We start from the raw sequence: 140,284 nt of genomic DNA, 5'->3' as shown, positions 1-140,284 counted from the left end.
ATATATATATATTGAGTCAGTTCATGAACCTAATGAATCAAATTGTATCCAACTCAAGTTTGACTTATTTAATTAACAAACTCAATTTGCAGCTTAAATTCAACTCATTTGGTTAATGAGTCAAGTTTATCAAACTAAATAACGATTCAAGTTTCGAACGAATACCGAGTTAGTTCGTATAATTGTCAGCCCTGTTTATAAGTGTGGCTAATACGAAATAACATTTTTTAAATGTATAATGCAATATCTATGCTATTAGTGTAATGATTTATACACAGTCAACACACTATTAACCATTATATTACTTTTATTGATGAATCAACTACGATAATACATAAATGATAAATGATGTAGTTAAAATGTATAAAACTTGTACACATCAGTTTTCTTTTTTTTCAATTGTTTTCCTCCTAATATTGGAGAGAAAATATAAAAGCACGAGTCTCACATTTATTAAATGCAAACCAAACAATAAAAAATATGTTTTTCCTCTCTCTTTCATTCTTTCACTTCTCAACCCAACCAAACATAACCTTAAATTGAAAATCCCTCACCGACTAATATTCACAAACTCGATTGAGTCACTACAACTAATCCCACTAAATCCATTGACCAAAATGAATCCTATGTAAAAATTAATTATTACATTACAAAAACAAAGTTTTAATTTAATTTTGAGTGTAATTCCCCTACCTAAATCAAATAATCAAATAATAAAAAGATTTTAAAAAAAGTATTAATTATGTCCTAATAGTTAAAATGTTCCATTTTCGTTGATATCAATGCTATATAGAAATAATAAATAAGTTTCTTTGTTACTCTTTTTTCACTCTTTTTTCCTTCATCTTTCTAATTCCCCCTTTTTTTCCTTTCTTCCAATTTCTCTTTGAATGTTTCTTTCTCATTTTCTCTCTTCACAAAAATTTCACTCTTTCACTTCTCAATTTCATTTCCATGGATTCTATTCAAACCCCAAACAACCCCACCACCACTTTTCTACCTCCACCCCCTGGCCTCCACATTCCCACCACCACCACCGCCGTCGCAGCCACTTCCTCCGGCGGCGGAGTTTCAATCCCTAGTTTGAAAGTTCCAAAGCCTGAACCTTTTGATGATTCCGACGTCGAAAAACAACTCCAATTGTACTCTGACTTCTGTCGTGTCTCGAATCTTTTCCGTGAGGCTTTTGGGAACGTTGATTTTCCCGGTGACCTTGATTCGGAGCTTGTTGATGTTAAGGTTTCCATTTCTGACCCTAATGGGGTTGTGGATTTGAACCTTCCTGCTCCGAATTCGCAGCCGGAGGAGGAAATTTCGGGTTTTTTGGACCCTGATTCGGGTGCAATTGTTCCAGTGCCTCCCAATCAGGAGATTGCGGTTACCACGCCGAGGCGAAAGCAGAGCCGTGTGAAGGAGCTGGTGAGGGTGATGGATCTTGGACTGAAGGATCAGGTGCATTTTAGGGAGGTGGTTAGGAAGACTAGGATGGTGTATGAGTCGCTGCGTGTGTTGACATCAGTCGAGGAGGAGAAAAGAGTGGTCGCTGCCGCTGAAGAGGAGAAAAGAATGCTTGCTGCCATGGCTGCTGCTGCTGCTGCTTCGGCTGCTGCTGCTGCTGCTTCGGCTGCTGCTGCTTCTTCGGCTGATGGTGTTGCTGCAGGCATTGGAATGCCGGAGGGAAGTGGCAGCAATGGAAGCAGGACTTATCGGAGGCTGCGGCTTCGAGGGGACTTGAGGGCAGCATCATTGATGAGGGATCAAGGTTTGTGGCTGAACCGCGATAAGCGGATTGTTGGCGCGACTCCAGGTATATATGTTGGTGATATATTCTTGTTTAGGATGGAATTGTGTGTGCTTGGGTTGCATGGTCAGATACAGGCTGGGATTGATTACCTTCCTGGTAGCATGAGCTCCAATGGAGAGCCAATAGCTACTAGTGTTATTGTTTCGGGTGGGTATGAGGATGACTTGGATGATGGTGAAGTTATAGTGTACACTGGTCAAGGTGGGCAAGAGAAGAATTCTTTCAGGCAAGCTTCTCATCAGAAGCTGGAGGGAGGTAATCTTGCGTTGGAAAGGAGTATGCATTATGGGATTGAGGTGCGGGTCATTCGTGGGGTGAGGTATGAGGGAAGTGCATCGTCGTCTGGTAAGGTTTATGTTTATGATGGACTGTATAAGATTGTTGATTGTTGGTTTGATGTGGGGAAATCTGGTTTCGGAGTTTTTAAGTATAAGCTTTGGAGAATTGAAGGGCAAGAGAAGATGGGTAGTGCTATTCTTAAAGAAGCCCGGGCGATTAGGAGAAGTGGATTTGATTTCAAACCCATGTATTGTCTCTCTGTTGATATTTCAAACCGTAAGGAGAACGTCCCTGTCCGGCTTTTTAATGACATAGATGACAATCAGGATCCTCTTTGTTTTGAGTATCTTACCAGGACAACTTTTCCTCAATTTGTATTCCATCAAAGTGGAAAGGCCACTGGTTGCGATTGTGTGGACGGTTGCACTGATGGGTGCTTTTGCTTTATGAAAAATGGGGGTGAGTTTCCGTATAATCAACATGGGATTCTCGTCCGAGGGAAGCCTTTGATTTTTGAATGTGGCCCTTTTTGCGGTTGTCCTCCTCATTGTCGGAATCGTGTTACACAAAAGGGGCTGAAGAATAGGTTGGAAGTGTTTAGGTCTAGGCAGACAGGTTGGGGAGTTAGGTCCTTGGACCTTATTCAGGCTGGTGCTTTTATCTGTGAGTATGCTGGGGTTGTTTTGACTAAGGAGCAAGCACAGATTTTGACAATGAGTGGTGGTGACTCATCGATACATCCTAATCAGTTTTCTGACAGGTGGGCAGAATGGGGGGATATATCTCAAGTATATTCTGATTATGTCCGTCCGTCATATCCATCGGTTCCTCCTTTAGATTTTTCTTTGGATGTGTCAACTATGAGAAATGTTGCTTGCTATATGAGCCATAGTTCAACCCCAAATGTGTTTGTTCAGTTTGTTCTGTATGATCACAACAATTTGATGTTCCCTCACGCTATGGTATTTGCGATGGAGAACATCCCTCCAATGAGAGAGCTCAGCCTTGATTATGGGGTACCTGACGAGTGGACAGGCAAGCTCTCTATATGTAACTGAATGATTTTGAAAGGTTCATGCACTTCTATCTAAGTTGCGGAAGCCGAGTTTTGGGCATGTTTAAGTGAGGTAAAGCCAAGTTCTATCATTTAAATTGTTTGTTTTCACCATTGTGATGTCTGTTTAATTCCATCTTCCTTTTATCTGGTATTTTGTGCTGGCTCCAATGTAAACTCTATTGAGTGTATGACATAGAGTTATGTGCATATTAGGATTGTGGTATTTCATTTCTAACATCCAGGTATACTTTTTAATTATTATGATTGCTCCGATATGAGCCTTTTGTGTGGTTTGTACTTGGTCTGGCAGTTCAACTTTGTTTGTTGGTGGTATCTGTTCTCTTCATTTACATTCATCTGTCCTTTATCAGTGTTATTTTAGTAAACACATACTCTTTAACTTGTCTCACATAACTAGACGTTTCCTTACCGTATTATGTAGTCAGCTTGTTTGCTAAACAATTAATGTTATTATGTAGTCAGATCATCTTATGTAATGTGAATTACTCTATTCATGTGAACGTCATTCTAATATGCTAACCACCTCTAAGAACAGTAACTTTGCAGATTTTGTGGCCAATTCGGGGTTAGTGATTTTAACTGTTGAACTTGGTTCTTTGTTGAATATTCTTGAAAGGGGTTACTATGGTACCCTTTTTTCCTGGTTAATGATGCCTTGATTAGTTGTCAAACATTTATTAGTTACCAGTTGATATACTTGGTTCTTTGTCAAGATTGTGTTTTTAGTTGTACAATCATGTGATCTTGTGATTTTTGGTGGGCCCACGATTCCAATCTAACTCGAGACTTGCAAAACTGAACTCGCGGTGGGGTCACAAAGGTTATGCTTAGTATCGTGAAATCCTGCGAGTGTCAGTTTGGGTCTGGACCAACCCATTTTCAGTGAGCCATATACAAAACTACCCATGTCATCCCCTTTCTTTGATTTTCGAGATTTGCTGGTTGTGAGCCTGTGATACTGGGGTTCAAAGTTGTTAAGGGCTTGTGGCAGTGGCATATGATACAAGGGTGTTACCGTGTTTAGTTTCATCAGGTTTTTGTCTTCTCCATTTTGGTTGTAATATTTTCTGGTTTTTTTGTCTTCTTCGTTACTGTTGTTTCCGCATTAGCTGCAAGTTTTTGTCCTTTCCAGCTTGGCTGCATTTAAGATATTTTTTTTCTTTTCAACTTCGGCTCTTCTTTCTTTTACAATTGTTATTAGGTTAGCCTGTTTTTGGTAAATTTTTGTCTTTTCCAACTTGGTTGCATTATTTAAAGAAACTCCATTTCAGTTTTTATCTTCTTTATGTTCACACTTGGTTTGAATTTTGCTGTTGATTCTGTTTCAGTTTTGTGTGGGCTGCTCTGTTCAGTAGGATCTTATGATCTGTATTACGATCCCACAAATTACGTTTCTCCCCCACTTACCGGTGTGACTTAGAATCTCAATCTTGACAATTTTTCTCTAAACATCCAGTAGTAGAATCAACAACCAGTAAATGCATAGATACTAAATACTAATCCATGGTATTGTTTCCCAAGAAAAAACCTGGGTATCATAAAATTCCCATATGTGAGACAATGGGTCGAAGTTTTACTATAACTCTTCACAGAAAAAAGTAGGTCTAAAGAATTTTTGTGATGACAATGGGATGGTTTATAAATTTGCATTGACATAAAATGTGCCTTGATAAGGTAAAACTGTATTTCCCAAATATGTAAAAACACTTCTGAATGATAATTTAGAAGGAACTACAAGAAAGTTCATAACCTCAATGCTTGATATGTCAAACCAACATTTGATTGAAGTTCCGGTTTGTCCGAAGATATTGTCAATTTCTGTTTCCTCTATAATTGATGAGAGTCTCATGCCATTAGACTTGTAACTAGGGATGGCAATAAAAACTGAACTCGTGGGTACCTGCCCAAACTGAACCCGAATTTAACGGGGAAAACCCGATGTGATTGGGTTCGGATTCGGGTTTTACCCGGGTTTAAATTTCGGGTTCGGGTTTGGTATAACAAAGACCCGAACCCGCCCGAAGTAAGGTAATTCAATTTAAAATTGAAATTTCTATCATTTGCCAATTATTTTTAATTTCTAATTTTACTTTACATACTATTGGATCTTCAAACATAAAAGAAATGAAAAATACAAGAGAAAATAGAAATGTTAGACAAAAATTACACGAAAATAATATAATATTTTCCTTAATGCTTTATCATTTTCGGGTTTTTTTTCAAGTTCTGGTTATCCGAAACCCGACGGGTTCGGGTATGATATTTTTATTTTCAACCCCGTTAAGTTTGGGTTCGGGTTTTGAATTTCGGGTTCGTGTTTGGGTATGTGCAAACCCGACTCCGATCCGCCCCGTTGCCATTCCTACTTGTAACATGCTTTACGACAACCACCACCAAGCTTTTTCCTATTATGTGGTGTTTGCTACATGGATTAAATGACATCATTATGTTCTATCATAAATCATTTCTATATACAAAAATCATTAACCTCTAAATCATATTCAATAGTTTCACATATAGTTTTTTTTGGTCTCCCCCTGTCTCTAGTGATTGGGATATTCTCCTTTTGATCTCCTCTCCTTACCAGAGCTTCTACCATATTTCTACAAAGCTTCTCCACACATGCTGGAATCACAGAATGCATGATTCTACCATATTTTATACAATAGGTGTTACCCCAACCTTCTCTTTAATGTACCCATTCCTAGTTTTATCTTGACCATGTGTGTTCATAATCTAACACAATATTCTCATCTTTGTTATATTGAGTTTATTTATTTGTTGGTTTTTTATCGTCCAACATTCAGACACGTACAACATCGCACATCCTTATGGTTGTGTAGTAAATCTTTCTCTTAACATTGAGTGGTATCTTTCTATCACAAACAATACTCGAATCATTCTTCCATTTAATCCACCTTGCTTAAATTCTATGATCTACATCTCCATATATTAATTTGTCATTTTGTATGATGGATACCCAAGATACTTAAACCGTGAGATTGTACCCAATAATATTTTTAGAAAATTTGAATGTCAGTCTTATCAAAAGCTTGAAATGTGTTTGCTAGTGTATTGATGGGGGATTCAATACCTGATTGGCATAATTGGAGGGTTTTGCAATCTGTTCCAAATTTGAAATGTGATGATCATCAACATGATTGAGCCTCAACGAAACTTTAAGGTTGTTGCCTTGAAACTTTGAGGTTATGGGATCAAATTTTGGAAAAAGTCTTCCGCACGTAGTGATAAGATTGTGTATGTTTGGCCTCCTCATCCTCCACCAAGCGAGAGCCCCATGCAATAGATCGCTCTGTTTTTTATGATCATTAGCATGATCTTAGTAATTTTTTGCCTTATTTTCATTATCAGGGGGCTTCGAACAAGAGGACCCAAAAAAGGTAGACAATGTGTGTTTGAAAGAGTATTTTAACAAGTGAAGCTATGTTTCTTTATTCAGAAAAATGAATTATATTTTTCTTTGATAAGGTTCACTATTAAGAGTGTAAGGGATGAGGGATCTGATACAAGAGGACTGTTAGTGTTGGGAACTAAATCCCCTCTTCATATATATCGGTAAATACTTGCTTGGGAAAGAAATTGCAAAACCATATCATTATCAGCTAAATCAAATCAAGGTCGAATCTTTAATGTGGTTCAGCCACCATTCCTACACCCATTAACCAAGGAAAGGAATACCTCAACTTAAAGAAATGAATCATTAACTTTCAGAAATGCTACTGTGGGTTGTGCCAAGGCTATACAAGCTAAAATCCATGAGAATATAAAGCCGCGGTCCTTGTAGACCTAGAGTGGTGTTGTTTGGATCCAAGTTATGCCTGTTCAGCCACATTTTTGACAACTGGACCCTCAGGCTCTTCTATTGACCGTCTATGGTGAATGTGTGTTCGTCTCTTATTGGAGCTAGCATCTTGGGGAGGGCTTTTCGTAATCGCAACTCAGTCCGAGGGATTAGGATTCCCTTCCAATACTTTTTATTTACCGTTTGTAGTCCTTGGTTTTTGGAGTTCATGATCTGATGCCATTGTACCTAACTTGCATCAGAGGAATATAATCTACAAAGACATTCATGTTTATATGGCGCTGTTTAGATCAAAGGTACTATGTCCTGCTACAAGTTTATGTAATTGAACCCTCAAAGGCTCTTGCTGTGACCCCTAAAGCGAATGTGTCGGGTCTGGCTGGAGCTAGCATCTTGAGGAGGGCTTTTCTTAAGCGAAACTTGGCTCGGGGGATTAGATTCTAACATTTTTATCTCCGAAGGCATTCATGTTTGTATGGGACCCACTCAAACAGTAAAAATGCTTGAGACCATTAATTGATATCCTTTTAAAACCTAGCAAAATTTGCTTTAGTAGATAAATCCTCCTTGAAAATGCGTTCTCTTCTCATAGTGCAAGATATGCGCTCTTTAATAGCATCCTTCTCAAACATCGATGTTGATTCTTGGATGTATGTTTAAATCTCATGCAAATATTCATATATTGAAAAAATTAACTCATGCGCAAATGGATGAATGTCATGAGTATTTATTAGAATGCACAAATTGGACTTATAGCAAAAACTTAAATACCCTTTAATTTCTTCATCTCCCACCGATTTGGGACTTCGGAGGCCATAGGTTTGCAACATTTGCCCGTACCTTTTTTCTTCATCAGTTTAGCTTCAGCCCTTAAGGTCCTTGGATCGTTAATGGGCTGTGAGGGCATTTAAGCTCTGATACAATGTTACAATTTATAAGCTGGCTCATCCAAGTCTTTCAGCGTCCGACAGTGCTAATTAATTATCCATTTATGCTTTCCATGTGGTGGTGCTAGTTGGCAATTTGGTCTTATAGCACTCAAGCTTGTATACCATTTAATTTCTTCATCTCCCGCGAATGTTGGACTTTGTTTTATCTCCAACAGTTATAAAGTAATTGAGCTTAACTCCATCCCAAAAACTAGCTCATAGTAGGAGGATTGCCCAAGTCGTTATAAATGGCTTTTGGCTCATATTCTCAACTGTTGTGGACTTTGATACTTTAATACACACCCTCGTGCCCAAGAATGGCCCATCCAGAGCGTGGATTTTTTAAGGAATTGGCATTTGCAGGGTGCCAACATCGAGACTGACTTTGATACCATATTAGAATAATTGGGCCTTAAGTCCGCCTCAAAGTCTAGCTCATGGAGAGGGTTGCCCAAGTCATTATAAATGCCTCTTGACTCATTCTCAACCGATGTGGGACTGTTACACTTTAACTGCTTATATGCTTAGACTATATCATGGTATCTAGAGCTTTGGTATAGGCCATGGCTTCTATTCCTAAAGACCACAATGCTTTTCACGATGCTAGACACGGCATCTCTGCGCAACTGGCAGCACCTGCGCGTTGACTGTTACTTCTTTCCATAGTCAACACTAAACTCAATGACTCGAATTTACTAGTTTGGAAACAATACATTGAATAGATGCTGAAATTGAACCGAATAGAGCAATTTGTAGTTTCTCCACAAATTATGTCTTATTTTCTCGCCGATCGTGAACTAGATCGAATAAATCTAGAGTATCTTTCTTGGAATGAATTAACATGGTCAGACTCTATTTTCTAGACTCTTGAATTCGTTATCAGGCTCAATTCTCACCAGAGTTGTTGTATTCATACACTTGCAATTTTGAGACAAATCCACACACACTTCAACAATCAAACCATGGCATGAAACTGACAGCTAAGATCTGACCTGGGAAATAAAGTCAAAAAGTTCAATTTGTGAATACCTATTTCGCATCAAGGTGATTGTAGATTTGATAATTTCAATAGCTTATCCTATCTAAACCAACTAAAGACTGATTTTTATTGACGAGCTTATAAACTTTTTTTTCTGTCAAAGGAAACTAAAAAATATTGTATTAGGAAATGGTCTCTTTTGCTTTGCTCATGAGTCTCCCGGACTGCAGCAAGAGAATCTTCTGGGACATTTATGTAAATTATGTTAGTCAACTCCCATAGTTTGTCAAATCCAGAATAATATTCGTGAATGGAGAAGCCTCCCTTAGTATAGCCAGCAATATCGGATTCCAACTGCAATTGCTGGGCAGAGTTGTCCTGGTTATAGACCTTCTTCGAGTATTCCGACATGCTCTTGAGGTCTTGTATGGCCTCAGAGTCAGGACGAATTGAGGATCAACAGAGGATAAAATCCAGCTTAAGATTGTAGCATCTTTGGCCTTCCAATGAGCTAATTGAAGCTCTCCTCGTCCTCTGTAGCTGCATTGTTTCCATCTATGCAACCCCAAAATGCCTTCCCGTAACAAACACGTAAAACTGAAATTCACAGGTAGAGTAATTTTTCCTTCGAATTTCACTGCAAAAGTTTAGTGTTCCTCATTGTCTTAGCTAGACAAGAAAATCACAAGACAAAAAGACCTGCTACCCAGAACCTCAGACTAGTAACGTAGAATCTCAACCTATGCACTCTCTCACTGAAACTCTAAAAAAAGTATGTCAAAGGAAATGAACTGACTCGTGTGCCCTCTCTTCTCAGGTTCCACTATTATAGTATAATTATGTTGCTGATTTTCAGCCCTTTACTATATTCCGGCTAAGCTAAATAAGGAACATATACATATTCCTGCTAAGCTAAATAAGTAATATACAAATACGCAATTATGTGACAGTTATGCTTGATATGATTTCCATATTATTCTTGATGGATGTGCTGTTGTTTTCTATCCGGATTTCATCTGAGGCTATTCGGCTGATATGCTAGTATTGAGTTTGGTTTAATCATGTATTACATGTGTTTTTCAATGAGTAACATATGAGTTGAGTAGTTTCCATCTTTCTGAGCTATTCAACATTTGCATCATCTTAAAAGATATCAATAATTTGGTAGGTAAAATCTGATAACAGATCATGGATAAATTTTCTTTGTAGTCATGTTCTTCATGCACAACTCTCTAAAGCTTTCTTAGAACTGCTATTGGAAAGATGCTGTTTTTGCTTTGTAGCAAAGGTTCACCATTAGCTTTTTCCTTACTTTTTTATTCCCTCATTCCTTCACCCTTTGATTTTAAATGGTAGCTATGCATACTCAGTGCACCAAAGCGTATTTTCTTTTCTTATCTTATTCTATAAATTTACAAGCCAGTTAAAAATGACATATTTGCAGTGTGTATTTGGTCTAATTGGAAACTAAATTTAAATATAAAATATAAAGTGGATTGATGATTGACATGTTATAATATGTCATGAAGCTAGATACCTTGGGTCCAGAATCATGGCTTGTAGTTTCAGTTTCCAAAGATAAGTTGTTTGAACATTTATGTTGTGACCATGTTCTGTTCCACCTCATATTCCTTCACTAAATGATGATTGAAATGATAGTTTAAGGGTAGCTATATTGTGACCATGTCTATCTATGTACTTATACTAGTAACAAGTTCTACATTTTGCTCTTACACTGGATTCTGATACTGGGTTATGATGAGAGCAAGTTTGGACTCTGGATCATTATTTTCATATCTTTGTAATTGCTTTAATCATAAACTCTTAGACCACTCTACTACGATTCTGTGATTTCGATAGAAGTTAATATATGCTCTTGAAGTGCGCCTTATATTCTTTGATTTATATATAGATGACTGATTTGGTTTGACATTCATTTACAGGCTTGGCATGATTTGCAGACTTCGTCGAATTCTGTGGAACTGTCGAAGTGCTTGCTACATGAACTCTTCCGGGGTATCGAAAATCGCGGAATAGCTATTATATTATCCTACTGGTTTTATCCATCTCTCATTCACTAGTAGCATTTGCTGTGTCCTTAAGATCAGTAATCTTGAACACTTCTGTAATTCATTTTCTGTTGTCATTTGATTTTCTGTTCCTGCTTAGGTTGCAAAGGATTTGGAAATATTATCACCACCCTTTTTAGGAAGTAGATCAGCTTTATTTAAGTTACTTTTTTTTCTTCATTGTATATATATGTAATTTCAAAGTATGTATAGAGATGATGTTAGTAGTTTTCAATGATTTCCCACGATTTAGAAGTTAATGAGTTAGGCATCTAGTAATTCTGAGCTCATCAAATATGCATATCTATCAAAGGCTCCATGTTTTTTCTCCCTAACAAATTTGCTATATATACTTGTGATTCCTTTTTATGTTTTTTTCTGTACTACTAAGTGTATCCCATCACCCTATGTAGAATGAACTAATCTCTTTTGGGATGCGTGATTGTCTCTCCCAACAAGTGTCGATCCTAGGAATCAAACCCTTGACCTGTTCATCATTCTAAGAATTTAGCAGGGCTTTTATCACTAGAACAATGGTTTGTTGGTTCCTTTTTGTTGTTGTTGATACCAATAGATCTGTTTGATGTACTTAGCTGGTTGCAGAAGTGATTTGTGTGTTGAATACAAGGTACTTGCTTGAAATGGGTTTGTTCAATGTTTGTTATGGACCTTGTATGACAACCTAATTGTGTGTTTGCTTATCAAAAGTGGTTAAGGTCTCATTCCACCCCACATAGACTGAAAAGTCAAAAGTTTGATTCTTGTAAGTGATTCTTATTAGGGGCAGTCGTACATCGGAAGAGATTAGTTTCATATTCATCGGGTGACGGAATATTTCTGGTTATACAAAAAAAAACCTTTGATAAAAAGTGGAGAAGTTTGTTATTGTAAATGACCCAATACTAATTTCTTTATTCAATCTTCTAGTATAGTGTATATTATCTTTACTAAACTTAAAAATGAAAATTAGGTAAAAGGAAGAAACATGAGTTAAACAAAATTTCAAATTTTAGTTTCACTCATTAATTAAACAAGCCTAACTTGAGTAACTTTTTAATAATTAAGGTTGAGGATTAAGTACTTAATTTGATTTGACTCATATGCATACTTAGGATTACATACTAACACCAATATTAGTAATACGTTATTTTCATCCTTTTCAATACACTTTTAATAAGTTTGGACCAGTGTTATAAAAACAGATTTGTGTTGGCTGGTTCAACCGATGAACTGGTCTCAATATTGGTACGATATATTAATTATATCGATCATATAACTATACCGGTTAAAATCGGCCAAAATCTGTCAAAATTGGTCATACCGGCCGGTTTTTAATTGAACCGTACCGGTCATACCGGTCAGTTTTTATTTAAAATTAATTTTTTAATAAAATTGAAAAAAGTGTTGATTTTTTTATTGATTTTTCAACATTAATAATAATATATTATATTTTTATATATAATTTCACCGGTATACAATTTAATTAGTGAACCGCCGGTTGAACTGTTATATCACTATACCAGTACCCTAACCGGTTTGATGAATGTCATGAGTTTTTATTAGAACTACTCTTTACTTGATTTATTTATACCAATAGTTAACTCAGTTGGTAGAGTCACTAGACATAAAAATATAAAATGTAAAGTATTTGAGAGGTCAAACATCGGTTGTACAATTTTTCTCTCCCCCTATCATAAAAGGAGGTGTGTAATTTTTTTTTTGTTTCTCACATGTATCATCGCATTGAAGGCAATCATGTTCGAGCCGGTAACATCCACAGGTATGTGGGGTTAACTCTTCCGGTGGACATTTTTTCCATCCACAAGACTCGAATCCGAGACATTGCTTAAGGGGATCAAACATGTATCACTTGAACCAATGACCTTGCTTAAGGTGTGCAGTTTGAGTAAATAATACATATTTTTTATCATTTAGAGGGGATTCACTTACTTTAAGAGTAAGTGAAAAAAAAACTTCCTCCACATTCTAACCATTCATTTTTTTAAAATCTAATAGTTTAGATCTATTCACTAATTCAAATCATTAGATTTTCCAAGAATGAATAACTAAGATATAGAGTAAGTTTTTTTCACTACTATTCATAGGATCTCTTCCCTCACTTAAATTGTGGGTTGCTAACATCAACATATAAATTTATTGTTAGTTGATATCATGAACTAATATTTATTTACTTTAAGTTTATTGAATAGTTAACATTATGGTGTAGTTAATTGAAAATGTTTTATGGGTTGAAATATAAGTGTTATTATTTATGTTGTCATTAGTTTTTCCATTATTGCTCTTGGCCAAACCATTTGCAAATACTATTACCACAATCATAATATTTATCATGCATTAATTTTCAAAATAAACAAGGTTAAAATAATAAATACATATTTATTGGTGGACTTATCATTGATTTAAGATTTTAAAAAAATCAACATTGTGATGAGAGTGAAAGCCTATTTAAAGGCTAAAGCTTTTAATTAGACTTATGAGCACCCACAAAAGCACATTTTTCGTTCAAGTTCACTACTAGAGATGAGTCATTCTTGTTCTTATTTCACAATGATAAGTTAAATAAGCAACGTTCTTAAATTTGTGAGTCAACATTTAAAAATGGAAAAAAATTGTTACAAGAGAGAGAAATATATATGTGATTATGTTTGTGGGGTCCAGATAAGAATGAAATAGAGTTGCACCATTGAATGTGATTTTGGTTTGAATTGCTTAAATTGTTAAAAAGTGTAAACAAATATAAAATAATCAGTGAATCCCATTTAAGAATGAAAAATAGGTTACATCATTGTAAATGCTCGAAGTCGGAGTCGGTTTTGAAAACACACTTTAAACATAATGGACACAGCAATAACCTGCAAAGTTGCTAGCCAAACACTTCATGAGATAACATAACAAACATAAAGACTTGTGTAAAGACGTGTCTATGTAAAGACAACCAATAAAGTTTTGACAGCATATTAGAATTTTAGTCATAAATGATAGCACCAAAAAGCATAAATATCGTCTTCAAATATGACGGGTTGGATACATTTCCGGACAAGTTTTTCTCCATAGCAAAATAGGGAACACCCATAAGAGCAATATAAGGCTGGAATGGGGAACACCAAGAAGATCATTCAATGGCAGAAATATAAGGCTGGCATTAAGTGGCTTGATCAACAATGCAAGCTGAATCCATGCAGGAACAGATCAAATCAGAGATAAACTAAGCCAGCTGAATCCAAACAGTACCCAAACATGGGGAAAGGCGAATAACCGGCAGGAATAAGCTAATCAAAGGCGAATAACCGGATACTAGAAAGGACATGATCAGAGGAAAAAAGTGGCACAGATACAATATACTGTGCACCAATAAGAGCCAAGCAGCAGGTTAAGTCTAACAACTGAGTATCCTATGCAGGAAGAAGGCCAAAATAGGATTGCAGCAAAGACATGGCAAGCGAGACAAACCTCGGCTGTGAAATGGCTTGAAGCAGAAACCAAGGATGGGAACTGGTCATGAAGGTTGACGGAAGGTGATCTTTGTTGGTTTCCAATGCCTGTGGAGGTGCTGATCACAAGGGAGTGGCAGTGTGGCATAAAAGACCCACCCTTTGGAGGTCAATTTATTGAGATTCTATGGTGGCAAGGAGGGAAAACATGACAGAAATAAACTTTGTTTGTTACCAAGGGTATCTCCTCACTTTTTTGGGGTAAAGAACTAATCTCTTTTGGGATGCGTAACTGCCCCTCCCAACAAGTATCGTTCCCAGGAATCGAACTCTTAACCTTTTGGTCATCTTAGGGATCTAGCAAGTTGTTTGTTGACAAACGAACAAGTGTGACTAAACCCTGATAGGCATTTTCGACGGTTTGGCAATCTGACCACGTAGCTTATGTAGAAAAATTAGTGGTTACTATCATGTATAACTAATTCATGTATCAAACCATATCAACACATCTTTAAAATCTAAGGTACCTGCATCCCAAATCAATTTCTTCAATGCAGAAACTAGTACAAAATCTGTCTACAAATTACAATCAAAATTCAAAGATATTCCCTTTTGTTTGCACTTTTCTGCGATATTCCGGGCCTCTTCAACACAATCTTGCTGAACCAATGTTTTAATAATTAAGTTACATATATATGAATCAGGAGAACAACCATTTGCCGCCATTGAGTAAAACATCTTCTTGGCTTCCACTAATTTCCCGGATTCGCACAGTGCTTCTATAAAAGCACTGTATGTGTAATTGTCAGGAATCAAGCCAGATCTTGACATTGAAACAAAAAGCTTTTCAGCTTTCTCAACTTTATTCATCCGACAAAAACATTGAATGAAAGCATTATATGAGTATGTGTCCGGGCTTATTCCTTCCTCTTGCATTCTTCTTAAAAGTTTTGTTGATCTTACAACATCACCAATGGCACATAAAGACCGAATCAAGATATTATAAATGATAGAATTTGGACGGATGCCAGACTCAACCATCTCATTAAAGCATTGAAAAGCTTCATCGGTCCTCTTTACTCGGCAGAGACCATCGATTATAGAACTAAAAGTAAACATATCTGGTTGAAGTCCAGTTTCTAATAGCATCTCAAGCAGCTCTCGTGCCTTAACTATTGATCCACCCTTGCAATGGCCATTAATAAGGGTATTGAATGTAACAAGGTTGGGAGTGAAACCCTTAAGCTGCATGTCTCTGAAAACCTCGGATGCATTATCCATCATTTTGGCTCGGCAGAAGCAATTAATCATCATGTTATATGAAAAGACATTTGAAATTAACCCGTCTCTTATCATTTGATTAGAAATCCGATCCCCTTCTTCTGTCTTTTCGTCCTTGTATAAGGTTTCAATAAGTGCAAGATAAGTCTCGATGCTTGGCTCCACCCCTTTCATTCTGAAACTTTCAAATATCTCACATGTTTCTTTCGGCTCTGCTCCCTTAACCAAACAAGCCATTATGACATTGAAAGTGGAATTCTCCGGGACATAACCTCTTTCTTCGGCTTCTCTAAGAAACATAATTATCTCTTTAACCATAGCATTATTCGTGAGGCAATACAGTATGGTATCACAAGCTAACTTAAAATGAATAGGCTTCCTATAAAAAAAACTAGATAACAACTCAAATGCCTTACTCGGATCGACACAACGAAAAACTCCATGAACTAATGTTCTAACAGTGGCTTCACTCGAACGAACTTTACTCTCTTTCATTGTCTCTAAAACTCCAAAGGCTTCATCAACCCTCTTTGCATTACAAAACCCATCAATTAAGATTGTATAAGTGAAAACATTAGGCGAAAGTCCCTTATCCTTCATTTGTCGGATTAACCGAAGCGCCTCATCGACCACACCAATCTTACAAACTCCATGAATAAGTACATTATATGTGATTCTATCAGGAAAACAATTATCCAAAGCCATCTGCTGGAATTTCGAATATGCCATATCAATCGAATTTGACTTAACCAATGCATCAATAAGAGCATTATACAACCTAGTAGTTGGACTAATTCCCAAGAACGAAATTTGACCAAAAACATCATTACAAAAATTGGCTAAACCAAGCCTACCCCAACTCCCCATCAAAACACATAACAAATCCAACGAAACCCGAAACCCCGAATCACGAAAATCTTGAATCAATTCAGCAGATAATACCACAGGACCTGTCCTATATAACATGTCACCTAAAACACGCTGAAGTGATGAATCCTTTGACAATTGAGGGTTGATATTGGAAACCCATGTGTAAAACTTGATGGAGTGTAATGGGTTTTGTTGGTTTTGGAAAATGGTGATAACGGAGAGAGGATTAAGGGTGAGTCTTTTTGAAGAGAGTTCATGTTTAAGCAACAAGGACCAATCAGTTCTTGAGAGAAGTTGTGAAATGTAAGTGTGATCAAGAATTGGTTTTGAAGGGTTATTTGATTTGGGAATTAGGTTTAGGTTAAAGGGTTTTGCGCTTATTGTTGTTGTTGTTGTTGGAATGGAAGATGAAAAAGCTCTTTTTCCTCTTATCATGATGTTTGTGTTGTGAGTGAAGGAAGTGTAGAGAAGAGTTGTTTTGGGCTTAGATATAAGAAACACAAAACATTGTTGCATTGGATTGAGATTTGTTTTTCTTTCCCATATATATTACTCCAGTGGATGCAATCCTATCCGAGCTGGAATATCACTTAAGAGGAATTACCACTTGAACCAACGTCTATTAGTTGCATCGGATTGAGATTGATTTAAAAAAATAGTGACCTACTTTTGCCTATCAATTTAGTTTCAAAAACTTGAAAACCTAAAATGATATAAAAAATAAATAAATATGAATGAAAGTTAAATTAGTTTTTAACATTTTATATGTTAATTAGGACTATTTTTATTAAAATTTAAGATTTTTGAGTAGTTGAATTTTTATTTTTTTGTCATGGTTTTTTTCTTCTTAAAAATCAAATTATGTATTTAATGAAACATTTAGAATCGAAAAATCATAATGATAAGGTTGTTTACTTGATCTAAATGTCATGGTTTCCAATTCTATAAACTAATTCTTCACTTGTAAGGGTAAAACTATATATATTTACCCTCTCCGGAACTACATCTCTTATCCCAAAGTTTGTATCACTGTACAATATGTTTTTTATTAGTCAAGAAAGTAAAATATGAATTAAATATATATTAACTTTATATTTTATGACCAATGAAAAACACACTATACATGAAGTGTCACAAGCTTTAAGGACAAAAGATATACTCCCTTTATACCCTACTAGGTCGAAGCCTCGTGTATTAAGTCATCATTTCCTATTATATTGATGTGGAAAAGAATGCACTTGTATGGGGATCAATATAAGGTGGGGTTAGTAGAATGGGGGAGTTGGTTAGGTATTTTCATGGTGTTGAGCTGCATATCATTCAATAAAATTGGTTGTGGTTGGGTTCCTATTACAACTCATGTGGATTACATGTTAAATGTTTTAATCAGTAGTTGTGTTAATGATTATGGTTACTAGGATGGTTGTTGTTGTTGCCAGGTGGATTGAAGCGTTGAAGTATGAATTATTTTATGATTAAAAAATATTTTTGAATTCGATGTGGTATAATGTAACTACATCAATATGGTTCAGTATCACATAACAATTGTGATGTGATTTGATTGTGGCAATTACCGCAACTGAAATATTATAGTCGCATATGTAATGGGGTGCACGATTTAAATTACTTTACAATGCTCAAATTGTTTAAATGATGTTTAAAAGTATATGGATAATGTTTGTTACAACTATTAATACCATATCGGTTATCAAACCGGTCACGTGCCAGTATAATGGTTCAACTCGTGATTTAATGATTAAACCATACACTTGCGAAGTTAGATATACGTATATTTTATACTAACATTATGTTGAAAAATCAATAAAGAATGCAACAACAATTTTTATTTATGTAATTTATTAAAACAAAAATGTATCACTTAATGGTAGACCATATTTTAGAATTACAAAAATGTACTAATTGTGTGTTTGATCCTATACCAACATTTTGGTACAAATAAGTCATTTTCATTAAAAAATAATAATTCTAAATGAAACTGACTAGTATAATGGTACAATTCAATTGAAAACCAGCCAGTATGACCAGTTTATTCGATTTTTAACCAATATGATTGCATGACCAATATAATTGTTATATTGTATTGATATTGAGACCGACCGGTTGAACCAACCGACATGAAACTATTTTTATAACACTACCTTAAAATCAGTTGAATTTCTTTATTGACAACTATTAGTATTTTTTTAGTGATGAGATTTGAACGCTCAATTTCTTTATCACTCTACTAAGTTAAACTCATTTCTCCCTTAGATTCACATGAATTGGTTAAACAGCCAGACATGAATTGCTATTGGTTGTTACTTTGATACTTTGTAAACTTATATTTGTAGAATGAACAGCAAAAAAGTCATATTTCATGTGCACATGTTACCTATCCCTTTTTCTTTTTTTATTCTCATGAATTTGTGATTGGTTGAACAAAATATATTTGAGTTAAAATTTAATTTTTAAGTAATTTTCTGATTAATTATATAACACTAAGTGTGAAATAACAAATATGCATATTCCCTCTCAAGTAATAAAGAGGATCGTGACCGATATTAATATACTATAAAAATAAAATTGCACGTTTAATTTAATTTAAGTTATAATTTGTTTGACATTCATTTCATTAAAATAGATTAAATCTCATTCTCTGATTTATTTACCATATTACTATTTAAAATACAGGTTTAATGCAATAACTTAATATTAAATTCACATTTGATTAGAATGAATCAATGTACCAATTTTAAGTAGCAAATTTAAAGCTTCCAAAAATTGATTTATTGGTATATAATTAACTCAAAATTCAGAAACCAAGAGTGAGGTTATATCATTCTTCTTAAACCCAATCTAATAAGTAATAACCACTATAGTCCTAAAAAGCCTATAAATTCAATACAACATTTTCATGCAAACAAAAACAATAGTTCAAGTTCTTAGAACAACCAAAGAATTGATTCTATTAATAATGATGAAAAGTAATAATCTAAGAGGGACACAATAATAGTGTTATGTACAAAGGGGAATGAATCAAGAATGTTATATTTGCTGGCTAGAAAGGACTGACAAGATGAGCTAATTTTAGCATGAACTCGGGTACGAGGCGTCTCCTCGGAGGAGCCGTTGCGTCTTTGGCACAGGCCTCAGCATCACCAGCATGGATATATGCTACTAAATCATCAAACAAGTCGTCCTTGCCGCCTCGCATCGGATCCTGAAAGGCATCGACATTTCACATAAATGGCTAATCAAAGAAGGTTAAGTTATCCATGAGAAAAATTGACAAGAATAACTCATTGAGAGAAAATTTATCAGAATCACAAGTAGTGACACATAGAGTAGTACATCTTTGTGGGACAGCAAATGTGCTACCGAGCACAACATAAGCATTGTAAAGATGAGAATAATGTGTTGGATGAGTAAAAGATATGATCAACAATGAGCAAACTAGAGGTGTCAACTATTGAGGGAAAGATGGCAGAATCACACCTAAGACAATTTTGACATTCGGAAAAAAAGACCGATATAAGTCACAATTAGAAGAGAAGATCATATGAAGGATAACACAATCAGAGGTAGATGAAGACCGAGAAAATCTCTAAGAAAAACTATTAGAAAGGATTTTAATCCAAATGGCCTTGCCAAAGATTTTGTTTTTACGACATATGGTGCCATTGTCTGATTCATGTTACCTGCAGAGTAGTCAATTACCTGAAGAAAAACATCTGTATGAGTCTTCCCTTCATATAAAACGGCTTCGGCTCTTCCTCCAACTCCTTTAAGAGTTTCACTAAATGATTTGCTGTATAAAATAACATGTTTATAGTCAATCAGCTGAAAAATACAAGGACATTTTGAAAGGAAAAAGAACATACAACAATAACCAAGCCTTTATCCCATTAGGTGGAGTCGGCTTTTAATCGAAAAACCATTTTAAAAGAAGCTCAAACCTGGCATCTGATGGTATGGAGTAATCTCCAGTGCCATGAAAAAGAACCATAGGAGGTAACAAAGAGACAGCATTTGTAAAGTTTGGATCTCGAACCATTACTTCAGGCGAGAACCTGCTTAGGGATTCATCCCCTTCCATTATGCTGTAAGATATAAACTGTCATTTGAAAGCCTAATACAATGAAAAGCATAGACTCATGAGGAGATGAATGATATACCTTAAAAAGATGGAACGATAAAGGCCTCTACTGTGGAAATGATCTATGAGGTTATACAAATTATACCTGCATTGGCATCAGAAGTAAAGCCGACAAATAAGTTTATGTGAATCTCGGTGTTAAGATAATAAACCTTCTCAATTAAACAACATTCATATAACAACGACCAAGTCTTAGTCCTACTAGGCGGGATTGCCTTAAACGACATTGCATAGAAATATAAAATCAAAAATGAAGAAATATTAGATATCGCATATCTTTTAGACGCATCTATCATTACTGATATCCTATTATATCCTTTTTGCATCCTAAATCAATCTCGAGTTGTTTCCTTATTCCTTTACATTTTGTGATTTGTTTTGAGTGCCGGTTTGTACTAGTATTTGGTAACACAACATTATACACAAGAGAATTATGAAGAGATAATGCTACATCTTCTTGACTGTTTAAACTTATGTTATGAGAATTATAAGATTCCTTTCGGCATTATAAACTTGGATAACATGAAATATAACAAGTTTGGAAGGCAACTTTAGCAAATTACCCTCCAGATAAACCGAAATAAGCTTTAATCTGGGAGAGACTCCAAGAAGTACTCTCTCCTTCACCGGCCTCTTTGATCGCATGCTCCACAAGTGCACATGCAGCAATATGCGCCCCAGCTGACTGCCCCATCAGGTAAATTCTGCGGGAAAAAATCGAATGAAAAAGGCACCACCGATGATCGTGAGAACCGACTACCCTTTAGAGAAAAGAAGAAGAAAAAAAGGAGCCTACGATGAGAAAACTTTGGAGTTGAGAGAAGTATTATTAACCTGTTAGGGTCACCTCCATATTCAGCAATATTGTTGCACACAAATGATATACCTTGAGAAGCATCAGTTACCATATCACTGATAGTTCCCTGAGGAAAATTTCTGCAAGAAGAGATGTTAGATAACATTGCGATAAGAAGAATGTACTCATAGCAGTCATGTTGTGGATCATTGAAACACAATTCTCTTATTTTGGTAGAGAACCGTGAATACCAATTTGTGGTTCTTTTGTGAACTGGTTTCCTTTAAGGAACGAACCGGAGTTTTACCTACAATTTAAGTAAAAGAAAAGAAGAGTAATCGATAATGTACACTCACATGAATGAGTTACAACAAGCAAGAAAGAATTTTATCATTGGGTATTTCTCCTATGGTGAAACAAAAGTTGATTTAAATTTACAAGAAACAATACTAGAAACGACTATGTAGCTATAGAAACCCTACTAAATATACTCATAGTGTACCGGTATCTAACAGGGTAACGTATCGTGCACTACGTACCCGCACACGTACCAAAGAGAACTGTGTATCATGTAACTATGTTGTGGACATACCTTAACATTAGATTTACATTAGATAATATTGCACTAGAAACTTGTAGATATAAGTATTGAACCAACTCTTTTTTTTGTTGATAAGAAATACTGAACAATTCCAAAGTGAAGGATGATATTGGACTAAAAAATTCTTAAGGGTTTCTAAATGATGAAAATCGATGTACGGATGAGGAACAAAACTCTGACAACAATGAATAATAAAGGACTTTAAATCATTAACTCTAATTTTGAAACAGGAATGATAGAAGGAGTCCCTATAAAAATGAGTTCCATAAAACAAATAGTTAACACGCCGATAATCCGATATCACTATGCTACTGTGATAGAGCAAGTTACTGTTGGAAGAATGAGGAAAGAGAAAGGTTACCTGTAATCTATGCATGCTACAATGATGTCTCTTTCTGATAATTGTTGACCTAAAAGAGAACCCCATGCTTTGTAACTGCAAAAAATACAAGATATTTCAAAACTTATAAGAACTGAAGTGGTATATATATATACACACACATACATATACATGTATAAATACATGGATTTCTTATGAAATTAAAACTCATCCTCAAGTTGAATACTAACAACTTAATCGGGCATTATACAGTTCAACCAATTTCGCATTGCGCCTTGGTAAATTGAAAACGTTTTACCACCACCATGATGTTTAGTGTAAATAACTAAATATAAGTGAACCTCTTATCCTTTTGATAATCGGAGACACATAAGAATTCAAGCTCATAATCAACAGCTATCTATGAACAAGGAATATCCTCTTAATCAGAAAACAAATCAATGTGTTCTCGTTGTCTCCATCTAATCGCAAATTTGAAATGAAGCATGGTCATCACATACCCGATAATCCAGGCTCCGCCAGTAACGAAAGCAACAACGGGTTTAGGACCATCATTATTTCTCGGTAAATAGAGATCAAGCCTGCAAAATAAGTTAAGCTACTAATCAAAATTAGAACAATTCTAGGTATTTATAAATGCAGAGGACAATATAAACAAAGCATACCTATTTCTTGGTTTATCTCCATAGACTATGCTTCGGCGTATCTGACTGGAGAAGAAATAGTAATATCCGACTACAAAACAGAAGGAAAATGTTTACGCAATCAAATCAGAATCTGGACATATATGCATAAAATTGATGTCAAAGATCACTGAATTCAAACCTTGAACAAAGCCTGGAATAAGCAATAGTGCATAACAACCTAGGGCAAGAAATCTTGTAATCCATTTATAGCCTACCCTGAATAAAAATAAATGATCAAAAGCATCCAAAACCGAGTTATGCGAAGATATCTATGTCAACAAACAAATAAGCATTACAAAACAGAGAATTAACTAAACTTATCTCGAAACCAAAATTTTGTATCATTGAAGTATTATAATCTGTTTGCATCGAAAGACATACTGAAGCACTCAGTTGTTAATTGGTCAATTTAAACATACAAAGATAATGTCTTAAGTACAAAATCTAATACTCTTAGTTCTTCAAATATCTCTAGAATACTTCATACTTTTTCGGTGTTTCCAGATTTCCTCTGCTTTGCTCTCTCTATCTCTCTTCATATATATATCGGGAGGGATCCACTTACTCCAAGAGTAACTGGAAAAAACTTACTCCGCATCCTATTCATTCATTCTTGGAAAATCCAATGGTTTGAATTAGTGAGTAGATCTAAACCATTGGATTTCTCAAGAATGGATGGATAGGATGTAGAGTAAGTTTTTTCCACTTAATCTTGAAGTAAGTGAATCCCTTCTCTCTCTATATATATATCTTTGGATCTCTCACAAATAACAAAACACAGACACAGGGAACATAACGAAACATGTTTTAGCATCGATTAGAATCTAAAATGGTGTTCGTTCCAATGTTCTCCTCTTAAATAATTAGGATAGGTAAGAGAATCAAAAAGTTGGTCACGTTCTCCTCTTTCCGGATTCTAGTGATCCCCTCTAGGCATCACTTGGGCATCAGAGTATTGTTGCAGGCACTTTGCTGCCGGAACAGCCACATGAGGAGGACTCTATCAGTCACAACCTATCCGAGGCAAGTTCAGAGGTGATCTAGTTATATCTCGGATCTAGAAGAGGAAAAGACATTAACATAGCATGACAATGCTAAAAACATTAGAGACTCTAATTGATATTCTGGTTCTGATTTTCAACTCCATATAATAAACATGTCTCAAATATTCGTTTACCAAAATTTTACAGTCCAAACCCCATGACACCTAATTGCACCAATTGATGACACATCGAAGTATACAATATACACCAGCATTCATCAATATGAAGAACATAAGTGCAAACAAGAATCTCCAAGTAACAACAACAACAACAACAATCAAGCTTTTATCCCACCGGGTAGGGTCGACTGGAATCTCCAAATAAACAAACGAAAAATAACAACGTTCTTAAAGATCAGGTACATGTTTTCCTCCCATACTGATGAACTGGTTTAAAATCATTGACATGGAATACGATATAAATGACAAACCTGAATACACAAGAGAGAACAAAATTGCAACTTCAGATAAAATCGACAATAAAAAATTCATATAAGTTGGATAAATTTTATGATCATATCTCCAACCAATTAAGCAAAATACCAACTTTTACACAACAACAGCAACCAAACCCCACTAGGTGGAGTATGCTACCTACATCAAACAACGTCGTAATATTCTATCGTAAATCATATCTACAAACAAACCATATAAAACTAAGTCCATCATCATGTTTTGACCTATAGTTTTTCTTGGTCTCTTTTGCCTCTATCTAATCTACTCCTCATACATGCGCTTCTAAAAGTATTCTCCCGACATGTCCAAACCACCTTAAGCGAGATTCTATGATATATTGTACAAAACATGTTACCTAAACACTTTCTCTAATACAATTGATGAATATACCATATAAGAAAAAGAGAGATACCCAAGATAAGTTAACATCTTCAATCCAAGACGGGTCAAGAGAAAAGTCTGCGAAGCAACATGTCTAACATCATGTCCAAATGAAGACTTGGTTTGATGAGTGACATTAGAGATGGATGATGATGATGATGACAATGACAATGAATCTTCGCTTGCGGCGCGCCTTCTCCGGTTCTGGTGGGAAGAAGAAGGAGGGCCAAGAATGGTGTTGGTCTTGTTTTTGATGTTGGTATCATATGTATTGTTGAAACTTGAGGTCCTAGAAAGAATTGGTTTGATGGGCATGAATGAAGAAGAAGAAGATGAAGAGAGAAGAAGGGTTGTTGTTGAAGGGTCATTGTGATCATTTTGCTTTTGTTTGAAGAACATTGTTGTTGTTGAAGGAAGGGATGGAATGGATATGGAGAATGTGTGAGATGCCATTTTTTTTTGGTTTTGTGAGGAGAATGGATGGAGACAATTGGCACTTTCGGAGCAAATCTTGACTTGGATTGGTTTTGTGAGCAAATCTACACGTTGGTTCAATAATTTAACCGTATATTATGTTATGTTAGTGATATACTAATATTATTCATTCATATTAAAAAGAGTGATACCTTTGACTTTTAATAAAATTACATAAATTATTCCTCAATTTTTTATATTTACGCAAATTCTCCTAATTTTTATACTTTCATTACACGGATCACCCCTGCATGGGAAATAAATGCAATCTTTTAAACAAAAAATGTGATAAATGTAATTAAGTTAAACAAAACATGGTATAAGTTCAAATAATATATGAGTCGATACATCTTTATTATTTTTCGTTCTTTATTGGTTCTTTATGATATAGTATAAGAGCAATTTAAACAATATCTCTTTAACTTAATAAAAATAATAATGATACATTGATTTGTATATTATTTGGATTTTTCTTCATAATATACGATATTTTGTTTAACTTAATTGCATTTATCACATTTTTTATTTAAAAATTACACGTATTTTTTATGCAGGGGTGGTCAGTGTAATGAAAGTATAAAAACTAGGAGAGGTTTGTGTAGATATAAAAAAGTGAGGGGTGATTTATGTAATTTCAGTAAAACTCAGGGTGTGTCAGTGTAATTAACTCTATTAAAAATGAATAGTAAATGATGTAATGGTAATATAAATTTCTTACATTATCAATGTATATTTTCTCTCCTTTTATATTAATATTAAAAAATTAATAAAAAATATAAATATTTTATTTTTATTTATAACATTTATTAAAATAAAATATATGACTTTATGTTATATCATATTTTCCTTACATGTTTGATCCTCAATAATAATATTTTGATAAAAATTAAGTTAATTTATAATAAAAAAAATGTTATTTTATAAAAATATAATTTTAAATGAAAATTGGTTAATATAACAACATAATTTAAACTAGTGTGTACAGGCATGCACGAAGTGCCTGCCGGTCAATATTACATGATACTACGTATTCAATTTTTATATATTTTATTTTTAGAATTAGAATGTATTTGTTATAATTTTTATGTATTTAAGATAATGTTCAATTTAATGTGAAAAATATAGTTAATTAATGTGTTGGTGATGTTTATTTATGATTATATGATCTTTTTGTAAAAATTAAATAATGTGAATGATAAAATAGGAAATAGAAATTACACCATGGTGGAAGTTACACCATATTTTGCCTTTATATATAGTATAGATATAGATAAACAACAATAATCCTAACTTATTTTTAATTGGTCTTAGCAAATTTTATATATTTGATATAATTGATGTATTATATCATAGACAAGTTTATACCATTCAATCAGCCCCCATAAGCTCGGGTTTTCACATCTATCTTCTTATTTTTGGCACATATGATGTCTCATATATTGTGTTACTCTGTATTCATGAGCATTTGATTAGCCAAAAAAAATATATTTAAATTAAAGTTTAATTATTAAGTATTTTTCTGACCAATCACAATCTCATAATACATAAATAGCACAAAGTCACGACAATAGATATGTTCCACTATTCTTATGTCTAGCAGATCATGATGGTGCAATATATTAAGAGAGAGAAAGAGAGGGGCTATCTTGTTGAATGATTTTGGTTGGTGGAATGTGGGGCCTATTGGGTTTTGACTTTCAGTTTAACAGCTTAGGATGTTTAATTCTGTCTTTTATAATGTACCAAAAAAAACCTTAGGATGTTTAATTCTGTCTTTTCTAATGTACGAAAAAAAAGCTTAGGATGTTGACATATTTTTATTTTATTTTAGGTGCAAATTGTTTACAAAAATTCTTATAATACAAAATTTAGATGAAAAACGTCAAACATTTTAAATGTTAGAGAAAAAATATATATACACTTATAAGAGTTTTTTAATATGATTTATCATTTATATTCAATCAATATTATTTGAGCATAGGTCGTATTGGGACGAATTAAGGTTTATTCCTTATCGATTTTAAATGTTGGCTGGGTCAATTTTTGAACTCGGACCTAAACTCGAAACTAACTTGACCTTAAATATCAATTGATTTAGCCTTTAAACATGAACTTGACGTTAGACCCGACTAAATATAACGCATACTCATTTGAGATAAAATCTTCTTAATATTGTTTATTATTATGAGTATGCAATTTGACATATAAGATGATATATGTATATATATTATTAATCATGATGAAAAATAGATAATCAATGTTACTTTAGGCAAAAAATGTATCATTACTCTTTACACATTTCAATATGGACACATACAAACACGATGAGTGAGTGACCATGAGTCAGGTCGAGTAGGGTCATGTTTGGTCCCTTCTGGTCTTAAATATTGATCGAATCTAATTTTTGAACTCAAACTCGACCCTAAACCCGATGAGACCTGACTTTATTCGGGCAATCATAATCGGATAATACCGAATGAACGGTAAAAACTTGAAGTTATTGATCCGACAAGTTTGGCATCATAGTTTGAATGATTTTTCAAAAAAAAAAATGTATATATTGATAGTGTAAGAATTTTTACATTGCCAGTTCATCATACACTATTCATTTTCAATTATCATTAGCTTTTTAAATAAAGTAATCCAAATAAACGGTAGATAATATATTAACTGTATATACATATTTATACTAATAGTCCATAAATTTAATACTCAAATGAGAATTATTTCTTTTCCTCGTGTCCCAAGCTTCTCCAATGGCCATGGAAATTTTTTCTAGCCATATGTGTAATATGGTAGACAATCCTGTCTGATTTGACATGGAAATCTATATAAATGAGGCTAACTTTCCTGGTTGAACTTCTTCCATATATGAAACTCAAGCTCGATTTAAAACTTTATCGAAAACAAATATATACTACTTGAACAAACTTGTCATTGATCTAATGAGACATATGAGTTAGCCTCAACTTGAAAGTAAATGGTCCTCCCTTTTTCTTTATTATTATATTACAATACTTTCTTTACCACAAACCCCATAAACAGTATGTGATCCAATGAAATCCATGTGTGATATTTGATATAAACTAGAGAATCCCATAATAATAAATGAAATTAATTGGGTGAATTTTTATGATAAAATCTCATACCCATTAAGAAAATATAAAGTTGTACACATTAACAACTATCAAACTCTTGTAGGTAGAGTAAACAGCCAGGACCAAATGAAGGCCCTTATTTATCATAAGGAAATAAATAAAATTTATATGTGAAAATTTAAATCAATATAAGAATCCAAAGTAAAACATAAGGGGAAATGAGTATTTATTATTTATAAAAACAATCTTAAAAAAATTCTCATGGTGTTGGACCTAAACTGTGACCGGGGAGCCTCTAACCACCGGGGATTTCCATTATTACATGGGTAATAGGAAGAGTGAAGAGTCACAAGTGAGACACCACGTCTTGAACCAAAACCTTAAAGCATTAGTTTCATGGGTCTTTCCTCCTTGTAAACTCATTCACTCTTCCCCACTTATCCAATGTGAGACTTCAAACTTGAATAAACCCAACACATGGAAATTGTGAGAACATGTGATATATTTTCTTTTCTTGCAAGGCTACTATATTTTCTTTTATTTTTTGTTGCAGTTTTAATAGTCTCGAATGATCTCATACTTAATACACTGAAGTCAACCACTCAATTTAATTATACATCAATCATGATCATAGTACTAGATAACAAAATATTCAACAAAATCATATGTAATATCATAAGTAATAAGAGAGAAAAGATATATGACTAGATAATATAAGAGTTTTTATATCATTATTATATTATTCATAATTCATTTTTAATTATTATTTACTCTTAAATAAAAGTAATACAAATGAATGGTAAATGATGAACTGACTATATATAAATCTTCACAATTGAGGAAATCACCTATATTATTATTATTTTTTCTTGAATAGTTCTTAACTAAGATACTCTCTAATGCATTTACTACAACCAAAAGAAGAATTTAAGACATAAGGGAAAGAAAAGAAGATTGAAGTAGGGATGACAAAAAAATCCGACCAATGGATACCCGTGAAAATATCCGCAATGGATAACCGCAATAATAGCTTATGGGCGGGAGTGAATTTGTGATACCTGCCCCGCGGGTACTCGCAAATTTATATATTTAGTTTTTAGTTAAATTTTTATATATATTTATTATTATTTTAAGATTATATATCATATCCTTTATTATTATTTCATAATAAATTACACATATTTAACTATGATAATAAACTTATCATATAAATATCATATTATTCATGTTACAATTATTTTTACATATTAATTATTACAAATTATATAAATATATAGTTAAAATTAAAAACCTGCTGGGTACCCGTAAATACCCGCTACCCGCACGAGTACCCACAAATATTGCGGGTTTGAACACATGAAAGCACTACTCGCCCATGCCCGTTGCCATCCCTAGATAGGAGAATGATACCCAATGAATGTTAACATCTCCAATCCAAGGCGTGTCAATAGAAATGTTTTAGAAGCAACCATAGTACAAGTAAGGTTACGTGATTCATTTGGATAAATGGTTTACTCGGGTACGCGGTTCGTTCTGCAATATATAGTATGCTAAACGAGAGAATTATGTAACTACGGAAGCAACGTGACTAACATCATGGCCAAATGTACACTTGCAGTAGAGATTGAGGGCAATGAATCTTCACTAGTATAAGGAGCACCAATGGTGTTATTTTTGTCATTGATGTTGAAACTTGAGGCCCAAGAAATGAGGGGCATAATCATTTTTTCCTCTTGTCTTTGAATGAGGAAAACTCTTTCATTTCATTTCTATTTCTTGTTAATGAAAATTTTGTGTATACAATTGAGTATGTTTTATTACATTGTTACACGAAATCGTAAATGTGGTTACAATATTACAGTTTCTTCCATAATCACAATTGCAACCGCAACTATAATTTAAAACTATGTACTTCATGATCTTTTAAGTCCACTAAAAAAAGAATCACGTTAACCAAAGTTCATCAACTTGTATGAGAATAAGTTCTATGCTTCTTGAATTATTTATTTAGAAGCATCCCTTACATGAATCAGCATTAATCTTCTTCATCCACTTGATGGAAAGGAAGTGGTACTGTCTTGATAGCTCTAAACTTTCCAGCATTATTGAGGTGCTCATTCTCCAATCTGGACCAATAAAATCTTACTTATTAAATCATGCAACAAGACTTTACAAGATTTAATGTTAGGGAATGAAGTATCTCCTGGTATAAGGAGGAGATAAGTTATCTCCTCCTGCGACTGAAATCATGACATGTGTCATGTTTCATCATTTTCTATAAAAATAGTTTTAAAAATAAACAAAATAATACATATGTCACACATCTTACTGGTCAGAGGAGATAAATTATCTCCTAATATGAGGAGATACGTTATTCTCTTAATGTTATTAGTAGTTCAGATAAATTATGCCTTTTTTTTTGTATAACTCAAGATAAGTAACTAATTCTGTTCGGGGTATGTGGAACTAATTCTGTTCTGGGTATGTGGTTGCCTCTTGTAACATGTAGGGATGACAATGAAAACTGAACATTTGGGTATCACATCGAACTCAAGCTGAATTTAGTGGGGAAAACCTGATGTGATTGTGTTTGGATTTTATCCTAGTTCAATTTTTGGGTTCGGGTTGGGTACAATTGATACTCTTCCGGGGTTGTGGCTGCCCCTTGCAACATGTAGGGATGACAATGAAAATCGAATCTGTGGGTACCCTTCGAACCCAACCCGAATTTAACGGGAAAAACTCGATGTGATCGAGTTTGGGTTCGGATTTTACCCGAGCTCAATTTTCAGGTTTGGGTTTTGGATTTCGGATTTGGGGTTGGGTAAGCACAAACCCGACCCTACCTGCTCTGCTCTGTTGTCATTTCTACCGACAAGTGTTGCTCATAGGAATCAAATCATTAACATTTTGGTCCAATGTCTTTGTTGGTAAATAAATTATGCCTTTAATAGTTATAGAAGTGGATTTACCTGTAGAAATTCCATAGGCCTCTTCTAATAACTTCAACCACTGCTAAGAATAAGCTAGTTACTCGATAATCAACATTTTCGAAACTCGAATGAAGAACAGTTTGTAACCAAGCAAGCCTCAGAATAAGGTTTAATCCCTGCATAAATTACCATAGTTTTTCATGATCAAGATAATCATTAAGATAAAAAGGTTCATATTTTTAATAAAATCTAGAAATAAGTCATAATTTGCTTCTATAATGTTTGCTTAATATTGCATACAATCTAATTTTCTGCTCTTATCTTATGTGATGCATATTAGGAATCTCACTTTTAAGTTGTATAATGTCTGCTTAGTATGATAGGACATTTTAGCATTGTTCGATCCTTGTAGCCGACCCCACATAGTGAGATAAAGGCTTGGTTATTGTTGTTATATACTAGCAGCTATAGTATAGTTACCATGGAGAAGTAGTAGATTGTTTTTCCGCGAAGCATTAATTCGTCCCGAAGCCAAGGGTTCTTGGAATTCATTTGTAGCAAACCCCAATCCTTCACAAAATCCCAATACAGTTGGTAAACAGTTGCTGCAATTGACATGATCACAACAACACATAGCCATCCAAAACTCCCATCTTTCTCATAAGCCATTCTAGCTCCGGCTGCTAAAATCGCTGACACGTATTTGCCTAGATTGAATAGGTGGCCCGTGTCCCCTTCATCGAACCATCGCCTCGCACACTAGACACGAGTTTAAAGGAATCATTAGTTCACTCCATTTCTAAATCATCACATTTGAGAACATGCTTAATGAGAGGGAAAAAACTTTACTTGCAATGTTCTCCAATAATAGGGTAGAAATGACACAGCATAAGCAAGATCTCTGTAATGCTTTGTTCTCATGCAGTATCCATAGTCTTGAGTTTTGTAGCTACTAGTTATATAGTAACAAATCACGTATTCGATGTTCCGAAGCATTGGTACCTATACATAAATGAAGTGATAAGTAACATTAATGTTGAACTTTGCTTATAAGTTATAAGGTACATTCCTTTATTTTTCAAAACAATTTCTCATATAAGACAATACCTGGCTGCAAAGTTGATCAGCCATAAAAAAGTCCAGCATGACAACCTATGGAGACGAGAATCCGGTAAGAATTATGGTCACAACATTAAGTGTATACCCTGCATTTTTGTGTCTGATGACACAATTAAAAGGCATTATGATGCTCTTCGGAAAACATTGTACCTTGTAAAGGGGTGACAAAATTATGTTCCTCATCACACGGAGAAAACGATAACGGCTTGATCGGTATATAGTGTTGAAGGGACACACAAGTATTAGTAAGAAGGCCTGAAAATGTAGTCAAGTAAGTATTAGACAATAGACAAGTACAAAAAAACAGAAAATTTTATGAAGTGAAAGTTAACTGCAATGTACAAAATCAACAACTTACCAGAAAAAGTAGGCCAGGAATGGCTTGAACTTGGGCATAAGAATACCCTTTAGTTAGTAGAGTTAAATGACCGAACATAACCCCGACCACGGCAGCCATCGCCGTTGCACAAATTAAGAATACATCTCTGTACTTTAGTTCCTTGGTTAAGGCCAATTCAAAAATGAAGCTGTAGTTTATACGAGTCTTTCGCCACGCAAAAATGTTGCAGCCATATAGGAATAGATGTAAAAATATAAGGCTGAACATGCTGCAAAAACAAAAGAACAACTAATGACTTATTTTCTGCTCTAATGCTATACTTATATCAAACAGGAATGTAATATGCTGCTAAGAAAGCATGTTATCTTACCTAAGCACAGGGTAAACAGTTTCCATGTAGACCGATTTTCGTTGTCGTTTGTAGAGTCCAGTTACATGAGCCATTATAACATATCCAGCCAAAAGTGCCAAAAAGCATCCAGAAAATACTCCTGAATTCATTTTGCAGATTCAGTTAATTTTACAAGTAACATGCTTTGCAATGTGTACTATTGCTCCTAAATCTTATGGAACTTTTGCATAAAAGATGGTGTTGATGAAACACAATTAGGTAGCATTTAGCGCGTAGGACGAAATCGGATGTTTTTTCACTTTGGTTCCACTTCGTATAATATTCGATATTCCATAAAGTATACCATAACCTCGTGTCATGGTTTCTGATTAGTTAAGACATGTCATGACTCAGTGTCGGTCCTGATATTTTGTAGGTCCGGTACAAACATAAAATAGAACTCATATTTTCTTTCGTTATGGATTACAGTTACGGACCCTTTAAGCCGGTTGATTTGATTCTTTTGAGACCCTAATGGTTTAAAGGGTCCAAAAAAAGCTTAAAGCTCTCCACCAAAATGATTGAAAAACAAAAGATGGAATAGAAAATTTGGAGTATAAGGCTTAAATTTGCTCACCAATGAAGAAAGTTACAGCATGTGATTCTTTACGCTGACTTGGCTTAAGGTATATCATAGCCTTTCTATGATCATGTTGCGCAAATTTTTTGACAAATAGTTCCTCAATTTCTTCAGTTAATTTCATCACCTGCCATTAAGACTTTGATTAGTCCGAGTTTCTTATCTAACCAATTTTGCATCAAAATCGGATCAATTCGATCCGTTTAAGCCTAAAATATGTGAATCGGATAGTCGGACCGGTTGGACCGACCAAGTTGATCAAAAAATATTTTTTAAAAAACAATCAAAACAAATTTTTCATCAAAGAATTGCATGGTGAGAATAAGATACTTTTGTTGACAGTTTTTTGTTTGTGTCAAGTTGTAGTTATTTACCTTGTCTGAGGTGTTGAAATATGAACTCTCAACTACTTTTAGATATATTGGAAGAATATGTTTCTCAGTGATCTGAAAGAGAAGAAAATATATCTGTTAGTATTGGAATTCGAGAACAAGCAAAGAAATGAACTTCGTTGATTGAATTAATTTGTGAATTATTGAACGAGTTCGCAAATGAAAAAGGCTAACGAACTAATAACTAACTAACTAGAAAGTAAAGCGGATAATAGAACTAACTAAAAATATCCGTTAACAGTTAGTACTCCTCCTCCGATCCTCGCATAAAACTTGAAGTATCTAAGACTCTTTACCTTGTCGAACTTTTTCAGAATCTTTATAAATGCAAGCAGGTTCAAGTTCCTGAAATGAGGAAAGTATAATATTTTCAAGTTTACTATTACACAAATATAGACATATATGCCAAAGAAAATTGGTATGTACCTATAGACTTTGAGATATCCTAGGCCCTTATATAGCTCAACAAAACCTCCTTTGATAATCTTTTCTGCATGGTGTAGTTTTGCTTTATTAAGATGAAGTTTACCACTTTCTGGACCACATTTTCTTGAAGATTGGTTGAGCAAATCTTCCTTGACAAGGTAACTAATTGCCGAGAAAGCTCGAGACAGCGTTGTCAAAGGAATGTTTATCCTTACATTCTTCCCTTGGTAATTGACGATACGGCAAGATGGCGTCCTCAAGTTCCAATCTTCTCCTTTCGTCTGCATCGATTTTATGGTTTCGTCTGGTCGAGGGGAATCGGAAAAGGGTACTTCATTTTGCTCCAAATTGTCTGTGCAATTGTCCTGCATTTCTTCCTTCATTTCTCTGCTCCTAACTGAGTCCTCTTCGGTTTGAAGTATTCTCCTAACAGAGTCCTCCTCTGTTCCAAGTTTAGAAATATATTACATACACATGATTATTCATCACCGTGGTCTTAATTTGCGATTATAGTTACATTGCATTCACCGTAATTATGAAAAAGAACATGACTGATGCAGCCACAACTGCAGGCATGAGACAGTTGTGGAGACTAACAAAACTACCATATTACGGGTCGAAAATTCTAATGTTTATACTTTCTAATGCATAATTTCCTATAGAGCACTTGTTAATATGACCCCTCATAAAGGTAGTTGAAAAGTTACTTACCACTTGAGAATGTGAATGATATAGATTGATTCTCTTTGGTGTCATTGAAAGAATTCCCTCTACCGTGCTTCTCCATGAATGCAAATTTGAGTTCATGAAGAATATCCATTTGTTTTTTCAAGGACTCTCCTCTCTCCGTAAACTCGTTCTCCTTTGTCCTATAAAACTTATTAACCTTATTGAGTTGCTGATCCAAACATGCAAAAAGTTCCTTAGTAACATCATTGTCACCAAATTGATCTAGCACCTCAGTCTCATACATGTCTTCTTTACTTGTTGCAGAAGCAAGCTTCCTATGGATCTGTAAAAGAACAAAAAACAACGATCATGTGTCACTTGTGTTTAAAGATACCGATCTGGTCGTGACTCAGCCAGCAATATATATATATGTTCGGTGCCATATTTAATTGTTGCAAGCCATTTACAATATTTATGTGAATGAAAGGAAAGATATTTACTTGAATTGGTCTATGCTCTCTATGTTGTTGATGGCCAAATAAAAAGCACTTTTTTAATGAAGAAAAAGCACTTTGGCTTTTGTTGGAAATGTTGTTTGCATTATTAGGAACATGGATTAATCTTTTCAGATCTTTCTTAAGTTGCCAATAATCTACAAAAGCTTCTTTCCATTCTGGAATCAATTGCCCTTCAAACTGCTTAGAAAACTTCACCATTTTCTCTTATCTTTGTATCAAATTATGAATATTTGGTATGTGTGTGAATGTTCAATGGAAAAACAATGTTAATTTGCACTATATATTGGGTTGGAAAAGGAAAAAAAGATTTGGTTTATATGCTGGAACTGATTCTGTGAAGCACATTCTGTAATATCCTTAGATGATAAGATCCTATGCTTCTCCACTGGGGGGACTTGGAAGGTATGGTGGCGGCTAGTTTTTTCGCCGGAAAGTGATCGAACCGCCACCGGATATAATCAATTCATGGCTGAAAGTGTAGAAATTTAAAGTATATAGGAGTGGAGACAAATTCTACAATTCAATATGCATGCAGAGGGTGGCCAAGGTATATCATGCATACTGGTTACTGTCTACAATACTCATTTATATAGTACTCATTACCTTTTTACATTACGGGTAATTATCCATTTCACTCCCTCGTGTTTTTCGACCTTCCTTTAAAACTTGAAAAACACAAAATGGTTCAAAAAATTTGAAACATGGGTCAAATTAGTCTCTACCAAGTGTTTAAAATACTTTAAAAATGACTAATTTGACCCACATTTGAAATTTTTGGGATCATTTTGAATTTTTCAAGTTGGTAGAGACCAAATTGGTAAGGTCAAAAAACATGAGGGACTAAATTGAAATAAGTACATGTATAACTAAATTTGGTACGTAAACTAAATGAAAAAACATGTAAGTATGATACTAGATAGAAAGAGTATGAACTATTTGTATTATGGATTGGAGTTGGATAGGACTATAGGAGTAGCAAATCTTTTCCGACTAAATTTTTAACTTAATTATATTCTTAGAACTCGAAGTTTCGACTAGACTAGAACAACCTTATCTTACCATTAAGTTTATAGATTGTCGAGCTTGAAAGAAATATATATTTTTAAGAAAACGTTTGGACATTTTAACTTGTAAGTGATAATCATATATAAGCTTAGATTTATCAACTCAGTTACATGGCATTTTCAAGGAGTTAAATAAAAATTTAGGCAATATTTTTTCAAGCAAAATAATTTTAAGAAAAAGGGTATTAATAAATATTCTATTCTCTTGTGGTAGATTATAAATTGGGTAGTGTCCAATGAGTTTATTCATGCGTTTATGATTTGAACTAGGGGTGAATAGGACTCGGTCGTATTCATTCATCCGGTTTGGCTCAATCATGATTGAGTTCAAATAGGACCGGGTTTCATCGGGTTTAAGACTAAGTTTGGACTCAAAAATTAGACCCGAACAATATTTAGGGTAGGGAAAAAGCATGACTCATCTCATGGTTACTCACTTATCATGTTTGTATGTCTTTCTATTTAATTGTGTATAGAAGAATGAGATCTATTTGTACGAAAGTATCACTGGTCCTATATTTTTTTATTATATATATGATTAACAACATGTATACAAATATCATTTAATATATCAAATTATATATACATAATAATAAGTAAAATATTGAAAACAATTTATCTAAATGAGGTAACATTATATTTAATCGGATTAGCTTCAAGTCTAGGGTCAAGTTCAAATTCAAAAAAATAACCCTATCAACATGTAGAATCGAGTCTAGATTCAAAAAATAACTCTATCAACATGTAGGATCGAATAAGACAAATCTTACCCGAACCAACGAAGCTCATGCTCACCAATAATTTGAGCAAAGTAAAACTTATCCACTAAACGGTTTGCAAAAGTATCCTCTAATTAGACTATTCTTATTCCCGCTAATTGAGGATAACTAGAAAGTTTCAAGTCATCCTCCACTTTCATTTACTAACTTTTTTATTAAAATAAATTTTTAACCCCCACAAAATATATGTAATTTTTCTTTTGATACTCTATTTTTTTTGGTTAGTTTTTAGTCCTTACTTTAATTTATTACTTTTTTGTACTAACGAGTGTATCATCCCATCTTTTTAGGTAATGAATTAATCCATTGAATAAAAATCTATTGTACTCGTTGGTGTCCTCAAAGGTGTACCAAACCAATCAAAATATGTTACTTAATTGGAATTTTTTTTATAAAAAAACATAAGTTAATATTTTATATTATTTTGGGAAATGCTATTAGTTAGGAATACGAGGACATGGTCTTTTTGGGACAGATGATCCTTATCCCTAATCTCTTTTAGAATTCGTGGTTGTTCTTTCCAACCACTGTCGCTCGCATGAATTAAACCATCAACCTTGGGGGATCTAGTAAGACATTACGCTACTAGACTAATACGTTTGGTTAATTAGTTTATTACTTCGACTATTTATTTTAGTTCCCCTCTTTGATGTGTCAATACCACGATGGATCATATAACCAATTAACATAATATGTGTCGTATATTTGATTACTAGAAACTAAAATAAAAATTTTGTAATATAAAAGAATCAGAACTCAACAAAATAAAATAGGGAATAAAACCAAAGTTCACCATATTTAATTTTTTATTTATTAAACAAGCAACTTTTTACTTATGTTTAATTTTATTATTTTCTTTTGTTTTCTATATAAGGTCGAGTCTATTAAAGATATATTTTAATATATGCCTAACATATTACACTCTTTTAAGATACTCATTGTTATTGAGTAAGTTTTAAATTTTGTGTAAGATCAATTAAAAATCAAAAGTAGATCCAGGTAATTTAATGAGTCTTGTATAAAATATATAGGTGTTTGTGGTCGGTTTATATCAACTTTTAAACAAAATAAAATTATTTCATTTAAGCACATAATTAATTTGTTTAAAACTTTATATTAAGACATAATCTAATCCAATCTAAATATATATGGTTTGGACAGGTTTTTGTTATATTAAGATTAGAACTCTACATATTTACTTCAAAAATTATAAACACTATTAAAATATTAACTTTAGTACACTTTAAAGTGGCAAGTTTACATACATTTACATTAATAATGTCACAATATTATTTACATATGTTAAAAAGATATAATGTCACTAATCCATAACTTTGTTCATACCAACATGTTAATTTAAACAAAAAAAACAACTATGGTATAAACTTAAAAATTACTATATCAAATATCACATAGTTAATGTCATGAGAGTAATACCAAGATGTTCTCATTACAAAAAGAAACAATTGGATATAGTGGTTATTGACATTATTTTCTTTCTTTATTGTGTTATTCTTGTATATTAGAAGAAAATAAATATAACAATATAGTTATATTTATCAAAAGAAATATCATATCTGCAGTGTTAATTTTTTTACCTTCGTGAGGAAATATTAGCTAGCAAGCACATGTTTGTAGACATATCAAATGAATATTATTGAATTTGTTATATGACTAATTAATTGTTCAATTTACATTCTAGCTTATTTTAAAACATTATCAAATTTAAGTTTTAAATACTTAAAAACACAATTTTGTGCATATTCCCAATAAGGCAAACTAATGTGATTGGATCGGTCTGATTCCTAGAGTTGGATTTAAAAACCAAACAAAATCGATTATTTAAAAAATAATAATCTAACACAATCCAATCACATTCAGTTCTATGGTTTAATTTTGAAATATTGTGGATTTTGAATACCCATAATAAAACATCATTTAATAATAGAGAATGTATTAAAGAGATCATGTTTCCACTTGTGAAAATGTTGACAAGTAATCACACAACAAATATGTGTGCAATCTATTAAAGAATAGAATAAATGGTGCACCTTTTTTTGTCATGCCAAGAATATAAGAGTGGAAATTGTAAAATGAAATGTGTTGTAAAATTGTGTCCAACACCTTTTTGATACTTTAATCAAATAATTCTGTTAAACGAATATGGTATTGCCAAGACACGCATAGCATAATTCCTCCATATTCCATATGAAATCGTACATAAGTGTAAAGATTTATACACAATCAGTACGTCATTTTATTACTTATATTTAAAAGTCAATAATATTAAATATGAATAAGGTCCATGATACATCGACAATATTAAAAATTATTATAGTGTCAGTATATACATATTTTCCTCTATAAATATATCTATGGTTCCTAATATAACTCCACCACTTCATTGGCAACTTGTAAATATGATTTTATCCTATCATAATAATACAAAAGATTAACCACAAAATCAAAATTTGTGCTCTTACTTTCACTCTTCCATGGACAAACAATGGGTGCAATCTTTTAACATTGGGTAAGACATGGGTTCTATATGTTTTCATATATAAATTTTATTTTCTAGTAAATAAAGAAGATAGTTTATGCATTGACCATTGGCCGTGTAAAAAAATTACATTATTAATACATTTATTATTCATATGTTAATCATGATTGACTTATTCAATAGAAGTACTGTACATGAATGTTGGACGATACTGTAAAAAAAAAGGTTTTACATTAACTATATATATATTTTACTTATTATTAAAATGTTTATCCCTAATTTTTATTTCATTTAGGAAGATAGTCAAATATTTGATTTGATCAATATTTATTTTTACATTAAAGTTGATTTTTTTCCTAATATTTAGGATAATGAGACAATGAGGTTGTGTGCTATGTACAATAGGAAATCAATATTACATAATTCTATTATTAAAGAATAAAATAATTTGAAAGTATGCACATGAGATATATATTTATTTTCTTATTTTCTATGTACCCGCAAACATAGTTGTGCCCCTCCTATTCCAATTTTCTGTGCTCATCATTGCACAATCATCAATTTGACAGAACCATCATTGCATAGTGTTCCGTAGTCAATGTTATAAAACTTGGCTCAAACTGATTGGTCCGACTGGTTCAACCATGAACCGGATATTTGATCGGTCTGAGCCTCTTATCTAACTGGTTTACATCAAATCGGGTTGATTTGGTCAGTTTAAGTCTAAAACTAGTGATTCAGGTGGTTGGACCGGTTGAGCCAATCAAAAAATATATTTAAAAAAAAAAACAACCAAATTGATATCGTTTTCCGGTGAAAACAAATACTTCTAACTTATTTGTAGTTATGTTTGTCATTTGTTAGTTTACATTATAACAAAATCTTCATTGTGTAATTAAATTTTAAACTTATTGTATGTTTTTGTTGTAGTTAAAACATAATTCATATGTTGTTTGATGATGTTATCAAATTGTGTCATTTTATACTAGTAAAATGTTCTTTTTATGTTGTTTAATTATGCATGGTAATGTTTTTAAATTTTGAGTATACCATTATTAAATATTGTTACGTACTATTATGAATTTTTTAGAATTTTTAATACAAATTGAGTTAACTGGTATAACCATTGATCTAATGGTTGAACCAGTGACTCATTGAGTCAGTACCCTGAACGAGTCATTCACCAGTTCGAGTTTAATAACACTGGTCATTACAGTAGATTTAGTAGAGCATATCTGATTGCAAACAATATTTTTATTCTTATTTGTGTCATATATATTATTTTATAATTTTTTTACAATTTCCCACGAAATAAGAATAACATCTAATTTTTTACTACAATGACAAATATCATTGTTATTATTATTTGAGACTCACAATCTATCTTATTCTTTATCAAACATCTACATTTTTTCCTTCTCTCCTTATTCTTTCTTCTCTCTTTGTTCTTATCTAAGAATATTCTTAAATGAGAACATAGTATAATGTTCTTATTTTCATAAGGAGAAAGACTTGTGTGGAGACAAAATCATATAGAGACAATCAATAAGATTCTAACAACACATTAATATTTTAATTCTAATTAAATTTAATCTTAAATGATATCATCAAAAATCATAAAATACATTTATCTCCAAATATGACGTGTTACATGCGTCTCCATACAATTTTCTCTTTTCATAAAAATTACTTAAGAACAACCATTTGAGATACTCTTATCACTATGTGATTGATTGTTGGTGCTAGAATCCACCAATTAGTGCTTCACACATGTTAAGCCAAGGGACAATCGCTCACGGTCTGTATACATGTCCGCTATCATGTGTCAATCCTTGTTGCCTACTGATTTGGTTTGGTTCTATCTCACCGGTTTCATTGTATATACTCGAAGTTCACAATCACTTACACAAGGTTGTTAGTTTATAATAATTATTACAAAAATGACTTTGTCATCTTCTTTTTTTAAGTAATTTATTTACATAATGTTCATGTAAATTATGACCAATACCAGGTATATAAGTAGTGATTTCAAATCCAGAGGTTAAGCATACTCTGACAACTTTACGTAAGGCAGAATTTGGTTTTTTGGGGTGATGGTGGAAAAGTTGATAGATAAGTCATCCTCACTGCCACTCTACAGAACCGTACATGAGATTTTCACTTCATACGACTCCTTGTTCAATTCTTTCGAAGTCATTAGATCATTTTCCTCATTCGAGAATCTCCCCCTTCTTCCACTCTGTAACACCCGAGTTCTGACATGCCAGCCCATGAACATACTGAGTACGCCACTATTAAGCTTAAATACTCTGTGCAGTAATTTATTATCCTCCCAAGGGAGCCTTCCACGACTCGAACCCGTGACCTCAGGGATAAATAGGCACTATACCACTGAGTCAAGTCACTATACTAGCTTAATGGTAGCGACTCAGTGGTATAGTGACTATTTATCCCTGAGGTCATAGGTTCGAGTCGCAGAAGGCTCCCCTGGAGGGGAATAAAATATTGCAAGAGATATTTAAGCTTAAGAGGTGATACACTCAAAGTATTCATGAACCTGAGAGGTCGCATGTCAGAACTGTGGTGTTACACACTCCGCCCCGTAGAGTAATTAGGATTAACTCAGTCAAGTTTTCATGTTCCAATTGAACACTTTCCTTTTTTTTTATTCTCAAAGCAAAGGAAAAGATTATTCTTTTGTGATTAAAACAAAATTAATTTTCAAAACTCTTTTAAAACATACAAAGCCTGATAGAGATGCACCTGAGTTCAACTACAAAAAATGGTGAATAATTGTGCAAATGCATTTTTAAAAGATTAATAAATGATATTATATTTAAAGAATAAAATATATACCAACAATATAAGAGTTTTATATACTATCAATTTATTATTCATCATTTATTTTCAATCATTGTTGACTCGTCGACTCTTAGAAACAGTAATACAAACTTGGAGTGATAGAATAGAGATTAAAGAAATGTTTCAAATTCCTTGTTTCCAAATAAAAGAAAGTGTTGGAAACAAAAACAACTTACAACAATGATACTGATCCACCCACCACCACCACCATCAACGGCGTCGCCACTTCCGATCTAAACCCACAACCACTATTTCCAACCCCATCCGAAGAACTTCGAGTGCCAATATAGGAACCTCTGCATGCATTGGATCCACAATCACTTCTCATCGTTCGATTTATCAAGGAGATTGGGGCTTTGAAACTTTCTTGATCTTGTTGCCGTTGATGGTAAACTTTCATTGTTTCTTGATTTTGGAATTTCAATAGCTACTCTTCGATTTTTGTTGTATTTGTTTCGATTGAACAATTTTCACTTGATTGCATTTAATGGTATAATGTGTAGAGAATTTAATTACATGTAAAACATGAACACTATACTTATGAGACAATAAGGAATATTTGTTGTTCAATGATAATGATATTGTATCCTCATTTACCATATCCAAATTTTTACTTTATTTATCATGATTATTGTTAAAATAGTAGGAGCCATGCACGAATGAAAAAGAAAAACTTGAAAAAGAAAAACTTGAAAAAGAAAGAACGAGGAATATTATTGAATTGAATGAATGATAGTTTACAATGAAAGTAAACTATATATATATTGAAACAAAACTTCACTAACTAAAACTAACTATAACTAGCCGAATACAATATCAACCCAGATACTAAAATATAGTTGAAAATATATTTCAACAACTAAATTCTCCACATGTACCTTGCTAAATTCTCTGTACAAACAAAGTTAACACGAACTTAATAGAGTGAATTACTACAATGTTTTTCTATGGATCTAAATCTAACAGTATAAGGAAGAATATATGTCAAAGTTAATTTACTTGGGTGACTTGGTGCTACTTGTGCAGTATTGCAGTGCAAATGCTGATGTACACTGGATTTGAAGTATGCTTTATTTATGACCAGGTCTCATTATCTTGCTGTGATTGCAGGTAAGTATTGATATCATACTTCAAAGTGATATAGATTATGTGATATCTGAGAACTCGGTTTGAATTTAGTATTTTATTTACTCCTTTCTCTTATAAGTTAAAAGATTATTTGGATTGATTATTATATATCACTAGGTAGTATTGATTTTTTCAGCTAAGTCAATCTTTCTGCTTAAGTGTTTCCATATCTCAATTCTAAATTTTCTCAAAGTTATAAACTTCCTACTAGGTGGAACCCATTGATATATTTTCTTAGCTTCCTTAGTTGAAAAAATGAGTATTGAGTTGTCTTTTGGGTAGTCAAAGTACATGATTTGTGGTAAAAATAAATAGGTTTGCTATCAAAATTATATTTTGAATTTATTTCTTAACTATATAAATTATACCAACAAGACATATGAATATGTTTCTCAAGTGTGGTATGAGGAGTCCAAACCATATTTTGAGTATGGAAAATATTTGTTGGTAGATACAGACTCACATTAGTGATCTTTACCCTCTTAACCCTATAATCTATGGAAAAAAATAAAATTGAATCTACAAATTTTATTGTTTCAAAGAAAAGGATTAAAAAAATATAAAAAAGATTAACAAGAATGCATCATCATCATGCTGATGTCATATCTAATAATCAACATCTTCGTGCCCAGAAGAGGAATACTCTAAATGTTGAGAGCATGCTAAACATTAAACATGATTCAATAGCAAATATAGTTTGCCATCAACTCTGAAGGACCATATGTCGAGTTGTTGATTTATTTGAAACTCGTTATCATTCACTATATTATGCCAATTTGTCACTAGATTGTAGATCACTCCCTTCATATCATCATCCTCTGGGTTCTTCTTCATCTCCCATTTCTTGAACGTAATTTTGTATTCTCTAAGATACGGATCAACCACAGTTATTTCCATGCCAACAAGCCCTCTTCTTGAGTCCTCTTTTCTTTCGTTTAATTTTTCATGCTCGTCTTCAGTAAGAAACTCACATTCAATCTTACTTTTTGGCATGGAAAGACGATTATTATTTTTCGACAAATCTGACGAGCAAAGCTTCTTGTGCATCAGAAATTTGACATCACTTCCATTTAGCTCTCTAATCCGCTCCATGAATATATCAGGCAACTGCGGTGGTTGTGGTGGTGGTGGTGGTGGTGGTGGTGGCGATGGCGATGGTGATGGCGATGGCGATGGTGATGGCGATGGCAATGGCGATGGTGGCGCAATAGGTGCAATTGGGAGAGTCATTGTTCTCGACTTCTTATTCCTTTCTTCGCAAGTCTCTTCTTCAGAAATTTGTTGAGTTTGATATCTGCAACTCCTTTTTCTGGTTGTAGGTTTTGGAACCAAACATGTTTGATCAATCTCCATATTGGAAAAGGATTGAAGTTGTGACAATTGTTCTTGAGTGTAAAAGTGAGGAGCTAGAATGGAAACAATAACATTCAAGTGATTTAGCTTTATAGGTACCGAAGAAATACTCTCACATAACCCATCTTTCATTTTTGCTAACAAATCCTTAATCTCTTTCATTCGTTCACTCATCTTCAGAATTATGGAACTAACAACTCTTACTTCAGAATTATGTGACAAGTCAAGAAGAACTGGTTACTATATATAGGTTGTAAATTAGATTAGATTTGATTAGATGTGAAGTAAATAGATTCAATTTGATTTGATTGTTAAATAGATAAAATATGGATATTTAAAATTTTCAAGTAAGATAACATGATTCTTTTTTATGGTAGATTTAATTTAGTAAATAATTTAAAATCTATCAACGTTGGGAAGATAATTTAATAAGATAAATAATGATATAATTTTTTTGGGTAGAAGTCAAATTATATTTCAACGTTTTAATGCATTATTCTTTTTGGAGAGCAGATTAAAAATTAAATTAATATAATGATAATGTACTTCAATTTACAATTTTACATTGGTTAGTTTTTGTTACATCTTAATTAGTTTCTATGAAGCTCAAATATAGAAGCGGAAGCTACTTACAATACTAGTAAGATTAATTCACATGATTGATTCAATAATATATGTGATATAAATATTTTTATACAATTTTTTATGCGTTTTTCAAATATTAAGATAATAAAAATATTATCATAAAAGAGAAAGAAGATAGTTTAGTTATTTAGTTATGTAAGATTATGTAGATTAGGGTCATATATGGAGAAAGTTGTTTTTGAAGATATATCCACTCTTCCAATAAATGGAGTTACATTTATTATGATAAAAAGTGATAAAGACGCAGTAGTAGAATTTAAGAAATCTATTTAACATGAATATTTAAAGATTAACTTTAAAAATGGAGTTAAGTGAGATATTTTAAGGATTAACTTCTTTCAGAAAAGAAATCTTTATGAATTATGCTATGAAATTAAATTTGAAAGGAAATTTTCAAATGATATTTGGTTGTTTAAGGATTAACTTGTTCCAAAAAATAATCCCACAAATGAAACTACAATTTATTGGAACGAAATAAAATTTTGAGTGAATAAATTAAATCTTTTATTCTCTAATTATGTAACAAATAGGTTTCATAAAAAAAATTAACATGAATGTTGTCCTCTACAAGTTGACATTAATCCGTTGATACGATTTTATTGTTAAATAGATTTCATAAAAAATATAGATATTTAAAATTTTCAAGTAAGATAGGATGATATTTTGTTAAGTAAACTTAATTTAATAAATAATTTATAATTTTGTCAATTTTGTAAAGATAATTTAACAAGATAAATAATAATATAAAAAATTCAGGTAGATATCAGGATACATTTCACTTTTGGTTGCATAATCACTCGTTTGGGTTATTTTCTGATCTTTTTTCACTTTAAAAAGGACCATTGTTTTAAAAAAATTATATCAATCAATATCTGATTCCAACTTATTAGTAGGGGTATAGGAGATGAAAAATAAGATATAATAAATAAGTTATTATTTTAACATTATTACGAAAAAATTATTTAGTAAAAACTATTTAATCTAACATAACATTACATCATACATATCACTGTTTAACAACAAATATCACTGTTAAAAAAATAACAATTGCATTTACAAATTAACATAATATTACAATTATAAACTAATAATATAACACTACACTTATAATTATAGTGTTATATATAACACAGGTATATATATATAAATATATATATATATACAAGTCACATACACTTATATAAGTGTATATATATACACTTTTATTTGCTTATATATATATATATATAAATAAGACACATACAAGTGAAAACCATTATCAATTCCATCCTATTCCACGAGGAATGAGGAAGATGTAGCTGATGCGCTGTCTTGGGTAAGTTCCTTCTTAAATTCATACTCATGTTAAATTGTTACTCATTGTTGTTGTTGTTTTTGTGGTACTGCCGGTATCTCACCTTTGGTTTCAGGTAAGAAACTAATCTCTTTTAGTGTGCGTATACAATCTGACATATATGGAAGTGTATTACATACAATGTTATTACTACCATAACCGATAGTGATTTAGTAGTATAGTTGTTCAACCAGTACTAACATATATTGAGTTTCATCCCTAAATAGTCTCCTCAAGAGTCAAACTCTATTTCCTCCTCATACTCTCAAACAACAACCAACATTGACCTTGATTCATCTTTCCATAATATTAGTCTTGATTCTTCTTCTTCTCACCTATTGCTCTGATTTGCACAAATTTGGTCGTTTCACTTGTTTTCATCAAAACCGGTCAGCTTCTCACTGTTCTTGCCATTACGAGTGCATGTCTGGTCTAACTATCATCCCATACTGGAATGAAGTCTGATTCGTCAGTTTTCTTGATCGATCGGCCAGTCCGCTACGATTTTTGTAACATTTATTACATATATGCTTAGATATCAACAATACCCCTATAGATTATGCTCTCATCTATTGGATGGGGATACTCTGGAAACTACAGAAATACAAATAATTGGTGAAACCTCTGCAATGGATACTCTGGAAACTTCTTGAAAATATTCTTCATCTCTCTTGGTTCTTCTCTCTTTACCTTTGTAAGTTTTTTTTAAAACTCAAACGGTGAAGTCAAAAGTTGAATTAAGGTGTTTCTATAGCTTTCAATTCTTGTCAATTGTGTCATTCATTTTTTCAAAAAGGTGAGTCTTCTGATTTTACCTTTATCTATTTTTTGTGGCTACTTTCTTTGTTGCTCTCTCGTTTTGAGAGTCAAACAAAGGACTGTGAGGGGAAAGTATGTGGGGGGAAAGTATCTGCTTGCGAAGTGAACACATAAACTATAGACGTTGTCATTTTATCCTACATATAATAAAGAGTAGATATAGTCATGATAACCTACATGTTTAATGAACTATTCATGTGGAACTCTAGTAAAGGTTTATTTGAAAATAAAATGTATGCCATAAACATATGAGGAAAAAAGTGCATTGAAATATAAAATTAGGAAAGGACCCACATCACTTAAGCATGTGTACCGAAAGGGAAATAGGTGGCCCACATAAAACTGCAATTCAATGCAGAAAAATATGTTTGTGAATTTGATTCGTATGTTATTTTACAAACTCAAATTCGTACTATTTAGCTTTTTCCTAATTTTATACTTACGCACACACTTTTTTCTTCTCACTTAACACTTTGGGAAAAACGATGCTATGTTTATGGTATACATTTGATATTGAAATAAACCTTTACCATCGTGATATGGATCACATCTCCACGTGAATTGTTCATTAGATACGTAGGTTACCTTGACAACGTGTAGTTTTCATTACACATAGGGTTACGATGACAATGTGCATTTTGTATGTTCATTTCGCAATAAAAAACTTTTCCCTCAAGGCCATTTTATTAGTTCTCAAAATCAGAGTGACAAAGAAATGGACATAACAAAAGAGAAAAATAAAATAAAATCATATGCCACAACTTTAGAAAATGAGTGACACGATTGAAGAGAATTGAAAACTATATAGATACGTTAACTCAACTTTTGACTCCACTGTTTGAGTTTAAAAAGAGTGAAAAATTGCAAAGGTAAAGAGAGAAGAACCAAGTTAGGGTTTTATACACTCATTGTGAATGTTAATTAGCATGAATATTTTTAAGCTTTAATTGAACTCTTCATATGGTGAATTGGACAAAGAGGCTTTTTTTGGAAGTGCATTACACACTTCCTTATAAATTAGTAATGTAGATTTGTGGATCACTACTTCAAGAATCATCATGTTGGTTTGATTGCGGGACATTAAACAAAAAAAGAAATAACGAGGTATTTCATGCTTTCTTGCAAATATTGTCATATATTGAAAGATGGTATTTCATGCTTTCTTCAATAAGAAACTCATATGCAATCTTATTTTCTGGCATTGAAAGATGGTTGTTAGAGGTTCTTGTGCATCAGAAATTTGTTATCACTTCCATTTAGCTCCATGATCCGATCCATGATTATACTAGGCAACTATGATGGTGGCTGAGTAGCAACAATTGTTTCTTTTATTGTTTCTTCTTCACACATTTGTTCACTTTCATAGTAGCAACTCTTTCTTTTTTTTGCTTGTAGGTTCTGTAACCAAGCTTGTTTGACCAATTGTTGTTCAGTATAATATTGAGGTGCAAGAATGGACACACTCATATTCAAGTGGTTCAGCTTGATGGGTATGAAAGAAACACTCTCACTTGAGTCACTTTTTCATTTTTGCCAATATATCTTTTATCTTACTGATGAGCTTGTTCATCTTGTAGCTAGTGAGGAAAATATAGAACTTTGTTGTTTGTGTTATGGAATTAAGGGTTCTTTGTTGGTGGTGTTATGGAACTAAGGGTTCTTAGCTTTTGTAGAAAAATAAAAGAGGAAGAGAATGAAGTTGGGAAATTATGTGAAAATTGGTGGTAACTCCTACTATATTAGGTTGTGACTTGTGAATTAGATTGGATGTCAAGTAATATGAAATTAGTTTATATGATTTTTTTTTGTATCTCGTATATCCTCGTATTTTTTGGTAAGGAACTAATCTCCTTCGAGGTTTATGTCTGCTCTTCCAACAATTGTCGCTCTCAGATATGATTTGATTTATTTATGAAGATTGATTTCATAAAAATTATAGATATTTAAAGTTTGAATCAAAGATAAGATAAATATCTTATAAAATGGATTTAATTAAGGAAATAATTTAAAATTTGTCAATGCTGTAGAGATAATTTAGCAAGGTAAATATTAATCTAAAAAATTTAAGGTAGTAATCAGAAATATATTTAACCTTTTTAATGCATTATTCTTAATGGGGTGTAGATTAAAAATTAAATTAATCTAAAAAATAATGTACTTCGTTTTACTATTTTAGGTGGATTTCTTTTAGTTGCATCTTAATTAATTTTTATGAAGCTCCAATATAGAATTGGAAGCTACTTACGTACTAGTAAGATCAATTCAAATTATTGATTCAATTAGATTTTGTTAGATATATTATGTAAATATTTTTGTTCTATTTCATTTGATGCGTTCATCATATATGAAGATATTTAAAAATTGATCATTAAAGAAAAAGATAAGATGGTTTAATTATTTAGCTATGTCAGATTAAATATTCACAGTTCCAATAACAGGTGTTTTTCTCCTACTGGTTCTACTGCCAAAATCAACTCGGATGGAGCTGCTAAAGGTAGCCCTGATCATTCTGGAGGTGGTGCTATTTTCAGGAACTCGAAGGGTGATATCCTAGCTTATTTTGCGGATTACTTCGATATATATGATGCCTTATTTGCTGAGCTCAATACAGCTATGTTGGCCATTGATTTTGCTAAAACAAATGGTTGGAACAACATTTGACTTGAGTGTGACTCATCATTGGTGGTTGATATCTTCAAAGGGCATGGCATGGTCCCTTGGAGGCTACTAAACAAATGGCTGAGATGTTGCACTACAATCTCCTCTATGAACTTTTGTATTTCCCACATTTATAGGGAGAGAAAATCTTGTGCCGATAAACTTGCTAATTTTGGTATTTTGTCCAAAGCATTCTCTTTATGACATATGATTTCTTTATAAACATGGCTGGAATGCCTAACTATAGATTTCAATCCATATAATCTCTTCTCCTTTTCATTAATATAGTTCTTCGGGTGCTCTGCCACCTTTGCTTAAAAAAAAGATTTTTGTTTGGGAGTTGGATCTTGAATGGAATGGACAAGAAGGAAGGGAATACTTGAGAGTCCTCTCAGAAGTATATTTCATAATTTTCAAGTTTTTTTTCCATTCATTCTCTTCCAAAATTCAACTCCTAAACTAAGGTTAAAAAAAATAATAGACAAACAGTATTAGCATTCAAGTTCTATCATCAAAAGTAGAAATCCATATAACACTAATTAGAATTAACTTCAAATTTTGAGTGAAGAGAGAATTTTTTAAGGATTATCTTGTTACAAAAAAGAAATCTTTATGAATTATTCAATGAATTAAACTTTGAAAGGAAATCTTCAAATACTGTTTTGTTTTGATCGAATCATTTACTTTTTGGTCATACCTTATACCATTAGACTAACATTTTGTAATATTGAACTAAAATTTTGATTAAACAAATTAAATCTTTGATTCTCTCTTTTGACTGAACACCTCCACGACAAAGTGAAGGTGGCAAAGAAAACTTATCCTCTTGTTATTATAATTTCTACGATAATTATTACTTAAAAGTGAGGATCAAATGCCATTTCATGAACCAAAAAATTAAACATGAATCACTCATCAATTTATAAGTATGATATTGATTTCATCGAAGTTTGTAAGTTCTAACATATGATTACACCATTACATCAAACTCATTCCATATAAAACCATGTACACAAAGCCTAAGAGAAATTAGTGGGAAGATTTGGGAAAAAGAAGAACATTTGGTCTTTACAAAATAAGAATACCACTAGAAATGCAGGTTTGGACCATACCTTCTTCCACCATAGCCATAACCCCTTCTTCCCGAGCCATATGCGCCCCGAAAATTTTCACCACGTCCACCACGATTGCCACCATAGCTGAAGTTAGGCCTCTGTTGAAAATTTCCAAATGTCTGAAAGTAAAACATAAACAGAACATCAATGTATGAAGTTATAGCACCTCTAAGTTTTATGATAATGTCATTCTCAGCAATTTTGTTTGCAAACCTCAGTATCCTGCTTCATTCTCTCAGTGAAACGATTTTGTCCATTCCTCAATCCACGAGTCAGAGAGTTACCAGAAATTGAGTCAAAAAAATCATCTTTGTTATATGCAGGCTGCAAAAAAAAGAAAGAGAAAATTTACATTCAAGTCCAGATTCCAGAAACAAGTTGCAATGGGTCTGGATGGGTCTGGGGAGTGCACCACCCAAACCCACCCCGTTCGACCACTTTGGGACCCAGACCTGCACAAATACCCGCTGGGTCTAATATTCATGACTCCTTGGGTACAACAAATTTGCCAGTATCCATAAATTCAGAAAATATTTTAAAAAATTGAAAATAACATATATTTATGTATGTGTTTCTTATAATCATGTGTTATTTAGACAATCAAAAGAAGAATAAAAATGATAATAATAGTTATAAAAACAAGTACATAACTTTAAGTTGCCACTTAAATATAATTTTATACTAGAAAACATATTTTAAAATAAGACAATAAAACATATCAAACGTCTAATATTCCTCCATCAATATAACATTACTTCATAATTAGGGATTAACAAATATAATATCACTACTTAAGAATATAAGATCACAATGATGACAGAAAATATGTTTAGTGGTTATTAATATATATATAGGAATTGTGGGCCTGGGTATCTCATTACCCATATTTGAATCCCACTTAATAATGAGTTTCAAAATCTTCGGTCTCAATAATTCTCGGGTCCAAAAACACATACCCAAACTCAACCTATTGCGGGTATTACCAACTGGTACCTGTGAATTCAGATACTAATTGTCATCCCTAGCCAAAAACCACATTTGCCACAGCTTAAATCATTGCATTGAACAAACAATATGGATAGAATTGTTATAAAAAATAGTGACATTCCAAGTCCTACCTTGGGGTTTGGTATCAGACAGTAGTGATCATAATCTTCAACTTTCTCAGTTGCTCTCCCAAGAGAACCCCATACTTCATCCTTTTTGAACTTTTCATTCATGGCCTCAAAATCAAACTCTTCAAGGAACTCTAAAGGTGGGCAAAAAGGCTGAAATAGTGAACAATGAATCTTAGTCCCATTAAATAGATATGGTAAAAAAGTAGAGAAAAAGATGTATACACGAGTTTTATGCATTGTCATTGTATCATTCACTGTTCATTTTCAATCATCATTGATTTTTTTTTTAAATAATCCAAATGAAGGATAGATGATGCGCTGGCTATGTATAAATCTTTATACTAAAAAAAGTACTATCTATTTTATTAAGGATAACAAATTTAATAATATATATACTAGTTTATCACGTAATGAACTGTATCATAATTATTAAAATGACAACCACAATTGTCCACCAATTCAAATTATGCATTAAACAAAACAAATGAGCATTCAGAAAATATGTTAAATGTGTAAATAGCAAGTTATTTTAATAATTTAATGATCATCAAAGTTATTTATTTTTCCTGAACTGTAAATAGCAAGCTAATCACAGCGCAAGTAGATGCATGCAGAAAAATCAGTTGACATACCCAATTTTCTGCACCAATAATTAAAAATAAGAAAGAAATGAAGCATCCATGCAATTAAGTTGGTTAATACTAAATGTCCATCAGAACATAAAAACATATTTACACATCAATAATTCCAATGAAGCATTCCTCACAAAATGATAAAACTCTTCACATCTTGATGTAGACATGCAAGAATTCTGCAAGTGGAAATTTTCAGTATTTTCTTTTTAAATTATGAACAGTAATAATGTTTTCAAAACTTCACAAGCACTGCTTACAGGAAAAGCCATGTTAGTATTTTGATGAAGTATTTGAGTAAAGCATTAAAATTCCATTCTTTCCATCCCTTTAGATGCACATTCAATTGGAATGGATAGTCCTTAATTATTAAAGCCCCTCCCCACTTCATTTAAACCTTCAATTCAGTCAAAACAAAGTTCAATTCAGAAATGAACAGGAAAGCATGTGACGTTGAGAGATTCTTGACAGAAGTTATGCACCTTTTGAAAGACTACAGAATTTGGCAATGGCAGCGGCGGTGCTTGAGATGCTGAAGAAGGCACTAATACAGAGGAACTAAAGGATGTTAGAGTCGAACAATTCATATCCTTTCGATCAGGGTTGAAATTATGTGCCAAAGAAAGGAAATGTGGTCTAGGTTGTGCCAAATGATCTGGAGTTAGCAAAGATGGTGGGGTTAGCAAGGGACCTGAAGTAAAACCTACGAACGAAGAAGCAGGATGACGGATAAAATGTCCAGGATGACTTAGTACTGGATTGGGAGAAATCTTGGCAAACATTTGACCATCAACAGAGTTTATATCACGGAAAGGAGAGGAAAATGAAGACATGTTTGATCCATTAGAAGCCATGGACACAGAATACGGCATGGGTGGCTTAGTAGACCAAAGGGCTGAACTATTAAGGGAATCAGAAATTTGTACAGAAGTAGGAGAGGGTGAAGTTGGGTTTACAAGCAAAGAAGCAGAAATTGAAGATGAAGGTGCACCATAGTCTGATAAAGGTGTCCATCCCACTTTTGTAGGTGCCTGAGTTTCTGGAGTTTGCATCCAATGCTGCATAGTTAAGGGTGATTTTGATGGTGGTCGAATAGGACTAGATTGCTGCCGAGAATAAGAGCTAGTGGTTGATGCTTCATTGTTTCCTTGCCAAGTCACTGATGTAGAAAAAGATCGAGGACTAGCAACTTGAGTAGCAGCAGATTGATTTAAAGGGCTAGAAGAAGGTCCCAACTGTGCTACAGAACGACGAGAAGACAACTCAGCAGGTACGGCTCTACTGGTGATAGCGGGAGTATCATGCGTTTGAACTGATTCTGTCAAACTTCCACTACAAACTGAAGGTACAGGAGAGCTTATCACCCCAGAATATTGTTGCTGGAAAGGAAAAGGAAACATTATTCAGAAAGATAAGAGTCTATGTATCCTTTTTTCTTGTGTTGCCTTCAAATATAAGTACCTGAATAATAGCAGGATCATCCAATACCTGCTCTTCTGCCTTTAAAGATGTGGGGGGAGACTTGACCTGCAAGTTCTGAAATTTAAAATTCATTAGAACATGCACATCCCCGATGAGCAAAATTGCTTTTGAAATGAATGCAGGATAACAGAAAATCTTCTATCATGTAGAAAGACTATTATCATCAATAAGAACTTTCTGATGAATGAAAAGAAAGGAAACAAAATAACAATCAAGCATAACCAAACCAAGTAGGGTTCACTACATAAATCAAATTTTCAAGCATAAATTTAGAAATTGACAAAATATCTTTTGGTTTCCCTCTACCTCTTTAATCAAACTATCTTCCATTTGAACTTCTAAGCCTCAGTGACAAAATATTCATAAATTAAAATAATACTTAAGAACCACAAAACCATATCACTAAACACATTTCATAGTAACCTTATTTTTTTTTATTGTATCAGATTTCAGATCATTAAGTAATAATACAATAGTGTAATATCTACACTATCAATGTAAACATTTATATACAATTATTATATCATCCACCATTCGGATTACTTTTTCTTCTTCTCGTGAAGAGTCAATAATGATTAAATATGAATGGTGGACGATAAAGACAATATATAAACCTCATATAATTTCAATGCATTCTTCATTTTCTCATAATACAATTACATTGATTTACATGTTTATATAACACCTTTTTCTAGTGAAATCAAAATGTCACATTCTTTTATTTATATTTCTCTAATCCGTTCGAGACGAGAACATTCACATCATGACATGACTGTCTCTGTTAACAAGGTTTTCTCCATTCATAAAACTCGAACTCGATTTGTGCGTAATTTTTGTTACAGTTCCAAAACAATGTAACATGTGTAACAAATGATAATAATAAGGACCTTAATGTCATTTCCACGGAAAAGAATGAAATCATAAGTTTTATCAATAGGAGGAAGTTGTGGACCATCTTTTCTTCTACCTTCTGTTCCATACGACCTAACTGCAATCACATTTCAATTTCAATGTTAATAATAATAAGAAGAAAAGAAAGAAAGTATGGAAGATGAAACGCACCGTTTTTCAAGGCAATGGTGGAATCATGGAGATTAAGGAAATGGAGAATGCCTTCGTAACGAATATCGTAGTTAGAAATCAAAGTTATGAAGCATCCAATGTAGGATTCAGCCATAGAATGTGAAGAAGAAGCGTTGGTTTCAGATTAGTATAAGAAGAAGAGAAGTAGCGTCATTCCATTTCCTATTCTATATATGTCACGCTTAGTAATTAGCCTTCTTTTATTTATTAGTGTAATAACTAATGTTATGATAATTGGATCGGAAGTCGGGTTTGATCGTCGACCGAATTTGAAAATGAGTTCTGATTTGTAGTCTTGATTGAATGATGAGTTAGACCGATATCTTTAAATTGGAGAAATTTTGGTTTGATTGGGTTAAAAAATGTAAAGTACTACTTTAAAGTTTTATTTTATCATTCCAAAAAAATGGAGAAATATTATTCAGTATGATTATATATAATTAATTATTATATAAAATTTTGCATTTATATATAATTATATATTTTTAGTTACGTATTAATTATATATAAAATCGTCTGGTTTGATTGAATAGTTTAATCATTTACACTAGTTAAATCTAATATGAATTTCTTCCAGATTGATGTTCAGTTTGGATTTCACAATATTGAGTATAATTGTACATGATAAAGTTTTTTTTTTGTGAATGGATAATGCAATTACTATGTAAAAAAACTATAAATGCCTTTTTTTCTCTTTATGGCCAAAACTAATACATGAACCGCATATTAGTTCGCTTGGAAGCGAACTGCTTTATAGTCGTTAGATGAAAAAAAATTGGTTATCGATTACCGTTTTGTGCACCTTTTAGAAGTTGTGTTAACATTGTATGACTTCAGTATAAAAGTCGTGATAGAGTAATTCAACTTTTGTCGATATAGAAGTGGTGGTGGCACGTAACAACTTCTAAATGGAAGTTGTGATAGTATAATGTAATTTCTTATAAGTATAGAAGTCGTGATGGTGTAATATAATATATGGTCAATATAGAAGTCACGATGACGTATCATGACTTCTGCATGGCCTATAATGACATTTAGTAAGTATAGAAGTCATTTTATGCCGACTATCTTCCCACAAAAGTCGTATTTCGGTATTACGACTTCCGAACTATGACAAAATACCTCATAAAAGTCGTAATTTGTTATCACAACTTATAAACTATAATCAAAGGCCTCACATAAGTCGTACTTTAGTATCATGACTTCTAAACAACGGTAGTCGAACACGATTTTGAGAGATGGGATTATGGACCATTCGATCTCACAACTAAAAAAATAGTTCGCTTGGAAGTGAACTAACTTGCGGTTCACAAATTAGTCGCCACCTCTCTTTATTTATATAGAAAAATGTATGTGTCGACATTTTTTATGAGTTTTTCACATTGTTACTACATCATTTATCATTTATATTTAATTAATAATATCCTTAATTTATGGCATTGATATTAGATAAAAATATATGCCAGTATAATAAATTTTAGGCTCCAACGCCATGAGTGATGCATCCCATAAAGTGTGAATGATGTTTTTTTGTAGTGTATAGGTTCTCAAGCATCTTATGAAACATTTTTCATAGTAAAAAATCTTGGATATTGATATTTAATTTGTTAAAACTCCTAAAAAATTGTAACCATCAATTCACTTCTCTCTTGAGTGATTGTTGTCATGCCTAATATTTTAGGTTTAGTCGATTATATTGTCATGTATTTTCATAAATTTTAACGTTATAGTATATGTAGTTGATAATAATTGTCATGTCATTTATAATCTTCAATTTAATTAGTTTTTCATGACAGTTTTAATATGTGGTAAATTAATTAGATGGTACATACAATACATTAAAGTAAAGTTTTAGCTTTGACAATAGTATGATATGGAAGATATGATAATATATATATATATATATATATATATATAACAAGATTTACCAAAATAATAATTTCTAAAGTTAACCTTTAAATTTTAAATTAATATTAATTTCATGTTCTCATAAAAATTATTTTCCTAAAATAAAAAAAGCACAACAAAACATACTTGCATTTATTAAATTCATATCTATGTACAGTTATCTTGTAAAGATTTATACTTGGGTTTACTATATCATTTATTGTTTGTTCATTTGTATTACTTGATTGTTTAAGAAAATTAACGGTGATTAAATTGATAGATATGATTATACAATAACATAATATAATGCTACAACAGTGATTATAGGAACTGAACCGACCCGCTATTGAATGGTTCGATTCCACAGTTATTCACATTTTCTTTTATAAAAAATCTGGCATCAATTAAAAGTTCAAAATATATTACAAAAGATTTTATTTGTCCATAAAAGGAAATTATTATTACCAAAAAAATATGAATCATATATAAGTAAAAAAGTGAAATTGATAATTGTTTGTCAATAACATACATAACAATTATGTAATTTATAGAGAAAAAACAAATTATCATCTATACTATTAATAAAGGGAAAACACAAAATAACTACCCATCATGGTGTAATTTGTGTTTTCCTATTTTGCCCTCAATATCTTTTTATTTATACCAAAAAACCATATAATATTATTTTCTTATTTTATCCTTATTATCTTCTTATTTTAAAAGTGTATTTAAAAATTGAATATTAGACCAATTGAATAAATTCAACCGTAAATTTAGCACAAAAAAATTATATTTGAATTTAGAAAATACAAACTATACATTACAAATGATAGGAAAACGGTTTGACAGACACGATAGTGCATGTCAACACGCTAGTATATATAAAATAAAATCCACAATTAGTAATATATATAATAATAATAAAGTTAATATTTATAACATACATAACAATTTAGTAACACATATATTAATTAGTAAAATATATAATCGTCACATATATAACCTTACAATTCACAATGAGTAACACATATAATAATATATGTATAACAATTTAAGGCATATGTTAGTTTCAAACTCAATACTACAAAAGTTGAAAGATATATTCTAAATCATCAAGATACTAAGAAACAAGTTAATAAGTAATAGCATATATAGTACTAACATAATAACAATTTAGTAATATATATAACACTACAATTTATACAAAATTGATAATTTAAGTCATAAAAATAATAAAATTGGTAGAAGAATTCAAAAAATAATATAACATCATTCTTTAGTATATACTTCTTTTAATATGTGGTTCGGTTCCAACAGTTCATAAAATTTTAAAACCGTGAATCAAACTGAACATAAATGGTTCCTTAAAAAATAATCGAACCGAACCGCGAAAATGAACCGAATCACATTTTGTGGTCAGTTCGGTTCCACAGTTTCGCAGTTTAAACTGGAACCCCATACACACTACTCATACTATTTGTGGATACCCTCACATGTAGTGAGTATTTATGGATACCTAACAAGTTTTCAATTTTAATTATATATCTATATATTTTGTAATAATTAATATATAAAAATTATTATTATATGAATAAAAGGAAATGTATATGACAAATTTATGACTATAGTCCAACCACTAAAATTTATTACGAAAAAATAAGAGAGTAAATAATATAATATCTAACACTCACTCATATACATAAATTATTATTGTGGATATTTGTTCCCAATATTTTTATGGGGGTCTTTCAGTCGAATATTTTTGTCATTATGATATTATACTATGCATGCATAGATTTGTTTTTTAAAATTTAGAAAATATGGATCCCAAATTGAAGAAAAACTTAAAATAAATTTTTTTTGCCACACACGACGCCATTTACTTTCTTCCTCACTTTCCCAATCCACCGAACCCAATCACTCTCTAGCCCCATCGTCGAGGTTCAAATCGGAGCCACAACCCTTCGATCATTGACTGCAAACGCGCCATGGATTTCAATGGCGTGTTTCGCCAATCCAATGACTTCATTCTAAAGCTGAGGAGGGCTAGATCCTCCTCTGCGAAATTGAAACCCTCAAGTGTCGTATCTCAACATATCCAAGTGGATGATGATAGAAATTCATTCATCATCCGCCTCGTTTATGTCGAGATACTCAACACGAAACCTCACACATCCATGCCATTAAAATTACCCATCATGACACTACTCCTCAAACGAACCGGTTACTTGGCCCTCAAGTTATTCCTCAATCAAGACCATGACCTCATAATCCTCATTGTTAATACTATCCTAAAATATTTGAAATCTGATAACTAACTCCTATTTGACCTGTTGAGACACTAGAAAGAGGCGGTTAGAAAGAAGGCGATTATGGCGCTACATCAATTCCACCACAAATCGCCTTCCTCCTTATCACATTTGGTGTCTAACTTGAAAGTTGTATGATAACGACCATACTGACTTAGATACGTAGTACTCTTTGGTACGAGTTGGGTACGTAGTACACAGTACGTTACCATGTCAAGTAAGCTAGGGTTATATCCACTAGGGTGGGGTTTCTATAGTTTTCTGCGTAGTAGTTTCTAGTGCTGCTTCTCTTTGGTCTGAATCAACTTTTGTTTCACTATAGGAGGATAAAATTCTTTCTTGTTTGTTGTAATTCATTCATGTAAGTTAATATACATTACCAATTATTATTCTTTTCTTTTACTTAAACTATAGCTAAAAACCCAATTCGTTCTTTGAAGGGAACTATAACCATTTCGCAAAAGAACCATGAATTGGTACGAGAGAAGGTTGCCTAAAAACTATGATTATCTTCAAATGCTAGCTCCTTTTGTTCATGTTTATTATTGTTTTGTATAAAGGGTAAAGTTGTTGCTTAGTAACAATTGAAGTCTTAAAATTCTTGAAATAATCTCTCCGTTTACAGGGTAAGATTATATATCTACCCTCCCAAAACCTCACGAAATGAGACTGGTGCACTGAGTCACCCTTATTGTTTTGTATAGTGTAAGAAACAGACATATTAGTCATATTCAATGTGGTCTCTTTTATAAATAAAACAGAACAAGAGATGAGAGTATTAAAGTATGAAATTTTTGTTCCACTAAAAGGTGGAAAGGTTTTTACTTTGAGCCTTCTATCCGCAATGGAAGCCACAATGATAAGGTTTTGCTAAATGCAACTGTGAATATGACTGCAATCACAAATTCACAATTTAAAGCCATGGCAGAGACAAAGAGAAAAGAACAGAACATACTGTTTCAACCTATGATGAATAGGTGGTAAATGCTATTTTTGTGCCACCCTTTAGCATGAACAAAATGTTCCACTTGTTAATCTCATATCCTGTTTTGATCTATTTATTTATATTTTAGAATATATCAACAATGTGTTTTGTTCTAACATGTCAACCAAAAACTTCTTTTGTGTCTTTGAATTGTGTTTGGTTTTATTTATTGATAGAACGTGTTTTGAGTATGCAGATTAAGTTGCTGAAAATACTGCCATTGTTGGGGAGTAGTGACAAGCAAGCAAGTGAAAATACTGCCATTGTTGCTGAAAATACTGCCATTGTTGTGCTTTAATGAATTGTGTTGGAAGTTTGTACTTTACATGCTATTGCATTTGGCTGTGATGTGTTATGTATATATATATATATGTGTATTAATTTCTTGATATTATGTTGTGAGAATGATAGTTATGATAGAACATTATGGTGTTGTTCGATGCATGTAACTGACCTTATATAGTGAGATAAAGGCTTGGTCGTTGTTGTTATAGCGATAGTTATAATCCCAAGCATATGGGCATTGATGCTCTTGATCGTCTGATCAAGTTAAGCCCACATGATCCGACCAACATTTAGGGTCAGGTAAGGAACAAGTCTTAATCCGTCCAAACCCGGGCCATGTTCACCCCTAATTTCTAATGATAATGTTTACAGGGAAAATGTGCATGCAAGAGTATGTTATGTTGTTGTTAGTGATGCATATAGTTATTAACATATATTCTCTGAGGAATACTTATCCTGGATATTATAGTTTCTATTTTTTGTACTTCAAGGTTTGATATTTAGAGTATTATTGAGATCATTAGCCATGATTTTCATCTTAAAAGTTCATTATGAATAATATGCCATCAAATTTAGCAAGAGCCAATAGGGAGAAATTAATTTTTGTTAGATGTTCCCGGAGGTCAATGGTTCAAATCTTGGAAACAGTATTTTTGCTCGTGATGGTAAGATTGTCTATGTCTAGGAGTGAGCATGGGACGGGTTGGGACGGGTTAAGGCTTGTCCTTATCCAGCCCTAGATATTGGTCGGGTCACTTTTTTGAACCTGAACCCAACCCTAGACCGAAGCTAACCCGACCCTAAATAGCGATCGAATCAACCTTTAAATCCAACTTGACCCTAGACCCGATTAAATATAATGCATACTCATTTTAGATAAAGACTTCTCAATATTATTTATTATCATGACTATATAGTTTGATATATAAAATGATATATGTATATATATTATTAATCATGTATATATTATGGAAAAATTAAAGAATAAATGATATTTTCGACCAACATGGTATCATTACTCTATACACATTTGAGTAGAAACACATATAAACATGACGAGCGAGTGACCCTGTGACAGGTCGGACCGGGTCATGCTTGGTCCCTACCCAACCCTAAATATTGTCTGAGTTTATTTTTTGAACCCGATCCTAGACCTAATCAGACCTGACCCTATTCGGACCTTATCATGATCGGGTCGTGTCAGGTGAACAGGTAGGGCTGGGTCTTGCTCACCCCATCTGTGTCTATCCTCCATATGTCCCACCATTGGGAGCCTCATGCACCATGTCGTCATTTTTTAGATGTTCCTTGTAGTGATATGAATGTCAGAAACATGCCAATGTCATGTCTTAGAAGTTCATTATAAATAATTTGGGGAAAAATTAGGAAGATGATAAATTATTGTTTGTCAATGTATGTATCCATTCATTTATTCTATCATATATTAATATGTTAATCAATTAAATGGCTCACCCAGTGCTTACTCATTAATTTTATGTGAACACAAGATTTTGTTTAATAATTAATTTTAAAAATTAGTAATTAATCTCAACTGGTCTTTAGAATGATACATTTGTGAGTTTTTGGAAGAACAATACAATTTTTTCAATCATTCAAAGTTCTAGTTAAAATTTAATTTGTATGGTTAAAGATCATGATGATACTTTGAAGGGAAAAACATTTGAACTGATATACAAAATTACCAAGTCCTCCAATGTAGAAGTGGTTGTTGACCATATGAAGGATTTGTTATCTTTTTTACTTCTCTCTACTCCTATACTTGGGATAAGGATCTGTTGTCTCAAACCCTGTTCCAAACTCTGTTCCAAATCAATTCTAGTTTGCCAGTCAGTTAAAAAAAATTAAATATTCATAACTTTATTAATTTTATTTCACTGTGATTGGCCAGAAACATGATTGGGGACATGGTTGGGGACAACAGATCCCCATTCCTATACTTGACCTCAATAGATACTTGAGTATTAGAGATATTTTCAAATATCCACCCAAGATAATCTTAGGCTAGTTCTCAACCAAGGAAAATGGATCATCTCTATTACTGGAGGATCCAATACCACATAAGATTCTAACATGTGGACTTTAAAAAATTGATGGTTCAAATTTTAAAATATTTTTAGGCAAAAATTTATTACAAATGATGAAACAAATCTGAATCTGATAGCCGAGTTCAAAGTTACTCAACCATTCCAAAGAACAATATACTCTTCAAGTGCCACATGTTTAGTTGTGATATTCAAATTCAAGTAATTGAATATTCAAGTTCATGCCATTTTTAAATAGAGAAGTGATGTATTTGACTTCAAATACAATTACATGCTTTAAACTCAGATCCTTCACCATGATGCAACTAATAACTAGTCAGGATAATGTTCTGAAAGAATTAGACTCCCAATTCATTTATAATTTTATATTCCAAAAGAGTCTCCATTTATTATACATCCTAAATCAAAAGACAATAAAATCTTTCATTCATTGCATATCCATTCAAGTTTAGGATAAGGAATGCTATCAACAAAACCTAACACTTGATAAATAATTGAGTTTTTTTAACATATTATTAAGAAAAATAATGGTTAAAATTTGTCAAATTTCTTAACGGATAAATTATTACATTATCTAGATTAATGGCTTCAGTTATTACCGAATTAATTTGGTATTCGTTCGAAACTTGACAAATTTAGTTTATGAGTCAGATAAAAATTAAGTTCGACAAATAAACAAAGTTATATATATATATATATATAAATCTTTTGGCGTATTTTTTAAAATTGTTAATTATTTGAGTTGTCTAAATGAATCAATTCGAACTGAACCAAATAATTGGTGAACTTTAACCGAGATAAACTCGAGCTAAAAAATAACTTGTATCAAACTCCAGTCAAATTTTGAAGTGAAAAAATCCTTATCATCTTAAACAGAATTAAGCTCTAATTCAACTCGGTTCGACTCGTTTTCAGCCCTAGCTCTCAACTATATCCTTATTACCATTTCGAATAACCTCATTTAATTTGAAGTTATTAATATATTATTAGTAGTGAGAATAAAATTTAACATGTTAATTTTAAACCATGTAATAATTTCTCTTCACTACTTCCAAGAAAATATCAATGTTGGGCAGCTAGCTAGGGTTGCTATATCTATCTCGGAAATGAAGATAAAACCATATTCTGAAATCCAGCACCTAACTCTAACCCATTATGTATAGCTGTCATGGATTTGAAATGTACCTTTAGCAAGAACCAGGATTGTTATTCATGTCCCATGTATCTAGCCAATAAAATTATATAAAATAATGTGAAAATATTAATTTATATTATTATAATATATTTTTTTATTTAAGTTAAAAATTTTAATTGGATGGGAACACCGAGTGAGACGGAAATGGGGACATGTGATCCCGTCCCTTTAGCAAAGTCACTCAACTTTAATTACAATTAATCCACCACAACACCAAACAACAAAAATGAGACACTTGTGCTCTTATTATGAGAAGTGCATAATTAGGAGTCAACTTTTTTGGCTAAGATTTTAGAATTTTTGGAAAAGGCCTAAGTGAACTTTTTTTTCTATTCTTGTAAAGTTGATTTGCAAAGATAAGGACATGTGTTTGGAACTCAACCACATAATAATGTAGACATGTGTTGTTTCCTTGTGTTGAAAATAGACCAAACCAACTTTGTTTTTGTTTGATCCTATGCTATAGACTATGCTCTAGAATCTAGATACCCCACATGCTTGGTCCCCTCTTTTATTCTCTCACCATGTTAATCAAAACATGTTTCAAAACTTTGATAAGTGAATTAGCTATGAGTTAGTAAAATACATGTGGTAAAAGTGTGGAGTTACCATTCTCAACTATGCTTTCCATCTACTTGAAAATTAAAAATGACTAAATTAAATATGTTAGAACATGGTTTATTGAAAAGCATGAGTGAGAACTTTTGGGTGTGAAATATAGCTATATTGTAGAAAGTTTATTCGAGATCGGTTCTTACAGTGTAGTAAGAATTCAATAACAGAGATCTGAGTTGTTTTATCCTGGGGACGGCGTGGTTGATAGTCAGCTTGCACTTTTGGGGAATGCCATGAAACGTCTTAAAGAGAGTGACCTGATCGTGACTCAGCCAGTAAGTATTATTTTGTGCCATTTAGAATTGTCGCAAGCTACGGTAACAACAAAAACAAAATCAATTGAAAACTATCATTTAAGCATATAATGTGATGCATATATTTTAAACCAAATATCTCTTTTTTCATTGCCATTTCAAGTATTTCAATTAATATAATCTAAATATATATCACACCAATCTTCCTATAATGATAAATTTGAATTTACGCCCACATAACACATAATGTCATATATAAATATTAACACTTAAGGCTAATTTGAAAGTACAATTTAAAATTTACTTTCCTTAACATTGTTAACTAATAAACAATTCATATTAGAAGTGTAACTTTTAAAATAAACTTCTAACAATTTTGTTAAGGTTATAAAATAATGAAACAAATAAGGTGGGACTTACATTCTAACATACAATTCATATCATAAATTATTACATGGTCATGACTACTAATCTCAACCAAATTCTCACCATAAATGATGCATTTGATGATTTAAAATTAAATAAGGTTTTTTAAATATCAATTATGATGATGTGGTTTAGGATATTAAATTATTAATCTTAGACCATTTAATATTTGTATTTTCTTTGTTGGAGTAAATGATAGTCATCTTTGACTAGGGACAATTGAAGACAGATTAGACTTATAACTTTAATATTATATTAAAGTTTTATCTTAAAACTAATTTATAAATAGGAAATAACCTACTATATATTTTACTTTGGGCGAACAATAGTTTGGCATTTTTATAATATTTTTATCTCAACTTCATATGATTTTTTGTTTAAATTAAAGATATGTAATCGCGATATTACTATTAAATGCTTGAAAATGAATGTATTTTAAACTTTTGTTGGTATTATTTCAATCAAATTTTGTCTTTTATAAAAACAAAATTTTAATCCCTTTTCAAGTCTCTATTAGACTAATCTTGAATATATATATATATATATACTTTTTCTCACTTGTTTGGCAGCCTATATAAGCCTCACTAGTTGAAAAAAAGAGTCAAATATAGAGAATAAAATATTATATCATCACCAATCCATACATATATATAATTTCTATCACCAAAATCCCATTTTTTGCACCTTGCTATTGATACAAAACTAGATAGTCCAATACATGAATTCAATCTCTCAAGAGTTTCCCCTATGTATTTGAAAATAAGAGAAATGGAAGAAAAGTAAAAGTGAATTAATGAAAATTAAAAAAAAAAACTAAATGCTATTTGCTCTAGCTAAGAAACTTGTATGTTGATTAAGACTTTCCTATGCCAAGAACATAGAATTTTGAAAGCTATGAAACCATTTCTTCCATATTTAGAAAGTTGAATCTTATAACATGTGCTTGGTTTTGATCTCTTTTTATTTCTTGGGATTTAATGTGATAGGTAAGCCATTTGGGGGAAGTGCAAATGGCCCATACTGAATCCCATTATCTCCACCTACCACCGACCAACTGCACCAAAAAAATAATAATCAGGAGAAATAGTACTATCTCAAATCAATAAAAACATGTTATGTCAATTAAAAATTTAAAGTTTTATTAGTATTAATGTGAAACGGAATTTGGAACAACATATCTTTGTTCTGGTTAGAATTATTCTAAAAACATTCTAACTTTAGAATTTCTTCACTTACATGAATATATATGATACCAATACTATCATTGGTGATAAAATGTTTGATAAAAAATATTTTCTTATAGGTGTTATTAAATAGAAAATAAGATGGTGTAGAAGCACTAATATTTTCTTATAGGTCTTATTCCATATTTTCAAAGTATATATTATAAAGATAATAATAAAATGTGAGGAACCTGTATTTTGTGGTTAGATGGTGTAGAAGCACTAATATTTCCAACTTGGCTAATTCATTGCCAGGACATGCATGAATTCCATCACCAAATGGCATAAATGTATTTGCTTTTGGAGCAACCTAACAATAATATTATCATAATGTATCAAATTCTAAACTTAGAAATAATACATATCAATAGCAACAAAAGAGAAATTATATAATATTGAGATGCATAAGTTGTGTAAATAATAACCTCAAATCTTGAGGGGTCAAACTTTAATGCTTCTTTGAAGAATTCTGAACTATGATGTATGTTTCTGAAAAGTGGTAATACTTTCCACCCTTTTGGTATCAGATACCCTGCAAAAAAATTGTCACAAAAAATAAGAAAACATTAAATACTCATTTCAATCTTTTGTGTTTTTCGATATTATCAGTTTAGTCTTTCAAAAATTGAAACCCCAAAATGGTATCTAAAAATTTTAAATGTGAGTCAAATTATTTATTTTTAACATGTTTTACAGCACATATTAAGACTAATTTAACTCTAAAAATAATTAATTTGACTATAAATATGAAAGATTAAAATGAACATTTATTCCATCGATCGTATAAAAATTGTTTATTATTGACCTTGATATTCAACATCCTTTACTGCTTCTCTAAAAGTAAAGGAAAGAATGGAAGCAACTCTTAGAGTTTCTTGTATAACCCTTAATGTTAAGGTCATTCTTTTTGTATCTGTCCAATTTAGACACATTTCTTCACCTCTCTTTTCTTTCTCCTTCACTATGGATTCTTGCTCTTCCTGCAAATGTCACAATAAATAGGTTTTTAAGGTCCAAATTAAAGGACCAAACTCTAATTACTCAACTTCTTAAGCAAATAATTGTTTCACCTTTTTTATACAACTATACAAACATAAAATAAGCTAATCTATTCTCTCTATATATAGAAATGTCTTTTAGTTAAAAAAGTTCAAATTGATCTAAAGGAGACATGTAATTTGTAAATTATTATTTAATGAAATGAATCATCTTAAGTGTCACATATTTCTCATTTAAATATATAGTTAATGAAGAAAAATTGCATACACACCATTTCTTTAACTATATACACATCTTCCAACATTTATATACTAATTATTATTCACTTAAAAATAAAACTCATATAAATTAATAATATAACACTCATATCTAATTTATAACTAATCTAATATATTTCTTGTAAAAAAGGACTATACTAAACTCGGAAAATCGGTAACAAACATTTGTTGCCCTAAACCATATATCGGATTAATGATATTAAAACAAAAATAAATAATGAATATATTAATCCGAGATATAGTTTTGGATACTATTTGAGATAACAAATCTTTGTTCACAACCGAGATACTTACGGTAACAGCTTGTAGGACACTAGGGTTTTCACCAAGGTACTTGACAATCCATGTAAGCACAGTAGCAGTTGTATCATGAGCAGCAAAAATGACACCAATGATGTTATCTGCAATTTGTTCATCATTGAGTCTTGTTTTTTCATTCATCAAACAACCCAACAAATCATTATAGGAATAAGAATCTTGCTTCATCTGCATTATTATTCTCCTTCTTCTGCTTGAGATTATTTGTGACAATATCTTAGAAAGTTTTTTCCTTGCTTTCATAGCCTTATGGAACAGTGTACCTGGAAGGTTTATTGGCATTGAGTTGTAACCTTTCTCAACTGTGTAGTAGCATTGTTTCAGATCCTCACTATACATAATTTCATCTTTTCCAAAAATTGAAACAAGTGCAACATTGAATGTGAACTGCAACACAAAACAACAAATGAAGAAAAACCCATTATTTAATTGGTGAAAAACAAAGATGAAAAATCATTGAGAGATTAAAATACTTCAACATTTTTTATTTTCATTAATAATTAGAAAATTACATTGTTTGTTATTTAAAAAAAACAAGGCATCAATTTTTTTTTGATATTTATATCACTTACGAGAATAAGACGACACATTTTCTTGTGATATAGATGTCATGAGTTTAAATTCTGTATTATATTTATTTGTTTACAATGATCAAAATGAAGCTCATCATGTTGTGTATTAGACAAAAAAGTTGATGTAAAAGTGGATGAATTAAAAACATATAAGTGGATGGACTCATACATCTAATATCTTAAGTTTTCGGTCAAAATATAGTATCAAAATCACTTATATGTTTCTTTCATTTAACTAATAAAAAAATGTTGTAGGCCACAGATAAAGATCTTCCAACAACTCATATATTGGTCATCTTTTCTATATCACTTGTATAAATCTTTGAAAAAAATGTTATATTTTTACAACTACTAAGAAAAACACAAATGAAAACAAACAAACAAAAAAAACATTTAAAAAAAACAGAAATATCCTTAAATGTTTCTTAATGAAAAGAGAAACAGAGGATTGTACTATTTTTCTGTGGTTTGAGTTGAGACTTGAGAGCTTACAGTTTTCATTTCTAGAAAAGTGGTAATCAACTTTCCTTGACATGATTGAAGACAAGTTTGAGCAATGGATTCAATGTGAGGTACAATGTTTTTTATTGTCTCAGGCATGAAGGTACGAAGAACAAGTCTCCTAAGGTTAGCATGATACTCTCCTTGGTGAAAGAAAATTGCTTCTTTCCCTAACATTCTCTCTTTGCTACAAGGAAATGTCGGCTTGAAGAGTTCAGCTTTGTTCAGCACGAATTTTGCTCCTTTTGGACTTGAAATCATCACACAAGGACAACCAAGAATGTGAGACTTGAACATAGAACCATACCTATATACAAAAATAATCAACAATTAATCCAAGTAATGAAGTAGTGAATCTTCATACTATTGTTAAATAATGCAAGTCATCATTTCATTTCGATGATATAGTTTGAAATGGGATCGACTCTCAGAATCGGTCTAGTTGGTTAACTTGAGAGACATGAACTATAGATGTTCGACTTTTAGAGTCGGTCTAGTTAGTTAAACTAAGAAACATGAAGTATAGATGTTCGACTTCAAATCTTTGAAATTGGGCTCTGACCCATAAAATATATTTAAAAAATATATGTTTGGCATTAAAAAAGGAATCGATGTGAACCTTTTGATTTTTGTGGCAAAGAAAACATTTGGGTCTTGAGTATACATTTGGAAGGTTTCTCCTATGTAAGGCCAACCCATTGAACCAGGAGGGAGTGGCAATTCTCTCCCTTTTGAGTGGAAGAAGAAGGATTTGAAGAGAACAATGAATAGAAAAGAAGTGAAGAAGAAAAACATGGTGTTGAGTTCCATGTCCAATGGTGTATGGTGTAGTTTGATGTGTAAATAATAATGTGAATATATAAGGTGTGTGTATGATAAAAAAATGTTGAGTATTTGAGATATTTATAGAGTGTATGAGTTGAATAAGAGTCAAATGATAGAAAGCAAGAAGGGAGTTGGAAAAAGGAAGGTTTTCAATTCCACACACGGAATCAATCTCCTCCACCTCATTCATTCTTTGGGTTACAATTACATAAGGAACTAATTTTTTTCGAGATGTATGATAACTCTTTCAAAAGTGTTATTTATAAAAATTGAACTTTTGATCTCATCTATTTTTCGGGTTTCAATTTTTATAGTATTAATAGTATATTTCATCCTATGAATTTAGCGTGTCTTACCCACTGAATTTATTCGAGCAAAACATTATTTGATTTCTTGAATGATTTGTTGTCAATCAATTTAATCTCCACAAAATATTGTATTTCAATTAAGTTGATTTCTCAAGAATGTAGTGTAGTTGATAAACAAATTCTTTAAGAAATTAAATTAGTTAGCATATAAATGTTTTATTTTCTTTTAAGTTAGCATCCCAAAAGAGGGCAAGATATAGGGAACACGTGTCTGAAGAGTACATGTGGGGCACGAGAATGTAAATCTCTTATATTTAATATTGAGAAAAAGTTTCAACTATTATTGAGTATTTAAAAAAAAAAAATGATATATTGAATGTGTATAAATATTTATACAGATAGTACATAAATATTATACTCTTTAATGTTTAATACTATCTATTTCCAGCTAATAAAAACAAACACTACAAATTTTATTGATATGTAACTGTTCATTCTAATAATTACTGTTATTTTTTAAGAATTGAATTTTTAACTTCCCGATATTTTTGAGGATTCAGTATGATCTTATATAACTGGACTAAGATTGATAGTGTTACATAAAGTTTGGGTGATCATTAGAATTTTATTGAAATGGGGGATGTGTGTTGTTTGATCATTTCAGCAATATATTGCTTAGGTTTGAAGTTGTAAAGTTGAGCATTCACATTAATTATGCTGCACCCACCTTAAATGAATCATTCATTCAGAATGCAAGTAAAATACCCTTCAAATTTTCATGGTCCCAACTCAAAGTCTATTTTTTTCATTTGAATTTTGCATATATTTTTTTGGGTAATGTCATTGTTAATATTGTTACTAATATGGTAATTTTGCTTATGGAAATTGGTTTAGGCCCTTTTGTTTAAGCTACAAAATAAGTTTAAATTGTTTGATGTTAAATAGTTGTATAGTTTTCATGTAATGCTGGTGGTTTTTATGTTTCTTCACATCTATAAAAAAATACAATAAAAACTTTTGTGTAGGGTTATTTTTGTCCAAAAAATTATAATGTTTTCCTACTTTCTTTTATATATATATATATATATATATATATATATATATACTGCATCGAATTCTTTTTTTAAACAACGCACTGTAAAATTTCAAAATTAGAAATATAAAATACGACTTCTTATATTAATAACTTTTTTTTAAAACTTAGCAAAAATAGTTTAGAAATAAATTTCTTGACACGAGAGTTTGTTTTATCAACTCCGTTTTAAACAACATGTCTTTAATGGATAAAGATCAAAGAACTTTGTGAAGTTGTAGAGATGAGAAGGTTAATAGAAAATTTGAATAAACAATTTACTATAAAATCTCATTGATTCAACTAAATGAATACATTGCAATTTATAGTAAACTTTGCAACTAATAAAACATATTGAACTTGCCAAAAACAGAAAGTATCCCAACTAACTAAACTAACTAGATATTTGAATCACTTCTTAACATCTACCTTGATTCAAAATCTATCATAAACAAACTGCATTTAATGATTCCCTCATCCTTTTTGAACTTCTCAGGTTTCAATGGCTTTGTAAGAATGTCAGCCAATTACAAATCTGTGTTGCAATGTTTCAATTGAATCTTACCCTTACTTACTTGGTCTTTAAGAAAGTGATACTTGGTGTCAATGTGCTTACTCCTCCCATGAGATATTGGGTTCTTTGCTAGATCAATTTCTGATTTATTGTCGATTAGTAATTCAACATTTTCTCCACCACATACGTTCATTTCACATAGCAGGGAAGACAACCAAATTGCTTGGCATGCAATTGAGCAAGCTGCAATGTCCTCTGCTTCATAGGTTGATAAAGCCACCACTGACTGTTTCTTTGAACTCCAAGTTATAGGTGACCATGACAGCATGAATACTTGACCCATTGTGCTATTTCCATCCATCAAGTCTCCAAACCAATCTGAATCTGAGTAAGCATTGAGATACAAGTTGGTGTTTTTACTCATTTGTTGAGTGAAGATTACTCGAAATCCCATTGTGCCTTTGAGGTACCTTTAGATTCTATTGGCTACTAGTAGATGTAATTATCTAAGGTCACTCATGAATCTATTTATTAAGCCAACATTGTAGGTGATTTCTGGTTTACTATGGCAGATATACCTCAAGCTGGCAACAATAAGCCTGAACATTGTTGTATCTACTAACGATTCTTTCTCATTTCTTATCAACTTTACATTTGGTTCAGTTGGTGTCTCTGCAGGTTTGCACTACATCATGTTGAATCTCTTTAATACTTCTGTAATATACTTCTTTTGTTGCATAAAGATTCCTCTTACAGAGTATGAGAACTCCAATCCTAAGAAGTAGGAAAAGATTCCCAAATCAGTCATCTCAAATTCTACTTTTAGACTTTGTTTGATAGCTTCAATGCTAGATGGACAACTTCTAGTTATCAAAAGATCATCAACATAGAGACATATGATGAGTGTATCACTAAAGGCCTTGATAGCTTTAAGGACTTCACATAAACTCCATGTTCTATAGAACATTTCACAAAGCCAATCCTTATGAGAAAAGTGTCAATTCTCTTATTCCAAGCTCCAGGTGCTTGTTTCAATCCATACAAGGCCTTATTCAACCTTAACACCTTCTGCTCACTGCCTTTGCATATGAAGCCAGGAGGCTGCAATATGAACACTTCTTCATCAAGTGACCTATTTAGGAAAGCTGACTTCACATCTAGTTGTCATAGCTTCTATCTTTTCAAGTTTGCAAGGGCTACAACAAGTCTCAGTGTCTCAATTCTAGCCACATGAGGAAATACCTCTGAAACATTTATCCATTCTCTTTGCATGAAGTCTTTGGCCACCAATCTTGCCTTATGCTTAGCAACTGACCCCTCAAGCCTATGTTTCACCTTAAAAACCCACTTGACATCAATATGTTTCTTTCCTTGAGGAAGTTCAACCATTTCTCAAGTCTGATTCTTCTTAATACTTTTTAATTCCTCTTTCATTGTTGTCCTCCATATCTTGCTAGAGACAGCTTCTTCAATATTAATTGGTTCAATATCAGCCATTAAAGCTAGATGTTGAATTAGGTATCCCTCTTTAGTGATTGCATCATCAAAATAAACTTGATAATCACTCAGTCTGGATGGGAAATTTTTGTTTCTGGTTGGTCTAGCATCAATCTATGGCTCATCATTCTCTATCTCCTTATTGAGATTTCTTATTGAACCAGCCTTTTCCCAATCAAGTTGCAGTTTTGGAGTATTCACAATTGTGGAATGTGATTCACTCCAAGAGTTGGTTTCATAAAATTGAACATCCCTCCTAAAAATAACTTGATTAGTTCTTGCATTGTACAACTTGTAGGCACTAGCGGAGTTGTATCCTAGGAGAGTCATTGGTTCACTCTTATCATCAAGTTTTTTTCTCTTCTCATCAGGTATGTGTTTGTAGCACAATGAGCCAAAGATTCTGAAGTGCTCCACTGAATGTTTGATCCCACATTAAGCCTCTTCTTGAACCATTGAATCAAGCCTCTTTGTTGGATATATGTTGAGTATGTGAGCACCAGTCATGGCTGCCTCACGCTAGAATTTGTGTGGTAGATTCTTTTGTTTGAGCATGCTTCTAACCATATTCAATATGGTCATAGTTCTCCTTTCTGCAACTACATTATGTTGAGGAGTATAAGGGGATGTGATCTCATGTACTATACCACTCTTCTTGCATAAATCTTCAAATTCTCAAGATGTAAATTCTCATCCACCATTTGTTCTCAAGATTTCGATAGATTTCCCACACTGTTTTTCCACTAGTATCTTGAAGTTTTTGAAGATAGTGAACACCTCATTATTTACCTTGATCAAGTATAGCCACATATTTCTACTTTGATCATCTATGAATGATACAAAATATTTGTTCCATCCTAGTGATTGGACTTTAAATGATCCACACACATATGAATATACTACATGTCCAGTTACTGAATGGCGTTCTTGATTATTTAATGATCAAGCAATTAACACACATCTTCTTTGGGATTACAATTGAGAGGAGTCCAAAGATCATATTATTTGATCTTAGTAGGCTCAGGTCCTTAAAGTTCAAGTGACCTAGCCTTGAGTGCCATAGCTAACACTCATCAGCTAGAGTAGTGACTGATGCACACTCAGATTCCATAGTGGTTAGGCTTACCTGAAATGTTATGTTTTGTGCCAAAGGGACCCTCAAGATCTTCTTTTTAGTAGCATCAAATACCTCTATAGACTCAATGATCAGTTTGATGAGAATCCTTTCTCAAGGAGCTAACCAACATTGATCAAGTTGCTTCTCATTCCAGGGACATAAAGTACTTTTGTTATTAATGCACTTCCTTCATCCTTTCTTCTTATTTCTACATTACACGTGTCTTCAGCCAAGATGGATCTATTATCTGCAAACCTCACCTTCTTTTCTTTCTTTCATCAAAATCAATAAGTCAATCCCTATGGTCAGTCATATGGTTGGAGCAACCCGAGTCTATATACCACACTTCATTACTTCTTAATTCTTTGCTGGTAGTCATCATCAACATAATTGGTTGCTCTTGAGGATTTGCCTCATCATCTTCTTTGGCCATATGAACTTGATGACCACTGCTTGATTGGTCTCCTCTATGGTCATTGTGGATGGTTGTAGCTACATATTCATTAGAGTAATGACCAATTTTATTGCATTTAAAGCATTTGGTCATTTTCTTGTCAAATTTCCTCTTACTTCCTCTCCAATTTCTATTAGATCCTCTTTTGTTGGAGTTTTCCTACTAATCAAGATCATTCTAGTTTTGACCTTGAGATTGTGAGCTCCTTCCAAACCCAAGTTTGGAATCCTTTCCTTTTCCCCAACCATGATACACTCCTCTTGTATTGTAGTTATTCTTCCTTGAGATTTGAGTTATCAGTGCTTGATTATCAACAGATTTCTCCATGGTTCTTTCATTTATCATTGCCATAAATAGTAAATTTTGCAACTAACAAAATAGATTGACAGAAAGTATTCCAATAAACTAAGCTAACTAGATATTTGAATCACTTCTTAACATTTTCTAAGCTTTAATCTTTAGTTTAAGAGAAGAAAGTAAAAATAATAATAAATAGATAAAAATAATAGTGTGAGGAAAGAAGTGACAAATAAAATGAGTTTTTCTATTGTTTAGTATAAGAGAGACTAAAAAAGAAGATAAATAAATAATTTCTTGTATCATTCATTCATTACATATGGTAGAAGTCTAATCCTAAAAAACATATCTTCAAAATATAATTTATTTGACATCTAATCCTTATAAATAAAAAATAATATGTATAGGGTGTAATTTAAATGAGAATTTCTCGTATAAAAATTGTGATAATAATAAATATAAGTCTTATATGTTAGATATTTTCTAATGGTTTGTGAAATATCAATTTTAGGATCTTGAATCTCATGATTCTTACATATTATCTAAAACAATGATACAAGGTCTTACATGAATCCTTGAACCCATGTTCTCTTATCTACTCCTTTGATATATACCATATGAGATGGTTTTGGTATGATGACCTCAATCAAATCCTTAATTCATTTTGGGACCTTCGTTTTCTCTCTGATAGGGAGAGATAAAAACTATTTGTGATTTGATGTATTGTGGACCATAACCGTTTCTTATGTGTTAACTTGTATGATTCTCATTATCCCCTATAGGTCAACCGTTTGTGTATCAACTCATTAAGCTCATATTTGATATCAGTTTCAGAAGTCTTATATGTTGTCAATAATTAGATCAATTATTTAGTAACCCAAAATAAATAGCTAATATAATTGTATTAAATATATGATGTCCATCTTAATTAGAAATTATTAATTTCTAATATTATAATCATAGATGATTAGAATTAAAAGTTAGTTTTATACATATATTTATTTTTTAACAATTATCACATCTAGGCACTCCGAATATATTTATATATAATTATGGGAACAGAAGGACCCTCAACATGAAGCTATAATACATTTGTGAGTAAGCATATTCCTTCTAAACTTTATCACCTCTATTTTTCCTGAAAATGGATCCGCACCATTACTGGAGGCTCCAGTAAAACCATATAAGATTATGACATGTTGTTTTAAAAAGATTTGAATAATGTAGATTTTAAAATATTTTTAAACAAAAGCTATTATAAATGATGAAATTAAATCTGGACCTCACATTCCAGTACTGGAGAGAATCCCAGCCCATTTTTCGTAGCTTCTTAATCATCTTCACAAAAATTATTTGCACAACATAATTAATGGACAAAACACAATTTCAATGCTGTTTAAAAAATATACTAGGTAATGATTTGTCCAAAATCACCACTTACTATCTATGCATTATGTGTCATCTAGTCTTTAATTTTTTTAACAAAAAATTGCAAATAGTTTTGAACTTTTTTTGGATGCAAATTAGTCCTTCATTGTCTAAAATTAAAATTGGATGGAAAATATTTTGCTAGGTTCGTTTAATTTTGTACATGTTTTTTGGAAATCAAGGGCTATATCACAAGTATCAACATTAAGGAGACATGTTTGAATAGTCAAGAAAAATGTATCATATATATTTTAGGGATTTTTTATTCATATTTTTAATGTTCAAGAACTAAATTGCAATTATACTTGAGCTTATGGAAATTCTTGGATTTCCCCCTAAAATTCATACATACTTTTACACATGGGTAAGTGTTATAAATACTAATGTATGTATAACCATTTTTCCTAGTGAGTGCATTGTTGCATAGAAATTCTTTGATTTCCTCCATGAGTGACAAATTTTCATGTATTATTTTGATTATTTTTTAATCCCTTGTAATATTACATTTTATATTTATTTAGTCCTTATTTTCTTAATTCACACAATTATTTATAATGATTTTCAATTATATTAACTAACATGTGGAGTGTGGAGAGACACTCTTATCTCTCACAATTTACATTTCTTTTATTTGGAATTGAAGGCACAAATTTTATATTATTATAAATTTTATTTATGATATTTCATTTGGAAGATCTATCAATCATATTCCTATTACATCATTTTTGTATTATTACTCTCACTCAATATGAATGTGCAGATTTTTCTTCAACCCACATAAGCTCAAGATTATATATTCACTTCAAAAATAATCTTCATTTAAATTTAGTGATAAGATTGTTCAAGGCTCATGGTGATAAGGAGTTCATTTAAAAAAATAGTTTTATTAAATATTTCCATTTTTATGTTTTAAATTATTAACATGTTTATTTATATACTATTAATAAAGGGAAAACACAAAATAACCACCCATTATGGTGTAATTTGTGTTTTCCTATTTTGCCCTCAATATCTTTTTATTTATACCAAAAAACCATATAATATTATTTTCTTATTTTATCCTTATTATCTTCTTATTTTAAAAGTGTATTTAAAAAATTGAATATTAGACCAATTAAATAAATTCAACCGTAAATTTAGCGCAAAAAATTATATTTGAATTTATAAAATACAAACTATACATTACAAACGATAGGAAAGCGGGTTGACAAGCACGATAGTGCATGTCAACACGCTAGTATTTATAAATCATATAATGATTGTACTCCATTACATAGTTTTACTTTAGGTTCATTTGCTAAACATAATAATAAAAACAATATAGCAAATACAAACTTGTTAAAACTTTGAAGTTCATTGAAATTTAAAATTTATAAGTTGATATTTTGTTTAAACTATAGTGTTAAATTTTATAGTCTCCAAACAAATAAACTTTGTTATAAAATTGAGACACGTAAAATGTGAGAACCACAACTGCATAATTTTCTCAATCCTCTAAAAAATTGTCTAGAATTATTTAGTAAATTAGGACCCATATTTTCATCATCACAGTGCCTGAGATATGTTACGACTAACCCTGTGTATAACCTATTAATTACTTGCGGTTTTTATTCTATTTTTCCGGTAATGAAGTTGTTTCTTCAAGGGGTGGAATATGAAGAATAATTTTGTCATTACTTTAAGATCATTATTACTAGTAATAACTACTTATATGTAATTCAATTATAGCCCATGCATGTTCTTGAAATATATTTTAATGTTTTAAGTTAATTACAAATAATTAGTTTAAGTTCAGTTACTTTTTTACATAACAAACACTGTAAATATAATTTTCATGATTAAAATACATGTAAAATAGATTAGTTAATGAGTCAGAAGTTAGATAGAGTTAAGTTAATTTTATTAATTTCTTTGTAATTAAATTCACTCCATCAATAAAAACACAATCGTTTTCTTGCTTTTTTTATTTTTAATATAGTATCAAAGGCATTTATCTATTACTCATACATTTTCCTTCTCGTTATTTTTTTCCTTTACAAATGTTCCTTATGGCACCAACAAGATATTGGTCTAGTGATACAAGACTTTGCTAGATCCCAAAAATATTAAACTGTTGAAGTAGGTTTGATTTGATGAATAATACTTGTTGGGATGGACGACACTTATTGTGACTGGTGACCACACACCCCAAAAAGAATTAGTTTATTAATATAGTGTGAGAGAATACCATTGGTAATACTAAAAAATATTCCTAATGAGTATGACAAAGAATTTGTTCTTTGCGGAAATAGTACTATCAATATTGGTTTCTATAATAGAGTATATTTTGACTTCTTCGTAAGATCTTATTGACATGGGGCAAATTGCGAAAGACATTCCACCATTTATTATGGTAACTATTGTCACCTTTTTCAACAAGTTTCTTTCTCTTCTATTTTTTTTATCAATCTCTTTCACAATTTTCATATTATCTATACATCTCAATTTTTTTTTATATTCTTGAGGCAAATATTGCTCATTATTCACCATATTCTTCAATTATTATTCATGAATAAGTATTGTTCATATTTTATCATATTCTAGATTTTTTCATTTTTTGGTCAAGAAACAAATATGATATTTTGGTACAATAATATCATTTGATCTTCTTTTTTTGTGTTGATTCTTGATGAACAACATAATTACTTTCAATTTAATCTATTTTCTTCTAAGAATTCTTTTATTTCTTCTATTAGTTTTCTTAGCACAACTTACTAGTTTCATGTGCTATATTTTAAAGAATTATTCTATCTCTTGAAATTTATTCTATTCAAAAGTCTTGTTTGATTGTCATTCTATAATATCTTGCTTTAGGCCACCATATTTTATGTTTTATTTCTTTTGAATAGTTAAAAAATTATTTATTATTAAATTTTTAATTTAAATATATTTTTTCTAATCAATTAGGGCTAACTCTTTACTAATATTGTCCCATATATTACATGCTGATTTTGCCTTTGTGTGGGATGGATTAACTTACGTTTGTCTCCTATTATATCACGTGCTTCACACAATCATAATAAAAATATTTCTAAAATCTTTTGCCTTCAAGAACACCTATATAAAGTTTTCTAGTTAATTTTATCTCGGTTTTAGACAAATATCTAACCATTACAACAACTTTATGAAGTAGAAGCAAAAATAACCTTTTCTACCTCAATTAGAAAAAGAGAAAAATATTAATAAGATATAGTGGTGTAAGGTTGTGCTAGATCCCTAGTTAGGATAATCAAAATGTTAAGAATTTGATTTCTGTAAGCGATACTTGTTAGGAGAGGCATCATTGAACCTCGAAAGAAATTAGTTCCTTACCAAAAAGTGTGAGAAAATATTCTTGATAGTATAAAATAAAATCGTTGTGCTGTCAGTCCATCATCCACCATTTATTTTTAATTATCATTGAATTTTTAAAAAATAATACAAGTAAATATTGGAGGATGTACTGATTATTATAAATCTTTATCACTAATAGTGTATAAATATTATCCTCATAAAAACACTTTATAATACGAATAAGATATGATATAAAAATAGCAAAGTACTGATAAAAAATTTATTGCTTTTCATAATCACAACCTAAAGAAATAGGAGAGAAAATTGGAGAAGAAAAAAAGTTGGAAAATTTTATTTTCCATCATTTGGTTGAAGAGAAAACTAAGGAAGGAACAAAAAAAACATTGAGGCCCACTAATTTTTTTTCTGCTCACATGTAGAGTGAAAATGAATGGAAAATTTTGTTTACTATTAACTTATATTATTTTTTTTGTTTTTGAACACTTTTACAATTCATTAGTTTTCATTTTTCAATTCATTAATTTTCATTTTGCTTTCTTTCGTATAATTTAATTAAAGAAGCATTTTTTTAACAACTTTCCTTTTTTTCAACATTATTTTTTCTTCTTAGACTAAATATAATGTAAAAAACATATAATGTAGTACAAAATTATAATATATAAAATATTTAATTTAAAAGTAAATTATAAGTATGCAAGATACCGAAGGGATAGGTATCATGATATTTGTATTCCCTTATAAGCTACACAAATATATTACATATATTTTTGTTGTACCAACAAGACGAATATTTTGTCATCTCTAAAAGCAAAGCAATACAATAATATAACGAGGATGGAGATCATATGTCTTCATTATTGTTATAGTTTTGTCTCCACATAATTAGAAAGTCTCATTTAATTAAAAATAAAAATCGTAAAAATAGAAATTAATATTTTTATATTATTTTGTGAAATTTAATTGACTAAGAACATGAAACATATTTTCTTGGATAGATAATCCTAATTTTTGGTGGGACTCATGCTTTTGTGTTCTATCCATTTCATTTTTCATTATTAATTATAAGTATATTTTTCCTCTACTTTCTTTCTATTTTCTACTATATTAAACAACTAAAAATTTACCATATTTCTATTCATTTTCTTCTCTTACTTTTTTTCCTTAACTTTTATTTCATAAAAACATAGTGTAAATTGAAACTCCCAGTTAGAAGTACCTTTTCTTTTAATTTTGATTAATATCAACATATTACTAATTTTTGAAACCCCAATCAGATATAAACCGAAAGATATCCCATATTATATTCAACTGGTTTAAACAGTTAATCTGTCTGGTTGGATTAGATGATTTCATATATAATTTATCATTTTTATATATAAATACAAAATTTTATATAATTAATATATATGTGTAATAATTATATTAAAATAACATGTTTTCATCCTTTTTTGGACCGGAATAAAACAACATTAGATTAGTGATTTATTTTTTAAATTTTTTAAGTGAATCGTCTTTTTCACTTCCCAGGTTATTTCGGTTAAATTGGGTTTAACACGGACCGAAATTTCTCCTATTCAAGTGGTTCAACCTCATTCGGTTAAAATTACAAACCAGAACCATTTTCAAGTTCGGTTAGCGTTCAAACCAGTCTGTCCGTCCGGTTATTACAACACTGCATATTATCGTTAATAAATTAAGGGTATGAAACCAACAATCTAGAAAACAGAGTATTGTGATTTCAAAAATTGATGGGTAAAATAAACAAGCAACATCAATTATGATTAAGAAGAAGCAAGGTCTAAAATTGACAAACTATCTCAGTTTTTTTAATAATCACTTATGTTTTTTTTGTTTCTAATTTTTTTATAAATGAATTTTGTTACTCAAACATGAAGAAAAAACTTACAAACTAAAAATAAAAATATTCAAATTAGTTTGATAGCAACAACAAAATGTTGGATAATGATATAAATCTCATTAGATTTATAAATGTTCAATTTCTAAGAGATCACTTTTAAGAGAAAACATCTATATACCCTAGAATGATTAATATCCACATGTCTAGATTTATGGTTCAGAGAAATATACATGAATTGAAGATCTATATTCAATAAGAATAAGATTATCTCAAGTAATGGAGAAACAAATACTTATTTCTCTATTTATTTTTAAATAGAAAAAATATTATTTCATTATATATACAATCAATCAAAGAAAAAAATGTGATGCCATATACTTTTTAATTGGTTTTTTAGGAGTCCTCTCTCCATTAATGTTATACCAAAAAAGCTAGTTTGATGATTGACTTTTTTTTATTATAAAAAAGAGGAGATATCGATTTACTAAGTTTTTTAATCTTACTTCTCATACTAGTCATCAATTTTATAGATATTTAAATGTTTAGATTTATTCACTGATTTAAATCATTTCTAAAATTGGATGATCATGATAACGATTGAGAAGTAAGTTTAAAAATTTTACTCTTAGAACATGAGAACTCTCCTACAAAAACATTAGAGAATTGTTAATTGTTTCTAAATAACATTTTTGGCACATAATTAATGGTGTAATGTAGATGAGTGAAGCATCAAGTTGGTCAACTCAACATAGAGATAGAAATCTGAAAAACAATCACTTTTCTCTTTTCAAATCTTGCCTTTTCTCTTTTTCTCAATTTTCATCACTATCTTCATCATGCACCAAGAATAAAAACTCAAACTTTACCATAATATTGATACAATGGTAGTGTTTTGTTCATGATTTGTGAAAGTATAAGGAAATAACAAACATGGCATGGAGAAATGGTTGTTATGATGAAGTGGGTCATTCAAAGCCTCTGTTTTTAACGATCTACATAGTTGTTATAATTGGCATCGTTTTTTCTTCATTCTATATCTTCTCTGCAATTTACTCTAGTAACCCTCTTGCTTCTTCATCTTTCTCTTCTATTTCATGTAAGTAACTAACTAACTTGTAGTTATTATATATCTATTTGTAAAAATCATGTTTTTTGTTGTTGTTTCATTACTGGCTTGAGTAGTTTTAGCTTAAATCTGAAATACCCTTTTGAATTTGATGATAGTATCTGGGTTCATAGTCAATGTTACAGTGTAGATTGATCTGATTAAAGAATTGAGTTTGAATCATAGTTACATGATACTGTGGTTCTCTTTGGTTCGGGTGCGGATACGTAGTAAGCGGGTACGTTACGTGGTGAAATACGACACGTTAGGGGTATATTTAGTAGAGTTTCTATAGCTGTCTGCACATTCTTTTCTAGTGCTGCTTATAAAAATCCGGTTCGTTCCTTAAAGGGAACCAGTTCATAAAAGAACGATGAATTGGTACGAGAGAACCAATTCGCGATTCTCTACCAAAATGAGATAATTATGTTTCAATGGTTTGGATAAGATTCGGTATCTTAAAATTTATCGTAGTCCTATGCCTTATGCCTATCGGTTCAAGTGGCAAGAAGTTCACTTTTCCTTCAGCATTGGGTTTGAATCCTAAATTGCGGCCCAGTGCTTGAGGCTCCCACTTGAAAAAAACCTTAGCGTAGCGTTGTGCAGAGGCTTACTGTTCGAGCCTCGTGAATGAAAATAAAGGCATCGGGAGAGCTTTAATCCTTTTAATGTGTTTTCTCTTTCTGGATCAACCGGCTTTATAAGTGGCACCTTTGAAATTGTTTCTGTTTGTTAGTAACCTTTCTTAGTTTTGCTAATGGTGCCCTATTTACGACACTTTCGAATTAACAAATCCTTGGTTTTCTTCCATTATATGTGAGATTAATTTTAAATGTTAATCGAACATGCTTTTCCAGATAACAATCCTCATCTTACGGATGCAACACCAAACATTTCTCAGTTAGCAACGGTGCATACTGTGCCCACTACTTCCCCTGGGCCACAAAATGTATGGCCAAAGCCTATTTGGGATGTTCCATCTCACGATAAAAAGATGCCACCTTTGGAGGACTTCCGACTGACCAAAACACTGGTTCAGGAAAGGGTGAAAGATAATGTTATAATAGTAACCTTTGGTAACTATGCATTCATGGATTTTATTCTTACTTGGGTTAAACATTTGACGGACCTGGGACTCTCGAATCTTCTTGTTGGTGAGTATAGTCATTTATGTCTTCTATCTTGTCCTGTTTTCATTTAGATTTGCAGTGATACCCTTCTAGAAATGCATATGCAGTATTCTGTACCGGCTATTGGACTTGGTAAAATATGAGTGAAATCTATCTTTTAGGTGCGATGGACACTGAATTATTGGAGGCATTGTATTGGAAAGGCGTACCGGTTTTTGACATGGGCAGCCATATGAGCACAGTAGATGTTGGCTGGGGGTCTCCGACATTTCATAAAATGGGGAGAGAAAAAGTTATTCTGATAGACTCGATACTTCCTTATGGTTTCGAGCTGTTGATGTGTGATACTGACATGGTTTGGTTGAAGGTGATCTTTATTTATTGAAGTCAAACGTTTTAATTTTAACGTTGATTTATATGCTTGCTTAGTTTTTGATGAATGATATAACATGACCAGTAAAATTTGTATTGACTAGTATGTTTTCCTTTTCTCTACCATGTTCATAAGAGATTTCGTTTAGTTTCTTTTACAAATTTCAATAAATATTTAATTCACTATGCACGATCATATATTTTCCTTGTCTCTATCTCGTTGCTCTATATTTTCCTGTCATTTATTATGATCCGTATCTTCCATGTTCATTATGCGAAGTCATATTTTGTGCTCATCATTTAGGATGTCTCGAATCTAACGATGTGATTGTTCCAAGACACATGTTCTTTCTAACACATGTGTTCAATTATGTAATTGTAAAACAGAATCCACTTCCGTATCTTGCTCGTTATCCTACGGCAGATGTTTTGACTTCAAGTGATCAACTTATCCCAACAGTTGTTGATGATAGTCTAGAAATTTGGCAAGAAGGTAAACATCATTATTTGTCATGATTTTTATTGTACTTATACCGGTTCTTGTAGAGCATGCTTATTTTCTGCACACGCCATATTTATGAATTATATTGAACTTCTGACCTATTTTTTACGAGTGAAGTGACATCTATGGACATGAAAATGGCGCCTTTCTAAATGTTAGAGTCGCCTTTTATGTCAACTAATAAAAATAGTCTCGAGGCATCAATTTAGAGTGCCTTCTGACCCATTTGGTGAGACTTTAGATTAGAATATAGAAAATCTAGAATATTAATTTACAACATGCAACCATTAATTAGGAGAAAGAATTGCGAAGAGTGAGGATCATAAGGAGCACTCCTAAACAAAATAACATAACATAAATGCGAGGAATGTGAGGAATCGAAAAAATGATTGATGAAATATCTAAAATAAGACTAGAATGGAGAAGAAATGTTAGGATCCACTTAATACAACTGAAACCTTGAATACGCCTCAACTCAATGACGTCTTGCAGCCACAAACCTTGGTATAATATTCAAAGTAGGAAGAAAATCTTAGACCCGCAAATTCTTGCAGAAAGGAACCTAAGATGTGAAGGGATTGAATGCTACAAAATCGATTAATTTATAAGCTCCGTTTGCTCTCAAAGAGCAAGGGAAAACTCACCATGGTGAAATCTGAATTATTATTTGTCTGCTGAAAACATAGTTTGTATCCGACTTAACTCTAAAATAAAGAAACCCCAAATAAAATAACATCAGCTATGTAGTGGTAAGGCTGCATACGTCTACCCTCCGCAGACCCCACTTAGTTGAAGCCTCTTGTACTGGGGTCACCCTTTATATGGAAGTAGGACTTAACTAGATATATAAATTAAACGAGAGATACACTTTATGGACCCCACTTTTTTAATTTTCAGTCCCATAACCACAACTTTTCATTTTCGCTATTAGAGTTTGTTTTTGGCTGTTACACTTCACTTCCTACTAACCGGTGATGGAAGTGAAAATTTTGAAAAACAAATATACTTCTGACAAAGGTTGTGGGAACAAAATTATACATTCCGGCAAACAGGTGTTGAAATATATACTTCTTTTAATATATTATACAATCCGATAATGAAATGTCGGAATGCATTGAAAAGACTGTATGTTGATGATATTTTCTATCATCTTGAACAGTTAATGGTGCCTTCAACATTGGAATCTTCCATTGGCGACCTACTGAGTCTGCGAAAAAATTGGCAAAGCAGTGGAAAGAAATGCTACTAGCTGATGATAAGATTTGGGATCAGAACGGGTTTAATGATATCGTACACAGACAGATTGGACCATCTGTTGACGATGACAGTGGACTTGTTTTTGCTTTCGATGGAAATCTGAAGCTGGGAATTTTGCCGGCAAGTATCTTCTGTAGCGGACATACATACTTTGTCCAGGTAGGACCTATTCAGTCAATAGTTTTCAACTGTTTAACTTTTTTTCTTTTACTGATTTTTTATATACTGTATACATTTTGTTTTCTTTTACACAATTAATCGTCTTCAGGAATCTTGATTGGACTAGAGAGATAAATTGTGAACCAGTTTTATGTAAGAATATACTTGTATGTTACGATTGCAGGCTATGTATCAACAACTAGGGTTGGAGCCATATGCAGTGCACACAACATTTCAATTTGGAGCGACTGAAGGAAAGCGCCACCGGCTGCGAGGAGCCATGCTCTTCCGCGATCCAGCAGAATACTATAATCCTCCTGGTAATTAGTTGCCATTTCTGCCTCAATTTGGCAGTGCACATCATTACTTAAATTTAGTGTTTCTGATGAACATTGCAAATAAAGTATTCGGCTACTTGTCTTTACTCATTACTTGCATCATGCATCGAGAGATTTTTACTCAATCCAACATTGAAGCTAGGATCAAACCGTGACACTAAAAACTAAAAGTCGAAGATTTAGTATGACAATTGTTCACATGTTATGGTTAGTTAGTTTTTGTTCACTAACTTTTGACGGAAATGCCTATATCCTAACTTTTAGAGGAACTTTTGCAGGGGGTTTCTTTTCATTCAAGCCAAACATTCCAAAACGCTTGTTGCTAAGTGGGGAGCATACTGTTGAATCACATTTTACCCTTATTAATCACCAAGTATAAACATATCTACCTATTGCTTTTCATGTATGCATTTTATGGAAAAATTTTGTGGCGTATCTTGTAATACTTGTTGTGCATGATTTTTCAGATTAAACAGATTAGGACAGCACTTGCAATTGCTTCCCTTTTGAACAGAACACTGGTAATAACTAACCTCTGGGATCATAAATGCTTATTATATATAGTACATGTTCAATTGCATGCTATCTTATTGCCAACACTGCCTGTTAACATTTCTTATGATTGTTGCACTCTTTTTTTAGGCCCAACTCTCGATAAAATCATTATATTCTATATAGCTTTTTCTCAAAGTGGGTGATTTGTGTATGTTTAGGTCATGCCTCCGCTATGGTGCATGAATGATAGGCTATGGTATCCCCATCCAGGTGTTTTAGAAGGGACTATGACTAGACAACCTTTTCTCTGTCCTTTGGACCATGTATTTGAGGTATTTCCGATTTAAGACATTACTTATTGTTTTTATTGTTCATTTGTCTTTTATATATCTAGCCGACTCCACCTGGTTGGATAAAAGACTTGGTTGTTATGTTCGTCTTTTATACACCTGACAGATTAAACAATTGTCTCAATACTTTTGAGTTCATGTACTAAATAACCAGCAAAGGTTTTGAGTCTTTCGCGTGAATCAAATTAGAAAGATCTGTGTATATGAAATGGTATTTGCTTCAAATTTAACAGAACTTGAGCAATATCCTTCGTAGTATTGTGGCCTAAACCCGTTGGAATGTGAACAACTGGTCCTAAAAGATTCTTCACAACCAAACCAAAAAAGAAAAGAATACAAAAAATGAAGTTTATTGGGCTTTCGACCGTTCTGTTGGTCTACAAGTCATAAAGATAATGAATGTTTTTTGTAACAACTTTAGCTATCGCAATTAGAAAACGTTAATTAAACGGGTATGACAGAAAGTTAGAGATAGATGTTAAAATTTACATCAAATAAGCATTTCAGTGGTATTTCGTTGTATCATATTTTTGCAGTTTTCGGAGTTTGAAAACATCTCCAAGTGAAGCATGACTCTAAGTGACACCAATAGAAAGAGGATTTAGAACTAAGTGGTCTCTTGGAAGATTTAGATTTTGACATAGCATAGTGACAACATATGATCCATTTAACCGACCCCACCTAGCAGAAAAATACTTCACCTGTTATTGAGAAACATCTCATAATGTGCTTCTAAAAACCGTCGAAAAACACCTAATTTTTTATTAGTAACTTGGGAAGAATGATTGAAGACTTGAATCATAATTTAATATTCTTTTGTGATGATATGGTCATAATGAGGATCTTTTATTTTACTTTTAATATTGTTTTAGAAATTTCTGTTTTCAAGTATTTTCGTAGCCGTATAATGTTTTTTATTTGCCACTCTTTTTTTGACATAATTTAAAGATTTCATCAGTCACCGCCTTGTGCTACTACTAAAATGTGCACTTTATTGCAGGTGAATGTCATGTTGAAAAAACTCCCTGAAGAAGAGTTTGGCCCTGACATAGATATTAGAGAGTACTCAATACTTGATAATCCCTCTCTGCAACCAGAGGTGAATAAATGTCGATTGCACCCAATTTTTAACCATGATTCTCATTTCTTCACTTATGTTTCTTAGTTTAAACTTATTTGCCTCGGTTTTTGAGTCTAGGTGAGAAATTCATGGCTTGATGTTAAGCTCTGCAAAGAAGGTAGCCAGGATTGTGATGCATCAAATAATACTACTGTTGGTGGTTTGCTTAAATTTCCGAAGCGAAGCAGTGAAGAAACGGTATTTCATACTTTTTCATGCTTATCTGTCTATCATCTCGGATATCCGTTTAATGCTTATTTCCGTTCAAGTTCTTCTAAATCAACCATCGGAACATGGCAAAAAATAAAGAAACACTGAACTTCATGGATATGAATTTTTTTGTATACCTGGTCATTTCTTGTTGTACAAGTCAAATTAGCAGTGAAAGTTTTTGGACCATATCTCAAATTTAAAAGATGCATGCTCTGATGTTGATGCATTCAAACATGCACGATGAGCCGTTTCTTGTTTCTGCAGTTTGTGTTTTCCTTCTTGCTTCTGCACTATATTTAGTGTTCTCGTGTAATCGTGTTAACAGAGTTATTTCTATTTGCATTCGCAGTTTGTGAAAGTATTCTCGTCATTCAAAGATGTAAAAGTCATCAAGTTCTCTTCGGTGCAAGATGCCTTCACGGGGTTCACTAACAAGGTAAGGCCACTTTACTTTAGTCGTTCGAAGTTTTACATTTCGAGTTGGCGTCAAAGATTCAAAGAAACCAATGCTCTATATCGTATATCGGTGCCATGCACTTGGATTTTTTCAGGACAGGGAAGATAAATTCAGAAATCGTGTTAAGCGGTACGTAGGAATATGGTGTTGTGTGGCGGATCATCCTGGTCACATATACTACGACATGTACTGGGATGAGAAACCTGAATGGAAAGCAATTCCTCCTCAAACTTCAGAGGATGATCATCCACCTTGGTGAGATTAACTTCAGTCTTATTTATTTTTTTCGGAACATTGATGGATGACGAAAAACAAGAGAAATCGAAAGTTGGTTCAGTTTGTAACTTAATTGTTCTGACCAACATTGTATACTTACATAAGTGAAAAATATGTATCCATAATGAGCATGGAAGTTATTAGAGACATCAAAAGTATTGGTCCTTTTGTAGCAATTAAGAATTTTTTTGTCTTGTATTAAGTTATCAATATTGCAAACTATATGAAATGTCATTGGTGTTTTGGTTAATATTGAATTGCATGTGATTTGAATACTGAAAGATATTACTACCAAGGTGGTGTTGATCTAGCCGTATAAGGTTCCACTAGATTCCCATGGTGATGAAAAGGTAAAATGTTTGATTCCTGAAAGCGACACTTATTGGGATGAACAGTCACGCATCCCAAAAAGATTAGTTTCTTGCTCATATGTATTTTGTGGCTCCAAAACCTTTCCCCTGAACAACTCGCAAACAGACCCTTAAGCTTTTACTAGTGGGGTTTGAGAAGGGTCAAAATGGCATCTCAATGATTGGGGATAGACATATATAGTTTTATCCCGTAAGTGAAAATATTATTTTCAGGATTTGAACTCATAATTTTTAGTCAAAAGACAAATAATCTTATTGTTGAATCGAGACAAATTATTATTATCCTCAACATTAACCCCTAAGACAAATACTATTTGTGTAACATTAATATTGCATAATTCTATGATCAATAGGAAGCAAGATAGTTATTATAAAAAAAATTATGCTAAGGGCTATACTACTTGTAAGAATATAGAAGACTAAATTAAAGATAACTTCATTTTCATTCATTGCTTTGATTAATATGAAATAAATTTTATACTGTGAATAGTAAACTTTAATATTATGGATAGTTGGCAAATCATAATAACTAAGAATATTCAAGAATTGATAATTATTTAATTATTAAAATAATAACTATAACTATTCTTTTTTTTTTTCTGATAGGTTTGAGCCCAAATAGCGAATCATCTCTAACACCTTCTATAAAAAGCATGAGAGTGACATTTTTAATTAATTATAAAAAAAGATTTCAGTTTCATAGCCTAGAATTTTTCAAAAATGACAAAAATAGCATTTTCTATAATAATTTAATTGAATATGATGATAAGGTCACATATGGATATTTCTTTCAAACATGACCTATAAAAAAATATACACAAATGTATTTTTCATATATGTGACATTAGGTATTTTTCTCATATTTATCTTAAAATCACATGTATTTTTTTTTCAAAGACTACATAATAGACTCTTATCATACTTTCTACTTCAATACGCAAAGCTCAATTATAATTTTTGAAGAAAGTTTCATAAGTTAAGCATCATTAAGTGAAAAAGTAACTTTAGAATTATGTAAATGTTTTTCAACTTTTCAAAACAAAAAACATGTATATCAAAATGAGATTTTTTTATATTCATAACCTTAGGTCACATATTGTAACATCATGTCTAAATGAAGATAACGATATAGCAACAAAAACATGAACCCTAAATCAATATAATATAAAATGAAGCTTATAGTGTTAGAAAAATAAATTGGATAATGGGAAGTGATGTGGAAGTGGTTGTTAAATAGCATTAATAACTAACGATGAGAAAGAAAAAAATAATTAATAGTTAGAAAATGGAGGAATGAAAAGTCAACTTTTTTTTAATATAAAGGAGATAATGTAACATTTTCTTTCTAAAGTAATAATTATCATCATGTGTATGTTTTTTTTGTTTGTTTTTATTCTTAACCTTGTATCCTCTCACCTAATTGATAAATAATTAATTGTTTTCAAAAGTGTGATCGTGCTTCTCAACAAATGTTATTCATAGCAATTAATCAGTTTTGGTATGATTTTTTTATATTACTAATAATATCTCTCGCATTTTTGAGTAAGGAATGCATGACTATCATTTTCAATAAATGTCGCTCACAAGAATCAAAACTTTAACATTTTAATAATTCTGAGATCTAATATGACTTTGCACCACTCGACCAACATCTTGTTGATTTATATGATTTTAAATGGAGCACATTTTCTGTCACAAAGTTTATATCACTTCATATACGATGCGTTCTCATCAGTCAGAAAAGTAACATATAAATTAAATATATATCAACTTTATATTTTCTGACTAACAAAAAACATGTAATATATGAAATAGTACAAACTTTGACACATAAAATATGCTCCCGATTTTAAATCTCCTAGAAATGATATCATAAATTTGAAGTGGCCAATTAACAAAATAAAAAAATGTGGAACCCAAAAAGGCAAAAAAATAAAACTGAAAATTCATTGTTCTATTTACAGAGAGATCTATCTCTGTTTCACTGAAATTTCAAACTGACACTATCCAACACAACACAACACAACACAACACAAACACAAACACAAACACAAACATGTTCTTAACCCATTGATGTTAAACTTGTTTCATCTTTCTCTCTCATTGTTCTTCATTAATCAATCACAATCTCATAAATTAGAGAAATGAAGTTTCCCAAATTCTCTACCAAGAACACTAACAATCTTCATCTTTCTTCTTCCCTTCAAGATCTTTCTTCCTATCACCTAGATCCTCAACAACCCATTAATCTTGATGGGACCCACCTTCTCCAAAATCAAAAAGCTTCAATTTTTCCCAAATCAAAACCACCCCTTCCCCTTCGCAAGAAATGGGTCAGGTTGATCGCATTTGTTCTATCACTAATTTTGTTTATTTTATCGTTTTACATGATTGTTACTGTTATTTATTCCAATTGGATTTATAATCAAGGATTAGGAAGATATTATGTTGTTCTTGATTGTGGTAGCACTGGGACTCGAGTTTATGTGTATCAAGCTCAGATTTATAACAAAGATGATAGTGTTAGTAGTAGTAGTAGTCTTCCTATAGCTATAAAATCATTAAGGGATGGATCGAAAAAGAATCGGGGTGGGCGCGCCTATGATCGAATGGAGACTGAGCCAGGGCTTGATAAGTTAGTACATAATGTATCTGGTTTGAAGGCTGCACTTAAGCCACTTCTTAAGTGGGCCCAGAAGCAGATACCGGAAGATGCTCATCGGAGTACTTTGGTTTTTCTTTATGCTACTGCTGGAGTGAGGAGGCTTCCGAGTCAGGACTCTAGATGGCTGCTGGATAGTGCTTGGAATGTGATTAAGGGTTCTTCGCCTTTTGTTTGTAGGAAGGATTCGGTTAAGATTATCACTGGCACTGAAGAGGCTTACTTTGGGTGGATTGCGCTTAACTATCATAGTCGCATTTTGGGGACTAAACCGAGGAAAGAAACATATGGTGCACTCGATTTAGGTGGGTCGTCGTTGCAGGTTACATTTGAGGGTGATCGAGAGGTGAATGGTGAGACTAGTTTGAATGTTAGGATTGGATCGGTGAACCATCATCTCACTGCTTATTCTCTTGCGGGATATGGTCTCAATGAGGCTTTTGATAAATCTGTGGCACATCTTTTTAAGAAGGAGTTCGGTTCCACCAGTGCAGTTGTAGCTAATGAAATCAAGGAACTTAAACATCCTTGCTTGCAAACTGGGTACAAGGATCAATTCACCTGCTCTCGTTGTTCTGCCAATAACCAAGAAGGTGAAAGTCCTAGAGTTAAGGGGGAAATGTTGGATAAAAAGGGACAATCAAGAACCCCGGTAATGCTTATCGGTGCTCCAAATTGGCAAGAATGCAGTGCACTTGCAAAGGTTGCGGTCAATTTGTCTGAATGGTCTGATGTCAAACCAGGACTTGATTGTGAAGTGCATCCTTGTGCTCTACGTGATAACCTCCCTCGCCCATTAGGTCACTTTTATGTGATTTCGGGTTTTTTCGTGGTGTATCGTTTTTTCAACCTATCTTCTGAAGCCACACTTGATGATATATTGGAAAAGGGTAAGGATTTCTGTGAAAAAAGATGGGATATTGCAAAAAAGAGCGTTGCTCCTCAGCCTTTTATTGAGCAATACTGCTTTAGGGCACCATATATTTCCTCGCTTTTGAGAGAGGGTTTGCACATTACTGATAAGCATATAACTGTTGGCTCCGGAAGTATCACTTGGACACTTGGGGTTGCCTTGTTAGAAGCTGGGAAGGCATATTCCCCGAGATTTGGTCTACATGGTTTTGACCTGCTCCAGACAAAGATTAATCCTTTTATTCTTATCCCCATTTTGGTAATATCCTTCATTCTCTTACTTTGCGCTTTATCATGTGTTGCCAATTGCATGCCGAGATTTTTCTGGAGGCAATATCTTCCCCTGTTCAGGCATAACAGTGCGTCGAGTGCATCAGTTATTAATATCCCGTCTCCTTTTCGGTTCCGGCGATGGAGTCCCATAATTTCTGGTAAGCTATTTATACATGTCATTTCTGATGGCCCAATACACTTGATGTCTTAACTTCCGTAAATATGAATAAATAAACAAAAGTGTTTTGTGAAGTTCACAATTTATATATAAGATGAATCTAATTATTATTTGTTAAATGTTATGCATTCAACTTTCACAATTGATGTTTTCACGGTGACATAGATTTAATGTCATAACTTGCTGCAACTTCAACAATATGCAACTGTTATCTAATTATTTATTGTTAACGTCAAGTATTCTTCTAGAAAAATTTGTATATTATAATTCTACAGCTGAATTGGACTGAGGATGAAGGGGACAATAATCTCCATCAGGTTTTTTCAGTTGGCTTCACGATTTGATTATCTTAGAGATAATATCTATGTGGAGTTTTAACTATGAAGACAAATTCTCAGTTCATTATGTAGGAAGGAGATAAAATAGTGTTGTTAGTATTTGTTTAAATGCATGCAATCTTCGACCAAGATCTATTGTTAAGAATAAATGAACGTGTGATGGTTTGAATTCCTTTACGCAATCTGTTAATTATGTTGATAATACTTTATTTATGATTGAATTCTGAAGACAAATTATGTATGGTATTGCAGGGGATGGGAGAACGAAAACGCCACTCAGCCCTACAATTGCAAGTTCACAAGAGAGACCGTTTAGCACGGAGCACGGTCTTAGTGTTAACAATGGTGGCGGCGGCATCCAGCTTATGGAATCTTCGTTTTACCCATCGGCTAGTAGTGTTTCGCATAGCTATTCCTCGAGCAATTTATCTCAGATGCAGTTTGATAGTAGTAATATAGGTACTTTCTGGACGCCCCACAGAAGTCAGATGCGGCTGCAGAGTAGGAGATCACAATCTCGAGACGACCTGATTTCCTCAGTGCCTGACGCACACATTGTGAATCTTTAAGTAACATCTTCTGGAAACCTTGGTATGATTACACTAGTATCTTTCTATAACGTAATTTTTTTTATGGATAAACTATGTTTTCCCGGGTTTTGCTTTTTCAATCCTACATAGGCATTCTTTTCTGTAACATAAGAGTTGGATATAGACTTATAGGTAAGTTAATAGTAACGCAAAATGCATATTCTTTTTATTTTTTTCTTTAGTTTGTACAACTTCCTTTACCTACACTAATAAAATTATCCTATGTTCGTAAATCTTGAACTGCAAATTTTATGGGTGGATGAGTTGTTGGCCCAATCAAATTGGACCGTCGAAGATGAAAAATTCAGGACTTTTGGCCTGAATGTCGTCCTGTCATTAATACCGATTCATGTCCATAAAAAAGGACATCTCCGTAACTTGTATGTTATTTCTTACTAGAAATTGTAAATTGCAACTTCTGAATTGTAAAGGATTTACACATGCCTCAGCATTTCAGTTTTTGTCATGGAGATGATTCTAGTATGGTGCAAAAGGAGCCGGTCCAGATCATTTAATTCTAAGTGGATTTGCTTCTTCCCAATCTCACTTCTTCGACAAGTTTCCTAGCCCAAACAAACACTTATGTTCGAAGGCGCGATGTCTCCATGTTCTGCCTCAAATGTACAGTTTACGTAAGTCTTCCGATGCTATAGTGAAGCTCAAAGTCTAACGCGCGAGGAGCGTTTGTTCCATCCAACTGCTAAGATCAATTAGTTAGTGCCTCTTTTCCTTCCTACCAATTTTTAGAGTATTCAACCACCATTATTGATGGGGAGAAGTTGTAGAGTGCATTGCTCATGTCTTCTACGTCAAATAAGCTGTTTCAATCTAGTTACGCCGCAATTTGTATGCGGCTAATCACTTTTAAAAGACAAGTGCTACTTTTGTATGAAGTAAAGCATTCAGTTTTAATATATATACAGCAAAGATCTAAAACATTGCTCTTTTTATCTTCTCTTGAATGAATATGGATTTGGTTTATGTTTTGCTCATGTTATTGCTCTTTTGCGTTTTCCAGTAGTTTTTTATTTTTATAAATTCAATGGAGTAAAAGTAGGCTTTGAAACTTTGGATATGTTGGATGCAGAGTTTTTTTAGTATATTGTTTGTTTTTTGGTACTAGATAGGTTATCTCCTCACCCTATAGATAAGGAATCATTTCTTTCGGGGTGCGTGACTGTCCCTCCCAACAAGTGTTGCTCCCAGGAATTGAATCTTTGACCTTTTGGTCTTTCCGAGGATCTAACAGGCCTTACACCAGTCGACCAACACCTTGTTGGTATATTGTTGGATGCAGAGTTTTTTTTAGTATATTGTTTGTTTTTTGGTACTACATAGGTTATCTCCTCACCCTATAGATAAGGAATCATTTCCTTTCGGGGTGGGTGAGCGTGACTGCCTCTCCCAACAAGTGTTGCTCTTAGGAATTGAATCTTTGACCTTTTGATCTTTCCGAGGATCTAACGGGTCTTACACCAGTCGACCAACACCCTGTTGGTATATTGTTTGGTTTAGAAATAAATAGCAAGTAGTATTTTAACCAAGGTGAGAAAAAGGGATCATATAACACTATAGCTTTAAGTTTTACAAAATTGACACAACCTTATAACCTTATTTGTTGTCCTTTTTGTTTTTGCTTTAGAATGATAGATAGTCTTTGTTTGATGAAGGTGTTTGTTTTCTTGATTGACAAAGTGGTTTTAAAATATTAATGAGTAAAGAGATTTGTACAGATGCTAGGAGATAACACTAGATAAATTTATAGATATCGAAGCAGCAACCGCGATCATGATATCTTCTCACCTTTTGGTTAAGAAATTAATCTCTTTCAGGGTCTATGTTGTTCTTTCTAACAAATATCACTCATAGGAATAAAACTCTTTACATTTTCATCTTCTTAAGAATCAAGCGAGACCTTACACTAGACCACCAAGCACAACACCTAATATAACACTAATCTTTTCATATTAAGATTATTTAAGCAAGATAATTTCTTCTCACACACCATAATTGTAGGAAAATATGGGGTAGTTCTATTTTTTTATATATATATATATGCAATTATTTTCATGTAAATTTTTTTCTTCTTTGTTTGTCACTTGAAGGCTAACCATGCAAAAACCTAAACTAAATTATAAATATATATGTATTTACTCATCATTATCACAGCCTAACATATGATTATGAATACATTATGCATGGTTGTCACAATCTAACATATAATTGTCAATATATATTTACTCATGAGTATCCCAACCTAACATATAATTCTGAATATATTTATTTATGGTAGTGGCAACCTAACATATGATTATCAATAGATATTTATCCATGGCTATCAGAACCTAACATATATGAGATTTTTTCCATGTATTTATTTATTTATGATAGAATATTATTTTGCATATTTAGAGAATATGATTTTAATTAGTGGATCAATTTACTTACTCAACATATTTGATAAATATCTAAAGCCTTAAAGAATAAGTCTTTTACTATTTAATATTTACTTTTGAAAATTTACAATGTTTTTACAGTCTTATGTAAAGGTTTGATGGGACAAGAAAAGTCAATATTTTCGAAAGTAAGATGTTAAAGTTGGTAGTTGATTTTAGTTTGTTAGTTGTAATATTGTTTTCGTTAATCGATTAAGAGTTTAATTAATCGATTAACTAGTTAGTTATTAGTTAGTCATTGTAGTATATAAAGAGTGATTCCTTTATTTCTTGTAACTCAATTCAATATAGGAAGTTTCCATTTTTTGATTCATGATTTTCTCTCATACTTCTTGATAATCAAGAAGCCTTTTTTATGCCTCCTACAATTTTAACAAAAAATTATTAAGAATGTTTTTATGGGTTTGATTATTGCCTTATAAACCAAGGAACAACAAGGAATAGGTTCAGGCTTTGAAATGAAATTTTTTTTTTGCATTATGTTTTTTAAGGCTAAAGTCCCAAACATAATTGTTTCTAATCTTGTGACATTACTTTCTTAATTTTGCTACATTCTATTTTTGAAAAGATGACTTTGTAAAATATAACCCCTTAATTCTTCATGGTAACCCCTTAGCCAACTCCAAAAAAATACTTCTTTTTTCCAATTTTGAAGATAGATATGCTCCATAAACATCAACATAAATTTTGGTTAGCACTAAGCACAAACTACATTGCATAAAGTATTGCTTTTCCTAGAAAACAAACTTACATGGAAAAATGAAGATAACTTTGAAAGTTGAGAAAGTTATTTATACACATATATTAATATAATATATGAATAAAGTATCTCCCTATAATAAATAATTTCCTACAATCACTATAATTATGACATATGTCTTATTGTTTTAGTTTTGAAAAATATTTTTATAGAAAATGGTTAAATATGACACATGTTATAATTGTAGTAGCCGGAGGAGATAACTTATCTCCTGGTACGAGGAAATATTTTATTCTCTGTTCCTGGACAAGATATAAGTAATAAGTATCAACCGGCACAAAATGGCTCTCCAATCTGCCTTTGCTACAGCAGCAAATGACAACAAACATTTGCCCTACAAGCTTTGACTTATAACCTATCTTATTGTGTTCTTATTCTCTTTCATGACTTCATACTTACATAATTTACATAGTTTTATGTAACTTACACAGAAAGTGAAACATAACATTCACATTTGCATAAGGGAGAGATTTCAAGGGATAGAATTTACGGCAGCTGGTCTTGATGAGATGCGATAGACAGACGTTGCAGAGGCTTTAGAGTCACGGTGAGCTGCGCAAATGAGGGACGCAAATTTGGATCCCTATCAGAAACAGATGTGAGCAGAAAAATGTTATCAACTGGAGATGATAAATTAAAAAGGCATGAATATGATTCCTATACATGACAATGATTTTCAATTTGGTCCCTCTACTTAAACGCCAACAATTGACGATATAACAACAATAAATGACGACACAAAATTGAAAATAATTGTATATATAAGGATTGAGTTGAATTTTTTTTTTACGTATAGGTACCAAGTTGAAAACGAGCGTCTTGCACAGGGACCAAGTGCATGCTTCAATAAATAAATAATCAAGCATGAAGTTGATTGTGCTTACTGTTGCAAACATTCCCAGATTATGCTTGCAACTGAAGGGTCAACATCCTTAGGGATATCAAGGTGGCAGTCTTGAAAACCCACTGCAGCAACAACTTGCATAGGATTCATTCCTGTCCAAGGCAACTTTAAAGTTGCAATCTCCCAGAGAATGACTCCAAAACTATAAACGTCACATCTGCACATTTGGACTGTTACAAATTAATAGAGATGCACTAAACAGACATAGCTTCATTCTCAACTGCAGTAATTTATCTTGTTTGCCAAGCAATAACATTCTAAGCACAAATAGGGATTCAGACACACCAACCAATCAGGGATTCAGTAAGAATTACCGAATCATTAAAAAATTTCTAACAGACCATTTAAGGTCCGGGTTTGGGATGGTTTTTAGTTGAGTTTCGAAATCTTTAAAACAAAAGTAGTTTTCTGTTTTATGATTTCAGTCTCACATATTGGTGGTTTAGTTTCAAAAAGTCATTTCCAAACTTGTAATGTCTCGATCACATCATTTCTGTTCTATTATCGCCACTGTTTAATGACTACCTCCACATGACACCCGACACCATTGCCCCATGACACACTTTACTACTACCAGCACCTCGGCGATATGGTAGCGGTTTGGTGGTCGATAGTGGTGGTTGCGGTGGTGATGGTCTGGGTTGGGTGGTGATGGTGGTCATAGTTGTAGTGGTAGAGATGATGGCAAAAATTGTGGAGAAGGTGGTGGTGGTCCTTAGTTGGTGATGGTGGCCAGGGTAGGATAGTAATCGGAGTGGTCACAATGGTAGAGGTGATGATTGGGGTGATGGTGGTCGGAGTGGTGATTAGGGTGGTCACGGTGGTGGTGGCCGGAGTGTTTTTGGTGGTCATGGTGGTGATGGTGATAGCCGTTGGGGTGGAAGTGGCGGCAGTCATGATGTCGAGGGTGGTGGTCAACAGAGGATTGTGGTGGTGGGTTGGTAATTTGGGTGGTGGATATGGTCGAGTGGTGATGATGGTCAGGGTAGTGAAGGTGGTGGTGATCGGGGATGATGATGGTTGTGGTAGCAACAGAGAGTATCAGAGTAGTGGTTGTGGCAGCAGCGGTGATCAGAGTGGTGGTGGTTGTTGTGAGGTGATATAATTTAGAAACTAAAAACTGAAATCATGAAACCTTTTCTTGTTGTTTGAAAATTGTGGTGAAACTATTTTGAAAATAGGTAAACAAGAAAACCATTTCAACACATTGTCAAATAGGTTTTGTTTTGAAAATATCATTTCAAAACCAAAAAGTGGGAACCACCATAGATAGTAAGTTGCGTAGTCAATAGCGCACTATTGCATCGGGATAGCGGTGTCATGGTAGTTGTCAGCCCTTCCAGGTAACGAAAGGGCGTGTTTCGGCGCAAATGGTTGTCGCTCCTATCGCAAGTCAAATAGTGCAGACTTCACGGGCCAAATCGCTAGTTAGGACCTGCTCCAACAAGGTTGTACGTGAAACTCTAATTTTTAAATGGGAAAAAGCCCTTTTGCACCTTATTTTTTAACAAGTGTCATGAGGTTTTAGGGTTTTGGGTAATTTACCCCTCCCTCTTCTATAAAACATGTGAGCAGCACTGCAACAGTAAAATAAAGTTGCCATTGGCATTGAGCATGTTCTGCAGCAAACCTACCAAAACTTATTTTATTTATGACAATTGATAAGTACTGGTGTCAGAGGCACAGAGGCCGCTGTGACTAGCTGCTTGGAGATCAAAAGCTTTTCAATGCCATCCACATTGATGGGACAAACATTGATTGCACGAATTATATAATAAATGACAAGTAAAGGCAGTTTGCCACAAATTGGAAACAACTCACTTTTCATTTGAGGGCTCATTGCGGAGAACTTCAGGCGCCATCCATTCCGGCTGACATGTTGAGGAAAAACCATGTTAGGGTTGAACATAGAACAAGACGGTTAAAACACATGTTTTGTGTGCCTAACCAAATCATCATTCAAAATAACACAATCTTCTCAAGTTCTCACCGTTCCAGCAGTTGACTTGGATGACAAGAATGTGTTGGGTTTCAAGCGTGACAACCCAAAATCACATACCTGCAAAGAAATAAAGAAAGATACCCATTAAAAAGGAGCAGTGTAACTACTGACAAACTTAGTTCAGAGTTCATATAAATTGAAGCATCCATGGTTCAAAAAACATGTCAAAAACAAATAGTCCATGTATGGAGAACCATAAATGGATTTTCAATATAATATCAACCGGCTTTTATAACGAGATATCAATTTATTCATTTAAATCAGGCTCATCCAAGTTTAACTTAACATAGAAACACAGAATGGAACACCTCACTGATTATCAAGTTTCTCATCTGCAGATCTCAAACACAACAGAATTTGAAATCCGTTTGAACAAAATGCATACAACCCATGAATACATAAGCATTTGTATAATTGCACAAGATCAAGCTTCAAACATAATCAAAGTGGCATGCAAGTTTAAAAGAAAAACATATCAGAAATGAAACACAAAAAATGTCTATCTTGAACAAAATGACAAAATCAGATAACCATTACAAACACCATATTTTCCAGGTCATCAAACTATTGACTTCAGTAAACTAACAAACATGTACATTTAAAGTGCAAAGAGGATATTCAGGAGCAGATACAAAATAAAGAAATCACAAATAAAGCACGTTTACTATAAAAAGTTTTAATCACATGCCTTTACATTCCAGTTCTCATCAACCAAAAGATTTAGGGATTTCAGATCTCGGTGAACAACTATAGGTGTGCTGGAATGTAAGCAATTCATGCCCCTGGCCTGGAAAATGAAGTCATAAAATTTAAAGCTGGCTAATGTAAATGTCTGTTAGAAAGGGATAAGGGTAGCCTATTTTGTACCACATCCAGAGCAATTTTTATCCTTTGTTTCTCATCGATCTGGCAATGAGGATGATGAAGAATATGATACAAGCTCCCTCTGTAAAATGTAACACCAGTTTGAAAACTAGATGTGAAAAGAGAAGATCCAAAAAAAAAGAAGATATGGTAAGAGTAATAACACAATAAGCTACAGTGCCAACTGCGTTAAAGCTGCAGAGGCCAATGCAGCTACTAAGCAGTTATCAACAAGGAAAAAGGTAGAAAAGTACTAAGATATGGAAACAGCACCAAGTGAGCAAATTACCTTGGAAGAAACTCTGTAATGATTGAGAGATTGGGAGGACGAGTAACAGCACCAATAAAATTAACAACATTTGGATGACGCAGTCTACGCATTATCCGTACCTTGCAGCAAAAGGATGGAAAGCAGGTTAGTTTTTCAGCTTTCAAGAAAAGAATGGTGGTGGACCCTTACTCATGTAACTACTTACTTCCATTTAGTTTTTATTTTCAACCCTATGGGCATATCTGTTTCACTTCAAGTTAAATTAATTTTAACTCAACAATAATTCCACCTAAATCTTCCAATTAGTTTTATATCAGTTGTCAAATTAAAGGAATGATAATCTAATTTTCAAATCTTTTCCATATTGTTTTTTCTAATTATTTTATGCAAATGAGAAGAGTAGCAGCTGTATGCCCAAACAATGCGATCCTTACTTCTCTTTTGAATTCAGACAAGGCATCGCCTGAAAAATCCTGATCCAAAAATTTCTTCACAGCAACCTCCTGATATTTCAACAACAGATTGCCAGTCAGAAAATCAGAGAATAGGACTCCATAACTCCTGGGTAAAAGCTTTTGAAATTAAGCGACCAGAGAGAAGGCTGAGGGTTTGCTAATCTACTGAGAGATTATCCACTTTTTCACCCCTTTTTCTTAGACTTACACAGTAATTACGGTAAAAAACTCCCACCTCCTTAACTAGTAGATTTGGTACTAATTTAATGAAATAGTTATAATACCATAGACCCATAAATGAGAAGATGACATTAATTAGGACTCAAAGAATGCATAATGGATAGTGAGTTAGCAATATTTGGTCACATGCTTCTCAGTTCTTAGACTGAGTCAGTAACAAAACATGCACTGTGATAGAACATGTGGGAAAAGAGGATAGAACTGAAATTTTGTAAACTTGCCAACGTGGCAAGTTAGTTAGAATGTGAATATAAAATGAGAGAGGGTGGTGGGGATAATCAGCCAATTACTCGGTTAAGGGATTGGAGCAATTTGGTTAGGGAAGAAACAAATTTAAGTTTGCAGGTCTTTCCCATATTGCAAGGAGCTAGTATCCATTTTCATCTAGTACATTTCTGGCACCTATCACAATGATAGTGCGTTAATAACATTATTATTTTCATTAAATCATCATGTCAATGATAACACTATAAGGTAAGACAAATGACAGAGAAAAAATATCCAAACAAATATAGTTATGCTTCTATATTCATTTTGTAACACAATTTTGACTGTGTCAACCATCCCACTCCAGTAGAAAAGAGATAACAGTGGTGTCTATAGACATCTCGAAGTTCAATATATGACCATATGTCCAGTAATTATAGTACTTACGGTTCCATTCCAGTCAGCACGGAATACCTCGCCATATGAACCTATTTGCATGAAAGTATGATTACAAAATTAATAATGAAGAAGCATACATATAGGCATTCAAAACATAAACTCTCATGGACAACCACTGAACATCTTTTTAAAATCCTTGTGAAGATTATAAAACACGGAAAAGTAGCAAATTATGAGACATTAGAGAAGCACCCAACACCTGAGGATCATGAATAGAAAATATGACCAGTTGAAAGTCAGCAGAAATTACTGTTAGATTTGACACTATTTATTTTACAGATGCCATTTTTATTTGGGGGGGGGGGGCAGCTGCCAGGACTATCAATGGTTGATTTGCAAAATAGTAAACCTGTGCTGTAACAATATAAGATATTCGTACAAGAAAATAAATATAAATACATTACCTAGACCAATTCTTTCACCAATAACCAGATCCTCCCATCGAATCTCACATTCAATGACATCTACATCATCCAACATCTGATCAATCTTGTTTGTATTGGAATCAATCGGGGAGCTACGACTATCTGGACCCTTTAATTTCAAGCTTTCCCCCATGAATCTGTCACTTGTGCCCTTCCTCTTGTCAAGATGACCAATTTTAATGTTCTTGAGCTCTATAACCACATCTAACATGTCATTTCGATAATTTTCCGGTTTGCCTCTGTTACAATCAACATTCAGATCCTCAACCCTCTCCAATTCATCTGCACCAGATAGTGCAACTGAACCATTATCTTGGGCCAACTTTGGAGCTTTTCTATCATTCCTTAAATTTGAACTATTTGATGATTTGGAACCATTGTGATCAAACTTTTCAGAAATGGGAGAACTATTAGGAAAGTTGTAATCATTAGGATCACAATTAACTTTCCTGGGGACTTCATTGTAAGCACAACAATTCTTCCACGCCAAAGGGCCAGGGGGTCGACCACACACAGTATTTTTTCTTGTACTCTGAAGATCGGGAGCGTTACTTTCCACAGTCCTGTTATGATCAGAGATCTTGCTAGTTCCTTTTTTCTGGAAAGGGTTAAGCTCAGCAGAAAGGCTCTGAGAGTCATCGGAATTTTTCTGGCCATATGGTACAACATTGACATCCAGTCTAGTCCTGTTACCAGCTATGTTTATTCCATGAATCCCTTTGTACATAGAAGCACTAGATGGTTGTGCAATATTTTCTAGTTGGTTAAGAGTCATTCTATTAGGCATTTTCAAGGGACGAACACCAGAGCCACCATTAAAACCAAAGTTTGAAGGCATGTACTCTGACTGGTCAAAATATGCTTGTCCATTCAATGGTGAAGAACCTTCTACTGCAGAATTCTGATTAATACCTTCACCATGAGATGGCACTAGTCTAGTGTAATAAAAATCAGTTTCCTTAGCAGAAGGTAAACTTGGTAAAACCTTGGGGTTGTCAGGAGTCAAGTAAGTATCCTTTGGAGTTGAAATATCAGCAGGGATAAGCGTTCCAGGGGCAGCCATGAGATCAACCAAAAACTCCCTGAAAGCATAATGAAAGATGTTAATACTGCTGGATCAAAACAGCAGCCCAAAACTTATGGGCACACTTTAGGAGATTTCCAATGTTTGCATAAGCCAAAATACATCCTAAAGAAGATAACAGTACACCGTGAATAACAACACATACTCATGCACACACAAATTATGAGGTACCATTTATCAACAACGGAATGAAAATTACAAAACCGTAAAAGCCATAACCTTTCATCCACCAACTTTATAATGTTGACAGCATCATCCTCAACACCAGTATAATGACTACCTTTTACCAGTCTACAAGGCATTTTGATATTGTCAGCTAATACCTACATCCAGAGAAACAAAAATTATATTACACAATAGCAAATTGATACATGAAAATTTTAAATCTACGTATAATCCACACTTAAGTTATTCTAGAAAATGTTCAACTAATAGTTATTTCTTGTATCAATTTCACTAAATTTCAATTATATTTTTATATAACTTGTAGCCTAGTCTGCCATCAATTTGTGCAGATTATACTGGGCAAGTCCAACATCAAATTATGGCTTACAAGATTTCAATCAATAACAACAGCCATAATACTGACCTTGAAAAGCAAAGCACGATGTCTGGAGAGCCCAATGTTTATGTACCCAATAGGCAACACACTAGTATTTTGAGATGTTCTTAACTCTCTACTTCTCTCTGTCCATCTTGCCAGTATAATATTAGCATCCTTTACAGGACCACCCATATGGCCTATAACAAGTTCAGCAAGCCTTTGTACCAAAATAGCAACCTCGGTGGCAGGACAGTCTAATGCAATACAATGTGCAATTTGAATCAGTTCTTCGAGAGCAGGATCAATTGTACGGTCAACTATGACAACCTCTAAGCCAGAACTCTCAGGTTTTGCTTCAAGATCTGTCAGAAATGGCATCTTTCCTTGCATTGCTATATTTGTAGAGAGCCCATATACATCATAAAAACCATCTACTACTTTCTCCTCATAGTCAAGCACATTGTATTCCTGGTTGAAGGAAAGGAAATTGCAAGAAAATCAAACAGGAATCGTTCAACAGATGAACAGTAAATGAAAAGGAGAAAAAGCACAAGTGGTAATTGCAACAAAACCAATAATATATAAGTGAAAGTGAATATGTTCACTTGGTTCAAATAATCAATGTGCAAGACTAAAAAAGATTACCAATATCATATGTTTGAGTATTTTTAAAAGAATCTTATTAATTCTATGCACAGAAACAAGAAAGCAAAAAGATAACATTGAGAAAATCTGAAAAGCAGAGGAGATAGAAATACACCAATAATAAAATTCACACACAAAAACTATAGAGTTGAAACCCCAGAAACCACAAATGTAAGAAAACCATGTGCTTCATGCATCTGCAGCAGAAATTTCACCAATTATTTTTCTTTCTCTGGTTTCCAGAGTCTCCCCCACCTGATAGATGAGAACATAATCCTTAGGGGTATTGTCAGGTGCCTAAGGACTCCTTCCAATGATATTTTTACATACACATTAAACCTGGGATTGAATTCATAACCATATGCTTAAGAAATCCAAGTACCTTCAACTCAGACCAACGGACATTGGTTTTCCACTAATTAATTAGAGGAAATGTAAATTATCTCAATAAATGTTTGGAAATGAACTTTTAGGTAAAAAATTACTCATTAATGTTATTTCTTTTTTTGTTTGATGCCAAGCAAGCAAACCAGCATGATGATTATTGAAATAGTGATCCACAAATCCACATTGCTAATTTATAAGGAAGTGTGTAATGCACCTCCAAAAAAGCCTCATTGTACAATTCACCACATGAAGAAGTCAATTACAGCTTAAAGATATCCATGCTAATTAAAATCAACAGTAAGCGTATAAAAACCTAATTTGTGCCTCAGTAGTTGAGCATACCCAATAGTGCCTAGACAGCGCATCCGCTACACCATAGTCATTCCTTCTCGAATCGATTTGATGGCTTCCCAATCTTTGATCATAGTGGGAGTCTGAATTGGAAGCACTTATGGCGAGGGCTAGCTGAACCTGAAACTCCTCCTCCGAAGATAAATAGTCTTTCTGGTTAGCCATGGTGGTTGCTGGAAAGGAAGCGTCGGCAGGCGTAGAAAGATTGGCAGGGGAGGCAGCAGGATTCTGAGTCGGACGAGTGCGGTGGTGATCGGTGGAGCTAGACTGTGGTGGAATAGAGGAATAAGAGGTGGGAGCTTCATTGGATCGGTTATGGTCATGGTGGTTGGTACCTATGTGAAACTTCTTGAAAATGTTCTTCATCTCTCTTGGTTCTTCTCTCTTCACCTTCGCAACTTTTCACTTCTTCTCTTTTTAAACTCAAACAGTGGAGTCAAAAGTTGATTAATGTGTCTCTATGGTTTTCGATTCTCTTCAATCGTGTCACTCATTTTCCAAAGTTGAGTCATCTGATTTTACTTTTTTCTCTCTTTTTTGTGGCCCCTTTGATCGTCACTCTCTAATTTTGAGAGTCGAGCAAAGGACTTCGAGGGGAAAGTGTCTGCTTGTGAAGTGAACACGCAAACTACAAGTTGTCATGGTAACCTACGTGTAATGAAAACTACATTGTCATGGTAACCTACGTGTAATGAAAACTATACATTGTCATGGTAACCCACGTGTCTAATGAACGATTCATGCGAACCTGTAATCCATATCATGATGGTAAAGGTTTATTTGAATATCAAATGTATGTCATAAATATATAGCATCTTTTTTCCGCATTGGGATAAGTGAGAAAAGAAAAGTGTATTGAATTATAAAATGAGAAAAAGATACGTGCACTGGCACTGCAAGAGTTTTTTATACTGTCAGTGCATTATCCACCATTCAATTTACTTATCATTCACTCTTAAATAAACGTAATACAACTGAAATGATGGATGATACACTAACCGTGTATAAATCATCTTTACACCGACAGTGCATAAATATTATACTCTTATAAAATTAGGAAAAAGCTAAATAGTATGAATTTCAGTTAGAAAAATAATAGCCAAATCAAATTCACAAATATCTTTTTTGCATTGAATTGCAAGTTTTCTGTGGGCCACCTATTTCGCTTTTTGTATACATGCTTAAGTGATTCTGGCCCCTTCCACTCAAACCAACCCACATAGTTTTTCTACTAATTATTCAGAAGTAATGTAAATTGTATCAACAAATGTTTGAAAATGAACTGGTTTGGTAAAAATTACCCGTCCAACATTTTTTCCTTTTAGTTTTGTATTATGTCAAGCACACAAACCAACATGATAGTTCTTCAAGCAGTGTTCCACATTGCTAATATCTAAGCATATACGCAATGCAATTCCATAATGCCAAATTGTACAATTCACCACATGAATAACAAAAATAATCCAATTACAGCATAAAATAAACAAGAACAGAAATTTAACAACAGTATGAGTGTAAAACCCTAATTTCACAATTGAAGAAGGAACTTACCCAAGACAGCGCTTCAGCTACATTATCCTATAAATAGTGTTGCCCGTTAGCCACGGCGGTTTCCGGAGAAGGATTGCGACGGAGGAAGAAGAGGTCATGGAGGGAATTTGATTGGTTCGGTTACGGTGGTGGTGGTTGAGATGTATGAGAAGCATTTTCAAAATGTTGTTCATTGTTTTTATTTTCTTTCCTTTTCAATTCTCTTTATGGTTTTGAATTGTGTGTTATTTATTTTCTCTCCAAATTCCATTCATTTTCAGTGTGTCAAGGAATTGGGAGGGAATTGTGAAAGGAGTAGAAGGGCATGTAATTATTAACTAGAGTGACACATACTGTGTGTGGGACATAATATACTACTTCCCTGTGACTAACTAAAAACGGAGACCAATGTAAAAATCAGATCGTACTGCTTGTTTAATCGGAAAACTGATGAATTGATCTACGATACAGATGTTGAGCCGGTCAAAATCGGTGAATCGACCGGTATTTCACTAAACCAGACGGTTTATACATATATTTTTTTTTTCTGAAAAAAAAAACTTAAAAATTCATTACAAGATGACTCATCTTTCCAACCCTTCTTCAACACTTCAAGACACATGCTTCCAAGGCATACTTAGATTGCACCTTTTGGTTCCTAATATAATATCGATATATGAGACAATTTTGACTCCTTAGTGTTAAATGTTAAAACTCCAAATTTATTTATTTTGTACGGTAAATTCTGAATTTGTGTCATTTATTTATATTTTGCGGTTGTTAAGTCATATTTTTAGATTGATATATGTTTTGTAATTTAGACTTTGAATTTGTTAAAGATTTAAAATTGTTTGTTTCTGTGAATTTTGAGTAGATTATAAATATGAATTATAAATTTGAGTATCTACCTATTTAAATTTTTTTTTGTTATAGGTTTATATATATATAAACATAAGTAGGTATGTCCGGTTTAACCGACATGTGATTTAATTACTGAATCACCGTTGAACCACTGTACCACTATACCAGTACCCTGATCGATTTGATAAACGGTATGGTTTTAATAACACCGACAGAGACATAATATTTATTTATTTATTATTAATCACTCGTGTAATTAAATATGTAAATAATTAATGATTTAATATATATGCTCTAACAGTGTAAGAGATTTTTACATTATCAGTTAATCATCCATAATTGATTTGTTAACTCTCAAACAAAAGTAATACAAATCTTGATGATGCACTAACAGTGAGCAGTGCATAGATTATTCGTCGATTAAATAGGAATGATGGATAATGCAGTAACTATCATATCAAACACAGAGATTATTAGTATTTTAATAGTATTAGAGTAAAATAAATTAATAAATATTAGTATTTTGATAGTAAATTATAATTGTTTATTTAACTATCTATGTAATTTTTTTCGTTACAATTATCTATGTAAATTGATATAATTATTAATAATTTACAATTGGGGATACGTATTTTAGTGCAAGATAATTACTGTAATTTAATAAATTTTAAAAAGTTAAAATTGACCTATAAATTATTGAATGTTTTTATGGTTTTCGGAAAGCTAATTGAAATAAATTTATAAACACTAGTTTTGAAACGTTACATATTCAAATAACCTTCCAAAAATCATTTCAGTAATTCATTTGTCAATTTTAATAACTTTCAAAAGGGTCAAGATTGACTTCCTGAAAAATCTTCAATACAAGTCCATTATTAGTAGTGTTTTTAAATAGGATAAAGTTTCGTTAGATTCATAGGATAATCAAAATATGAAAAACTCGATTCTATGTGAGCAACACTTGTTGGGAGGAAAATCCATACACTCCAAAAAGATTAATTCCTTACCAAAAGATAAGGAATATCTTTGATATTACCAAAAAAAATAAGATTTTTGCATAGTCTTGTTACAATGGTGATGGCGCGAAAGTCTGCTGTGTGAACACAAATATTGATTAATTGGTCATAATTGTACATTTTTACAATTTTACCAATTTTGATTTTTTTTTAAATAACAAATAAATGTCGGTGTCTTATTGGTTTGAGAAAATAAATTATACTTTATTCTTTATCTTCTTCTATGATAAAATTTTAAATATCTTCATATTTCATACACATAAAATATATAATATAATAAAAATATCTATGTAACATATCTATTATAATCTATTTGAATGGATAAGGTAAACCGATCTCACTAGGTAGCTTCCACTTAAAAATAACAGTAATCATATTCTCTAAAATCTTAATATTTCATTCATTTCCACTTTTAATATTTTCATATTATTCTAAATTTGTGGATGTTATAGAAATTCAAGACTCGGTTAATGCTTTTTTTTAATTATATCCTTACCTATTATTTTTCATCTCCTATAATCCTACTAATAAGTTGGATTAAGATATTGTTTAATATAAAATTTCAAAAAAAAAGTATTTTAAAGTAAAAAAAAAAATCAGAAAAGAATCCGAGCAAGAAACATATTCTAACCTCTATCCAAAATTGTTATATTGTTATTTATCTTGTTAAATTATGCATGCAAGATTGATAAATTTTAAATTATTCAATTAAATCTACTTCAAAAAGGATTCATCTTAACTTACTTGAAAATTTTAAATATCTATATTTTTATGAAATTATTTAACAATTAAACCGAATCAACAGAATAATGCAACCTTGTAGAGGACAAGATTCATGTTACATTTTTTATGGAATCTATTTATTTTTTTGCAAATTCAAAATGTTTACCAATGGAGCTGTTTACTAAAAAGAGAGAATAAAAGATTTAAATTTGTTCGCATAAAATTTTAATTCAATCCAATAAATTTTAGTTTAATTTTTTTCTTCATAATTAAATAAAGCCATATAATAGTCTTTCAAAATTTCATTTGTTACATTATTTTGTGGAATAGGTTAATCCTTAAATGGCACCACATGGTATTATAAGTGAGAAATATTTAATCTGACATAACTACATAATTAAACTGCTCTCCATTAAGAATGATGCATTAAAAATAGGGATGGTAACGGGTGCGTGCAGACACGGGTAATGTCGGATTTTGCAGGTATCCAACGAATTTTTATTTTTAATTATATATTTATATACTTTGTAATAATTAATACGTAAAAATAATTATTACATGAATAATATAATATGTACATGATAAATTTATGATTATAGTCAAAATAAATATAATTTATTATGAAATAATAATATAATATATAATATATAATCCTAAAATAATAATAAAAAACTATAATATATATAAAAAAATAATTAAAAACTAAATTTATAAATTTGCGGGTATCAACGGGTGAGTATCATAAAATTTATGATCACTCATAAGTTATTATTGCGGGTACTTATTGTGAGTATTTCTACGGATACCCATAAATATAATTTTTTTGTCATCCCTAATTCAAAAGGTGCAATAAATTTCTGGTTTGGACATTAATGTTTTATATTATTATTTATCTTTTAAATTATCTTTACAACATTGATGAATTGAAATTATTTCTGTAATTAAATCTACATTATAAAAGATTCATTTTATCTTTGTTGAAAATTTTAATTATCTATATTTTTTATGAAACCTATCTTCATAAATAAATCAAATGAAATCCTATCAACTTATTTCATGTTACTTGAAATCTAATCCAATTCACAACCTGTATATATTAATCAGTTCCTCTTCACTTCTCACAAGATTCAAGTAACTTCTTTCTTTTTTCACTACTTACAAAAAATGAAACATACCAATAAAACTCAATCAACAAACTGAGTTATTGCACCACCATCATCACCACCACCACTACCACCACAGTCGTATCGTCTGATATATTTTAAATTCAAACTGAGTTATCAGATATCACAATCTATATGACTTTGAACTTTGAAGTATTAGATCAATACTTACCTCCAACTATAGCATGATAACGAGATCATATCATAAATAACAAGTGAAAATTATCCAAACAAGTATAATTATGCTTCTATATTCATTTTGTAACACAATTTTGACAGTATCAACCATCCCACTCTAGTAGAAAATAGATAATGGTGGTGTCTATAGTCATCTTGAATTTCAATATATGATAATATTTGCAAGAAAGCATGAAATACCTCGTTATTTCTGAAAAGCAAAGAGGTAGAAATACACCACTAATAAAACCAACATGATGATTCTTGAAGTAGTGATCCACAAATCCATATTACTAATTTATAAGGAAGTGTGTAATGCACTTCCAAAAAAGCCTCTTTGTACAATTCACCATATGAAGAGTTCAATTAAAGCTTAAAAATATTCATGCTAATTAACATTCACAATGAGTGTATAAAACCCTAACTCGTGCCTCGGTAGTGAACATACCTAATAGTGCCTAGACAGTGCATCCACTACACCGTAGTCATTCCTTCTTGCATCAATTTGTTGGCTTCTCAATCTCTGATCATATTGGAAGCACTTATGGTGAGGGCTAGCTGAACTTCAAACTCCTCCTCCTCTGATCACGGTGGTTGCCGGAAAGGAAGAGCCATCATGCGTAGAATGATTGTCTGGTGAAGAATCGTGATTCTGAGTCGAATGAGTGCAATGGTGATCGGTGGAGCTAGGTTGTGGGGAAATAGAGGAATAGGAGGCATGAGTTTCATTAGGCCAGTTATGTATGGTGATTAGTAACTATGTGAAACTTCTTGAAAATGTTCTTCATCTTTCTTGGTTCTTCTCTTTTTACCTTTGTAATTTTCCACTTCTCTTTTTTAAACTCAAACAGTGGAGTCAAAAGTTGAGTTAAAGTTTCTCTATAGTTTTCAATTCTTTTCAATCGTGTCACTCATTTTCCAAAGTTGTGTCATCTGATTTTATTTTATTTTTCTCTTTTGTTGTGGCCCCTTTCTTTGTGACTCTGATTTTGAGAACCAATAAAATGACCTTGAGGGAAAGTTTTTTATCGAGAAATGAACACGCAAAATGCACATTGTCATCGTAACCCTACGTGTAATGAAAACTACACAATGTCAAGATAACCTACATATCTAATGAACAGTTCATGTGAAGATGTGATCCATATCACGATGGTAAAGGTTTATTTCAATAACAGATGTATGCCATAAACATAACATCTATTTTCCGCATTGGGATAAGTGAGAAGAAAAGAGTGTGTGTAAGTATAAAATTAGTAAAAAAAGCTAAATAGTACGAATTTGAGTTCGTAAAATAACAAATGAATCAAATTCTCAAACATCTTTTTATGTGTTGAATTGCAGTTTTCTGTGGGCCACCTATTTCGCTTTCGGTACACATGCTTAAGTGATGCGGGTCTTTTCCTAATTTTATATTTCAATGCACTTGTTTTTTCTCATATGTTTATGGCATACATTTGATTTTCAAATAAACATTTATCACGCGTCCACATGAATAGTTCATTAAACATGTAGGTTATCATGACTATATCTACTTTTCATTACATGTAGGATAAAATGACAACGACTATAGTTTATGTGTTCACTTCGCAAGCATATACTTTTCCCTTAGAGTCATTTGTTTGACTCTCAAAATGAGAGAGCGACAAAGAAAGTAGCCACAAAAAATAGAAAAAGGTAAAACCAGAAGACTCGCCTTTTTTGGAAAATGAGTGACACAATTGAAAAAAATTGAAAGCTATAGAAACACCATAATTCAACTTTTGACTTCACCGTTTGAGTTTAAAAAAAGAACTTACAGAGGTAAAAAGAGAAGAACCAAGAGAGATGAAGAATATTTTCAAGAAGTTTTCAGAGTATCCATTGTAGAGGTTTCACCAATTATTTTTATTTCTCTAGTTTCCAGAGTATCCTCCCATCCAATAGACGAGAGCATAATCCATAGGGGTATTGTTTATATCTAAGCATATATGTAATAATTGTTATAAAAAACGACGAACTAGACCCATTCCAGTACGAGGTGGTAGTTAGATCGGACATGCACTCGTAATGGCAAGAACCATGAGAAACCAGCCAGTTTTGATGAAAAATAGTGAACCAGACATATTTGTGCAAATCAGAGCAATGGGTGAGAAGAAGAACCAAGACTAATATTATGGAAAGATGAATCAAGGTCGGTGGTGGTTGTTGTTTGAGTGTAAGAGGAGGAAATAGAGTTTGACTCTTGAGGAGACTGTTTAGGAATGAAACTCATCTTAGTCTCTCTCCTTGTTGTTGTTGTGAACTAGGGTTGTATACAATTAGGGTTTTTTCTTCTTTAATTGGGTTTGACTATTCACACAATATGGGCTTAACCTCACCCATTGCATTATTATGGATTGTTGAAATGATTAATTAATTGTTGTAATAAAAAAAAAACATGAGCTGAATAATGGAAAAACCTAAGACAATAAATGTCTTACCATCCAACCAATAAATGTATTAAATAGTAAATAAATGTATATGAATAATATTATATATATTCGATATGTGGTTTAATTAGTGAAACACTAGTTGAACAACTATACTACTAAATCACTACCGGTTACGGTAGTAATAACATTGTATGTAATGCACTTTTATATATGTCAGATTGTATCCACACACTGAAAGAAATTAATTTCTTACTCAAAGTCATGATATACTGGCAATACCACAAAAAACAACAATAATCAACAACAATTTAACATCAGTATGAGTGTAAAACCCTAATTCATATGTTTGATGATGTAATGTTAAGTTGATTAAATAGTTTTTAATAAATAATTTTTTCGTCATAATGTTAAAATAATGACTTTCTTTTTTTATGTTTGTTTGACTTAAATGAGTTGGATTTAATAATTAATTTAAATTGTTTTCTAATTTTCTTTCTCTTTTAATTGCAAAAATAACATATATACATTATAATAAACAAACACACAAATACATATATATTTTCTAAATTTTTGGATAGTTATGGATCTGATCAATACCCAAGGACCCATAGACAGCAAACCTAGCAAGTAAGTTCAAGGCATGTCAATAACCAAAAATGCAATAACGGAGCAAGTGTGGCTCGTGTACTACCCACCCTATTCATGACCATTGTCAACCCTATAAAGGAATATGATAAAAATTACTAATGATTTTGTATTAAAATAATTTAATAATTATTAGCAATTTTTTGGTCATTAATTATTAGCAATTTGATAGTAATATTATAATTATTTATTTAATTATATAAATAATTTGGTATATTAGTAATTATTCCTATAATTTATACTTTATAATTATCCATTTTAGTTATGTATGACTAATATATAATTATTAATATGATTATGAGTGTAAAATGTATACACTGACAGTATAAAGATTTATACACATGCATTTCATCATTCACCGTTCATTTGGATTACTTTTTTCTGAAAAAATAACAATAATAAAAAATCAATGGTGATGATACAATGACAGTGTATAAAACTCATACACTGTCAATACATACATCTTTTTCTCTATGATTATCAGTGTAATGCAATTAATGTAGAAAAAGTGTAAAAAGTTAAAATTGACATGATTTTTGAAAAGCTAGTTGAACTTTTATAAAAATTAGTTTTAAACGCTACAAATTTATTTTTCAAAATTCCATAAAGTTTTGGAGGGGGCAAAAATAAGAAAAAACACGTTTTTTTGGCAATGTCCAAGTAGCCAATTCATTTGTCAAATTTAATAAGTCTTAAAAGGATAAAGTTTAACTTCTTAAAAAAATCTTCAGTCCCATTGTTAATATTGTGTTTTTAATTTGGATTTTTGTTAAGTCTATTGTTTGAACTCAATTGCTCCTGAACCACTAGATTATTTGTCGACCTTAATTGTAATATTTTACCAATTTTTTTACTTTTTTTTTGTTTAGAAAATAGCAAAATAATGTTTTAAGAAAATAAGTTATGTTTTATTCTCATAATTAAATAATCTTCTTTTCTTTTATGAATAAAAAATTGAAATATTTTAATATTTCACAAACATATCAATATAATCTCATAAAAATATCTACATAACATGTCTAATATGATATAATTCAACCAATAATATAAAATGATCTTACTATAGTGTATTGTGGCTTCCACTTATAAAATAATAGTAATCATTTTCTATGAAATCTTAATATTTTTAGTTTGTATTTAATTATATTTTATCATAATCTTAAATGTTAAGGTATTCCAAGATATTTCATACATTCCAAAACTTTTAAAATTTTAACATTTTCATTTTATTCCAAAAAAATTAATGCTACAGTTAATTATATCCTTATTTATTATATCTTATTTTTTTATCTGATGTCCCCTACTAATAAGATTTAATTGATATAAAATTTAAAAAAGATAGTCTTTAAAGAGAAAATAAATCAAAAAAAGAACCCAAGCTAGTGGACTAACCCAACCAAGAGTGGAATAATTCTCACTTCTTGCCGAAATTTTTATATTATTACATATCTTGTTAAATTATCTTCATAACGTTGATAAATTTTAAATAATTTATTTAATTACATCTACTTATCACAGATTAATCTCATCTTAGTTGAAAATTTTAAATATATATATTCTTATGAAATCTATTTAACTTTTTTTTAATAAAAGTGCAATTGCACTTAAATTGTAGTAATAAACTGGACCATACAAAATAAAGGAGAAGAGATTACAAGTTGTTGAACCTATAGCTAGGAAGACCTAATCTATTTCTATTATACAAAATAATGAAGTTTGGAACTTGATTCCAGGAAGAGTTTGACCTAGAATCTATAACAAAGTTCGACCAATTTATCAGCACAAGTATTAACAATCAAATTAATTTAACATATTAATGAAACCTTGTAGAGGACAAGGTTCTTGTTATATTTTTTTATGAAATCTATTTTTTGAAAATTCAAATGTTTATCAATGGAGATGTTCACTCAAAAGAGAGAATAAAAGATTTCATTTGATCAATCAATGTTTTAGTTCAATCCAATAAATTTGTTTCTTGATAACAAATAAAGCATAAATAGTCTTGGGTTTATTTTGTGGAACAAGTTAATCCTTAAACAATCAAATAGTATTTGAAGGTTTCCTTTCAAAGTTAAATTCATTGAATAATCATTAAAGATTTCTTTTATGGAACAAGTTATTTCTTAAAAAATCCCCGTTCACTCATTTTTTAAAGTTAATCCTTAAAGATTCATGATATATGGATTTATATTACTAGTGATAACATTTAAATGATTAGTGTAATATACAGTCACTCTATACAAATTTATATACAATCAGTATATTATATATCATTTATTTGTATTACTTTTTTTTGTTGAAAATTTAATCATAATTAAAAATGAATAGTAAATGATATAATAACAATATATCAAACTTATAATTGTTGCATACATATTTTTATCTTAAATGACTATATGACAAATTATAAAAAGAAAATGAACTTAGGTAGATTAAACAAACACAAATGTGTGGTTTTGAGTTACATTCTCATCATCATCTTTGGAAGAGGAGAGGATTAATTGTCTCATCTTCATGATAGGTCAACTTCGCGAGCAACACCTTTATCAGGCAAAATCCATCCGTCATCTTCGGTCTATCTTTGCTCAAAAGCAACAAGGTAGATCAGAGATGTCGGATGGTAGAGCCATCAAGACATTAATGTTGTCGTTAACCGAGAAGTCGAACTCTCATTATTGGAAGGCAATATAGAAAGGGAAAAGGCAAAAAATCACTAATGGTATTGTTCTTGTTAGGATGGAGATGGTGCAAAAGTCTGTTTTGTGTACAAAAGTATTGTTCATAGTTGATTCACCATAATTGTAAATCTTTATCAATTAAAAATAACAAACCAGTTTCCATTTTTGATTAAAAAAATAAGTTATATAATATCTTCTTTTATGATAAAATTTTAAATATCTATATAACATATCTAATATAATTTAATTGAATCGATAACCTAAAATGATGTTCGAACATAACTTCCACTTATAAATTAATAGTAACCACACTCTCTCAAAAGTTGAATTAAATTGTCTCTAATTTTTAATTCTCTTCAATCGTGTCATTAATTTTCCAAAGTTGTGTCATCTGATTTTATTTTATTTTTCTCTTTTGTTATGTCCCATTTCTTTGTCACTCTGATTTTGAGAGCTAATAAAATGGCCTTGAGGGAAAAGTTTTTTATTGTGAAATGAACATACAAAATGCACATTGTCATCGTAACCCTATGTGTAATGAAAACTACACCTTGTCAAGGTAACCTACGTATCTAATGAACAATTCACGTGGAGATGTGATCCATATCACGATGGTAAAGGTTTATTTCAATATCAAATGTATACCATAAACATAACATCGTTTTTTCCCAAAGTGTTAAGTGAGAAGAAAAAAGCATGTGTGTAAGTATAAAATTAGGAAAAAGCTAAATAGTACGAATTTGAGTTTGTAAAATAACATACGAATCAAATTCACAAACATATTTTTCTGCATTGAATTGCAGTTTTATGTGGGCCACCTATTTCCCTTTCGGTACACATGCTTAAGTGATGTGGGTCCTTTCCTAATTTTATATTTCAATGCACTTTTTTCCTCATATGTTTATGGCATACATTTTATTTTCAAATAAACCTTTACTAGAGTTCCACATGAATAGTTCATTAAACATGTAGGTTATCATGACTATATCTACTCTTTATTATATGTAGGATAAAATGACAACGTCTATAGTTTATGTGTTCACTTCGCAAGCAGATACTTTCCCCCCACATACTTTCCCCTCACAGTCCTTTGTTTGACTCTCAAAACGAGAGAGCAACAAAGAAAGTAGCCACAAAAAATAGATAAAGGTAAAATCAGAAGACTCACCTTTTTGAAAAAATGAATGACACAATTGACAAGAATTGAAAGCTATAGAAACACCTTAATTCAACTTTTGACTTCACCGTTTGAGTTTTAAAAAAAACTTACAAAGGTAAAGAGAGAAGAACCAAGAGAGATGAAGAATATTTTCAAGAAGTTTCCAGAGTATCCATTGCAGAGGTTTCACCAATTATTTGTATTTCTCTAGTTTCCAGAGTATCCCCATCCAATAGATGAGAGCATAATCTATAGGGGTATTGTTGATATCTAAGCATATATGTAATAAATGTTACAAAAATCGTAGCGGACTGGCCGATCGATCAAGAAAACTGACGAATCAAACTTCATTCCGGTATGGGATGATAGTTAGACCAGACATGCACTCGTAATGGCAAGAACAGTGAGAAGCTGACCGGTTTTGATGAAAACAAGTGAAACGACCAAATTTGTGCAAATCAGAGCAATAGGTGAGAAGAAGAAGAATCAAGACTAATATTATGGAAAGATGAGTCAAGGTCAATGTTGGTTGTTGTTTGAGAGTATGAGGAGGAAATAGAGTTTGACTCTTGAGGAGACTATTTAGGGATGAAACTCAATATATGTTAGTACTGGTTGAACAACTATACTACTAAATCACTATCGGTTATGGTAGTAATAACATTGTATGTAATACACTTCCATATATGTCAGATTGTATACGCACACTAAAAGAGATTAGTTTCTTACCTGAAACCAAAGGTGAGATACCGGCAGTACCACAAAAACAACAAGAACAATGAGTAACAATTTAACATGAGTATGAATTTAAGAAGGAACTTACCCAAGACAGCGCATCAGCTACATCTTCCTCATTCCTCGTGGAATAGGATGGAATTGATAATGGTTTTCACTTGTATGTGTCTTATTTATATATATATATATATAAGCAAATAAAAGTGTATATATATACACTTATATAAGTGTATGTGACTTGTATATATATATATATTTATATATATATACCTGTGTTATATATAACACTATAATTATAAGTGTAGTGTTATATTATTAGTTTATAATTGTAATATTTTGTTAATTTGTAAATGTAATTGTTATTTTTTTAACAGTGATATTTGTTGTTAAACAGTCATATGTATGATGTAATGTTATGTTAGATTAAATAGTTTTTACTAAATAATTTTTTCGTAATAATGTTAAAATAATAACTTATTTATTATATCTTATTTTTCATCTCCTATACCCCTACTAATAAGTTGGAATCAGATATTGATTGATATAATTTTTTTAAAACAATGGTCCTTTTTAAAGTGAAAAAAGATCAGAAAATAAACCAAACGAGTGGGTTATGCAACCAAAAGTGAAATGTATCCTGATATCTACCTCAATTTTTTATATTATTATTTATCTTGTGAAATTATCTTTACAACATTGACAAAATTATAAATTATTTATTAAATTAAGTTTACTTAACAAAATATCATCCTATCTTACTTGAAAATTTTAAATATCTATATTTTTTATGAAATCTATTTAACAATAAAATCGTATCAACGGATTAATGTCAACTTGTAGAGGACAACATTCATGTTAAATATTTTTATGAAACCTATTTGTTACATAATTAGAGAATAAAAGATTTAATTTATTCAATCAAAATTTTAGTTTGTTCCAATAAATTGTAGTTTCATTTGTGGGATTATTTTGTGGAACAAGTTAATCCTTAAACAACCAAATATCATTTGAAAATTTCCTTTTAAAATTTAATTTCATAGCATAATCCATAAAGATTTATTTTCTGAAAGAAGTTAATCCTTAAAATATCTGACTTAACTCCATTTTTAAAGTTAATCTTTAAATATTCATGTTAAATGGATTTGTTTATCACTTTTTATCATAAATGTAACTCCATTTATTGGAAGAGTGGATATATCTTCAAAAACAACTTTCTCCATATATGACACCTAATCTACATAATCTTACATAACTAAATAACTAAACTATCTTCTTTCTCTTTTATGATAATATTTTTATTATCTTAATATTTGAAAAACGCATAAAAAATTGTATAAAAATATTTATATCACATATATTATTGAATCAATCATGTGAATTAATCTTACTAGTATTGTAAGTAGCTTCCGCTTCTATATTTGAGCTTCATAGAAACTAATTAAGATGTAACAAAAACTAACGAACGTAATATTGTAAATTGAAGTACATTGTCATTATATTAATTTAATTTTTAATCTGCTCTCCAAAAAGAATAATGCATTAAAACGGTAAAATATAATTTATATCATTATTTATCTAATTAAATTATCTTCACAACGTTGATAGGTTTTAAATTATTTACTAAATTAAATCTACCATAAAAAAGAATCATCTTATCTTACTTGAAAATATTATTAAATATCCATATTGTATCTATTTAACAATCAAATCAAATTGAATCTATTTACTCCACATCTAATCAAATCTAATCTAATTTACAACCTATATATAGTAACCAGTTCCTGTTGACTTGTCACATAATTCTGAAGTAAGAGTTGTTAGTTCCATAATTCTGAAGATGAGTGAACGAATGAAAGAGATTAAGGATTTGTTAGCAAAAATGAAAGATGGGTTATGTGAGAGTATTTCTTCGGTACCTATAAAGCTAAATCACTTGAATGTTATTGTTTCCATTCTAGCTCCTCACTTTTACACTCAAGAACAATTGTCACAACTTCAATCCTTTTCCAATATGGAGATTGATCAAACATGTTTGGTTCCAAAACCTACAACCAGAAAAAGGAGTTGCAGATATCAAACTCAACAAATTTCTGAAGAAGAGACTTGCGAAGAAAGGAATAAGAAGTCGAGAACAATGACTCTCCCAATTGCACCTATTGCGCCACCATCGCCATTGCCATCGCCATCACCATCGCCATCACCATTGCCATCGCCATCCCCATTGCCATCACCATCACCATCACCACCACCACCACCACAACCACCGCAGTTGCCTGATATATTCATGGAGCGGATTAGAGAGCTAAATGGAAGTGATGTCAAATTTCTGATGCACAAGAAGCTTTGCTCGTCAGATTTGTCGAAAAATAATAATCGTCTTTCCATGCCAAAAAGTAAGATTGAATGTGAGTTTCTTACTGAAGATGAGCATGAAAAATTAAACGAAAGAAAAGAGGACTCAAGAAGAGGACTTGTTGGCATGGAAATAACTGTGATTGATCCATATCTTAGAGAATACAAGATTACATTCAAGAAATGGGAGATGAAGAAGAACCCCGAGGATGATGATATGAAGGGAGTAATCTATAATCTAGTGACAAATTGGCATAATATGGTGAATGATAACGAGTTTCAAATAAATCAACAACTCGATATATGGTCCTTTAGAGTTGATGCCAAACTATATTTGCTATTAAATCATGTTTAAAGTGATCAATTGTCCTAAAATCAGTGTGTCCCTATGTCCCAAGCCAATAGAGTTTTTCCAAGTAATGCACATATGTTACTTTAAATTTTTAAATTTTTTTTAATGAAGTGTCAATTTTTTATTGGACCGAGACAGAAAAATAGGAAAAAAATAGGGATAGGTGATCCCCATTTGTATGCTTTGAGGGCATGAAGATGTTAATTATTAGATACATTTTTTTAAATCTTTTTTATAATTTTTTTGTGTGTTTTTTATCCTTTTCTTTGAAACAAAAATATGTGTAGATTCAATTTTATTTTTTCCATCGAATAAAAAATTCTATTAATTAATTTGTATTGTTCCATGTTTAATACTTGATCTATTATTATTTCCATTCGGTTTATTGCTTGTTAAAATTTTATATTGAAGTAGCGGGAACATCTTCTCATCAAGATACGAAAAGGAAAATATAGATCTTATATTCTAAAAAAATGGTCTATTTAATGTTAACGTATTGATGAGTCAATTCGTTAATATTCCATCTTTTTGTATAAATAAAAAATAAAAAATATTATTTAAATTGTCTTAATTTTATTTGAATGACTGAAATCTTCTATAGATAATTTTTTGCCTTTTTTCCTATTCATTTTAAATTTTATTTACTGCATTGAAAAAAAAATCGACGAAATAGTAATTGTACTAGGTAATTCAATTATTCCAACTTTACCACTACCAAGTCTTGTATTTATTCACTTATTCATATCTGTCTGAATACATTTCACACAATATTATCTATCTAACATTTTGTATTTATATTTTAAACTTACATCCTATTATCTCTCTAAATTTAAATTACTATTAATTTTTTTTTTATAATTTTAGCTCATATAATTTTATTTCTTAAAAGTATAAATTTATAATTGAAAATAATGTATGTTGACAATTACTACATACCATGCCAAAACACTAGTATTTACTACTAACCATGCCAAAACACTAGTATTTATAAAAAAAAATATTATCTATCATAAAAAAATAAAATTTGTACATTAAATTAAATAAAAATGAGAATTTAAAGCAAATCACAAGGGCAAAAATGAGTATTCATCATATATACAAAATAATAATTAAAATAATTTACACTAATGTTCAACAAAAAAGGTCTTATGCAAATAATAAGGATATGACATATTTTCCTTTTTTTGGTCATATATTATTGTTACTTATTGATACTTGATCTAATATATTGTTTTTTTATTTTTTATCACATTCTTAATGAGTTTTGAGTGATTTTATGTTTTATTCATAGATGTTGATTTTAATTCTACGTCAACTATGATAATATAGTAATTACAAATAGATAAAAGAATTGGGCCCCTCATTAAGTATGGGCCCTTCTAATGCACTTGTGACACATATATCTCAGAATTTAGAGTTATTATATTTTACATATTTGTTTTGGGTTGCACCATGAATGTCCCTTCCCCTATAACCATAGAATATAGGGTTAAGAGTGTAGAGATGACTAACGTGAATTTGTATCTACCAACAAATCTAGAATTGAGAAAATTTAGAATTGAGATATGGAAACACTTAAGGAGAAAGATTGACTTAGCTGAAAAAAATCAATACTACCTAGTGATATAAAGAACTACTTAAACCAATACTGATATAAATAGTTTATGCTTAGTAAGTTGTAATGTAACAAAACATGCTTACAAGTAATAAGAGAAAGGCATAAAGAAAATACTAAAATCAAACCTAGTTCTCAGATATCACATACCTCCAATTACAGCATGGTAATGAGATCATGTCATAATTAAAGCATACTTCAAATCCAGTGCACATCACCATTTGCACTGTACTACTGCACAAGTAGCACCAACTCACTCCGTTAAATTAACTTTCACATATAATCTACCTTATAAAGTTAAATTCAGATTCATAGAAAAAGATCCAAGTAATTCACAATTCACTCTATTAAGTTTGTACGTAATAAAGCTTTCAAGAAACACTATACACTTAAGGGTGGAAATAGGCCAGACCGCCTATCAGGGGCCTATTACTTGGCCTATAACAGGCTAGGTCAGGTCAGACTATTTTCATTAACAGGTCAGGCTCAGACTTTCTAAAATGCCTATTTAGCTTAATAAGTCAGGCTTTAGGCCACTTAAAAGACCTATTAAGCCTAATAGACCGACCTATTTAGTTATATTATATATGAATGTTGAATTTATACTATTTTAATATAAATAATATTATTATATATATAATATTAATATAAAAATGTATACAAAAATATAATTTAATTATTAGAATTCGATGGACCTAACTAAAAGTAGGCCTATAAGTCCATTTAAATGTAGACATATTAGCCTATTTCATGACCATATAGTATAATAGGCCTTTAAACAGACTAACAAGCCAGGCTTTTAAACAGGTCAGACTCAGGCTTTGAATTTTTTTTTACAGACTAACATGCCAGGCCCAGACTCCTATATGCTATAAAGGCTGGGCCTTTTTAAGGCAAAGTCTGGCCTGACCTGGTCTGTTTCCACCCCTATATACACTATACAAATCATTTAGCAAGGTATGTACAGACAGAGAAGCTCTCTTCCTATGATTTTCAGAGTGAAGGAATTACAAGAGTCTATAACAACCTTTGCAAAAGAAAACTTTTAGCCAAGAGTTTAAACTAAAAGAAGTGGTAGTAGTTAATAAGGCCTATAGAATCAATTTATGATTTTCATGTAGATTAAACAAACACAAATGCGTGGTTTTGAGTCACATTCTCATTGTCATCTTCACAAGAGGAGAGGATTAATTGTCTCCTCTTGGTGATAGGTCAACTTCGCGATCTTTCGGGCAAAAATCCATCCGACATCTCTGGTCTACCTTTGCTCAAAAGTCACAGGGTAGACCAAAGATGCCGGATGGTAGAGCCATCAAGACATTAATGCTATCGCTAACCCCCAAAGTCGAACTTTCATTATCGGAAGCCATTATAGAAAAGCGAAAAAGCAAAAATTAACTCATATTCACTTCTCTTCCAGATAAATTAAGTTTCCTTTTCACAAGTTTTGCATTACAGATAAATTAACTTTCCTTTTTTTCCCATAGTCATACAAACAATAAATTAAAATCATAAAAATTAAATCATATTCACTTCTGTAAAATTATGGTATGAGAATTAAGATTAATCTTCGGTACATCATTCAAACTTATGAAATTGAACCGTAAAACAAAGTATAGTGTGCATGCAGAATACGATACTTGCTTCTTTGATGTTTGAATTTTTACTTTTCTAGGGATTAAATGAATACATGCAGAAATTTATAAGAAGCATGAAGAGCGAGCATTGAAATTCCAGAAACAAAAGAAAAGATGAAAGTTTACCTTTTAACGCAAGCAATAAGAGGAAGAAAGATTCAAAGCCTCAATCTCCTTCATAAATCCAAAGATGAAATATGATTGTGGATCCAATCCATGCACATGTTCTTATCTTCTTTTGGTGGTCGTAAAATGGAAAGCTTGAGAGCCATAAACTATATTGTATGAGATGATTTTTAACTCTTCCATTTCTCTTCTTTTCCATAGAAAATCAACTCCCAAACTAACCTTAGAAGTGCGGAGAGTCACAAAATAATAATATTACATTCTTCACCATGTATCATTTTCTTCTTCAATTGTCATCTATTAATATATTTATTTTCTTATTCCCTACCATTTAATATTTATATTATGGTATAGTTTTTTATATTTTCAACCTATCATATAACATTTACTAATAAGATATTGATCTAATCGGGTAAGATTCTATTAGATCCTCAAAAAGAATAAATGGTCAAAGTTTGGTCTCTAGAAGTAACACTTCTTAGACAGACATAACCACACACATCGAAATAGATTAATTTCTTATCATGATGAAATATCATTGATAGTACCAAAAAATATATTATATAACATTCATTTTATTAGTTATTTTTGGGTCATAAACAAAATAACACAACTAAATGATGAATAATAAATTGATTGTATTAAAAAAATCATACAGAATAAACTCTATTTTCTATTTGTTAAAATCATGTTAAAACGTGATTTTGTCATTTTTGTTTTAGTTTTAAAAAGGTTATAAAAAGCCTCAGTTTATTGAATTCTAACGATATAATGAAGCATAGTAGTACAGTGGTTAATAAGATACTTAGATCATTGACCAATAATATAAAAGTCAAATGATCTAAGTACTTCGAGTATTGATGAGTTGCATAGGAGTTTGTTGAGTCATGAACAAAGAATGCAGGAATACTAGAAGGAGGAACATATGTCGAAAGTGGCTCGAGAAGATAGAGGAAGGCGTTGAGGCGTGTTTAGAGGAGGACATGGCAGAGGCAGAGGTAGAGGTAGAGGTAAACAATCTCTAAACAAAACAATTATTAAGTGTTTCAATTGTCATAAGTCGGGACACTTCCAATACGAGTGTCCTAACTCGGAAAGGAAGGCAAATTATGTTGAGTTGGAGGAAAAGGGCAATTTTTGCTTATGTCTTATGAAGAACCTCATCAAACAAAGAGAGAAGAGATATTCCATATCTTCCTCTGTAATTCTGTTTACTATAACTTTCTTTTGCCTATAAACTTTGATATTATCTTCTATCAAATTAATTTTGTTAACGTTATCACTCTGTTTAAGCAATCAGCTTTTGATCAAAGTTTTACAATATTTGACAATGCAGATTAGTCATTGTTTTCTTAGCATGCACTTTTTCCACATTATGTTTCTTGGATTATCCCGAAAACAGACACTCTGCTTGTGGGGTAAGGCTGCATACATCTCTCATCTCTAGACTCCATTAGGTTAGAGCCTCGTGCGCTGGGCCATCTTATGTTTCTTCGATTATATCTTGAGATTTTTATAAATGTTTCAGATTCAAACAATGTGCTTTGACATCCTTGGTCTAATGCTTGCTGCACTAGTGCACTTGTTAATCTGTGTATTGAGAACCATTGAAGGTTGTTATTCACTGCCAGTTACGGAATCTTCTAATTCATTCGACAACGGCTGCGTCGGGTGGAGATCGCGATTGGTGAATGTGGGTTAAGATTCGGCTGCTGCGTTTCCCTTCTTAGCCCTGCTTCTTCCCAGCTGCTATGTTCCTAATCTCAGCCTTGGCCCAGAAGGAAGAGAAGGCAGGCTGCTGCTCTTGCCACAACGGTAGGTAATCTCGATCCGCGACCGCCCACTTTCGGATACTAAAGCATCTTTCATATCATATTTATTTCTGGTGTTCTAATTCTTAACCAACAAGAGGAAGCTAAAAAAATTGTATTCATTTCATATACTGATACATATTGTTCAAAGTTTTGGTTTTCTGCACATAATGAAAAATTATTCCATGTTTTTAACAAGATTTAAAAGGAAACATTAGGCTTGTCTGTAACTAACAAAACGGATAAAGTTGTTACTAGTTTCTTCGAAAGTTTCCGGAATCTGTTCCGAATGTTGATACATTTTTTCACCAATTTGTGTATACTATTAGTCCTTATATAACATCTGATATATATTTGTGAAACATATACCAATTGATCACATTTCCATTACCCTTTAAACTATTGAACATTCATTCTTACAATTATTATAAGTTAAACAACATAGTAATTTCATTATCCTCACCAAGTTCTTTTCCTTCTAAGAACCTGAAGAACAGATTGAGCAGTGCAATAAGCAATGGCCTGAACAGTGACCATTGGATTCACACCCAAAGCTGTAGGGAATACACTTGTGTCTGCAAGAAATAGGCCCTCAACTTCCCATGTCTCTCCGATCTGGTTCACGACTGATTCCTTTGGATTGCTACCCATCCTACAGCTTCCCATCTGATGCGCTGAGCATAACGGCGTCGAAATGTCTGTTAAAGGTCTCGAACTTTCTTCTTGCACAAATTTCTCAAATTCATTATAGCTTACTTGTTTCACATTTAACCTCCTTCCCTTGTTATGATGTGTGCCGATTTCTTCGGCTCCTGCAGCTGCAAGAATTCTCAGTACCTTCTCAATTCCTTTCTTTAAATTCTCTTTGTCGACGTCGTTCATCTGATAACTTATACTGTTAGGCGAGTTCACAATTCCTGATCCTTGATCCCTTGCTAGTGCAAATACATGAGCTGTTCTAGAATACTTGCGCATTCGATCTTTTATATCCAGTCCTGAAGTCCATGGCATTAGAACCGAGAACATACCCGGATGCAACGCAGGCGTTTGGATCACTGCACCATATCCAGATTTCTCAAAATCTGCAACAACTGTAGACATTGCTGTCATTATCCCTCCTTCATAGCTCTTTTTATCTTTCTCCGGCCATAGCTCGGCTGAAGGCGAGTCCGGGAAGTAGCCCCAAGCCATTGTTGTAGGATGAAGATGCAAGTATCTCCCTATGTTTTCATTCCTCAAACCACTTCTTTTAAGCAATGATGGAGTACTAAGTGCTCCACAAGCTACAATTGTGACCTTAGACTCCACAACACAAATCTCTTTAGTCCCTTTGTATTCAATTGCGAAACTCACTCCACTTGCTATTTTTCTATCACTCCCTTTCTTTCTCTTATGCAAAACTTGAATAGCCTCACAACTAGTTAGAATTGCACCATTACCTGATTTCACTAAGTCCACAAGCCATGTCTCTGATGTACCTTTTTTCTTCCCATCTTTACAACCCAAGCAACACCAACCACAGTAATGATCTTTCGGAGCATTCCTCGGAATGTTACTAACAGGATACCCCATTTCTTGACACCCTTTTCTCAATATTTCATTGTTGAATCCTTCCTCTTCAATCTCACATTGCACACCCATTTTCTCACACACAACATTCATAGCTTCTTCATATAACTCACTCTCAAATAACTCTAACTCATACCTACCACACCATTCTTTGCAAACATGCTTAGGGGTTTTAATACATGCAGACCAGTTTATTGCAGAACCTCCACCAACTGTGGATCCTGCAAGCAATAATACCGACATATCTTCGGTTGAAAGAAACCCATTTGAGAGGTACATTTGATCCAAAGTTGGTCCTTCAAGAAGTGAAAGATTGTTCCTAGCAGAATAGTTTCCTTTCTCTAAGACAAGTACTTTGTAACCAGCTTTTGCTAGAACACCAGCCACAACACCACCTCCTGAGCCAGAACCAACAACAACAGCATCACATTTGATAACTAGAGAAGGATATGACAAGTTATAAGAAACTTTAGGCTTTCTTGTTGTGAAAGATGCATGGAATCCAAATTTTCTTAGTGTGTCTGCAATGATGTTTGGTGGGTTATTCAGATGGACAATGCCTTTGTTAAGAGGACCTATAATCTCTTCAGCATAATCATCATTATCATTGTTCATCAATTGTGCTTTGAACTGTGGATCAGGTCCACTATATCCAATTGCACTCCATGATGGGTTGTTTTGTGCTTCATCTAGCTGAAAATGAAGAGAAGTAGCATGATCAATACATGGTTCTAAAAAACTAAAAAAAAACATATGAATTTGATGTGTTAAAACATTTTGTAGCAGCATATGTTGTTTTTTAGCAAGAAAATAAGAGTGCACATGTTTTTGCATACATATATATGTCTGTTTTATTATTACATACATGACTATATCAATTTCTTTTGACTTAATCTCATTTCTTATAGGTTTGTTTGATTTTAATGAGCAAAAGCAATTTCTCAAAAGAAGTTGCATATGAAAACATTTGTATGGATTTCAAAAACATTTGTATGCATATATTAAAAGGTATGAAAGAGTGGTCTATACAAATGTAGGAGTAGAATAAGAAAATTTGTAATATTTTTAGTATTACAATATTATTATATGAACTTATAGTTAGTGCTCTACTTAGTGTTTGACATATGTCTTATATTTTCTTTTATAATATATTTTTAAAAAAAAAATTCGAAGAAAGGGAAATAAGACACATATCAAATATTGAGTAGAGTTAAGGAGATAAATTATCTTCTTATATAAGCAAATACTTTATTCTTGTTAAAAGTAAATGATTTTATTCCAAATTAATGTTGTGTGTTCATCTACCATATGATATTTCCCCTTGAACTTACACACCAAACATCCTTGAATATAAACAAGGTCATGTTAGGGATGCAGACTTATTATTATTAAGGTTGATATTAATAAAATAAGAATATTTTTACTCTATTTTTTTACTGTATTATTTTTATTTTCTAATTTTTGTTTTAAATATTGCGAGACTCAAATAAAAATAAAAATAATATTTGTTATTAAATAAAAATATATATATTTCTTTATTTTATGGGAGTTATAATAAGAAAACATTGTAATATTTAGTAGAGTCTATCTAAGAGTATAGGACTTTAATAAGTGAAAGTGACCCTTCCTGGTTCCTAATTCCCATAAGGTACAGTTGGTGAGTAAATATGTTGGTGGGCATTGCTGGTACTTCTGCACTGTGAGTTTATTACTACTAAATATTTTTTCATTTTTAGGAAACAAAAGGGCCCTTCAAACCTGTGTTTCTGACCCCACATAGGACACTTGTTATTTCTTCTACAGATATGACACTACAAACAATTAATATGTATCATTGAATTTTATTTGAACGATCAAGATTAAAAGATATATGTACACAGTTATTATATGATCAATAATTAATTTTTAATCATAATTGGTTATAAGACTTATATTTATTGTTCTTACAATTTTGATATGAGAATTATTCTAACCCTAGAAATGTTAGATATTAAATATATGGGGGTAGCCTAAGCTAATTTTTGAGAAGGACATGTTTATAAGAAAACAAATTAAGTGGCCTAACTCAGTGTTCTCCTAATATAAGTTGCAAGTAATAATATCATTTTCAAGGATCATAATTCATATACATATTTATGTACACAAGGTCCCCCACAGTGACGATTTTATTTTTTTATTATCTTGATGAATGATAATGACAATTTACATGTAGATATTTATATTTCAGTAATATCTCAAAATGGGTTTAATAACATGACAAATTCTTAAATGATGATAAGTATATGTTAGGCATTTTAAAAATTGAATTTTTTTCCTTATATGAGAGTATTTTCTGGACATTTTGCAAGTTACATGTTTGTTAGTCAAATAAAAAGATAAGGAAAACAATATTATTTTAACAAACTGTGCAATGTGCATTATCAAGTTAAACTATTGTGGGTAGCTTAAAGAACAAGTTTCTTAAACTTATGGGTATCCGTTAGTAATCCATATCCATACGAATTTGGTACCCACATGTTCGGAGCTTTTTGTCATCACTAACTATGGAATGACTATAAAGTTTTCCATTTACTTTTTTTTATTATCCTTCGAAATTCAAGTCGTAAATAGATCTTTAAAGTCTAAAGAACTTCGAATCTTAGAATTCTAAGAATTAGATTAATTATAATGTTATGAATTATAAGTTCAACCTTTACCCCAATTAATTACAACTATTAGAAAATATTAAACTATCATGCAATGTATATCATTTTTTTTTAACTCTCTTTTAAAATATTTATTTAAACTTACACATCTTTAAAAATCAATAGTGTAATTAATTGGACACCCTTTAGCATGTCCAAACAAACAATTGAGTTACGTACAATCACAAGACATGCAACATAGAAAAACAAACGAAAGCAATACTTATTAATATCATAAATAACATGAAGAAGGAATAACATATTTCATGGCAAAAGACATTAAATACACTACTATGTTTATTATTCATTTAAATAAAGCCTGCTCTTGTTGCAGTATGATAATAATAATAATAATAATTTTGGACCAGACTACGACGTAAGAGCCTCCAATCATCAGAGAGTTCTATTGTTATATGGGTATGGGAAGAGTGAATAGTCACAAGTGAGATACCACGTCTTAAACCAAAACCCTAACACATTAGTTTCATGGGTCTTTCCTACTTATAAACTTTTTCACTCCTCCACGTATATCCAACGTGGGACTTATAAAGCCAATAATAATAATAATAAACTAATAAATTAATTAATGAGTGCAATATTATTTACCTGAGTAAAGAAGAGAAGTAGAGTGAGAAGCTTGACACTTCTGAAGAACATCCTAAGGAGATTAAAGTAACTAAGAGACCAAGATAACATAATTTGTTGTCTTTTTTGAAGAGAAAGTTGTGAGAAACTATGAAAGAAAGGGAACTTCAATGAGAAACTTGAAATGCCACATAGTATCAATGTTCCAAACCATGTTGATAGTAGCCATAATGTTAATCTCAACAACCATGTATTTGGGTGTTGCAATTTCTCACTTATCAATGTTGCAATCTACAAATTAAACACACATAGAGATGTTACAACATATATAGAATATAACAAACAAACAAAAAAGAATGTAATATTTATACATAGTACGTAGTGTATCATCTATCATTCATTTGTATTATTTTTATTTTAGAATCAATGATAATAAAATATGAATGATAAATGATACAATAATAGTGTAATAGATACATATTTTTTCTCATTATTAAAATCCCAAGCTACAAAATTGAAGTAAAAAATACCACATAGAAATATTATAATAATATATGATAACAAAAGTTAATTAATATAGAAATAATTGTGCAATGCAAAAGTATATTTTAACCCCATCAGCTCCAGTATATTAAATTTTTTAATGAGGTTCTAAATTGAAATAATTAACTATATGATAACAAAATTTAACCATCACCCAAAGATTTTCATTTAAAAACCTTTAAAAAAGGAATTTGCATTTGACATAAGAATGTATTACTTTTTGAGAAATGATTAATGCACAAGGAAGTATATTTCACAATCTCTACCAGAATTATATACAAATTGTCTGAACTATACCTTTGACATTTTGTGAGAATTTTCTAAAACTTCAGTGTGTGCATTTATTGTTTCAACCTTTATGTAGATAAACATGCAGAACTAAAAAAGGAACATTAGAAAAAGTTTTAATCTTCTTGTATATAATACAAGAAAACATTGTAAAAAAAAATTAATTTTCTTCATAAAAAACTTATCATCCTTGTGTCACTAAAGAAGCCTAAATTTTCTCCACATGACAATTTTTGACTTACTTGGCTTTAATGACAAAAAATTATGGTAACATAAATACCTAATATTAAAACACTAAAAATTTGTTTAAGAATGAAGTTTTGGAGGGAAATGAAGAGAAAAAAATATTTCTTAAGTCATGAAATACATTTGTAAGATAAACATGAACTCTTTGCATTTCCTTCATTTCTCTCCAAAACTTATCTCGCAAACACGCCATAAGAGTCTGTTTGTGAGTCAAGTTTGGAGGAGAAATAGAAATGGGGATATTTAGAATCATCTCACAAATATATTTTATGTTTTTCAAGTCATCCATTTATTTTTCTTCAACTCCAAAATTCCACTCGCAAACCGACGATAATTAAGCAAAAAAAAAAGAAAGAAAGAGAGAGAGAGAAATAGAAAAGTTGAAAGGTTGAAGGTAGCTAGTCCTACAAGCTGAGGTGTTCCAGCCATGGAAGCTGAAGTTTGGTAGAAATTAGCCACAGATTCATCAACAACAACTGAGTGGTCCTTAATTGAAGGTAAGAGAGTGTCACATATAGCAACAAGACACTTCATTTCCCTTTGTGAGAGACTCTTTCTCTTTGTGAAAGGTTTTTTCTTTTTCTCTCTATCTTCTTCTACAAGAAGATTTTGTGTGTCCACACTACTAAGCTCAACCACAGTGTGAATTTTTACATCTTTCACTCCTAACTTGAAGCTACCATTTCTACTATTCCTTTCTCCATTCTCTTCCATGCTTGATTTCTTTCTCTCTCTTTTTTTCAATATTTCAATAGTAAATGCTAGATACAAGTTTGAGTGGAAAGCATTTGGAGTAAGAGTTTATATAGAAGTTTTAAATAGCGATTATGATTATGGTTGTAGTTTCAGAAACTCCTAAAACATTCATCTTTCGGATGATTGTAGGCATATATTATCATAATTATGGTTATGATATAATTTGAGTACTTAGTAGAGAATTAATCTATTTCAGGGAATATGGTTGCAGACAATGATTTATTGTCCTAAATTGTATCCGAAATCATGTATTCGACTAATGAAAACATGTCATGTCAATTAAAAGACTAAACATTGTTTATTTTTTTCGTTTTTGTATCATTATCATTGTTTTGGGATGTGGTTTGAGATACAGTTTGCGACAGCAGATTCTTATCTGCATGACTTTTTAGCTGATCTAGGGATCAAGTGGAACCTTACACTACTAGATTAATGTATTGTTATACATAAATTCATATTTAAAACCTTACACTATTCTATCAATTAATAAAATATTTTCCTCATAAAAAATAATCAAAAAGTATAAATTAGAAAAGAGAGAATTGGGTGATTAGTTAATGACTTATCTTTTTCTCATTAAATAGCATTCCATCTAATTTTGAGAAAAAAAGAGTAGTGAATTGTAGGTGTAACTCTACTCATATAATCTTTTAAAAATGAAACATATGCATTAACGGTAAGGGACGCGTGGATAAAAATGAAAAGCTAAGTGCACATTAATTATATATATATTTTTAGAATAACTTATATATTGAGTACTTTATTAATTGTTTATTCCTTTTAATACCGTCAGCTCTCGAATTATTGATTGAGACATAGATTTTAGATTTATTAATGCATTTTCCCTACTATTTATTAGTGTGTAAAACTAAAATAATTGTATTATTATATGTGTTTTGTGTATTTTGGTACAATAAATAGTTTCAGTATCTAATATATATATATATATGCTTTAATGAAACTTCTAGCAAAGTAACAAAGTAGTATTGTTAAGTTTGCTATGCAAAAACATTCAATTTATATTGATATAATATCAATGCTAGAGATTATTTCTGCTGCTTCATATATAACATAAAAGTAAACTATAAAGTTTAAATCTTATAAAAACACAAATTATAATTAGAACTTCACATCTTTAAGTAAATTATGTTTAAATCACATTACATCGACAACTTCATCATCATTATAAGTAATAGTGCTTATAGGGTTTAATAAATAAATTATGTTTAAATAAGCATTTCTAACTGTAAATGGTATTGATTTTTGTGATAGGTCATTTTAAGTTTTTTATGATTAATTTGATCCTTGTAAAAAATTTAAAAAAATTAACATACATTCCTCCTTCATCAACAAATGAGACACAGAGAGATGAATAATGAATTTCTAAACTTTATACGGATTAAAATAGTCCGAAATAACTTGCAAAGAATAATCACAAAATCAGTCATATTTACCACGATGAAAAACAATTTATCCCAAAAAAATTTAATCAAGTTATATATATGATGATTCAAATGTAAAGTAATATGTACAAAAAAAAGTAATAGGAACTAAATAAAACAATGAAGTAAAACCTAATTGATAAATTCATTTCAGAATAAAGTTAATTGGATAGTGGAATTGTTACCAATTTAAAACTAAAGGTATAAGACAAAAACGATGCAATATTAACAAAAAAGAAGATAAAAATATATTTTTTACAAGTAAAAATCATTTTATTAATAATAAGAGAAACATCATAACACTAAGGTAATTTCCCACGGAGCACCTTCTACTCTAAGCCTCAAACTTTAGTAGGAATGCATTTATCTCATATTTTCTTAGAGAAAAATATATATGCATTAATAGTGTAAAAGATTTTATATAGTTAGTATATTATATATTCATTTTCAATTATCATTGACTCTTAAATAAAAGTAATATAAATGAATGATAGATAATATATTGATTGTGTATAAATCTTTATATTATCAATACATATATTATAATCATTTTCTTATACCAAGTTATATGAGCATTGATAACATAATATGAAATGGAATTGGAAAAATTAAAAATTTTGATAGTTCGAAAATGCCTTATTTAATATTAATTTGTTTTCTTCAAAGGATAATAATTAGAAATAAAGAGTTTTTTCTATTTAATTATTATTTTTATTTAATGTAAAAAAGGGAAGACAAGAAAAAGAAGGAAATGGTCAACATCATCTAGCAATGCATAATCCATGATTCAACTCATAACCCACTTCATCTTTTCCTCATTTGGAAAATGCAGTCAGATGTTTGGGGTAGTATAAGCGATATCGCGAATCTTTTAGATAAATCTCTCAAAGAATTAGAAGGTCTAGTATACTGCGATGTGTGATTTGATCAAAATTCTTATTTTATTGTACATATTCCGAATGAGAAACTGTTATTCCAGTCAATTGAATTGGCATGCCCCGGATCTGACATGTATGTCTCTTTGGCCGAGTAACATGAAGCTCAGAATTATGAGTATATTAAATACTCTAAAAAAAAGGGGGGTTGACCCCGGGAAAATCATGAAAAAAAGGCTCGAATGGTACGATCTCGCCGTCACCCCAGAATGAAAGGGGCTATCTCGTAGTTCTTGGTCTGTGAAGATATGTTGGGCTATGTTTACGAGTTAGGAGGAAAAGGAAATGAGAGGAATCAAAGACAAGAAATGAGAGGAAGAAAAGGGGAAAGGAAAACAATTTTCTCTCTTATTTGGAAGTATGAAATTTAGATATGAAAGGTAAACTAATGATAATATTATAATATTTTTTATTTTTTTTAATAATGTAATTAACAATGAGAAATGGACAATAATATATATTTTTATTAAAAAATATTTAGGTATTTTTGCATTTTGTCTCAAAAAACCCCAAATTTGGAAAACTATCAAAATAGATACGTAGAGAGATCTATAGGGTTTGAGAAATCCTCTAAAACCTTCTCATTTCCTTCATCAAACTCTCATACAATAGGAAGACTTTCTAAATGCATATATTCCATTCTCTTCCCCTCCAAAATCACGCTCCCAAACAGAGTCTCAAGGTCTGTTTCCAAGTTGGGTTTTGGAGGGGGAAATGGAAGGCTTTTAGAGTCATTTCACAAGTAAATTTCATAGCTCTAAGCCTTTTAATTTTTCTTCTTTCCCCTGCAAAATACAACTTGCAAATAGAGTGTTACAAAATTTTATAACAAAACTCTTAGAGCATTCCCCATAATTCTAAAGTTTAATTCACATACAATATAAAATACTCATATAACTCTAGTACAAATGAACAAGATCGGTTAACAACAATTCAGTTTTATTAGTCAAAGTCATGACTTTCAAATTCCATGTTGCTGGATTATAGCCATGTATATTGTTCAACCTAAAGTGTTACGTAATAGAAATTTTTAACCAAGATGGTGATTTAAAATGAAACATGCAATTCAACATTCTCTAATTTTCATAACATTTATAAATTTTATCTCAAAATGTCAAATTAAATTGCAAAAATTAATTAAAGGCATTAGTATAAAGACTCATTGAATCTCCAAGTACTATTAAATATCTAGGTGGTTGAAATATCGATTTCTGAAAGCGATACTGGTTGGGTCGGAAGAACAACTACATCTTGAAAGTAATTAGTTTTTATCTATATGATAATAAAATCTAGTAGATATACTAATTTTTTTTTTTTTTTGCAAGAATGATGTCTAGGTAGTCCCTTATGATCTGTCATTACAATTTTTGTTGGATGTTGTTCATACAAATGTATAGCACAATAAATATTTAGATTTTTGGAGTGGAATTTTGTGTTCACCAAATCCATCTATATGGTTCAAAATTTCATAACTCTTCTTTCGTCTCAACGTCTTCTCTTCTTATGTATATTTATTTTCTGCATTTATTGAGCCAGCAAACCATGTTTAATATGCTATACAAACCAATGTTGTGAGGATTGTATTAGCGGTCCGATCAATCTGATTAATGACCGGACTTGAAAACAATTTTGATTTACAATCTTAACTCCTATTTGGACCATTTTAAGTCGTGGAAATTTCGATCCGACCATATTAAACCAAAATAACTCGAAAAATGAATCAGATGATGCACTTAAAATTTTAGAAAATGTAACATTATTCTAATATTTTATTTTACTTTGATCCAAAAGATATAGATTTCAATATAATTATTAACCAAATAATTTTTTTCATTTATATATAATTATATACTTATAGCTAATTTTTAGTTATATATTTATAAATAATTATTAATTATATATGAAATAACATGATCTGGCCAAATAGTTTAACCAATTAAACTT

General features: G+C 31.8%; 11 protein-coding genes and 2 long non-coding RNA genes across 20 annotated transcripts; 4 read left to right on the top strand and 9 right to left on the bottom strand.

The window, feature by feature from the left end:
• On the top strand, positions 843 to 11,221 carry LOC109350227 (histone-lysine N-methyltransferase family member SUVH9-like). The gene is made up of 2 exons (XM_019591410.1): positions 843 to 3,210; positions 10,836 to 11,221. Exon 1 carries the CDS (start codon positions 955 to 957, stop codon positions 3,139 to 3,141), a length of 2,187 nt encoding a protein of 728 aa, XP_019446955.1. The 5' UTR covers positions 843 to 954; the 3' UTR covers positions 3,142 to 3,210; positions 10,836 to 11,221.
• LOC109350232 lies at positions 8,740 to 10,337 on the bottom strand. Its single transcript, XR_002108091.1, has 2 exons — positions 9,963 to 10,337; positions 8,740 to 9,870 (listed from the first exon to the last, which is right to left on the bottom strand). It is a non-coding gene; the product is annotated as an uncharacterized LOC109350232 (long non-coding RNA).
• On the bottom strand, positions 14,968 to 17,026 carry LOC109350228 (putative pentatricopeptide repeat-containing protein At3g16890, mitochondrial). Its single transcript, XM_019591411.1, has one exon. The coding sequence runs from the start codon at positions 16,997 to 16,999 to the stop codon at positions 14,990 to 14,992; it is 2,010 nt and encodes a 669-aa protein (XP_019446956.1). The 5' UTR covers positions 17,000 to 17,026; the 3' UTR covers positions 14,968 to 14,989.
• LOC109350230 (isoprenylcysteine alpha-carbonyl methylesterase ICME) lies at positions 19,467 to 25,490 on the bottom strand. Its single transcript, XM_019591413.1, has 11 exons — positions 25,054 to 25,490; positions 23,283 to 23,359; positions 23,123 to 23,192; positions 22,958 to 23,038; positions 22,479 to 22,553; positions 21,555 to 21,656; positions 21,284 to 21,424; positions 20,740 to 20,805; positions 20,521 to 20,664; positions 20,282 to 20,372; positions 19,467 to 19,784 (listed from the first exon to the last, which is right to left on the bottom strand). Exons 1-11 carry the CDS (start codon positions 25,473 to 25,475, stop codon positions 19,623 to 19,625), a joined length of 1,431 nt encoding a protein of 476 aa, XP_019446958.1. The 5' UTR covers positions 25,476 to 25,490; the 3' UTR covers positions 19,467 to 19,622.
• Positions 30,622 to 36,501, bottom strand: LOC109350226 (phosphate transporter PHO1 homolog 1-like). Its single transcript, XM_019591408.1, has 14 exons — positions 35,945 to 36,501; positions 35,487 to 35,787; positions 34,776 to 35,217; positions 34,646 to 34,694; positions 34,332 to 34,403; positions 33,955 to 34,084; positions 33,357 to 33,477; positions 33,005 to 33,254; positions 32,797 to 32,901; positions 32,635 to 32,679; positions 32,377 to 32,529; positions 32,008 to 32,286; positions 31,567 to 31,703; positions 30,622 to 30,720 (listed from the first exon to the last, which is right to left on the bottom strand). The coding sequence occupies exons 1-14, from the start codon at positions 36,158 to 36,160 to the stop codon at positions 30,630 to 30,632; spliced, it is 2,391 nt and encodes a 796-aa protein (XP_019446953.1). The 5' UTR covers positions 36,161 to 36,501; the 3' UTR covers positions 30,622 to 30,629.
• On the bottom strand, positions 44,965 to 45,822 carry LOC109350531 (B3 domain-containing protein At2g31420-like). Its single transcript, XM_019591763.1, has one exon. It carries the CDS (start codon positions 45,820 to 45,822, stop codon positions 44,965 to 44,967), a length of 858 nt encoding a protein of 285 aa, XP_019447308.1.
• On the top strand, positions 47,685 to 66,052 carry LOC109350231. Its single transcript, XR_002108090.1, has 3 exons — positions 47,685 to 49,877; positions 59,254 to 59,260; positions 66,042 to 66,052. It is a non-coding gene; the product is annotated as an uncharacterized LOC109350231 (long non-coding RNA).
• On the bottom strand, positions 52,002 to 56,698 carry LOC109350229 (decapping 5-like protein). Its single transcript, XM_019591412.1, has 7 exons — positions 56,513 to 56,698; positions 56,338 to 56,438; positions 55,430 to 55,504; positions 54,451 to 55,347; positions 53,337 to 53,486; positions 52,432 to 52,542; positions 52,002 to 52,337 (listed from the first exon to the last, which is right to left on the bottom strand). Exons 1-7 carry the CDS (start codon positions 56,625 to 56,627, stop codon positions 52,191 to 52,193), a joined length of 1,596 nt encoding a protein of 531 aa, XP_019446957.1. The 5' UTR covers positions 56,628 to 56,698; the 3' UTR covers positions 52,002 to 52,190.
• On the bottom strand, positions 67,220 to 71,296 carry LOC109350897 (abscisic acid 8'-hydroxylase 1-like). The gene is made up of 7 exons (XM_019592208.1): positions 71,063 to 71,296; positions 70,435 to 70,750; positions 69,347 to 69,757; positions 68,581 to 68,755; positions 68,201 to 68,307; positions 67,967 to 68,085; positions 67,220 to 67,606 (listed from the first exon to the last, which is right to left on the bottom strand). The coding sequence occupies exons 1-7, from the start codon at positions 71,251 to 71,253 to the stop codon at positions 67,513 to 67,515; spliced, it is 1,413 nt and encodes a 470-aa protein (XP_019447753.1). The 5' UTR covers positions 71,254 to 71,296; the 3' UTR covers positions 67,220 to 67,512.
• Positions 83,928 to 91,172, top strand: LOC109350225 (arabinosyltransferase XEG113-like). 3 transcript variants are annotated; one of them, XM_019591406.1, is made up of 14 exons: positions 83,928 to 83,943; positions 83,983 to 84,242; positions 85,109 to 85,405; positions 85,543 to 85,748; positions 86,141 to 86,246; positions 87,415 to 87,671; positions 87,856 to 87,991; positions 88,288 to 88,382; positions 88,477 to 88,530; positions 88,723 to 88,836; positions 89,855 to 89,953; positions 90,053 to 90,172; positions 90,537 to 90,623; positions 90,739 to 91,172. In XM_019591406.1, exons 2-14 carry the CDS (start codon positions 84,077 to 84,079, stop codon positions 90,901 to 90,903), a joined length of 1,902 nt encoding a protein of 633 aa, XP_019446951.1. In that variant the 5' UTR covers positions 83,928 to 83,943; positions 83,983 to 84,076; the 3' UTR covers positions 90,904 to 91,172. The 3 variants fall into 3 exon arrangements, with proteins under 3 accessions (XP_019446951.1, XP_019446952.1, XP_019446950.1); XM_019591407.1 differs by lacking the exon at positions 83,928 to 83,943 and having other exon boundaries at positions 83,964 to 84,230; XM_019591405.1 differs by lacking the exon at positions 83,928 to 83,943 and having other exon boundaries at positions 83,964 to 84,242.
• Positions 93,294 to 97,225, top strand: LOC109350223 (probable apyrase 7). Of its 5 annotated transcripts, none has more exons than XM_019591402.1 (3): positions 93,295 to 95,296; positions 95,907 to 96,245; positions 96,702 to 97,225. In XM_019591402.1, the coding sequence occupies exons 1-2, from the start codon at positions 93,436 to 93,438 to the stop codon at positions 96,221 to 96,223; spliced, it is 2,178 nt and encodes a 725-aa protein (XP_019446947.1). In that variant the 5' UTR covers positions 93,295 to 93,435; the 3' UTR covers positions 96,224 to 96,245; positions 96,702 to 97,225. The 5 variants fall into 5 exon arrangements, with proteins under 5 accessions (XP_019446949.1, XP_019446947.1, XP_019446946.1 ...); XM_019591401.1 differs by having other exon boundaries at positions 96,694 to 97,225; XM_019591403.1 differs by having other exon boundaries at positions 96,676 to 97,225.
• Positions 99,699 to 108,962, bottom strand: LOC109350221 (serine/threonine-protein kinase EDR1-like). 2 transcript variants are annotated; one of them, XM_019591397.1, is made up of 13 exons: positions 108,290 to 108,962; positions 106,961 to 107,383; positions 106,591 to 106,694; positions 105,267 to 106,369; positions 104,851 to 104,891; positions 103,936 to 104,004; positions 103,520 to 103,620; positions 103,234 to 103,339; positions 103,055 to 103,153; positions 102,355 to 102,423; positions 102,186 to 102,235; positions 100,345 to 100,521; positions 99,699 to 100,043 (listed from the first exon to the last, which is right to left on the bottom strand). In XM_019591397.1, the coding sequence occupies exons 1-13, from the start codon at positions 108,662 to 108,664 to the stop codon at positions 99,947 to 99,949; spliced, it is 2,814 nt and encodes a 937-aa protein (XP_019446942.1). In that variant the 5' UTR covers positions 108,665 to 108,962; the 3' UTR covers positions 99,699 to 99,946. The 2 variants fall into 2 exon arrangements, with proteins under 2 accessions (XP_019446942.1, XP_019446943.1); XM_019591398.1 differs by having other exon boundaries at positions 103,234 to 103,312; positions 108,290 to 108,961.
• Positions 129,649 to 136,004, bottom strand: LOC109350222 (long-chain-alcohol oxidase FAO4A-like). Its single transcript, XM_019591399.1, has 3 exons — positions 135,616 to 136,004; positions 134,152 to 134,421; positions 129,649 to 131,554 (listed from the first exon to the last, which is right to left on the bottom strand). The coding sequence occupies exons 1-3, from the start codon at positions 135,919 to 135,921 to the stop codon at positions 129,752 to 129,754; spliced, it is 2,379 nt and encodes a 792-aa protein (XP_019446944.1). The 5' UTR covers positions 135,922 to 136,004; the 3' UTR covers positions 129,649 to 129,751.

The sequence above is a fragment of the Lupinus angustifolius genome, chromosome LG06 (genome assembly GCF_001865875.1).
Source record: "Lupinus angustifolius cultivar Tanjil chromosome LG06, LupAngTanjil_v1.0, whole genome shotgun sequence".
Classification (NCBI taxonomy): Eukaryota; Viridiplantae; Streptophyta; class Magnoliopsida; order Fabales; family Fabaceae; genus Lupinus; species Lupinus angustifolius.
Note: the sequence above shows the minus strand (reverse complement) of the source record. Positions and strands in the feature narration are given on the sequence as shown.

Excerpts from the sequence above, each read along its gene's own strand:
- LOC109350227 (XM_019591410.1), top strand. The coding sequence starts at position 955 with ATGGATTCTATTCAAACCCCAAACAACCCCACCACCACTTTTCTACCT.
- LOC109350228 (XM_019591411.1), bottom strand. The coding sequence starts at position 16,999 with ATGATAAGAGGAAAAAGAGCTTTTTCATCTTCCATTCCAACAACAACA.
- LOC109350230 (XM_019591413.1), bottom strand. The coding sequence starts at position 25,475 with ATGGCATCTCACACATTCTCCATATCCATTCCATCCCTTCCTTCAACA. Across the intron at positions 23,039-23,122 it reads GGAGATAAACCAAGAAATAG|GCTTGATCTCTATTTACCGA; the intron begins GTATGCTTTGTT and ends CTTATTTTGCAG. Across the intron at positions 20,373-20,520 it reads TCCATACCATCAGATGCCAG|CAAATCATTTAGTGAAACTC; the intron begins GTTTGAGCTTCT and ends TATTTTATACAG.
- LOC109350226 (XM_019591408.1), bottom strand. The coding sequence starts at position 36,160 with ATGGTGAAGTTTTCTAAGCAGTTTGAAGGGCAATTGATTCCAGAATGG. Across the intron at positions 32,902-33,004 it reads TTCCTGGCCTACTTTTTCTG|GCCTTCTTACTAATACTTGT; the intron begins GTAAGTTGTTGA and ends CTACATTTTCAG. Across the intron at positions 32,680-32,796 it reads TTTTGTCACCCCTTTACAAG|GTTGTCATGCTGGACTTTTT; the intron begins GTACAATGTTTT and ends TCGTCTCCATAG.
- LOC109350531 (XM_019591763.1), bottom strand. The coding sequence starts at position 45,822 with ATGAGTGAACGAATGAAAGAGATTAAGGATTTGTTAGCAAAAATGAAA.
- LOC109350229 (XM_019591412.1), bottom strand. The coding sequence starts at position 56,627 with ATGGCTGAATCCTACATTGGATGCTTCATAACTTTGATTTCTAACTAC. Across the intron at positions 56,439-56,512 it reads CACCATTGCCTTGAAAAACG|TTAGGTCGTATGGAACAGAA; the intron begins GTGCGTTTCATC and ends ATGTGATTGCAG. Across the intron at positions 52,543-53,336 it reads GTCTGATACCAAACCCCAAG|CCTGCATATAACAAAGATGA; the intron begins GTAGGACTTGGA and ends TTTTTTTTGCAG.
- LOC109350897 (XM_019592208.1), bottom strand. The coding sequence starts at position 71,253 with ATGGAACTCAACACCATGTTTTTCTTCTTCACTTCTTTTCTATTCATT. Across the intron at positions 70,751-71,062 it reads TTTGCCACAAAAATCAAAAG|GTATGGTTCTATGTTCAAGT; the intron begins GTTCACATCGAT and ends TTTTGTATATAG. Across the intron at positions 68,756-69,346 it reads GTGTCCTACAAGCTGTTACC|GAAGAGCAAGAATCCATAGT; the intron begins GTAAGTATCTCG and ends TGACATTTGCAG.
- LOC109350225 (XM_019591406.1), top strand. The coding sequence starts at position 84,077 with ATGGCATGGAGAAATGGTTGTTATGATGAAGTGGGTCATTCAAAGCCT. Across the intron at positions 85,749-86,140 it reads CTGACATGGTTTGGTTGAAG|AATCCACTTCCGTATCTTGC; the intron begins GTGATCTTTATT and ends ATTGTAAAACAG. Across the intron at positions 90,173-90,536 it reads AGCGAAGCAGTGAAGAAACG|TTTGTGAAAGTATTCTCGTC; the intron begins GTATTTCATACT and ends TTGCATTCGCAG.
- LOC109350223 (XM_019591402.1), top strand. The coding sequence starts at position 93,436 with ATGAAGTTTCCCAAATTCTCTACCAAGAACACTAACAATCTTCATCTT. Across the intron at positions 95,297-95,906 it reads ATGGAGTCCCATAATTTCTG|GGGATGGGAGAACGAAAACG; the intron begins GTAAGCTATTTA and ends ATGGTATTGCAG.
- LOC109350221 (XM_019591397.1), bottom strand. The coding sequence starts at position 108,664 with ATGAAGAACATTTTCAAGAAGTTTCACATAGGTACCAACCACCATGAC. Across the intron at positions 106,370-106,590 it reads ATAAAGTTGGTGGATGAAAG|GGAGTTTTTGGTTGATCTCA; the intron begins GTTATGGCTTTT and ends TTATGCTTTCAG. Across the intron at positions 103,154-103,233 it reads TAAAAATTGCTCTGGATGTG|GCCAGGGGCATGAATTGCTT; the intron begins GTACAAAATAGG and ends TTCATTTTCCAG.
- LOC109350222 (XM_019591399.1), bottom strand. The coding sequence starts at position 135,921 with ATGGAAGAGAATGGAGAAAGGAATAGTAGAAATGGTAGCTTCAAGTTA. Across the intron at positions 134,422-135,615 it reads TGGCTGGAACACCTCAGCTT|ATTGCAACATTGATAAGTGA; the intron begins GTAGGACTAGCT and ends TTTAATTTGTAG. Across the intron at positions 131,555-134,151 it reads TACTTCTCTTCTTTACTCAG|CTAGATGAAGCACAAAACAA; the intron begins GTAAATAATATT and ends CTTCATTTTCAG.